We start from the raw sequence: 121,896 nt of genomic DNA, 5'->3' as shown, positions 1-121,896 counted from the left end.
TGTGCAATAGTTCATAAAAGTTGTTTCAGCAAAAGCAATGGATTTTCCCATGACAAATGATCTACTATACAGGAAGTGACAACATTGTATGTACTAAACTTGTATTATTAGGAATACGGAAGAAAAACTGAAGCACAGAGATACTGAGAAAACAGCAGCTCCTATACAGAACCAAAACTATACTGAGAGAATATTCAACGAAAAGAAACTAGATGAAGGAAAGAATGATTACATCCACCTCCAAGTAGAGGGAACACTGAAACTATACATTTTCAGATTTGATTTACTTGTTTTGACTGTTATTAAAATAGATAGAAAAGATTCATTACCAGATTAAATAGCATGCAAAGAGTCCAAGTTTAGCAGTGCACAAACATGCAAACTTTTGTTCCTATGCTTAGTCATCTGTCTTACTCATATCTGTAAAAAAGACAGACTGGCAATAGCCCGACCAGCTCTCGGCTAAGTGCTGTTTGCTCTTTTCTTGTTGGTGCTTAGCTGTTCTATCAGCCTGTTGGTCTGTGGGTGTTGGTGTGAGGAGCAGTCTGTGCTGCGATGAGTGTAACCGCCCCACCTACATCCTGTAATCCGCATAAAGAGGTGGTGTATAAGATTCACAAGCGGGTGAGCTGATAATTTCTGCTTTTCTGATGCATTAGGCCCTCAGTGCATACGAACCCTACAAGGGGTGTGATTACCGTGGCTGCATGTTTGCATGGACTGTAACATAAAAACCAGCTGACACATTTAATAGTCGCCTGCGACACCTGTGACAGCATGCAGCGCTATCAACCTGAGGGGCTGGGATTACATACTGTAATAGCTTATGCTCGGATTTAGTCGATAACCTAACTGCTGACAGTTAGGTTGTCTCTTGTATAAAAAACAGTGAATATGTGAAGTGTGTGGTGTGCGAAAAGCTGCATATTTTTGTGCTTATGTGTGAGTGTTTGCATCACATTCATGTGTTATTCTGAAGTCAAACGTGCAATTGCCAATCAGGGCTTCTAAACTTTGGAAAAATCTGTCAGCTGGCTAAATTATCTTTCATTGTATGTTTTTCTTTACATAACTCACTAATCTTACACTGCCGTTCTTGATTCTATTTAACTGAAATTTGGTGGAAAGATAACCCAAGGTCAGCAGATCGGTTAATTACATTTCGGTGGTGATCAAGATCTGGGATTTCCGACATTATATGATTATCTTAGTTGTTATTATTATGGTGAGCTCATATGCTAGTGGGAAGGTCTGACAGCCTCTGGGGCTTCTAAATCAGCTGCTGGAGACAGAAAAACGTTTGTAGTTTGAGAATTGCTTCAAGTCGGCAGTGACTTGTAGGATTTGTTTTGTTTTGATTTGCACCCATGCTTCAAACTGTTTAGAAAGACACCATATTGCACAAATAAAGGCTATTCTTATAGTTATTCTTATATGTGTGTGTGTGTGTGTGTGAGTGAGCATGGTTCAATACGATAGAGTGGCTTTGGGCTGTCAGACCAGAAGCAGGAAAGACTGATCTGGACAGATAAGTGAACAGAATTACAAATCACAGCAGGATATGAGACAGCCTAGATTTACTGCCTTGGGAAGCTCTGGCAGGCATACTGGCTCACATGTTGCATGCATTTATCATTTACAGTCCTTTGTGCTGCACAGCCACAAACAATAGACCGAGAAAACGTGAACGCATATCATGAATTTATGAATTTCACACAGCATAAAGCATGTGTCTCCGCGTTTTTTTCAATACCCTGACAATAGCGCTCTGTATTTTACTTTGTGCACATGTTAACCCAGTGAAGTAATCAATGCTAATTTAACTGAGAATGTAAACTCAGCTCTACTGTATGTCATTGACTGTTGATGGCGTCTGCTCCATCCGAGCCAAGTGGACACTTTTTTTCTGATCATTTCGAACACTCAACCCAGAGCTGTATCGGATCTATCAGCGAACAAACAACACTCCAATCGACACTCGTCAATACCAAATGATTGTCACTGAAAAATCCACATTCATTAACACTGGAGGATTTGACACTTTGAGCCTCAAATGTTCTTGAAAGAACAAAAAGATGATTCAGATTGATGGTTTAGAATTAGGGTTACAAGTAGGAGAGAGGGGGTAGAAAATGAATGTGACAGAGTGGTAGACCTCTGCAAATAATATGTGTGTGTGTGTGTGTGTGCTTTCAGTGCAGTTGCATTAAGGCACAGATGAAAGCCAGTGGAGGGAAGATCTGTGCCTCCTGACTCAGTGGGAGACGCACCAGGCTTTACTCTGATAACCCTCTGACAGCGAGGTGAGGAGGTCTGTGGATTGCTGCTCCACTCACTGCAGACAGGAGTGCAATACAGAGATATCCACAACCAGCACTACTCACACACAGAGGGCCTATTTCATGCATACATCACAAATATATACACAGGATAGGGGTGGGCTAAGCAAGCAAAAGGGAAAGGAGTGAAATTACGAAACTGATAGAAACAAAGACAGACATGCAGTGAGAGGCGGCGAGAGAGAGAGAGGGAGAGAGAGACAGCTCTGGACAGATTTGCAGCAACAGAGAGACAGAAAAAAACAAACACAGCTCCATTCTGCCTCCCACATCAAAAAGCCTTCTCTTCCAAATGTCAGGGCAGCTGGATATCAGGCCTGCCTGTGTTTCTGAGTCAGCCTCATGGTTTGATTTCACTGTCCTTAAACCTTGACTGTCAGGTGTCCTCTGCAAACCCGAGCATGCACCGCAGCTTTTTATGGTTAATATTTAACCAGAGATGCAGCTGCAGCTACAAGGCGAGGCTATAGCTGAGGGGATGACAACTTCTCGCTGGATGAACTGATGTATGAGAAGTTAGGTGAGTGACAGAAATATGGATGGACTGGCACCCGGAGAGAAATATACAGTGAGAACAAAACGGTGGCTGCGTTCCCATGATAATGATTTATCACCTCAGGTGGTGTATGTTTAATCCAGACAGACCAAGCTCGGGGATAAACATGCTTGTTGCAGGGCTTCAATTTCTTTTTGTGCTTGTGTGTTATATAAAAAAACACAGCCTTTTTGCCCCCTGGAGGGAAATTGAAACCCTCAAACAAACAATCTGTGGATGACAACCTTCAATCCAGGAGATAAAAAGCAACAATGCAAGGTCTTTCGTTCTTGCAATCATTGCCTTTATTAGACCTTCTTATTTCACTCGGACACATTTGCCTCTCGTTCTCTATGTCTCTCTATCTCCCACTCTCATCTCGGGCCTGACAGACAGAGCCGAGTCCCGGCGGATATTCTTTTCTCCTCCAACTGTCACAAACCATGACATAACCTTTAAAAGCCCTTTGGCTCGGTTTCTTACATCAGTCTGCTCTATTTCCGAACAGCAGCCCTGCCATGATTGCTGCAATTTTTCACTGAAAGCTCAGCCCACTCTATTATCAACCAAACATGACATATAGCACTCTAAAATGAAGACCGAATCAATACAATGAGTGCAGCGCAGTGCAGAGCCAGGAAATGGTACAATGCACCTTAATATGACTGATATTAAACTACCAACAGCAATAAAGCAGTGAGGAACAAGATAGAGCAACAGTTTGATTAACACACATCAGTTTCCTAGTTACACATACATTTGTGTAAACACTTCCCCACATTCAGCAGATAACATTTTAAACAATGTGTTAAAGGGATAGTTCAACATTTTGGAAAATACACTTATTTGCTTTCTTGCTGAGAGTTAGATGAGTTGATTGATGCCACTCTCATATTTGTCTGTTAGATATGAGGCTTCTTCAGCCAGTTAGCTTAGCTTAGCATAAAAAGTGGAAAGAGGGGGAAACAGCTAGCATGGCTCTGTCCAAAGGTGCCAACACCTGCCTACCAGCACTTCTAAGATTGTACATTGTGGTTGGCTAAACGTGACATTGCTTCCTAGTGGAAACATATGTTATATACTCAATCCATATGAATGTATTAAGGGGGTGGGGGGTAATGTGCTGGAGTTTGTTACCTTTGAACAGAGATAGGCCAGCTGTTTCCCCCTGTTTCCAGACTTTATGCACATCTAAGCTAATCAGCTGCTGGCAGTTGCTTCATATTTACCATACAAACATGGGCGTGGTATCAATCTTCATCTAACGCTCTGCAAGAAAGCAAATAAGCTTATTCCCCTAAATGTCTTACTAGTTCTTTAAATACACATAAGCTGCATGTCATAAAGCCATGCATTCTACCGATTTTTAGCCCCGAGGCCTGCAGCGCTGTGCTAGCAGGACTTGCAACATACTACGGAGAATTGTATTAACTTCAGGTCAGTGGTCACAAACTGGCAGGGTTTTGAGGTATCACATTTGGTGATTAACCATCATGCTGGAGCCGCATAATGTGACTGCATGAAGGCAGCACATACTGTAGAGGCATCTGACATCAAAACCCGTATTCCTTGCCCTCTTGCCTTGGGCCTTGTCATGGAGCTTTTGAAGATATGCATACATGCCTGTTAGCAGCTCACATACATGTACGAATGCACACACCAAAATATGATCTATGTACCTTTGATCTCTGTGCTGGCTGCATACATTACCACGGTGGATTTGTGGTAAAAGCACCTTGGAGGAGGAGAAAGCTGGAAAATTATGAATTCTCCGGCAATTCTCTGGAGAGAGTTAAGGCTTTATTATACATGAGGCGGGTTGGGGGTGGTGGATTGGATCCATAGTTAGTCATTTTTCTGCAAAAGATGTATTTTAACAGTGAAAACAAAATGTTAGAAATCAATAATTGCAGTCAAATCCCAATGCCAATGAAATATTTTGTAAGTGTACAGATATATATATAGTATAATGTTATTAAATGGTATTTATAGCTTAAAAAAGCCAATTTTCCGGCCATGTTTGTGAACCACTCACACTAGATAAGTACATGGGGACAGCTCAAAGAGATTGGTACAGGTTACAGAATACAAGTAGTGTATCTTGTCTCTTTCTACAGAGGACAGAGGGGGGTCCACACACAGGCAAACACATATAGGGTAAAACACATGCACACAAACAAACACCCAGCTGCCTCAGCGGGAAGTAACACTCCCTTGAACATTGTGTTAGTGCCGAAATCAGAATCAATATGTGGAGGAAGGAAAACAGACTCATGGGGAGAGGCAGATAGTGTGAGAGCGAGACAGAGAGACAACAGTATAGATTGAAGCATACTGTAGATAAAGGCAGAAACAGAGTGCACATGCAGACACAGATGCAGACAGGAACAAAAAAAACCCCATCAGATGTACACGTAACTAAGCTTTTTTTTGCAGGGAAGCCACGCTGACTCGATGCCAGGACTGTTTTATGGAGTTTCCTTTAGCAGCCAGACAGCCAACAAAGTATCCAGGTGGGAAAAGACAAAGCTTCCTCAGCCAGCTGTTTACTCCCCATCAAAAAAAAGGCTTCTATTATTCAGCTTTAACACAATGCGAGTAAGAGCCAGCAGACCAAACAAAACAGGAACATGAGCTGTATCATGTGCTCGTTGGAGGATTTATTTCCCCCCTCTGATGTGCCACTGCCTTGAAAGTGAGATGTAAATGTGTTTTAATGTGTCCTGTCTGGACGTGATATGTTGTGTGTTAACGCACCGTGAACCTGTAAAGTATAAGCGGTTATAGATGGATATATAGATATATATGGGTGGATGGATGGATGGGAATTGAAGCTGTGCATTTGAAAATATCTCAGAAGAAAAAACACACACACAAAACGGAAGATGAGAAGAGATGAGATGATGAGAAATGACGAATTTTCAACGCTGGTGCATGATATACATATAATGGAATTCATATTTTAAAGCCCACAAACTCAGGCTTTAATGGAAAAGATGAGCAGCACACAATGCACACTGCAATGTAAAACTATGAAACTATGCATCCCCAAAAGGTATTTAGTTTGATGCAGTAAGAAAAACAAAAAACAATGTTTCTTTTTTATCAGGATGGCAGGGCATGGTTACAGAGGCCAACCAGAGCTGCCTCTGGCTCCTGAGGCAGAAAGCTTCTTCGTCTGCTCTTGAGGAAGAAATCAAATCCCTGAACCCGACCCTCTGACCTTGACCTCTAACTTCTCCGTGGAATGAAGAAAAGTGACAATATAATTACCCTATACGGATTACAGGTTATTACAGACATGTCAAGTTGTGTAGGAAAAAGGAAAATAACACAAGGTTTCTGCCAGACGGCACCAGCAGTGATGAAGCAAGAGAGTACAGTAGCCTGTGAATGTCCCCCTACATAGTAAAATATGTGCATGCATATTAACACAATCCATGAAGTCAGAGTTTTCAGATATTCCCAAGTAGTGTCTGTGAGTATGTGTGTGTGTGTGTGTGTGTGTGTGTGTGTGTGTGTGTGTGTGTGTGTGTGTGTATGTGTGTGTGTGTGTGTGTGTGTGTTTCTAGCTGAGGGCAGCAGTATAGGTGATGGTTTTGGGACTCAGGGGCCCAGTGCCCTGCTTCTGCCCACGGCCTTGCTGATCTGCTCTGCTAGAGATCTAAGCTCTCTTTCCCTGCACACACAACCGCGTACACACACACACACACACACACACACACAGACACACACACACACACTCTCTCTCTCCCCCTCTCTACGTTAGAAAACCAAAGCTAGAGAACAGAGGGGAAGAAAATAGCGAGGCAGGGTGAGACAGGACTGCAAATACTATAAGAATGTGGGATAATTATATTTCCCATATTTTCAGTAAACACTTTGTGTATAGTAAAACAGTTACGGTTTTCTGTGTATTTCTATTTGACTGCCATTTCCTAATTTGCAGCTCTTACTGCTCCTCTAGCCATCTCTCTTTTTGAATTCCCTGTCTCAAACATCCTGTGTGAGTTTGTTTTGGGGAGTCTTTCGTTGTCTTCTTTGTGAAACGTTGCTGTAGTTAACACTAGATGATGCTTAACTAAACTTGACTTGAACTGACTGGAGATTGTCCCACCATGAGGGTAACATGCGACAAAGTAATTCATTACCTTTAAGAAAACAGCTGATATGTAATTTAACATGGTGTGCTCAAATTGTTTGGGGTTTTCTAATTCTCTGCCCTTCTTTCTTTGTTTCTGTTTCTCTGAATTACTGAGTGCCCGTTGGCCTAGCAGGCAAGCAGCTCCAGTGAGCACACAGTTGTAATAATTCACCGTCAATCTGTGCACTGGACCGCCACACAGACTCATTTAAATACTGCCCACAGCCATTACTATATTTCTCTGTCTCTATCATTATCCGTCTCTCCCCTGCTCACTTGACCTCCCCATGCTTCCTGCCATGACTGCTTCTACATTTTCTTTTTGTTGCACTATGACTCATTTGTGTATTCACAGAGTCACTCCTTCACCTTGCAATAAAAATTTGATGCTGGCTTCTTTCATTGCTTCTACCCTTCTCTCATACTCTTACTATTTATCTGCTCACCCAGTCCTCTGAGCTCAGGGGTGAGTTGCCGGGATGCCAGGAAGCTCTGATTTACTTATCTTTGTTTGTGGCCCCTGGCAATAATGTCAGAGCTCAGAGATCCCAGCAAGGGCTGTGTCAATGTAGGAAATTAGTATGCCGTCAAGATGCCTGGATGCACATACTGACTGAATACTGAATGAATGTGTGCAGAGTGACATGTATAATACATGTACCGTCTTGTTAGTTTTGAATGTTTTGCTCGCCTGAAAAAAATCTACTCCCTGGTACTTTCATGCTGTCATTTTGGCTTGTTTATTTCATCAGTTATTTTGTGAAGAGGTCTTGTAATTTACTTCTTGATATATACCAACTTATCTCCAACCTGCCACACCCATTGTAGTTCATTAAAGCAGCATTCATTTCTTTTTGTTGGCCACATGGGGGCAGTGAAACAAGCTGCAAATACGCCATTGACATATTATCACATTATAAAGTTAATATGGTAAACATGTTAGCAAAGTCATTTGAAAACAAAAATGTCTGATAGTGCAGCTTTAAGTTTTACCTTTTAGCGAGAGAACTTGTTTTAACAATCAAAGTTGAGCACTCGGGCATACAAATACACCCAACTACTTCATGAATAAAACATGTCTTGTGGCTATATTGCTTTGTTAGGCTACATTGAGGCTAAACTCAAAGAAGAAATTGGTAGCTGACCCTTCTTTATGTTGGACTTCTGATTCAAAACATGTATGCAGTATTTTTTTCAGCAAAAGAACAGACCCAGAATGCGTCCTGCGTTTTCGATAGCTGTTTGTCAGATATCTCTCACTCGCTCCCTGCTTCATAAATATCTTATTTGCTTAATGGAAAGAGCTATGTGGATGTCAGTGCACCACAGGTGTCAATCTGCAGTGTGAGTGAGTGAATGAGTGAACAAGTGAACAAGCAAACGAGGGAATTGGAGCATGGTGAGAGATTCAACCTGGGAGTCGTAATCATCTCCAGCTGCTGCCCACCATCTCTCCCCATTTCTCTGTTGTTTGCCTTTTTTCCCTCCAGATTCCCTGCTCTCTCTATCCTTATTCCCCCCTACTTCTTTTCTACCCTCTCTACCCCGGTGTTATAATCTTCCATGCTGCTGGCAGATCTAGCTCAGGGTACCCATGGGCTGTGTTTATCCCAGGCTCCAGGCTCCCCAGGCAGGCAGGCGGGGGAGAGAAGAATCCCCCCACCAAGCCTCACCGCAGGTTCACCGGAGGTTCTCATGGCTTCACTTTATGCCACCCTGCAGCGCACAGTTGGGGCTGACCTACAGAAAAGAAAGCATCACCGAGGATGAGGGATGGGTTGATTATATGGGATTGTGAATTTATAAAACTATTTCTGGAGTGTAGATACTGCAAACAGACTTTTGAGACGCTGATGTTGTTAACCCTAGTGGCAAGTTTAGAGAGTTAATACATGTTTGAATACGTGCAACCACAGAGCATGTGATCCAGCCCTCTTTAATACAGTCTTTCTTTCAATTTTGTTTTCCCAGATACTTAAAGCTCTGGGAATGGATTATTTCAATGTTTCTCCTCAGACTCATCCGTGAAGTTACATAAGGCGTCATAACAAGCACCACACTTCCCCCTCTTTGTGGCTGCAGGGTTGCCAGGCAACTCCAGGAACGTCTGCCTGGCTGCGTCCCTGCAACCTTTTGTGGCACTCAATATACACACACACACACACACACACACATGCATATACACTCACAACCCAATCCTAATTAATCACCTGTTCTCTTCTGTAAGCGTCAGAGGTGGATGAGGTTACTCGGCTCTGTTATCTGTGTTTATCTGAGCTAATAACGCTGCCAAAAAGAGAAGTTTGAAAAGAGAACAGAAACTTCACTGGACACCAGATGACAGCGTGGAGTTTCCCAACTAACTTCCTGGACAGAGACGGCCAAAGGAACTTGGACCCATATTGAGGGAGCGTCTCAGTTTGTTTCTTCTTTGAAGTCTTGTTTCTTTGGAGCCGTATTTCCTCGTCTCTGCCAAACTACGATCTGATCCACAATGTGTCTGATTTGATTGCCGCAAAGCCAGGAGATTTGTGATTAGTAGATGGGTGATACCGGACAAACACAAAACAGACTGAGCTGCTCAGATGTGCAACATTGTCTTGTTGAATGTGCAGAATTTTGCTGGAAGCTTTGAGTCCCCATGCAGAGTGCGGTCGGTAACTGTTAGTCAGACAGACGTGTCTTCAACAAATATAGATTTTCTTTCCTGATGAATGTAAAAAAGGATTGTGAATCAGAATAATCGGGATCAAGAAGCACTCAGACTGAACTTGCTGAATTACACTCACAATTAAAGGGGTTCTATGTGGTTTAGTATTGCACATAAATAATTTGCACACAAAGTTGGATGACTTACAAGAGACAGATTTTAAAAAAGAATGGCCAAGTTCAAAGCAGCAAAGCAATGTTTTGCCCCTTGTATGTGTTTCCAACAACTCCTGATCCTACATTTCCCATAATACAACTCAATGATCTCTTTCATTAGAGCATTTATGCCCTGTATATGCCAAAGTGTATAGTAGTAAGAAGTTAGTATAGTTCTTATTTACTGCTGCTTAGTTACACTTAGATATACATACTCACATACAGTATACATTTAAATGTGATCATGTTCCACACAACATGGCAACCAGTTATAATTACATAAGATGGACGCACCCAGTTTTGGTGCAACTGGGTTGGGAGTCTGTTAAAACACATTAAGTTGTAAATAAACCTACTTTTTTTGTTTTTTTAACTGCAAACAATGAAAAAACTAAATTTGAATTTTGTAATCAAATTGTTATTGTGGTCATCATCATGTTGATGTAACTCAAGGCTAAGCATATATACACATATAATACATACATACACGTATATATACATATACTTAAAATATAGCTTGGCCTTTACAACATATAATATACAAAACATGTAATTTCCCTACATTAGCTCATATTAGCTTAGCTTCATATACTTCTCTGTGATGCTTTCCCATTTCCACTGTAACTGCCATGAATGGCCCAGTGTGCAGTCTGTGATCTTTTTCAAATATCGCAGTACTGCTATACTGTATTACTGCCTGATGACTTTGCTGTACTCTGAGACTGGGCTGCAGGGCTCCATGATTAAACAATCAATTCACTGTCCGTCCTATAAAATGGAATATTATGGGCTTGAAGATGGATTCACACTAGACATCCTCTGTACGGCGAGTGCAGGTGTGTTGACACTGTGTGGCACGGTAAACAGAGGCAGCCCTCATAGCCCTGAACCGACGCGTAATTGCACAACAAACCCTGTCTCGGGTCAGGCCAAGCTTATTTCATGTTAGATGCTAGCTTGGAAGCAGATTGTGAAATATTAATGTTTCGTTTAAAGTACACCTTGTAAGAAACAACATTTTACACGAGTAAAACACTGAGTAAAGCTTAAAGTAGTTTGTACTAAGTGGGCATGGACAAACTTGTTGCAAGGATCAAACTTCCCGTCTTGTCACATGTCCTTCATCTGCATCTAGACCTTTATTTTAGGTATATACTGAGCGAGGTTTGATATTGTTCAGCTCTGAGGGTACCATTGATAGGTATAGGCACCTAAACTGGAATACTGAGAGAAAAAGAGAAGGGGAGTGAGGAGAGTATGGGGGAGATGTTTGTATGTATGCACATGAGCATGAAAAGAAATGATGCACCAGATTCAGAGAGATACAGGGGGAAATAGAGGGCTAGCATATAACAATGAGGTGTAGTCATCCGCTGTGGCAAGCCAAAGCGCTAAAGATTCCCCAACAGATCGTCTGCCTGTTTTAATAGCCTTTGGGCATAATATCCTCTTTAGATGGGATTTCATTGTCTGGAAGGCTGCCCAGACACACACACACACACACACACACACACTCCAGCAGCATCCATGATTACCTACAATGCTTTCTTTAAGAGGATGTCTTGCTTTTTCCTGCCTCTCTGTACTGAACTGTGAGGCTGAAACTGACATAAGACATGATATTTACAATAATGATAACTCAGATTTCAACCTTAGGGTAGCCGGGGAAGAAGATTGTCATTTGAAATTAGTCTAATAGTTTCAAGCTCATCACTGAACAGTCTTATAACTTCAAACAAGTCAGCCGGCTCGCCTCTCCGGGTGGCTGCGCTAACCGCAGTGGTCGCCTCCCGCATGAACCTTTAGATAGGATGTCTGAACTTATTTCAAGTACTTTCCTGCCAACCATTTCCACAATCTCTCCCACAGCGGAGGAAGGGAGAAAATAGAAGAAATTCCCTTAATAGGAAAGGGGCTTTTCTGAGGAAATGGAATTGAACGAACTTGTCTAGTAGCTCAGCCCTATATTGATTCAGTGCCCAGGGCTTTTTGTCTGTCTGTCTGTGGAAACCTGCAAAATCGACCTCGCCATCCAAGCGACTGGTCTGAATGTTTGCAGGCCAAATAAGTGACAGCACACAATTAAAACACGTGTTTGTGGAACGTGCTTTACAACAGGCGAAAATATGGTTGGATTCCTGTGATGGACTTAGGGGTCTTACAGTGAGATGCAGCATCTGGGTTATTGGTTTGGTTTTGCTGGTGTTTACAGCACATAACATGGTGGCTACCTCCAGAGAAGGCAGCACGTAATGAGGACAGAGCAGAGTGTGTGAGGGTGCCATTTACCCCCCACGCACAGCCATCAGAGCCACAGCCAGCGACTAAATGTGCTTTTAATCTACTTAATCAGATGGCCAGATGACAATGACATTACCTTATCATCTTTATGGGCGTGTGCGCTCGAGCAACTGTGTGTGCTTGTGTGACTTAATGGATTTTTCCCAGGACTCAGATAAGCCCATATACCTGAAGTGCAAAATGCTTTCATTGCAGATTCTTATTCAGATTCTGCAGCAAATTGATGATCACACCTTTTGAGCACAAGATACAAGCTAAAGCTCACCTTTAAATAACATTTAGAGTAAACAGAAGCCAGCAAAAGGTGGCTGTTTTTTAAAAATGTAAATATATCCTGATGTTTTATCGGATGACTGACTAGCAAATTAATTTGCAAATGGCTATTCAAAGAGAGGCTGTGACACAGTGACTTTCTGCTCTGAGTGTGATTAGGTTTGAAGTTGAAATGAAAAGGCAGAGCAGAGTTGGGGCATACAGGTGCTTTTGACCGACCTGCCCCCAACTCTCTCCAAAATCCATGGTTGGGATCCTGGTGAGGCCGTGGCACACCACATCTTCAGAACAAAGGCCTCTCTCTCTGGAGCCCTCTTAAAAAGGTTAATGGATTGAGATTGAAGTTGCAAAATATGAGCCAGTAAGACAAATGTGTGCAGGGATGGAGAGGTAATTACAGTGACAGAAGCGTAGCCTAGCTGTCATAGTAAGCTGTCTGATAAAGTGCTAAACCCCTCTCAAAACAACAAAACGAGGGGAAAGAATATGGGATTCAGCCAGTGACTAACAGGCTGTAATTAGGGTCTGGGTGCTCTAATTTGAGCCTCTATCAACCAGCAGTTGTCTTTATTCCTGAACAGGGCTGGATATTTGATAAACAATATGAATTTGAATTACGTGTCTAAGGTGAGTGGAGTTGATGCCAAATGATACAGTTTGGTATTATTTGATACAGGTCACATTAAGTCAAGTTTATTTAGAGTGGTATGCAGACAATGACACAGTGAGGCAGTTATGACAAGATAAAAATGCCATGATCACTGAAGGGGAAACTGAGCTCTCGTAGCAGTGAAAACTAGGATACCACAAAGAAAATGGGATGGGAGAAATGCCAAAAAACAAGCATGCAAAACGAACAATTTTAACAATGTGTTTCTGTGATGTGCAAATATAGCACCAAGTAGAGGCAACTGAATCAGATTTTTTTCTTAATTGCATGATAGGAGAATTTAGAAAGGTATCATTATATCATGTTCAAATTAAAGGAGTAGTTTGACATTCTGGCTCCAGCTAAAAATAGGTAGAATGCATGGCTTTATAACTTACAGCATATGTGTATTCAAAGAAATAGTTTGACGGTTTGGGAATAAGCTTAGTCGCTTTCTTTGCCGAGAGTTAGATGAGAAGATTGATACCACTCTCGTATTTCACCGGTAAACGTGAAGCTACAGCAAGCAGCCAGGTAACTTAGCTTAGCATAATGACTGGAAACAGGGGGAAACAGCTAGCCTGGCTCTGTCCAGAGGTAACAAATTCCACCTACCAGCACCTCTAAAGCTTATTAAAATTAACAAATGTATCTATGTACAAAAACCAAAATGGAAAATGTGACAAGTTGTGGTGTTACAGGGGTTTATGTGCAGAACTATTTCTTGGCCTGGAGCAGTGACTTCCTTAAGTTTTGTCATAAAGTTGCCAGGCAACCAGCTGAGACTTCAGGAGAGGTGGTGGTAGGCAGATTTTGTTTCCTGGCGAGCAGTTTCCCCCTGCTTCCTGTCTTTGTGCTAAGCTAAGTCGTAGTGACATCAATCTTCTCATCTAACTGTCACCATGAAAGCGAATAAGGGTATTTTCATAGCATGTACAATACAATAAATGCTGGATATGTACATTAGTAGCTGCACACACAAACTCCAAATGATATAAATACAGATGCTTGGTGAGACGTTGCTTGGTTGAAACCGCAAGATAGATTGTCAGGAAGTAAACAAGTGAGAGCCACTTCACTTCACCTCGAGGTCTTTGGCGTCCTGTCTACAATAAATGATTAGTAAAGGAAGAGAAGGCACACTGCTCAATTTCAAAGAGAGCTGTTTGAGGTTTTTGAAACATCACCTCCGCTAAACTTTTGACGCCGTGTTTCCATCAACCTATCGACCCGAGATAATTTCCTAACCTTCCTCTCTCCCCAACAGGCTTAACCCATGCAGCCCCGCCGCATTGCTTCAGGCCATGTCATTTATTAATTATTTAAAATCGGCAGCATTGCACATGAAATTAATATTCAGCCATTTTCTATTATCTGCTGTCAGCTCTCTCTCTCTCTCTCTCTCCTTGCTATCTGTTATTTTGGTAATGATCTGTATTCCTGTGGCATTAGGTTGGCCGGGCTTGTGCCCATTGATGCAACGTGCCAGGCATGCTGAGTGAGGTTAGACTGGGCTGCTCTGTTGTTCCTTACTCCCACACTGGTTTACTGGCAGGTGATTTTTCTCTCTCTTTCCACTACACGTTGCTTAGGCTCGCCTAAACCAGTGCCCGCTACCTTCAAAATAAACATCTGGTCTTTTTCATTACTCAGTGTACATTTAGAAATGCTGCTTTTACAGTCGCCCTAACTGGTTTGGATATTTGATATTTGCATTACACGCTCCTTCCCATTAAGCGTTTAAAGCAAGACACAGCTCAGCAGCGAGCACAGTTCACTGACTCAATAAATTATGCATCAAAAACATATCTCTTAGAATTTCACTTGCTATATTGCAGGGAGAGCAGCGTGTCCTTTGAATTTCAAACAGAATGGCTCCCCCTAGTGCCAAAGACGGTTGTAAAGTGTAGATGGATAAATAAAGCAGAGTCTTTTTACATGCAGTACCTGCACTGACTAACTCACGGTTTCTTCACAGTTGTACACTCTCTGATTTTGCTATATTGCCCAAACTCAACAGTAGACACTTAGCTATGAGTACATTTGGATATTTGGGGGCACGATTAGACCCCTCAAAAAAATCTAGGAACGTATCTTTAAAAATAATTTAGCACAAAATCGACCATATTGTGGGATGCTTCCCATTTAACTACACACTGTTATTCTGCCCACTTAACACACCCCAGCTTCACACATAATAAATTATTCAAGCTCGATGCTGCAAACAGAGCAGCGGTTCTGTCCATGCACTGTGCCCTAAGGGCGACATATAACCTCTTCTGGAAACAAGTACAGTCTTACACGGCGGGCCAACCTCAGGGTAGGAAGTGTTTGTCACCTTTAATATTCAAGGCAGCACATCGCTTCATGCACAAAGTGAAGTACAAAGAAAGACTACATGTACCTTTGGCTACTGCCTGCTGAAGTGATTAAGCAGATTCTCCTTACTTTTTCTATGTGTGTTTTTGTACATGGTAATATGTTGTTTGCCTGGAACTTTCATGTTTGTCTGATGTTACTGTCTTGGCAGGATGTGTAGAAAAATCTTCTTTTGCCAGGACTATTTGGTTGAGTAAAGATTGAAAAAAAAGTACTGAAAGTGTTTTTCAGTCCGCCCACGTCTTGAGAATGCTTGTGGATCAAGGCACAAAGAAACTACAATCTAAACTGACAACTGCACGATAAAAATCACCTTTATTAATTACCAAGCATTAAAAAGGCGGTGGTGTGATCAGGGAAGCAGCTCTGGAAGCCTCCCAATAGTAGAACACGAGGTGCATGAAAAATGAAAATCAGCTTTGAATTCTGCTAGCTTATATTCTGGTGTTTGTCAGGTCTGAGCTGGCGAGAACACTGTTGACAGCTGGGCCGTGGGAATGGCAGCGACGGGGCTGCATCTGTGAGATTTTCCACTTGTGTAAGAAAGAATGAACTATTTCTGTCCTGTCAAGCAAAACGCAGAGTGACTGAAATAACAAAAACCAGAAAAGATAGTTATGATTCAAGCCCGGCTCTGCGTTGGGCCATGGTTTGATAAATGTTGATTGGGATTATTGGCCAGCAGGACAAGTTAGAGGAGACAGTGGTTATGTGACCTCTAAGCTCTCTGTGGGGAGGTGAAATTCAGGATTTCTGAAGCTATGTTTTCATGTTGTAAATCAGTACACATACAGAAAATAAACACTACATAAAGTACATACATACTATGAGGGGTGGAAAGAATAATGGCAACACCTTACAATGCAATGAATCCCAAAGCAATGCCAAAAAAACTGCAGTCTGCATTAAAAGACTCAGACCAGGAAACTCCAACATGACTACTGGAGTACAGATATTGGACATGTGCCTGCCTTTTACTGTCCAGGAAGCTTATGTGTCAGTGATACACATTGTCCCACATAGTTGAGGAAATGTATTCTAATTTCCCACCAGGATGGATTACTGAATTAAAATGTACCAGTGATTATTATCAATGGCCTTATTTTCAGTGAAAAACTAAAGAGGGCTGGCAACAACAGGCTATATCTTCTCCAGTTATCGTACAGATAGGATTGTACTCTAGTATGAGCAGGCATCTCTCTTCAAAACCGAAGTTGGTGAAATTACTCTGTAACTCAGTTCTTGAGCTCAGGGAATTGATGCAATGCATTCATTCCTGAGATCGCCACTAACTGCAGTAGGTGTGTGAACCTGTGGTCTTCTAGCTGGAATTGATTCTCTCTTGCAATGTTAGTCAGGGAAAAATTCATAATCCTTATACCTCTGTAAATAAAGACTGAAGCAGTGCTGGTTTTGTAAAAACCTCTTTTATATCACTTTCTACTGAGAGAAAGAAACATGAATTACTCAGTTTCACAGCCTTGCACTGATGGACAAATGTTAATGGTTGCATTTACCTTCATTCATACCCCACCAAAAGAAGAAAACTGAAAGCAAACTTTCACTTTGTAGCATGTATGGACAGTTCCTATCAATTGCTTTCCTCCGGGACGAACAGACAGAGCCCAAATCCATCTTATTCAGGACAATGATCACACATGAGCACCGAAGTGTTTTTACATTTGACTGCATTATATTGAACACTGTGTCCATCCCTTGTATACTGGTAGTTGATATTATTTGTGTAACTGCCTCTGCAGGAAGTTATTGCTTCCTGCATGGGGTAGGACGTCTTGCTATATAGGAAGTCATTATGACAACATATGCCAAAAATAGAAAACTTGACAAAGGTACAAAAGAATGGTGGCCACAAGCGGGCCCTTTAGCAAAGACTAAAGGACATTTAAAACTCCATATTTGCACACACTATTGAGAAATGGTCTAAATATGGGCTTTAAGTGCACCTCCTACCGTCTAAAACATTCACCAAATTATTGTTTACTGTGAAGCTGTTTGGTGATGTGCAACATACAATAGTGTACGTATTCTGCATGGCAAATGAATCCACATTATGCATTTGTATCTCAGACGACTGTAATCACAGTATTTACTGTGATACAGAGGTTATAATCACTGTTTCTAATTAAATATATAGTAACAGCATAACTGCATCAGAGGACAATCTGTCCTCTAATCACAGTAACTATTGCAACACAAACCATAAAATGACAGCATCAGCTGCAACACAGAGGAACATTATCACAGCAGGCTATGCATTGCAGCAGGCAAGGTGATTTAAGCCATAAAGACTTACTTTTCCTTTAGCAATTTTTTCGTCAGCAATTCCAAAACGTAAATAGTATGTTACACATAAGAGCACTGCATTCTACTTGGGTAAGAGTACAGTAGTATCAGTATTATCAGCAAAATGTTTAACTACCAAAATGTAGTTGTATGAAAAGCAGTAGTTGCATACTCATTATGCAGAATGGTCCCTTTAGGAGTGTTATATTGTTACATGTATAATATTGTTATATTTATTAATGTTTTAATGTGGAAGCAGCATTTTAATGTACATTAGCTTATCTTAACTACTCTTTGCTTTGTTGTTTAACAATGCATCATATTTTATTTATAGATGTTTTGTATGTAGAATCTGAATCTGCAAGTAGTAATAGTAGTGGAGTAAAACATATCCTACAATATTTCCCTCATTAGTGTAGAGAAGTAGAAGTAGAGAGTAGCATTACACAGGAGTAAATATATCCTTAACTCCATCCATTGCGTAATAAAAGCTATAATCACTGTAGTAGGCTACAGTGGCCAGCCACTGTATGTTTGAAATACTCCTGAAGCTACGACTCTCAAGTAATATTTATGGAAGCTGGGAAGATACACGTTTGACCAAAATAACCAAACAAATACGCATAGTACCCACATGTCTGTTCACTGCATCACGCGTGAACACACGCGACGCTTGTTCCTATTCCCGGATTGGTCGGCGATGCCGGGAAACCTCCTCGTGACATGTCAGCCGGTATAAATACTCAGAGCTGCCCATTTCTTACGCAGCCCTGTTTTATGAGGGAAAATGTATCGTCTCGGCCAACAGTCTATCTCCAAGATCGCCTTCAATTCCTTTTTATCCGCTGTGCCACGGGAATATTTCCATTTTACGAGACAATACAATAAAAGCTGGTCGTGTATTGGCTGATTTTTGATCAAATTGTACAATCATTTGCGCGAAAATGCCAAGGACCAAGAAGAAGAATAGCAGGGGTAAGTAAGCGAGCGGCCGCATTGCTTTGGCCTTGCTTAATGGACTTCTCTATGCTGACGGTAGTTGTAGTTCTTTTCGTGCTGTCAGACCATTGATTGTAGTAGGACGTGTTTACAGCACGGACTACAAACGTCAGAGGCTGGCCTACGTCAAAACAAAGCTAACTAGCCGTGGTCACACAAAGCATCGCTCTTACTGACAAAACGTGCCATCCTACGACAAAATGTTTTTGCTTTATGTTTACTGCCAAACTCGTTTAATGACTATAAACAAATGTATACCTCACACGAGGCCTTAATAATGGTCGGATTTAACAAGCTAACATCAGCTAGCTAATGTCAACTCCCCACTAACAAGATACAGCCTTGGTTGCTAGGTAAAGTCCATGTAAATACATATACTTGCGACAACGCGACAGCTTTCACTGTGATTATTGCCTTGGTAAACGAATAAATAGTTTTTTTGTGGTCTACATATCCAACACATAACATTAGCTCAAACTCTGCAAAGTGAGGACGTCTTGTCTGCTTGTCTGATCTCAATTAATGTTTAGCCAAATTTGTGGCTACCGGTATGCATTCCGACTAACGTTGGTTAACTTTTAAACTAGCATTTAAAGCAGATAACCAGTTTGTATATTGTTGTAATTCTTGGGTTGTTATTGTTAAGCGACAGAAGGCGGACATTTTGGACTCCAGAGAGCGGGGTGGAAAAGAGGCGGTGCCCGGTTCTTGGATATCAGCTGTCGTGGGGAGGAAGTCCACGTCAACACATAGACATAGAAATAACCTCTATTATTAGATAAAATGACCTGTTTTAAATCAGCTGACAGTGCGTCCTGTAGCGTTTGTCATGGCTTGAAATATTCAAGTACATTCATTATTGGTTGTGACTACTTTAAAGCGTGATAAACTTATCTTCCAGAGGTGAATTCAGGTCAGACAAGAGGCGCCTGTTTAGTCTGGTGACGCATCCATTGAGGAAGCAATTTCCTACACATTATTTATATTTACGTTATTGGAAGCTTCTCAGAACTAATCCAATCAAAGCGTTTTAGTTTAAAAAAAAAATCGACTCAAGATCTTCACACCCTTTTTTAGCTGTGAATTTTCACAACTGTCCCACACAGGATTGTGGAAGACATTTAAAATGTTATGCAATGATTGGCCACTATGCAAGTATTGTGTGTGTGTTTTGAAGTGCCTTTTGTCTGCAGGTTTTCATTGCAAGTTAAAGTATGCTGGATGTTTTTAATGAAAAGTTCCCCTACTGGACTGTACTATCTGATGTGGGAGGGGGGAGAAAAAAAAGCTTCCTCCTTGCCCTCCATTACACGTGGTTGTTTGCTCTTGTCTTCGTAATCGACTATTCTGAACACTCATTGTGAAGCTGTGACAAATTTATGTGGCTGACTGTCAGAGTTTCTGTCATGTCACAAAAGTTGTGTTGACTTGTGTTGACCCATGTCCCTCCAACCTGAACATAATGTCGTGTTTACATGGTCAACAGGAGCGTGGGTTGCCCTTGAGTCTGACAACATGGTGCATTCTCATATGAGATAATGAAAGTACAGCAGGATAACGCGTCCAAAGGACAGAACTGATTTAGATAACGACAGTATTTGCTACAGTACGGCGTGGAGCTGGGCTTACATAATGAACTTACACGCACCCGCTGCACTGTGCTAATGCATTTGATGTAATTAGGCTGAATTATATTTCCTGTGCTTATATTTATCTGTATCTTTCTTCAGGAGGGCAGCATGGAAATGTGCAGCCTTTCAGTGATGAGGATGCCTCCATTGAGACCCTCAGTCATTGCAGCAGCTTCAGTGACACCACCAGTGTAGCAGATGAAGGTAGGTTTTTGTGTACGTCGGGGTATGCAATTGTGTGTAATTAAACGTGTGTCAGTCTTTGTTTGAACTTGTGAGTATGCATGCTTGCTATGCTGTCAGTGGGTGTTTCTGCATGGGCCAGTGTTTGCATTTACTACATCTTGTGGTGCTGCCAGGTGGAGAGGCCGGTGAGGACGCAGCCCAGGAAGATTTCCAGTACAAGCTGAAGGGGTTCATAGACAGCACAGTGGATAAGAGGTAATAAAAAGCACTGCCTGCTTTTCAACAGTCTACATACACGTGATCTGATCTTGGCATGCAGGCTGCAACGTGTCTGAGCAGAGTCAGAGTTTCCACTTTCACATGAGATATATTTAAAAAATAAAAGTCACTTTATTCTTAAAAAAAAAAAAAAAATGCTGCATGAAAGCAAAGATTGTTTCAGGGTAGGAAAGCTTTGTACTTTTTGGCAATTTAGAAATCTTTTGCCCACCAAGGATGTAATAGTCTAATTTGTTTGCACTATTGTTATGAATTCTGAGTCATTTAACAAAAATAGATGTACAGTGTTGTGGAATAATACCCTTGAAATATTGACCAAAGAGCCTCCAGCAACATGCATCTTAAGTAGGTGTTACTAATACGGTTAAAAAGGCTTTTCTGGGATGGGCAGCCTGAGTTTAGAGTGCCACTGTCAATCACAGGAGAAAGGTATCACTGAGGTTCGCAGCCCCAGTAGACTTAAAAATAGACTTCATCCCCAAAAACACTCGTCACCATTGGTCTACTGAACGTGATGTTATTGAAGTAGGGATGCACCACTTCACTGCCAATGCCATGTGGTAATGAGGCAGTGGGTGTTTAGCGCATGCTTTTTACATGGGCTAATTTCTTCATGAAAAAAGGTAGCGTTAATACTGTCATGCATAACTCTTAAGTCAGTTTGATATTGAAGGAGAGAGAGAACCATTTGGGTAATAGCAATAATAAATGTTTGTGTACCTGTTTCCTCAGTGCTAAGACCCGACAAGGGGCACTGGATGGGCTTAAGACGGCAATGGCCACACGGATCCTGTATGAGTTCATCTCGGAGAGAAGGATGACCATCACAGACAGCATCGAGCGCTGCCTCAAGAAAGGTACCAGTGGCACAGCAGATGGGTTTTGTAGTGGCCTTATGGTATCAGTGGTTCTTAACGCATGTCTGAAAAGTGGTGAAATGCTGGGTTTAAAGACATGCAACGCATTTTCTGTAGTTGTACATGAAAGGCATTTTATTTTTATATGATCTGTGATCTGATATTTTCTGGTTGATATGATCAAGTTGATTTCCTAAAATGTATAGCTTCAAATCTACTCACGACAAATTACCCCCAAGTTTAAGGGAAAAGTTAACACTCACCCTTCTCACTGTCAGGCAAAGGCGAGGAGCAGCGAGCAGCAGCTTCTTTAGCCTGCCTGCTGTGTATCCAGTTGGGCTCGGGCATCGAGAGCGAGGAGGTGTTCAAGACCCTGAAACCCATCTTCAAAAACATCCTGGCAGATGGATCAGCCAACATACAAGCCAGACAGGCTGTGAGTACCTGAGTGTTGTCGGTGGCAGAGCAATATATGCATTGTTGACAAGTTGTGGAACAGCAGCTGCACTGCACCTGCTACTATGTGGCGGTCTGGATGTGTCTGAAACATGGATATACTGTGGGAAGTCAACTGAACAAATCTTTCTGTTTCTCGTAATAGGTGGCGACAAGTCTGGGCCTCTGTACTTTAGTTGCAGAAGATGACATTTTGGTAAGTTATTCATCACTTCTGGTGTCTTTTCTGTGATTTGACACCTCTGGGCTGGAGGGCAAGCTGCAGTGATGTCTCTCCTGCAACCTTTTGTCAGTTGTTTATTTGTACTCATTATATGTTGTGACATCGTGCCCCATTCAGTCTTAACGTTCATGATGAACTCAACCGAGCCTCAAGTATAATTACTCAGTCATAAACATAAAACTCCAGTCTTCATATTATCCCTGCTGCCTCCTGCTTTAGGACGTGCATGCTACCATGGAGTGCTTTGAGAGCCTGTTCACCCGGTCCTACGCTAGGGTGGATGGTACCAGTCCCCAGACAAGCCTGCTCCACACCAACGCCCTCCTGTCTTGGGCACTGCTGCTCACCATCTGCACTGCCAATCAGCTCAAAGACATCCTGCACAAGTAAGACACACGGTCAACCCTTTTAACCAAGTCTCACTGTCAAAAGTTTACCTCAACCACACATCATTTTATTTTAGCATTGAAAAATGTAAGATTTGATACATATATTAAAGAATAAATACCTGTGAATGCATGTGTTTTGTTGTGCAGACACCTGCCTAAACTGCCAAGATTGTTGGAAAGTGAGGATGTCAACATGAGAATTGCTGCAGGGGAGACCATTGCCCTGCTGTTTGAGCTGGCCAGAGACATGGACACGGTAAGTTCAAAGCCATGCTATGTTTAATATCTTTCCCGCAGTACAGTGCAGTTGGCTGAATTTGCTAACTTGTTTCTTGTGTCTCTTTTCTTTCTCTGTGCCCCTTCAGGAGTTTGAGTTTGACGACTGGGAGGAACTGTGTGACAAACTGAACGCGTTGGCCACCGACTGTAACAAGCACAGAGCCAAGACGGACAAGAGGAAGCAGCGGTCTGTGTTCAGGGACGTACTCAAGGCTGTTGAGGTGGGTGTTCAGGTGTCAGTTGACAGACAGCACCTCCGTTTGCTAGGTTTTATGAAGATGACACAAGGATCTCTTTTTCTGGCCATAGTTCTTCTTTTCACCTCCATCTATATTCTTGCAGGAGGGTGACTTCCAGTCTGAGACCATTCGCTTTGGGACAGAGCGCATGACCATTGACAGCTGGGTCAGAAAGAGGACATATGACGCCTTCAGAGAGTTTGTGGGCTCTGGGATGAACTATCACTTGCAGGTATCATTTTAGCGGTTAAATAATGGTGGAGTATGGCATACACCTCAAAATTTAAATACATGCAAGTCAACATATATGTCAACAATATGCACTGCAGTCATGTGTTTGGGTTTGGTTGTTAGGTTGGATGATCTCTAACGGGAACATGACACTGCACTAAAACATAATGAAGATCTTTAGGCCTGCCTGATGCAGGGAGACAACACTTACAACTTGATTTAGGATAATGTTGAGTATTGTAGAGGAAGGGGGAAAAGCCATTAAAAGTAGCTGGTTGGAAAGTAGTCTGCAGTCTGGCAGGCGGCCAGTGCTAATGGAAAACTGCAACATTTCACAAGTGAAGATGAGACAGTGGAACATTTCAGACCACTCAACACTGTAAACAGCTTCTAAAGTGATCTAGCTACTGTTCAGATTTTGTATTATGCTTGTGTTGTCTTACGCTGATGGTTGGTTTTACTCACAGAGTTTTTTTTTAATTTTTTTTTTTTACTTCTCTTAAACAAGGGTAATGAATTCATCAGAGATGTGTTTGAACTGGGACCACCTATGCTGGTTGATTCAGCCACAATGAAGGCCATGAAAATCTCTCGCTTTGAAAGGGTATGTGGACATTTGCCACATTAAACATACTGTATATACTTGTTGCTTTTTTTGTCTTCTGCCTTTGTATTAACTTTTTCCCCTCCTCTCCTTTCCAGCATCTCCACAACTCTGCTGCCTTCAAGGCTCGGACCAAGGCCAGAAGCAAGTTCAGGGACAAGAGGGTGGATGTGGGAGAATTTTAACTTTTTCTCTTTTTTTTTTTTTTGTTGACTCTAATAACCTATTTATCAGGCTTCCCTGCTTTTTAGATGAATTGTCAACCACTGTGTTCACGTGATCCTCTCTCGAAATCTATATTTTGAGTATCAAACGGTCACCCTCTGTAGACTTGAAAGGTGTCTGTATCACAGATGCTCTGCAGTGGACAAAACACTATGTTTCTAGCCACCTTTCAAATCTACAGGAGGTGAGTGTTCGATACTCAAAAGATAGATTTTGTGTAGAACATAACTTTAATGTACCCAACAGTGGTGTTGTACATATAGTGTATATTTGTTCTGTCCTCCATGTTAATATTCATTATGTGGCCTTTTGAACATATGTAATAAGTTATATAATTTAGCAAGCATTTGTCTTTGCACCATGTAGTCCTATTTAGTCCATAGCAGTGTCAAGACACATGTTGTAACTCTTCTAACCCTTGGATGGATTTGTATTTAAGTTGCACTACCTTGTTAACCCATAGCAGGTTGTTTCTGTAGAACATTGGTGAATATTGTGTTGTCTTTTTAGTACTGGGTATGTAATCTAAAGGGCAGAGATGGTGAAATAAAACACTGAAAAGCTGTAAGAAATGGATCTCATATTTTTGCTTGTTTCCCGTTGTTGGAAATAAAAAATGGCAGGTTTTTGGGGAAGTGACTTGAAACTTAACTGGAAGTGAGTTTTGAACCAGAAATCTTGGCTTCTCTTAGCTTCTGGCAGATATATGATGGTCATTTTGTGCAAAGGGCCAGAAGAAATCTTATTCATTGCTACTTCAACATAAAGTGAGGGTTGCTGAGCAGTACATCCTGCCTGTACCCTGCAACATACTGTATATATGAGGCTCTGAGATAGAACCTCTGGGGTTATTGATATGTCTGTCAGCAGTGAAACTATTCAGGAAACATAGGAAATAATGGAACATATATTGTACACAGTATTTACTCCCTCAGGCCTTCTTCTTTGATGGAGCAGTAAAAAATGGTCCATAACATCAGCGAGTGTCTCATGATTAAACTAAACGTCACAAAGCTACATAGTCCCATCAGTAATGTTGGCTTGTTACCCCGGAGCTTGGCGCACACACACATGGGCATCCTGCAAGCGATGCAGCCTCATATCTCAGGTGACACAATATTACCTTCAGGAGGAAGTGGCAGCATGGAGCTGATGCATTTTTCATGGCCTGTCTTGGCTTTCTCCTATAGGATGGGCCTGTTTTTAGTACATAGGAGGTTCATGTGTCCATCAGCTTTTTGAAAAGCCTACAGACAGTGCAAAATGGTGTTTGAAGGCTTTCAACAAAGTCCAAGAGGCAAGATTTTATCGCCTTGATGAAGTTTGGAGGGAATGATTCCTTGTGTTTAAAGCTTTAAATGGTACCAAATCTCACCTTGATGACTGCGCTTGCTGTCTGGATCTCCCTGCCTGAGCATTTCATTGCTCCTTTTAAATTCACTCCCTTTCATGTAAATGTCTTGTTATTTAACTTGTCTCTTCATTGTATCATTTAAATTTTTTATTTTCTGTTTAACCCCACAATTTGAAGGGAATACAGCGAGAGAGAAAGTGTGTCTGGGACCAACCGCCTGAGCCAAATGGCATGCTGTAAAGTTCTGCCCTGTCATTTCCCATTTTTCTCAGATGACAGCATATTCTCCTGCCATAAAATAGGAAGTTGCGGCTGGCTTGCCTTGCAAATCCCTGACACTGGCCTTAACAATTGTGGGTTGAGGCTGTCCACCTTTCTGTGACCTGAGAGGCAAACTGAGGGGTTGACGCAACCCCTGATTGTTGTAAATGTGATGTAAAACCCTGGTAAAATTTGAGAGAGGGAATTTCACTCATTCGCTTTGAATGGCTCATACAGCAGAGAGGTAATTGCACTTGTTGCCCAAATTTCTTCTCTATTCTGATCAAGAGGAAAATCCTAAACTGAACAAAATTGCACAGACGGTTACTGATTACATAAAGAGTCCTTCACATCCTGAATATGTGTTATTTAAATGCTTTGGGTGGATGAATTTTAAGCATGACAGAACTGTAATTTTTAGGATTTGAGGATTTGGGCTTTAGAAGAAAGCCCCTTTTTTAAATGTGCTTTGCTTCAATCCTTTTCGATAGGGGAGAAAAAGCTGTACTGTGCACCGCAGACCTTTTCAACAACCTGAACAAGTGCTATTATCCCAGTGGACCTACTTGATGGTGGATTAACATCGTAAAATGATAAAAAAAAAAGTCAAACCAAACTAGCATGGACTGTTGGAGGTGGTTACCTTGGAAATCTAGGCCGCAGCCTATCACCAAACTGAGTCAGGTTTAAATTTTATAAGATAACGTGATGTCACTTGAGTCACTCACTTAAAAGCAGCTTCCTGCATTTGGAATTGATGCTGATGAGAGCGGTGAGAGTGAAGCAAAATAGTCAAGTAAAACCACAACAATGAGCTAAAAAGACGCTAAAAGAGCCCGTAGAGCTGAGAGGAACTGATCCCTCCCTGCGGGTTCATCGCCACTTGCAGCCCCTCTCACATATACATAATCATTTAATCTATTGTTCATCTAAAAATATTGATTGCAGCAACTTTAAATCCAATTCATCAGTGTTTGCTTAAGAATATAATACTTGCTATTAAAAACCGGATTAGCTGTGTTGATTTTCCGGATCGAAAACAAATTTCTGCCAGCACACGTGGCTTCTCTGTAAATAAACAGCATCATTTGATTAGATCCTCTCTATCTTTGGTACAGTCAGGCAGGTAGACATGAATGCAAATGGTGCGTTGTTATTGTTTGCGAAGAAAAACCATCACTGTGCAATTAAGAGGGATAAATGAGGATCAAAGAGTAAGTGATGATGTGATATTATATCTTCAGTTGAATCAATAACTTGTGTGTCGTAATGCGCTCACCCTAACTGTATACTTATAAGATATATTATATGTCATTACCTATATTACTGTTATGGAAATGGGCGTTCTGTTTCAGCCAATGACCATTCAAGGCGATAGATTTTAACTGGGAAGCCTTTTCTATCAGTGCATTAACCTGAATAGGTAGGTGTAATGTGGCATTGTGTTTGATTAGCTGCAATAGATAGACGCTGTGAGCCAGTCATTGCCTTGGCTGGTTAGGCATCCCTTGTTGAGTTTAGTTTTCCATTCATCGTACCACGTCTTGGCAGCAAAAAGGGCCCAAAGCCAAACCATAGAGCATGTGTGGCAGTCACACACACGGGCAGACAACAGGCCGTACACACACACACACATACACACACACACACCCTCCAGTTGGATGCTTTTCAATAGCTAACCAGGTTAATGTATTTATTCTGCTTGTGTGCTTCTGGCATCTCAGCAGCTGGTACTGTGGCACCTACTATAGATCAGCCTATTTCTTTGCAAATGTCTGATGTTGACAGTAGTGTGCCACCCACATACACCCACCCCACCCCACTCCTCCTCTCGCCAACATCTCCGTTTCCTGGCCCCAGTTGCTCCCTGGAGCGAGGCGTATACAGTAGCTATCACAATAAAAAATGGATAGAGAGATTAGTAGCACTTTGTCACCGAATGAGTGTTGTGTGTTCTCCGTCCCAACACGCCAAGGGGCTTGTTGTTGTGACTGATAAAATGGCTGCTGCCTCTAAAGACTGCAATTATGCTGCGTACATATATCAAGAGAATGATTTGTGACCTTTCTGAGGCGTTGATGTGCCACAAAGTGACTACAACGCACTGAGAATTCCTCGGAATGATTCGTGCTTCAGTTTTAGACGCCGAAAACTTGTTTGCTTTGTTTGTGTGACTGATTTTTTGATACACTTGAGACTACTTGAATCTTGAAGCATCTCTTGCTCCACTGCTCGGTCTCTGGGGTGAACATCATCCTGTATCAGATCAGCTGTGGAATAATTAGGTAGCCGTAGAGGTGGAGAGGTAGCACACACACACACACACACACACACACACACTCTGAGGGAAATCATTGCCACAGCAGGAACATGATAACCCTGGAGACAATCACTGTATGTGTCTGTATTGATTGTCTAGATGTGTTTTGTTTAACTCCTTTGTGTGGATGTCACATATTGAGCTGCAACATCACCATAGAGACAGAGGATGGATGGTTCCATTCCATTATTTAAGATATTGCACACATCACAAAGTCACTATGAGAATAAATTACTTTTTTACTTTTTTTGTTCAGTACCTATTTACATGTCTGCACAAAACTTAAGTGCGAGGAGTGTGAATAGAAAGTGAGAAATGTTAATGTGTCTACTTATGAAGTGAGAAGAGGAGAAAATTGGCAGACTCCCAGGAGAAAGATATTAGCTGTGCAGCATATTGAGCCATAAATCATTGGTCATACTACCAATGTCTATGCTGCAGTCCATGTTTAATCCATAGTCGCTTATGTTGTACAGAGCCACACTCATGGCCTGAGGCCTGACTTCTTATCTTATCCCATATCATTCTGCAAGTGTGTTGGTGGGTTTGTTTGTTTCGCACACCTCTTGCGCCCATTAGGAGGTAGTTTTCCACACATCGCATTTTGGGGAAACGTAAAGTTTCTGGTCATGATTCGAGAACAGGAAGGTATCTGAGCATAGGGGTTGTAAAGCTCCAAACTAAAGAAGATCGGTCAGTGCAGCAGCCTGGGTCAAAGGTCATGACTCCATAAGTACAGAATGGAGAATTCTTATATGAATCCAGTCATTGTTGGAGGTTCTGTGGTTTTAACCCTTATGTGGTGTTCAGGTCAAAATGGTTCTTCATTGTGAAACTCCATGCCCTTGGGTTATCTTCTTTAAACAACATGTAACACAACATATCTTTTAGCACGCATGTTCCTCCATTCGTCCCCATCCTTCATCTTGGGTCAATTTGACCTGAGAAGTTTCGTTTAAAATGTGGATTTTCTCAGTACGTCTCCTAAAGCTGTAAGTGACACACCCTTACACCTGTTAGGTGGGTTTGGACATGATGCAGGACCATCACCTGTGATCATTCTTTCACAGCCTGGGACAAGAACCCCTCAAATGGAAGCTGACAATGGTAGGAACACAAATGTGGAGCTCATACTGTAAGTACGCTACGCATAGATGGATAGATTAGATTAAAGATTACATGAAAATACTTTATAATGGCTTTAACCTCTGTGTAGTCTATAGAGTAGTACACAATAGCCCATGAAGATCTATTATAGCTTACCTGCTGTATCAACCAACCGCAAGGACATTTATGTAAGCACATATGCACTTACGCAGCCATCTCGAATTATTACCACAAGAGTTATTATGTGTTTACCACTTCTTCTCTCTCTAATATAAAGGTCTGCATTGTGGCACAAGGATATTTCAAAGCACATAGGCACTAAAGCTTCAGTATTAGTGTACTACTTGACAAGATGTCTCCAAGAGGATTACAAATTGTGTTTCCTCTGTTGTGGGTGATGTGCTGCATACAAAACAGATATAATTACTACTTGACTACATGATTTACTCAACCTCTTACGGGTCTCTCTCATCTGCAATTTCAAATCTCATTGAAAGCACTCAGAAGAAGGAGTGAATAATGAACACAATAAATACATAGAAAATGCATACTTATACACTTAAACTGTGTTATTTGATAGCATTGAAATAGATGACAATTGTTGCAGAGAATTTTCACTTTGTGTAAAAGAGGTTAACGGTGCTCTTCCTGCCGCTGCACTAGAATAGGTTTTAGCTAAAGCCATTAAAATGTATTTATATTGCCCCTTTTCTAGAGCATGAGAGAAATGAAAACACAACCTATGAATCACCTCAATGGTAACGCCCTAATGCAATTTCACTCTGTGTTAATTTTGCCTGCATTGCTGTTGCCATCACTGAAACGTACACGATGTCAGAGTAATAATGATGTCAAGGTGAGTGTAATTTTCAACTTCGCCAGGTGGTGGCAGTTGTTCACCATTCTGCTGGTCTGCTGTATCAACACTTGAATTGACAGTGATCACCTCTGCACTTGTAACTGAGCATAACCGTTGATACTGGGGGTGGATTTTGAGGTTAAAACATGAAAGACTTGTTGGATCATATAGAAATACACATTCTCGCAGAAGTACATTTTTCAATGACACTTGCTACTTTTAATGTGTGACTCATTTACCATCGAATAGAAAAATCACCCGTTGTGTGGGCCGAGCCATTCAGACAACAGATCTGTTTTTGAACTGGAGTGATTGGATGACCCTGGGCCCCAGGGCACAGGTCAGAAAACGGTATCAATAAAACATCCGATCACTGAATTCCACACATCTCATTCATCTCCCGGCAAAACAGAGCGGGCCCTGTGTCACGGTGCGCAAAGCTGACACCATATGGAATGTAGACTTGAAATAGAGTCAAGCGGTACACATTTGTCGTGCTGGGCGCAGATGCATTGTAGCCCCCACACTGTGTGACTCATAGCTACTGTACACTCACACAAACACGCTCAGACAAACACACATATGTACAAGTGCACGTGCACAGGCAAACACTGTCACCACCCCCCCTCCCCTCCACCTCCTCCTCCTCTCTCTCTTTCTCTTCCTCTCTGATGTGGGCCAGCGATGAGTGCAGACCCCCGTCAGGGCTGACAACTGTTCGCCGGTTGATGCCACAGAGAGGAGGCAAGAGGCCATAGTTAAGGGGCCGACACCTGTCCCTGTGTGCAGCAGCATCAGCCCCACACATACATAGAGATGCAGCGCATGCACACGAACAATTTCCTAAACAAATAGAGTTAATACACACTTGAATTTGGCATCTGAAGCTAAGTCTGCACATGTGGGAGGCCGAGGCTTTATCTCCTCTTTTAAAGCATTGACTCACAGCCTGAATCGCAGGCAGCACTTCGTTGACAGGAGGGAAGAGATAGCAGGTAGATAGTTCCCCTCCCTTTCAGCTCCCACTATCAGCTGCTTAGAACCAAACTACAGCCTGTAGAGCTCTAAAATAAGTCAGGAGTACATTATTGTCATTTTAACCCTGACCAAGTTTCAGTTTCTTGCTGAGAGATAAGAGGATTGATACCGCTCTCATGTCTGTACTATATAAAATACAACTCAAGTTTGAAATGGATTGGAGTATCTATGCTGATTTTTGAGTATTTTTGTGTGTTATGGCCTGCAGTCTCACAGCTTATCTATCTAATTTGAACACTGTGCTTACGCTGTATCTTTCAACTTATCGACTCAACAAAGCACTGTTGTGTGAGCAAACCAAAACTGGAGTTAAATGATCCCACAGACAGAGAAATGTCTGTCCTGGCCGGATCAAATAATCTGTCTGACATTGATCTCGGCCTACTCAGAAAACCAAAAGTTCCCATCAGCCTTATGCTGGATTGATATTGGTTTCACTTTTGCCAGAGGGGACCTCTATCTGTACATCAGCTGTTCTACAATCAATTTCTGCCTGACCCAACTTGGGCGAATTTTTTCCGCTCGATCCTATTTATGCAGGCACACACCTGTGTGTGTATTAGGTCAGCATGTGTCTTGCATGCCTATAGGAAATCGTAATAATGAATTCATGAGGTCATCAATTAATCTGTCACTTATGGGATGAAAGCGGCTCTGCCTTAGTCTTCAATGCCCACAGTAGATCAGAACAGACATGGCAGTGTATGTGTGTATGTGTGTGTGTGTGTGACACGGCAGCTCCCACACAAGACCTGAATACAGAGGAGACGAGACAGATTTTATGGGAGACGTTATGAGCCGCACGCTCACTCTGGAGCGAGACTGCACAAATACACACTTTTCACACACACACACACACACACACACACACACACACACACACTCACACATCACATGGCTGTTTCGCTTTGCCGGGGAGGTTGTTGCCAAGGCTCAGCATGAGCGAATTGATTGGTCGCCTCTGCTCATCACCGTATGAACTCACCAGTTGGATTGGCCAGTTCCGTAAAGGAAGCTTTTCAAGATGTTTTCCCATCTCCTCCCGTACCAACCGCTGGATCTCTCATTACTCTCTAGTATCGGCACACACTGCTCATCCAATTTAATTAGCTCAGCTTTGCAGTGGTGTTTTTTCTTTTATTGCTTTTATTCTAGCAGGCAAGGTAGTGTAAGGTGAATCAAGGGGGGAAAATCATTTTCTGTGTACAGATCTATCCACATTATCATATGAATGATGATTCTAGTAAGAAATGATCACAGCAGTATATTGATTCCCACTAGTCTTTGCCTGGATGAGGTGGAGAGCACATGCATGGGTGATATATGCTGTATGCAGAGGTACTATTTATGCAGCACAAGCACATAATCATGGAACAAAATAAAAACCCCATAAAGAGTAGCGAGCATAAGCAGCACACAGACACTTTCCTTGTCTGTGGTTTATATCCGTTGATAAGCACCAATGACAAAATATGTCCTCGGCCTCAGGGTGAGCATGCTTGTGTGTCTGCGTGCATGATTGTAAGCATGTGTGTGTGTGTGTGTGTGTGTGTGTGTTTGCACATCCGTGTTGTGTGTCTGTGTGCATGACTGTAAGCATGTGTGTGCATGACTGTGTGTTTGCGTGCCTCACGCCTCTGGCTGTGTGTGGGCACGTGTGTGTGAGCGCCGCAATGTATGTGCTGAATTAAACAAGGTCACTCGGTGCAAGGCTGATTGCTCCGGCAGCCCCCACCACACACACACACACACACACACACACACAGTCAATTCCCCACCAAAGGAAGACAGACCATCTACATGTAAAGATATGGTATTGTGGTTCACCTCCCCTGCCTCTGGAGGAACATAAAGAGATAAAAGGACATGAAGAATGACTTCCCCAAATGTGATTATTGGATGGTCACTCTGCACATAGACTATCATTTAGCAGTACTTCCCATTCTATTTTGGTCTGTTATTCCTCAAAAAACAGTTCGACATTTTGGGAAATACGCCTATTTGCTTTATTGATGAAAGTTAGATGAGAAATCTATACCTGCTGTCTGTATGCTAAATATGAAGCTAAAGCCAGCAGGTGATTAACTTAACTTAGCATAGCATGAAGCAAGTTGCACCTTTGGACAGAGCCAGGCTAACTGTTTCACCCTGCTTCCAGGCTTTATGCTAAGCTAAGCTAATCGTCGCCTGGCTCTGGCTTCATAAATAGCATGCAGATATGAGAGTGGTATTAATCCCCTCGTTCAATTTCTGGAAGAAAGCGAAAAAGCGTGTTCCCCAAATTGTCGATCCATTCGATTAAAGCAATCACATTCACCAGTGATCATCACAGGTGCCATAGAATATGTCTATGAGCTGTGATCATCAACAAAGTGAGACGGTCCTTTCTCACATTTGAAAATACATGAATAAATTACCTGAAGAATTCATATCAAATCTTATCTAGAATTTCACTGGATTCAGGCATACAGATCAATACAGGGTTAAATCTGATGTATGTAGACAGGTAGGGTGCATATAACTGTTGTCTTAACATGTCTTATCTCTGAACATACAGCGTGTTTCATCTAAGAAATGCTAAAGTTTAAACCTAAATGACAAGATGTCTTTTCACCTGCAAATCACCAAAACTGTCCCTGCTGGTTTACTGCCTACAATTCCAATAAATATGAAAAAACAAGTGTTGTTCAGCTGTGTGATGCACGTACCTCGCAACTCACCGTCACTCTCCCCCTCCTCTTCAACAGGCAACCTTATCTTTATCACTTCCTCTAGTAAAAAATGAACAGCGGAGCACAAGCTAAGAAGGAGCCAATTATCATCAGTTAGCTGTGCACTGTATATCTGTCACTCCTTTTACTAGGCATTCAGGGTTCACATGTATTTTATCATCATTTTTTACAGGGGCCGGTGAATGCGTTGATGTTATTTATAGGCAGCTGTTTTCCCTTCCATCAGCGCTGTCACCCCTTGAGTGTTTACTGCACCTCCGTGTTCACCTCTCTGGTGACAGGAAGCTGGCTTTAATGACAGGAAACATTCCACTTCTCTTACTTGCGCTTGTATTTGTCAGTGCCTGTTGAGCTTCTTTTTCCGTGTCAATGCTCTTTCGTGACGCAGCTGTACATTCTTATATGTGGTACCAGGAAATAAAATTTTAATTTGCTGGTTTTATAAATACAACACGCCTACAAATCTCACACGCATGGTGATAAAGTAGAACGTAAATATAAACACAGGCAACCTGTCATCCTGTCAGACAATCAATGAATTAACATCTGAGAGGTAAGACATGCAGCGCACAGACAAACATGTTCATCACATACAACCTGCATTTCATACCTGATTTATTAGGCCTCCTTTCATCAGCTTTTGTTTGTAAGTGTGTGTGTGTGTGTGTGTGTTGATATTTGTCAGCATGCGTGAGCTGAATTGATTGCTTGTGCAAAGGTACTTATAGTGCAAATCTGGCAAATAGCAACATCCTTGCTGTCTAATACAAGACATGTCAGAGACCACAGAGATTTAGAAGGAATTGCAGCATTTGTAAATTCTGTAGGCAAGAATATTAAAGGCCCTGAGAAAATATTTTCTTAATCAGCCTCTAATTATGAGCAATGTGGTCCTACATGAACACAAAATAATATGCCAAAAAAAGAGCAGCTTTGGTTTTTTCACATTAAATAATTCTGTATGTGTTTTCGTCCTTGCTTTTCTCATGGCTTTGAAGTGGGTGGGGTTCATTTGGAAAAAGGTGATGTCACAAACTTCTGTGTACCAATCAGAATTTAGTAATTTTTGAAGCAGAATCTGGTGGCATTTTACTTTTGAGTGTTAAACATAGTTAATAAATAACATCAAAGGGTGTTTTCAGACAGCTTTTAAAGCCACTCAGTGACATTCAGAAACTCCTGAATTTGGCAACCCCCCAGTGACATAAATTATTCATGAAAAGTTTTTCATACCAGAGGGGTTGCTAACTAGTTGTAAGACTAGTGGAACTAGATAAACAGTAACGGTGGTGTTGGCTGATTGAGCGGGCCACAGCATTCAGATGAATCTGCCTATCAAGCCAGTGGAGCCAGCCACTAAGCAGATACAAGGCAGCGGCAAGCCGCCGAGTAACTGCTCTTGGTTAGGATTCAAAGGCAGTTTAAAGGTATGTTAGGTCAGGGCTAGGGAATGGTGCTGCCTGTCAGAGGGCTCAGTAGATTTATGACAACATAGCCTGATACCCACTGCAGGGCCTAATGAAACATCATTTAACAAATACTGAGCTTCCAGAGGAATGCTCATTTGGCACATTTAACTACGTGTACTGATAACTTCAAACATTGGCTTTAAGAATAATAAAAGCAGTTGCATTTACATTTAAGTACCTCTGGGGCACAACGAATTTGATCAAAATTAATTGGCGCTGACACATTGCAAGGCAGTTGCATAATGCAGGATTGACACAGAAAATATCACGATTTAGCCAGATCCATAGTCCTCTATGCCACTTCCCTCAACACTTTTTCAACACCTCTGAGCTGTTAACACAAATGTTGTACCAAGGATGACTGTGACAGACCAAATGTGTCGTTTCATAAGCTGAATGGAAGTCTTGTGCCTCAGAACAACAACACAGTCCTCACTCAACTGATGAAACCACAGTCCAACTGTGAAAGTGAAGGTGTTTTTCTTCAGATTGGTTTGGTTTGGTAGAACCAAACCACTGGATTTAGTCTCAAACACACAGCGTTTGATGATTGTATTTCCTGTCTGTCGTGTTTTATTTCTGTTTAAACTGTAACTGGTGTGTCTTGGCTAGGTCTCCCTCGGAAAAGACATTTCCATCTCAAGGGACTTCCTGGTTAAATAAAGGTTAAAAATAACAGCTGAGGACAGGGGTGTTATTCAGCCCCGTTGCAAGATTAAACTCAACTGTTGAGTCTTGCTATCAGATGTAGTAAAGGGGGTTTCACAAAGGCAGAGAGGTCACTGCAGTCCCTATTCTGGGTAAACCCAGTTTCTCTGTCTATCACCTTCCATTTTTGGCAGTCCCAGTCAACATGTCTCTTGGCTGTCTCAGGATGTTGTTGTGTGCAGGAGGTCACTGGGGATTTAAGACCCTCTGTGGTTCTAATGAGGAAATTATTTTGTGAACAAAGGCAGACAAACTCTCTCCCATCAAAACCTTTCCTTGATAAAAGCGGTTTGCAAGTGATTGAAAATGAATCATCCAGTATTTTTGTCCTCAGCATTTATGGTTTGCCAATCTCCTTTACTTGTACTCCTACCAGGCAACGCTAACAAAAATAAATCTGGTTGTTTCCTGACAATGTCTTTGCTCATTGCCAAAAGCAGAGTCTGTCCAAAATACAAAATTTGGTGCTTGTTGTACAGCAAGACCTAAAGGTAAGATGTGATGGGTTCATTTCAGGTCCAGAGCTGCTCCTCCAGCATGTCTATGTGAAAGCCTCAAATAAGTTATTAAGCCACGTAAATATTATGTAAAAAATATTATACACAAACTTGATGCTCCACTTTCATTTCTTGCGAAGGTTAAGTTTGGTTTAGTTAAGCTTACATCACTCCATGTATGGAATAGCTCAACATTTTTGGAAATAATTTGCTTTCTTGCCAAAAGGCAGTCACTGAACTAACAACTGTAGGAGAGTGTGTGTTTTCAGAGCAATGGGCCTTTGTTTTCGGGATAACAGACTTTTGAACAAACAGGCTTTTGGTCCGATGGGACATTTTTGGACTATTGGGGTTTCGTAATAACAGGCCTTTCTTGTACTGCAAACTCATGAACCAAACAGGCCTTGTATTATGTTGTATTTTTAAACTGAATGTCACAGTTGTGATCATATGCCCCCATGAGTCAATATGTAAACACACATCTCTCTCTGTGTCTCTCACAGTCATGCAGGTACAGCGCACATCCGATCAGAAAGCAATCATCGTCAGCAACACTCAATGTAAAACTATCCAACAGAATGACAATAACATCTCCCCTGAGTCACACACGCACAACACTGCCACGGAGGGCAATTAACTTTAACTACTTAGAATATTATGTTCTAGTTTCAGTCATCATAGATTACACATTACATGAGGACATTTGGAAAGCTCCCTTGTACATTGAACCATGGCCACCCTGATGTTCCTTTCTGCTAAGCAAAAGTACATCTATCCTACAGCGCTATACAGATTCAAAGTCAATGTTATATTTCTCTAAAGGACTATGATATGGATATCTCTCGACTATGTATAGTAAGTGATTTCAAAAAAGTGGAAATTAGTGTTTTAATGTGTGGTCTGTTTCATGTGTTCCTCAGTGATATCAAAGCCTTTTAATGACATCAAGATATTGTCCTGAGGAAAGCTACACTCACCAACTAGCAGGTTTTTGTCTCTTTAGCACCGTTGTTGTCTTGCTTTACACGTACATGTAGATTTACAGCTTGAGGTGCAACACTCCGCCACCAGATGGACCAGATAACCTTGTATCAGACTTTACAGCTTCACATTGATCAGTTCAGACCCTGTGGACACAAAGATTTGGCTTGTGCGCAGTGGAAACATGCCCCATAGGAAGAGTGAAAGAAATTACACCAAGATGATTCAAGAAATGAATGGACACTATTCCTACCTGTTATGTTATGATAACAATTTACTCCCTAGCTTCCTTTCTGGCTCCTCTTCCAAATAAATAGTAGATAATTGGGTTTTTTAAGTTTGTGTCTAGAATTTCTCCAGAACACATACATACGTCATATCTTTGCAGGATTATAGTGTGTTCAACCAACTAGGTGCTGCTCGTCTTGTATGACAGGAACAGTGATTCCCATGTCAAAGTCCAATGTTTAGTCAACCCATCCAACCACCTCCCCCCATCTGCTGACTTTGTGGCTCTATAACAACATCACACGATCTACTCCTTTGCTCCAGACGGACATGAGTCATAATTACTACAGCCATTAGAGGTCTTTGTAACTCAATAAACGTATCTTGGTTTGGGGAATTTGCATAAGCAACTGATGCTGTTGTTTTTCTCCCCCAGCCGCTCGGAAATGGCGGATTAAAATGGTCATATTTCTGTTCACATCACTCTGTTAATGACGTTGTTCAATTGCCTAAGAATGTTTCCGTTTGCTGTTGTTCATTCAGAGGATCAGCGTAGACAGAACTTACTCATAGATGGCAACTGTTTATGTCGTTATACTTTGGCTTGCTTTCTTTAGTACTTGTCTCATAGCTGCTTACTGTCAAAACGACCATGTTCTCCGCAGGAGTCCATGTGATAAGGCTTTAAGAAAGATATGTTGATAGTGAGCAGTGAAAGATTTGGATTAAATTACCCTGTTTTTCCCAGTATGACATAAACAGCTTTATCTAAGCCAATTTCCAATTTATTCTTAATGGATTTCTATTTTTGTTTTTCTTGTCTTGCCTCACAGGCTCATCAGTTATAAGATCTACATGGTAACTGGTTTAGTAACTTCCTGGATAGATATCTTTAGTATCGCCCAGTGCCTGCTTGCTTGCTGGGTTTTGAGTCCACTTACTTATTTCACAGTAGAATTCCTCCTCATTATTCTGCCATTCTTCCATATAGTCTCAGCTGTACAGAACAACGGAAAACAAAGAGATGGCAAGAGAAAAGAAAAGAGATTTCAGATCCATTTCACTGGCTGAGTTGTGGTTGTGCATTGAGGCAAAAACCTTCCCACTGTGTGTGCAGGACCAGAAACCAGACCATGTCAAAAAGGTAAGGTTAAGTAGATTTTTTACCAAAAGCTACTTCAGTAGAAAGTGATGAGGAAGCAGAAAATCAAAGGTAAGGGTCTCTGTTCAAAACACATCCGAGAGTATTTTCTTGAAAAGTCAGAGCCAATTTTTCCGGCAGTGTAGTAAGAAACATCAAATTGAAGTGTTGAAGAAAATCCAGGAAACACAAGATGAATTAGTGTCTGAAGTAGAGCATAGAATTAAAAAGTTTGATGACATTCACGCTCAGGAAAGGAATCAACTCAGAAGGGGTAAATAATCAGATCAGCGCTGTTTACTTCTGAAAGGAAAAAAATGGCAACACTGTGAATGTGGAAGACAACACAAGGCGCACTCAATCAACTCAGGGGCAAGGCAAAGACAACAAATGAAACTCTCCAGTACAAACACACACACACACAACAACAGATATGAGGGGGGAGAAATCACAAAGCCATGGTTGAAGAAGTGCATGCTGATTCAATTTGGGTATGACGAAAACACCGGAGGAAATCATCATACAGAAATTCATGAAAGGCAAAATGATTTGTCTAAAAGTCTACCACAAAAGGACGCGTGTAAGATGGTAGAGTAATATTAAAGCTGCTATAATCAACATTTTTATATCAACAATGGATCAAATGACTACGTGTGTGTGAAAAGGAGTCCCTCGTAGTCATGAACCCAGGCAGTTATCCCCCGATTATGCTGTTCCACTCAGCTCTACGTAGCGTCTTTTAGCTCATTGTTTTGGTTTACAGCCCAAACCTTTACAGTGTGTCACCACCACTCTCATCAGCATCATTTTCAGATGTAGCAAACAGTTGTTTTTAGCCAAAAAGCCTCTGAGAAACCTACTGCACACTACCTGCCCTGCACCAAATGACAAAGTTAGTGACTAGTTAGTGAGTGTAAGCAAATGTAAGCAAGTGAAGAAGAACCCAGGAGAACTCACTGGAGAGGATGTAGTAACCCAGTCTCCCAGAAACTACGTTTATATACTAGTTGGATGTAGACATAAACTTTGACACAGTGCAATGCTATGTGTCAGCTTCTCCACTTTCTTCTAAAAATGGGGGGGGGGGGGATTGAAGACAGCTCTAATGTTGTCATGACATTTCATTTTTTGGGGGGGCTTTTGATAACTGGAAGCTAATAAACACAGCAGCATGTTATGTTGTGACACTCAGCAAATAATATGTACCAGGGTCAGCACTGTGTCAGTCTTAAAGATGCAAAGTAAAAGAATTTCTCAAAATATACTGTGAGAAAAAAAAAAGCTGAAATAACAGATTCCAGGTGCTTACACAAACCAGCCTAAACAAACACAGCAACAAATTAAACAATATATATAGCCATAAAAAAAACTTTAGCAACAGGAATTGTTCCAAATAATAACCTCAGTGATCGTCTTTCTGCTTTAATTTGGTACAGTTTGTTCACAGGCATAATTCCCAGTATACTTACTTACTTGTAAATACTTTTGGTTGACAATATCTTGTAGCCGGAAGGGGAAAACAAAATATGCTAATAGACAGCAGCTCACATCTGCTGTAGAAAATAGGGCCAGCAGTCATTATCACAACTCATTAGACAATGATACAGAGGAAATTCATAGGACACTTTAAACCAGATGTATTACACTAATAAGCAGTGGTATCAATGTCACTTGAGCATCAGCCTATTGTACATTAACTACATCTATAAATCCTACAATGATGGTCTAATGACTGTGCTAATCAAACAGATAACTGATTATTTTTGTTATGCTAATTGCATTATAACATTTGAGTGAGATGCAGTGTGCTTCCTATAACCGGGTTGGAAAAATAAAATGAAATCATTGAAACAGAAATGAGCAGGTGAAGCATTTATTTTGTCTAAAAATGTGGTTTGGTCTGGTTGGACTTTAAGTTTGCATCTGGGTATTGTTGGTGTCACACTAGGAGGCTAACTGAAATGTTGCGCTGAACATTGCAAAATGTGATGTTTTGAGAAGTGCAAAAATGGAAACCTTTGCTCACCTCATGGGAGCAGAGTTACCATGGTGACAAGGCCTCTCTGTGCAGCGGTGACTCAAAATCTCCCAAATGAGCCACTGTATGAAGACTAATAGAAAAAGGCTTAAAATAAAGGGTCAGTTTCATGTCAGTTTCAGTCGGGGAGGTGTAATTGGATGTCCAAAGAATCCCAACAGTCACTTTAAGATGTATTAATGTAACTGTAAAAAAAAAAAAAAACATGGCAGCACAGCAGCACACTGATCTATCTTCATCCCTCATTATGTCAGATATTACTTCTAAACTGTTCTAATCCATAGAGTAAGACTTTGTATATGCCGTACAAAGAGAGGAAAAAAGAGGTTGAAACAAAGTTTACTCAAATGCACATCCAATGGATTTGCATTTCCCAGACTAATACGCAAACCGAGGAGCATATCTTGCGTCTTATGCATAAATCAACAAGGATAATCACATTATGAAAATCAGGTTGATGAGGTGCTTCTCCCTCACTGCCAAAGAGCCCAGGAGAATGCTTCAGACAGAAGAATGTGCTCCCTGACAAAATAAAAAACGCAGCTGATGTGCTTATTTCAGGTGCCAGGAAATGTCGGTCGCGGAATATAATGAACCGAATCATAAGTCTCCGCTGTCACATTGCCTCATTCACTCAGTCACGAGATGTTAACCACGTCCAATGAGAGCGAGCGCTCCTCTCAGCCAGTCAATGAGTCGCTATGACAACAGCTCTTGACAAGGGAAATCGGGTTTGATGTCTTGAAAAAACAACTCTCGGCATCAAGAAGGGGGGCTGCGTACCGACTGAGCCCCTCCTGGAGAAGCCTGTCCACTCTGTAGGATGATGGAGCTTGTAAATGTGATTCAGATCATCTGTTTTTCATTTTGTCAGAGAGGGAGAGCTAATGAATAAGGAGTCTCATTGCATATTCAGAGATGATGAGCATCAGTGTCAATGGGATGTCAGTGGGACGAGTTTCCCTTCATCTATTAACCTCTGGACAGGTGGCCGTGAACCCGGGACCCCCACAACTCATTATTGATGCTTTCTAATTAGTCTTTTGGTTCTCTTTCATCCCATATCTTGTTATTCACCACCGTGGCTTCTGTGCCCAATGGAAATAGCAAAATCATTTCTTCTCATGCTGTGATTTACAGTTATTGCGTGCTGAGGCCAGGCTAGGTAATTTGGAGATGAAAATGAGCCGGGACAGGAGGAGAGTTCAAGTCTGTAACTCATTTCCACCTTCACTTCCTCCTCCTCCTCTTCCTCCTCCTACATATGAAAGTAATAACTCAGGCTTTTGTGTCCTCAGCTGACTATGTAGCCTTTGTTAGAGCATCGCATCGCCAGGCGTGTTGGTCTCAAGGTTGTCCTCAGCGCCGAATATGAACCTCAATAAAATTGATCCGCACATATCTCAGCCAAAGACAGATGGCTGTTGGATAACAGTTGAGCTCTCGAGGATGCCAAGCGGAGAAATTTACACATCAAAAAAATCCAGTTGGCAACATTTCTGCTCAGGTAAAATTACACAGCAGTGTATTTGCAGTACATTTCACTCAGTCCTCACACTGCAGGCACCTCTCGGATGAAATTCTGCTTTGAAAGTCTAATGAAATAAAAATGATATTGAAAGTAACCTGCAGTGAAGATCAAATATATCTGAACCAGGTAATGTGTCCATTTCCCAGCATGTCATTATAACTACAAACTGTGCAGGATAACCAAAAGCAAAGTGTGTCTAATTCAACAGACTCACAGCGATAAAAGAAGCCATGTAGTAGGCGCGTTTGTGTGCATTTCTTTACACGTTTATATTATATATTATATTTAATATTCAGTGTATATAGTAACGAATGGCACCACTTGGTCAGAGGCTCCTATAATGCTCCAACAGCTTCTCCTCTCCCTCAAATGATCCCACTAAATCTCTCCACAGCTACCTGCCTGAAGTGGACATCAGCCTCAGAACCTGTAAGTAAAGCCTTACACCTGGTGCGGTGGGGCCAGTAAATATAGATGATTTGCTCCCAAACACCTTGAAACCACTCGACCTCATCCCCAGGACTGCGGATGACAGTGTGTGTGTGTGTGTGTGTGTGTGTGTGTGTGTGTGTGTGTGTGTGTGTGAGAGAGAGAGAGGAGAAGAAGAGGTGAGCAAAGGAGGGCAAGGATAGTTGTAGGCTGCACTGGGAAAATGTAAACAATCACACACGAGTGTGTTTTTTTTGTGGGAAGTCAAGAAGAGAAGGAGAGTGATGCGTGCATCTGTGCTCTGAGTGTGAGTCTGTAAGAAAAAGGGCAAGAGGGATGGAGTGGATAGAGAGAGGCCTCCACTAAACCTGTTCTGATTGCTCACCTGGTCTACATGTTGCATGTTTAGTATGTGTGTGTATGTGTGTGTGTGTGTGTGTGTGTTTATGTATAGTTTGATCACTCAGCCAGTGAAGTGGTCCTAATCAAATAAGGAAAAGAGAAAGGCACCTGATCCTCTGTAATTGCATTAACTCCTGACTTGGCTCAGCATACACACACACACACACACACACACACACACACACACACACACACACACACACACACACACACACACTAAGCATTTATCAGGCATTATTTTCAGCTATTTTCAACATTATCCACTACTACTTTTTTTCTAATACTTTTAACTAACTACATCAACTGTTTATCCATTACTTTAAGTTAACAATTTCTACCTTTTAACAACAAATGTTAGCTAACTGTTTTATTAGTGCATTATTTTGCTAACAAGCAACCACTACTAATAAAAGTAAAAAATAACTTGTTGTATATATATTATTGTATAAGTACAGTAGCTGGATTAGCTGTCCACTTCAACCATTTATTCTTTACTTTTAGCTAACTTTTTCAACCATTCTCCCATTACATGTTAACAATAGACTTCTCTGCTTGCTTGCAACTTGTTACACACTCTCAATTGCAACGCGTAGTGTTCAGGTGTTACAGCTGACTTAGTAAGTGGATATATAATCAAAATTATGAGTAATGTAAGAATTAAAAAGCCAAAAGGGGAGATCTGGATGATGTAGATGATAATAAAGTATGACTACATGGATGGAGGCAAAATGTCAGAAGATGGAAGGAAGCCTGTATGAGACAGCAGCAATCTGAGAATAATCAAACAGAGACAAAACAGACTTCTCTTCATCCGGCTGCATCCAGGACAGTGGTAATGTCCCTATAGAAACACTGATCCATCTACAGTTGAATTAAAGCCTTTGCCGTTAAACCAAATCTGGTGTGTGCGTGTATGTATTGGAGAGGAGCAGCCTGCCAATACTGCCATCAATATCTGTTCATCTAATAAATGCACAATCTTGCAAAATAAAATTGAGTTTCATTCGCCGTCGCCAGCAGGGCCATATTGAAACCTATTGATTGCCTGCGCTTACGCTCGCCTGCAGTGGCGGTGGCCAAGGACCCATTGGTTTTTAGGATGAGATGTGATCAGTGCAGCTGCCAAATGAGAGCAGCGACAGCGGCGACAACGGGCGCAACTCAGCAGAGTTTTTGGTAACACACTCGCTGGCACTTAACCTTGAAGCTGTGTTCAACCTCACTATGAATAATGCCCTTGAGAGGGGGAGGGGATGTGGTGGGTAGGACGAGAGGAGGTGTGGTGGAAGGGGAGGCAAGGTGAGAGAGAAATACAGGAGAGACACTGGCAGGGTGTGCATTTAAAGAGCTGCAGACTGTAGGAAGGTTGTATAGGAGGAGCATGTGTGTGTGTGGAGGAGGAGGGAGAGGGGAGGAGGAGAGGGAGGAGTGGAGTAGGAAAGGATGCCAGAAAGGTCACTAGGCAAAAATGATGAAGTCATCTGTATTAGATTTTCTGTGGCTGCAGCCTGGATAGAAGCTGGCTGCCGGCCAGAGAGGTGAGCTGCCTGTACCTGCAGCCAGAGCTCCTCAGGCATTAGCAGCTCATCAGTTTTCTGGATTCACATAGAATTTTAATCAACATCTAGGATTTGTTGAATTGATGCTACAGCTTGGGCAACGTATTTACTGAGATAACGTCAAAATAACAAAGAATCGTGTCATTTTGATATATTAAGTATCTTTATTACTAAAGACTTGATGAAAAAAAAAAAACACACCAGGAAGTGTCACATTATACACTTACAGCAAAAGCCACAGCAGTTTGTTTGAAACACATATTTCTCACAAACCACTTAAAATTGTGATCCTTACTATTTTTATGAAAGCAAACCCCATCTTTGATAGCGTTTATAATTGCCATGTCTTCTACAAAAGCCAATCAATGCATTTACACTCAGTATATGAGGTTTTATTAGTAGTGACGGAGTGGATTCAGGTTGCCTACCTAAGCACGAGGGATTCACAGGAAAACGATGCATGTATCTAATCCAGCACAATATTAACTCAGAACAATACTATCTTACAGAACGTCCTAGTGCCCCATTAAAAGAATTCAAGTGGCGTGACACAGGGTGGCTTTTCCTGTGAAGCAGCCACAGGAAATGTGCCAAGTGTTTGTCACTGTAGTTTGCACTGATTGTGATCGGCTATCAAAAAACGCATCTGCAAAACAAGACATCATCAGTCATCGACGGAGCTGCTAAACAAGTGTTTGCTGTAGTATTAAACCGCACTTGTTGTTACCACAGTAACCACAGGTGTCATCGAATCAACCAGGACTGAAAAATTTGAGATTAAAACTTGAAAGATCCATATGAATTCATGCCTTTTAGCAATTTTTGCCCTTACAAATGCATACAATTTCTGTCTGGCCATCTGTTTGTCTCTGCGTCTGACTCACATGTCCACAGAGCCACTTTGTGAAAATCCAATAATTGTTCCCAAAAAGTTTGGAGACTGTCGCTTCCTCCAGGGCCCTGCATCCACTCCCCCTACCCTCCTCTGCGACTGCTAAACCACTGATGCAACAAATAGGCAATCCACTCCCTGTGGCCCAGGACAGCTCTAACTCTGTAGCCTCCGCAGTGAAGGCCTTTTCCACTGCTCACATAAGCTTCCTCTGTCATGAAGAATAAAGTGAGGACTCCAACATTCAACAGCATCTGGATCTCATAATAGATTGTGTTTAAAGGAAAATCCTAAAGCATTTTAACACCAGTGAAAAAACTATCAATGCCCTGTTTTAAATTCATGAGTCTTGTTTGTTTGGTGGTGTAGTTTTCTTATTGACTGGCCAAATGTACACAACATGACCTGTAGTCAAAGTAATTACAGTGCAGCTGCAATAAAGGTTTAACAGAAGAAATTTCATCAAACACTGTAAAATGTCAGCATTAGGTTTGGCTTTGGTGCCAAACAATTGAATCGCAATTTTGTGGACAAGCTATTTTGCTCTGACCCTCAACAATCACACAGCGGGCAACTTGTTAATAAGAAAGAAATACAAATTCCCCATGTGACACAAGCCTCAGCAGATCACAATATAGTAACAAGACGTATCCTGGCAAACTGTGCCTTCTCGGCTTGGGGGGTACATGTACTGGGGTTGATGAGTAATAGGGAGCAGGTGTGCAGGCAGGTGACAGATCAGGAGATGAGCTGGAGCTGGAAACACACTAGAGAGCAGTTGATGGGCAGGTGAGGAATAGCAAGATCTGGAGAAACAGAAAATGTTAGTAATGCACAGGCAAAAAAAAAAAACATGTAGTGAATCACATGAAACTATGACGAGGCTTTTTGGTGGGTTTTTCTTTTAAACGCCCTTCACAGTCACCATGCACCCACACAGGTGTTCTCATTTATTTTGCCCTCTTCGACCTCCTCTCAAGACTGCGTAGGCATGTACGGACTGTGACTGATCGGTGTCTACGTCACTCTTCTGTTTTGTTGGACCTGTAAGGGTGAAGTCACACTTAACTGTGGCAGACGGATTCAAGAAGGAGTTTCAGGTTTTAAGTGCAATCTCAACAGACTCATCAAAGTTCGCCTTTGCTCAATTTTGACCTGCATATTTGCACAGCTAGCCAATAGAAAGTGTTTTCTTGCACACATCTTGTGTGGGAAAATGGAGGAGTCACTTTGTTTTGTACAATTTAACACTAACAGACTGATTCCTCTTCTCAATATTTCTTTATTACTCACATCCGACCCATGAAATTCTGAGTAGTTTGGTGACATGTACACTATATTGCCAAAAGTATTGGCTCACCTGCCTTGACTCGCATATGAATTTAAGTGACATCCCATTCTTAATCCATAGGGTTTAACATGATGTCGGTCCACCCTTTGCAGCTATAACAGCTTCAACTCTTCTGGGAAGGCTTTCCACAAGGTTTAGGAGTGTGTTTATGGGAATTTTTGATCATTCTTCCAGAAGCGCATTTGTAAGGTCACACACTGATGTTGGACGAGAAGGCCTGGCTCTCAGTCTCCGCTCTAATTCATCCCAAAGGTGTTCTATCGGGTTGAGGTCAGGACTGTGCAGGCCAGTCAAGTTCATATACACCAAACTCTCTCATCCGTGTCTTTATGGACCTTGCTTTGTGCACTGGTGCACAGTCATGTTGGAACAGGAAGGGGCCATCCCCAAACTGTTCCCACAAAGTTGGGAGCATGGAATTGTCCAAAATCTCTTGGTATGCTGAAGCATTCAGAGTTCCTTTCACTGGAACTAAGGGGCCAAGCCCAGCTCCTGAAAAACAACCCCACACCATAATCCCCCCTCCACCAAACTTTACACTCTCCTGGCAACCGCCAAACCCAGACTCGTCCATCAGATCGCCAGATGGTGAAGTGCGATTCGTCACTACAGAGAACGCGTCTCCACTGCTCTAGAGTCCAGTGGCGGCGTGCTTTACACCACTGCATGCGACGCTTTGCATCGCACTTGGTGATGTATGGCTTGGATGCAGCTGCTCGGCCATGGAAACCCATTCCATGAAGCTCTCTACGCACTGTTCTTGAGCTAATCTGAAGGCCACATGAAGTTTGGAGGTCTGTAGCGATTGACTCTGCAGAAAGTTGACGACCTCTGCGCACTATGCGCCTCAGCATCCGCTGACCCCGCTCCGTCATTTTACGTTGCCTACCACTTCGTGGCTGAGTTGCTGTCGTTCCCAATCGCTTCCACTTTCTTATAATACCACTGACAGTTGACTGTGGAATATTTAGGAGTGAGGAAATTTCACGACTGGACTTGTTGCACAGGTGGCATCCTATCACAGTACCATGCTGGAATTCACTGAGCTCCTGAGAGCGACCCATTCTTTCACAAATGTTTGTAGAAACAGTCTGCATGCCTTGGTGCATGATTTTATACACCTGTGGCCATGGAAGTGATTGGAACACCTGATTTCAATTATTTGGATGGGTGAGTGAATACTTTTGGCAATATAGTGTATATCCCTTAACAGCAGCACCAAACGCAATCTGAGTGGGGGGTTAATCAGACAACTCCAAACATCTGATGAGTAGTATCCCCATCTATCCACGTCCAAAAATCCGGGGCCCATCTGTCAGCTATCCAAACCTCAATTACCAACTTAGCTCCGAGTATATATAGTATATATACTTAGTTGTATTACTGTCAATGGGTCAAAAAATAAAATCGACTGTAGAGGTGCGTTCATTTCTTGTTTTTTTCAAGAATAGACTGATATTTTGAGAAATCTGCGGTTTTTATACATTTTTTAAGATTGATTTAACAATTTAACATGTTACGTTTTACTTAAGAGAGAGCCAGGCTAGCTGTTTCCCCTGTTTCCAGTCTTTCTGCTAAACTAAGCTAATAATATTTGGCAATATCGATCTTCACATCTAATTCTCGGCAAGAAAGAGAATAAGCAAAATGTCAAACTGTTTCTTTAAAACAAAAAGCATTTCGTCTGTGAGTTTTGGCCTGTCCTCACATCTGCCAATTTCAGTGTGAAGAAGACGAGTAAAGTGCAGAGTAAGGGCAGTCCTAATGATAAAATAGATGTCGATGACAATGCTGTTATAAGAGCTGATACAGCATATAGCTTCTCTATTCTTATTTCAAAAGGGAGCAGACAATCAGCTTCTGCTTAATCACCCGTTTTAACACTCGCCCTTAGCTGTGATCAAAAAGCACTATAAGGGTGTGAGCACGAACTGCGAGTGTGCTGCTGCCATCAGTGAGCTCTTTTGGAAAATCAATGCAGTCATGCCTCAAGTGTAGACTCGGAGGAAGAATATTTCAAAGTTTTAATAATTGGGATTCAACTGATCCGGAGCTGCCTCCCCTACAGTTTCAGCACTTCACATTTCTGAGAGCTCTTTGCATAACTCGGCGTGATTGGTCGTGATTTCTCAAGCAGAACCCTGAGCGGCTGACAAGCCGGTGCGACATTGTTGAGAATGTCAAGGCGGGTCAATCAGCACACTGTCAAATGAAAGCTACCAATTACCTCGCGACCAATCACGCGGCGTGCAGGTTTGCATGCAGATTAGTCATGGAAGAATCTGTTTTTTTAACACCAAATATTTGGTACTTTAAAAAAACTCATTGCTGTCATAGAAACTGCATGGTTTCCTGTTAAACGCTGTAGCCCTGCTGTCATCAGAGGGAGCAAAGGGTTCATTTGTCTCCCTCCCATATCTAAAACACAACTGAGAGATAAATATTTGGCTATGTCACGCTGCTGCTCAGAGTGAAAAGCACCCTGTGAAAAAATATGACAGAGTGCATTATTCATCACATCACAGCACTAATACATTCAACAGCATCAGACAAAAAGAAATGTGAAAGAGGAGGAATGTGGGAATGCAGTCCACCAGGAGGCCACTCGATCATGCTGTCGTAAACCTCCATAACGAGGACTGCCTGGGATTTCTGCAAATATAAATCACTTCACTAATATGACCGTAGCATGGTGGCTGACCACAAGCCCTAGCTGCCAACTATCACAAAAAAAAAAGAAGTGGAAAACACTTACACGGAAACAACACCCTCCCCCATCCCACAGTCCAGTTGTACTGACCCGAAAGGCAGAAAGCAATTTCAGCCGAGAGTACAAGCTTTATTACAGGTCTTGATGGAAATGAATGGTGGGGTGGAGAGCTCGACAGGGTAATGCCTCACATTCCTTGTACTGCTTTCTGGGTCAGGCGTTTCCTAAGATTCCCTGCTGCGTGTGGCACAGGCATACATACAACACAGAAGGACACAGTCACAAGCACACACACACACACACACACACGTATAGCGTGGTAGCCATGGATGGAGACAGATATCTGAGTTTGCATTCTGCGTGTAGAGGTCGGTATCACATGGGTCGTCTAAATTCATTATTGACTGATAATAAGGCTGCTGGCAAGGACGACTGCTTGGCAACATCTTGCCTCCTCACCATATTATACAGGAATATGATATAGCCTCTGAATTAATTAACTCCCACTGTGAGACTGTAGGGGATATGTTTACAGGCCTTTAAAGAATGTCATTGGAGATGGTGAGAGATATTTTATATTTCCTGCCTTTGAAATAGGGAAATCTGTTCATCAGTCATTAGCAAACACAGTCTCTTTGAGCAAAAGGACAATAAGCACGGAGCCTGCAGTGGTATTGACTGGGCTAGAAATTAATTTGTGTTCCGCTCAACATTAATTAATCACTTTTAAGAATGGTACCTTAGCCAAACTACACAGGATGTTTTGACATTGGTAGTCCTCAGAACATCCTTGTGTCCAAAAAGCGTCCATTCAGAAATTAATTACCGTCTTACCATGGCTGCACCGTCGCTGTGAGTGCAAGCTGTTTTAATTAGCACAGCGAGAGCGTAAGTTATTCAGTCAGTTAATTCTCTGTAATGCAGCACAAGCCAATAAATGCGCACACAGTTCACCCAGTGAAGTGTATATACAGAGCAGCGTTTGTGCATGCGTGCAAACACAAATCGGCCTATACACACACACTGTATGTATGCATGCACAACCCGCTGTGCAGTACGCCCAGCTGGAGGGGACAAAAGCCAGACACACAAAGGAGAGCAGTGACCAAGAGCAAGAACAAAAGAGGAAGAAAACGATCATTTAAGTCATTTCCTGCATTGTTAACACCCAGCTTTAAGAGGTTGATGCATTCCGCGGAGACCGCTAACACAGCCGTGTCTTTTCAGCGCCTGTGCATGTTTCCAAATCCCCTTCCCTGCTCTGAGACAATCAATAGAAAGCTTTTTCGCAGTGGACAGCCAGGAATACAAAGGACCCCCGGGTAATAAAAGTCAGTCCCTGATGTCGCAACTTCAATCTCTTAGCTGCTGGTAAACATCATTGATGAGTAAATAAAGAAAACATGCAGCGGCTCCCGGCAGCCACTTCCCTCTGCAGGTCAGGGCTCGACTTTAATTCATCTTCTCCTATTTATGAAAAAATGTCTGCCTCACCTCAGATGCGAAGCTATAGGTAACAAATGTGCACCATATCGAGACAAGTTGAGGGGGGTACGGAAAAATTGCAACAATATTAGAAACATAAACTCTGGGTTTGTGTCATGTGAGGTGGACTATATTGTCGTTTTTCTCACAGGCAAGCCTCTTGCCCTTCACATTAAAAAGAAATACAGACTACTGTACATTCAGAAAACAACAGCTCAGAGACATTCGTTTCCCTCGTAATCCGTAACTCTTTGTTTTCTGTTCGCCGGTGCAAGGAGCCAAGACATATCTGATCACCTCAACTGGTGGTCTATGTCTTCCTTCTTACTGTAGGACATATGGCATGCCTGCTTGAAATAAAGCATGAATAATGACTTTCCATCACTCCACTGGGGTTACACATGGTATTACAGTACAATCGTGAATTATTTATAGCTTCTTTGCCCATCTCTTATATCATGCAGTTACAAAACAAGCACAGTATGTGAAGCAGTCCTCAGCATGCATGAGGCTTCTTTCACTGATAACCTGATATCAATAGGATTTCAGTTTTTTTTGCCTGCAAGTGAGAAAGATGACATCTGAAGGTCATTCTAGCATAAATTCTCGATGCACAGATGAATACGCATCATGGGGTAGCCATTTCCATTTGCTGTTTCAGTCAATTCATTGAATATGCATCAGGTCATGATTTCTAATGCTCCTCCGGTCCACGCAGAGGTAATTAAACCGAATATGATCAACGGCCGGGTGTTAAAGCAGCTCAACCTGAAACAGCAGCTTAGCAACTGGAGGTGAAGCAGCAGTTATGGGGAAAGAGGAGAGGAAGGCCAGCAGCAGATTAACGGCCAAGAAGAAGAAGGTAATCAATGAGACCTATCAAGAAAAATAATAAAAAACAAACTGTTCACATAACAGTTTGGACCTGACGGTGTCCTTGAAGGCATCGTTAAAGCGCCGCCACGAGAGCGGCTTCAGAGAAGTTTTAATCTTCCTCAATGTTTTGAATAAGAAATGATTCAATTATTCAGACAAACTTAATTTGTATAGCACATTTTGTACATTAAAATGCAATGAACCCTTCAGGTGATGAGCCAGGTTGACTGCTCTCATGCTTCCTTCATGATGATCAGTGGGGCATTTAATACACAAGCAACTTTTGTTAATTTCCCTTTCTAGATGTGACATTATGACATGCCTATTGTTTTTTTAAATTAAAAACAGAGTGTTATTTAAGAACACACGTTCTTTTAAATGTTTTCAGTGGCAATTCAAGGTTCAAAAACATTTAGAGATGATTCGAATGTGGGATTACAGTCATCTGGATGAGGAAAGATTACAGGAGGCCATTTATTTTTCTCAAAGGAATAGTTTAGAAAATACATTTATTTGCTTTCTAGTAAACACTTTCTTGCTCAGAGTTAGATGAGAAGAATGATACCACTCTCATGTTTGTACAGTAAATATGAAGCTAGCTAGAGCTTACTCCCAGTGCTAGCCTATACCAGATAAACAGCTGAAATCGGCTACTTTTGTTACATGAAACCAGATACAAACAGTGTATCAGCTGAATTGACTGTATTATTGTTAATATTGGATCTTATTTAGATGTAACTGCCAGCAGTAGTGGCTTTGCAGCCGTGTTGCCAGCTGTTTGTTAACACTTCACCAAGTGGAAGATATTGTAGCTGTCAGAAATTCCTCACATGTCCGACCTGGACAACTCTGAGGCTCATATGAACAGTTTTTCCCAGTCGGCAGCTTGTAATTACGGTCTAAACGATATGTTGTCAGTGCAGCATTAGCTAAGCATAAAGACAGGGGCGAATAAGCTCATTTCCCAAAATGTCAAACTATTCCATTAACATTTTCAATATATTAAATATGTGCATCTCTGTTTGAAACCCGTATACAAATATACCGAGGGAAGTTCACCATCAGATTGACACAATGAATAATCAAACATGAAACCCTCAGGTTAGTGTCTCAGTACTACGTCATGAGAGAGAGTAAAATTGCCTGTTTGATTTGATATTGTATGTCACGCAGATTTAGACCACATTACTTACTATATATACTTATTATTAAAGACCCTGGAGATAAAGATATCATCAAAGTACCATTTTCCCACTCAAATAAACACACAGAATATGGCACACATTCAAGTTTGCATGTGTAGATGGCTTGCACAAACACTGTATGCATACAGATGAGTGATTTGAGAACAGGCTTTTTCATCCAAATGCAACAGCTGGACTGGAAGTGTGGCAACAGGTTCTTCTTCGCCCCCTAACACATCTGACAGCCACAAAACCACACGGTCTACTTTTCTGTCTCTTTGTTTCCCCTCTTATCTGTCTCTTTGTCTTGCTTCCTCGCTTCCTCGCTGTCTGCTCCGCCACTTTAAACCCCCCCCCCCCCCCCCCCATCTCTCAGTCTCCTTTTCTTTCTCAGTGAATTTCTCTCTCTAAGCAGTCGCACTCCAGCCAAAACAGATGAGTCTGGAATGTTCCCACACTGCACACAACGATAGATGACAGCAGTCCTCAATGGGATTGTGTGTGTGTGTGTGTGTGTGTGTGTTTTTCTTGCCTCTATATGAGAATATTTTCTTATCTTTATTCTTTCTCTCTTCAGCAATTCATCTTTTCTCTGTTTATGCACACAAAAATCGCATGGTCTCCAGTGTCTCTCTGCCTCTCCGTTTCTATTTTTCCTCTGTTCAGGGACATCCAGTCATCTGCCTCGAAATTAGGCTATTCCATGCCGTTGCCCAATTGCCCAACGGCATGAGGCTCTGACCGCAGCAGTTAAACTGAGCGAGGGCTTCAGTCTGCCTTTAAATTCTACAGTAAAACCTCGGCAATACCATCTGTGTGGACAAACACTAGGCATTTTTCTTGCAGCATATATGTGTCATTGTGCAAAATAAATATGTGTTGAGTGTGTGCAGGAATATATTCCTAAATGAAAGAGTGCATGTAAGTGTGTTTGATTACTGAAGGACAGGTGTACTCTTTCCTCCCCCCTGCTTCACTCTGATACACAGCCATGGGCACACCTGCCTGCCTCCATCCCACCTCCATCTATATTTATCCATCCTTCTTCTTCTCTGTTTCTGCCTCTTTCCTCTTTCTGCTATCCCTGATTTTCTCCCATTCGTCTCCTTTTTTTCTGGGCGGTACAGAGGGCCAAAGTAAAAGCTAAAGCCATATGAGCTGTCTTCTCTTTTCGCCACTATTTATTGGGTCATCTCTGTTTTCCATTCCTCAAATTTTCTCCTCTCGCTCTCTTTCTTCATTTCGCTCGGAGCCCGGCTGGCTAACATTGTGAGCCAGCTGTGAGGCGGCAATCAAACGAGCTCCTGCTGGACCCCCTGGGGTTCTGCTGACACTACACACACAGAAAAGGAGAGGGGGAATGTGTGCACGTCCTTGCACGCTCTCACATGCACGTACACACACACACACACACACACACACAATCACAAAACCAGCAGGTTAGGGACAAGCGGATGTGCACCAATAATGAAGAACTGGACAAAGTTGTGCATAATTTTGGTACTGACTTGGTTTTGGCTCTTTTCACAAGAGGATTGCTTTATTCCTTCCAAGTCCAAATTACACCTGAATCACCTTTAGGATTTTCTCTGCCTCTTGGGGAAGGGTCATGGTACAAATTCTGAACGTCTCTTGCACTGAAAGGATATGAAGTGAATGTGCAAAAGGCTGTGCGCACGCACGCACACACACACACACACACACACACACACACACACACACACACAGGGGTACACCTGTACTAGACAAACAATTGCCTAAGAGCACAGAAGTAAACACAACCCCTGTTAAACATGCAGGAGAGCAAAAGACCTCTTGTAAATCTAGCAGCCAGCCCTTAATCCCCCTTCAACCCAACCTTTCTCCATGCCTGAGCTACACTTAAAGCCAGCTGACTGCATGTTACAGGCAGTAAACAGGTATGTCTTCAGTCAGTGCCTGAGTGCGTTGTTATGTCATGGTTGAGAAGAGACCCCCAGTGCGGCTCCATAACCCACTTACCGGCAGCCAGACAGACTGAAGATCGGAGGAGCAGGCTTAGGTGAGTCATGCATCAGCACTGCATTAGCTGGAGAGAGAATTTCAAATCAGGATGGGAGTCTATAGAGAGACAGCACAGGGAGTTGGGCTAGCTTTCTGACTGACTTCAAATTCTGCTCAATAAAGGGTTTCATAAGGACATTCAAACACTGCACAGAACAGTCATGTCTCAAGACTCCAGTCTACCACAATCCACCTATATCCATCATAACACACAAGTTCGTACAGAGGAGGTATCCTGCCCTGTCGGGCTGCGTATAAACCTAATGATACCATAACCACTTTTCCCTCCCACCATGATCAGTTTCATAGGATTAAAACCGTTACAGGAATAGTTCGATATTTTGGGAAATACACTTATTCACTTTCTCGCCGAGAATTATACTAGATGAGAAAATCAATATGTTTGTAAGGTAAAGCTATAGCTGGAGCCTGCAGCCAGTTAGCTTAGCTTAGCACAAAGCTGGTTCCAAACACAGTGAAACAGCTAGGCCTACCAGCACCTCTAAGGCTAAAGCACTATTTCCCAAATTGTCAAACTATTCGACTTATTATTTTATAAAAGTTAGATGAGAATATTGACCCCACTCTCATGTTTGTACTGTAAATATAAAGCTACCGCCAGCAGCCAGTTAGCTTAACTTAGCATAAAGGCTGGAAACAGGGGAAGACAGCTAGCCTGGCTGTCAGAGACAACAAAATCCATCTACCTGTTTGTTTAATCTGTACAGAAACAGAAAATGTGCATTTTTCTTTTACCTTTAGAAAGAGCCAGGCCAGCTGTTCCTCCTGTTTAGAGTCTCTTTGCTAAGCTAAGCTAACCAGCTTCAGGCCCCAGCTTCATATTTACCATACAAACATGAGGGTGGTCTCAATCTTCTCATCTAACATTGGCAAGAAAGCGAAAAAGTGTATTTCCCAAAATGTCAAACCATTCCTAGTTGAGGTTTTTTGTGTTTGCAACTTTTTTTCTGTAGGAAATCCTCTTAGTGAAGTTTAGTCTTATAGCAGTAAGTAATGTGCAAATGAGTGAGTGACTTGCTTTCACAATGAAATGTGATGTTGCTCAACAACCAATCCTAAAAAAGGCTGTGATACAGAACTATTCGTGACATTACTTCCAAGTATTTAAGCTGTTCAGCGTTGCAAAATTTCAACCATCCAAATCCAACTCCCAGGTGACATAAAAAGATATTTCCCTTGAGCAGGAGAAGCCTGCTTTGGCTCCCAGTTGTGAGATCAGAATAGGAAACTCATCTGTTTCACTAGCCTAGCTCAGCCTAGCCCTGTCCCATCTCAACCCAACTGTGACAACAAAGCTAATTACCGAACCTCCGATCCCACAGTGCTGACAGTCTTGTTAGCCTCCGATTTACACTTTTAATTGAATCAAGCGTATCGGCATCATCTGGCTCATACTAAGTATATTTGGCTGCTTACAAGAGCCAATATGCAGATCAGTTCAGTTTGATTAAGGATGAGTTCAAAATTAGCAATCCATACTGATGACACACCTGGAAAAGGGTCCCATTCACACCTCATATTATGTGATCCGATGTCATGGACCCTTAATTTCTTTTACATCTGTTCACATCCTGATTCCAGTGTTTGGTATGTGCATTTATATTCAGCATTAACCTGTGTTTTTTATCATCCAGATAACAAAGTGAAGGTTTTTTTTATGTGTAGATGTGGGGTCAAAATGACAATAGGACAAGGCTGCCCAGATGCCCGCCCACACAATACTCCACAAAACACACTTAATTCTTTTATCCTGCCATAATCTTGACCTTCACTTTACAAGGAGGCATACGTGTAATAACTGAGGCTACAAGGTCTGCTTCACCCTGCCCTCCTTCTGCATCAGCTCGTAAATCCTCGCCCAGAGTAACTCCAATCCTCTTACCATGAATATCTCTTCACATCTCTGCCTTGAATTTGAAAATCTATACATTTTAGCTGATATTTTTATCCTGACAGTGAATGCTGAGGGGATCAAAACTTTTGCCCTCCAGTTAAAGCAGTTCTTGATTCCTGCTGGAAAAGCCTGATCATGTTCATGTGCACGAGACAAAAAACTAGTTTGACATTTCAGAAATGCGCTTATTCGCCTTAGCTGCCGAGAGTTAGATGAGAAGATTGTAAGTAAATATGTAGCTGGAGCCAGCTGCTGGTTAGCTTAGCTTAGCATAAATTGGAAACAAGTGGCTCTGTTAAAAGGTAACAAAATCGGCCAAACCAGCCCCTCTAAGGCTCAATAATTTGCAGGTAATATCTTGTTTGTTTAGAAATGACAATTTGCCATTTTACAGCAGGTTATGTGCAGGGCTATTTCTTGGCCAGTAACTTCCTGGAGTCTCCATGGTTGCTTGGCAACTGTAGAATAAGCATCCAAATAGATAGATAGATAGATAGATAGATAGATAGATAGATAGATAGATAGGTAGATAGACAGATAGATAGAGAATGTATTGTCCTCCATTAGAGGAAATTTGTTTCCTCAGCCTGTACACAATTCTCAGCAAGAAAGTGTAAAGATAAGTGTATTTCCCAAAATGTCAAACTAGTCCTTGAACTATCCGAGAAGTAAGATACAGGTCCAATGACCACAATGTCTTTTTCAACATCCAGGCAGGAAGTTAATCATGTACAGCATTCTGCCAGATAATGTAGTGTCTGATGCAAACGATCTGATATTAAATGACCATACAGGTTTCAGAGAAAGTGCTATGTTGAAAGAGAAGCCTGAGAATAGGCAGAGTTTGGCAGCCTCTGCCAAATGATTGTCTGCATAGTAGGGAGCGTTGCACGGTTAAACAGCCACTAAACGCATCCTCAGCCCTTGTAATTTGAGATAATGGCTTTGACATTTCAATGTCAGACCTACTGCGAGCCACAGCAAGCAGGCTTCCTGAAAAGCAGGGCACAAAAGTTGGAACAGTGATGCTGCTGAATCTGTAATCTCTCATCCCATTACTCCCCCTGATCCAGGAGAGTGAGAGAAAAGGGGACAGTCAGCATTTATGTATATATCTGGTTCTAGTACATTTAGCTTTAAAATGGATGCCTGTTGGATGAGTTGTAAAAGTAATGCAGGAGGCCTAGGTTGAACAATGGCAGCACACTAAGCTCATTTTAGCTTTAGAATCAAAGAAAACAAATTGCTTCTCATCAAAACAGCTTCTTCCCTTCCCTTTAAGATAATAATGAATGGATCAATGGTTAAATACCAAACAAGTGGCTCAAAACACGTTAGGAAGTTAAAATCTTCTTCAACAAAAAGACCCCCTGACTGTGCCTTCAGATGGATTTGAATAAACAATAATAGAGGAACAGCTGATGTGTTTGCTGCTCCAGTCCTTGAGCTAAGAATCAACTTGGGCTATAAAAGCACATTCATTCCCCCAAATAAATTGCAGGCAAGCGTCAGGCACATCACTTTGCCCGCATTAGAAGGTAACGCCCCATGACAGGCTGTAATTACCCACAGACGAGAGACTCAGCTGTAGAGGAGCAGGAACAGGGAAAGGCAGTTGAGAATTGGCGTGTCGTTGTATCTATGCATGTATCTGAGTGTTGATGTGTGTATGCGTTTGAGTGTGTGTGCGGCGGGCTCTGATTCAGCACATCCACATGGGCCCTCAGAGGCGGCCAGATCTTTTATTACCTAATCCAGTTTAGGAGATGAATCCGGACCATAATCGAATATTCTCATAAATGATTCCCGCCATGTACATGAGTCCATGACTTTAGCTTTAACCACAGATTTGCAGGCCACAGCAATGAAAAGAACCCCCACACAAAGACAGCATTTTATACTTGTCTCTTTTTCACTAATTGCCACTGTTAATACTCTATATTATACCTGCCTAATGGTTTGATATTTACCGCAAGAGAGTGTGAAAGGTTACCCTGGTTCATGCCATTTTTCTCCTCTGCTCTCCTTGTTGCGTGTCATAGATGAAAGCTGATATGAAATGTTGCTTGTAATGTCAGCTTTCATCTTCCCAAGGTCTCCCCAAAACCTTGCTCTGTGCCTAATAGAGCCCTTCAGGCACGAGCCAGGCCACAGCCCTGCTCCCTGAAACTGGCGAAATACCCAGCAGCAGCCTCGGACACATGTCCAGCCAGGCGCTGCGGCTAACTGAGGTGAAATCTCAGTGAGCAAATCCCTCAGAGATAGTGTGTCATGTATTGTTTCATTTTCCCTTTACACTCATTTTTCTTCTGCTCACAATCCTAATATTTGCCAGGCAATGCTAGCGTTTCCACAGAGTGAGTATTTGCTCAGTGTCTGCAAAGCCAGCCATGTTAAATGAGCCTGTCTACTACCATGTCTTACTTTCTCCTTTCTATTCCCATTTATGATTTCTCTTTTATCATTTCCATTTAATCCAACTTGTATGTTTGTTTTCTCTCCCTACATTTCTCATACAACAACATCAGACAGCAACATTTAATCAGTTTATTATCCCAGTTTCATTTTGACATTTTCAGTTATAACTCAAGTGAGGCACATGGGGGAATTACATGTGGAAAATGCCACTTGACCGCTTGGAAACATCACAGTGAAACACAAACCTTAAGGCAGCAATCCACTCCAGAGTTTAGGGATGTGATCCAACACAGCAAACAAAGGAGGAAATAAAGGATGGTCAACATGAGTTCCTAAGGTCAGTGCGGCAATAAAAAGCATTGGGAGCTCCTTGATTTGTCTTTTTGCATGACACGTCACTGTTTCACAGCAAAGCAAGGACAACAGCTACAGGACTTACATGCACTGTTTGTGACTTCTTCAACTTGAATTACTTTGTGTAAATACACAGGGTGAGGCACAATGCAGGGCCGGTGTCTAGAGATGATACACTGTCTCACAGCCGACGACATCTTGTCATCAGCTTATTCAATTCAGGAGTAACAGCATATCTAAACTGTCTGAAAGTGATGAGGAGAAGTGGCAGGTTGGCATCTTGGACTGTCCCGTAACCAGAGGGTCACTGAGTTCAGCCCAACAACAGTCATTCTGTCTGTCCTGTTGAAAGGCTTTAGGAAGACACTGAGCCCTTCCCTGCTCACACAGTTTAAATTAAGAATGTGAGCTAAATCCTCTGAATATAAATGAGAGGCAAGGCAAGGGTATGTTATACATACATTTACATAGAGAAAATTAGGCATCCATATTACAAATGACCCAAAATCAAATTTCAAGGCACTTTAAGGCACTATATTTTGCTGTAAAAAAAAAAAAAGGCATGTTGTAACAAAAAAAAAACCTTTCCAAAGAAATAATTATGCAGTAATGGCAAAACAGTATTCAAAAACATAATAACACACAGTCCCGAATTATAACAACAGAAACACACTTTGGTCTTTTTATGTTTTTTTTAACCTCATCCTATATAAAGAAACCATGGTTACGTACTTAATATGGTTTTATCCACTGTAATTGTGATATCTCGATTTTTTGAGATCACCATAGAAAGCACAGGGTTATTTGACCTGGCTTTTCACTCCCTCATTTTACACAATATAATATTGAGCCGGTTATTTGCTATGAAATCATCAGCACAATGTCTCTGCGTCATATGAATTGATGTGAAAATACATTTGGGAGGAGTTGAACATTTGAACTTTTCCGACAGAGGGCTACATTTTACTCATGGGATAAAATCTGGTACTATTAAGTATAGGAGGATTTTTTTGCCCCCTTCTATAAACACCTTGTACCCAGCTGTTAAAACACAAACTACCAGTCAAAATGTGCATGTCAACTTCCCTCATTTCTAAGAGTGCACCAGTTTAATGCCCTGCCCAGTGTCCAGTACAGCTGGTGGGAACCAAGCTAGTTTACACCTCCTGAAGCAGCGCAGACACACGCTACATAACCAGAACAGGTTGAGGCCACAGCACCAGTTGGAGAGGTGCACCATGGGATATGTAGCCTTGGGAAAGTGGGTCTTCCAATGCTTGGCCACGTCACTTCCAGTGGGCAGATGAAGCGTGTAGTCGCTCCAGCGTTTGGACACGCCGTAGGCGGCCGTCACAGTCCTTCCCTTTTCCGACCACTGGGTGTCACTGTCTGGGTTGCAGTTGAACTCCACCCATTCGCAGGTGAAGTCCCCGAGGAGGGGGATGTCCCCAGACTCTGGGTCCACCCTGGTGGCGGACAGCTCAGCCCCCTGCACGGCTACATGAACGCCCTCCACCTTGCGCACCTCCTTCACCCAGGGGAGGGCGTTTTCAGTATCCAGGACGAGGATGAGACGGGAGCAGTGGCCAGCGTTCTTCTCCCTCCACAACTCCAGCAACTGGGCAAGGTGGAGGCTCTCACCTCCTGCAGCAGGAGTTTTGGGGAGAGAATGCAGGATGGGGAGGGGAAAAGGAAGGAAGAGAATGAAATCACTGTTCAAGCACATAACCCTACGTTTTGTAGATTAAACCCTTTTTGAACTACATATCTCTGTGGCATGTGTCAGGTTCATTTGCATTTTTATATTTTTACATAGCTAAAACTCACTTATAGAGATGCACCATGGTGGTTATAGAGGCACCATTGGTTCAGCGTCATGTTCAAGGACATTTCAGCAGACACATAGCTGTTGATGGACACAGTGGCTTTGCAGGGATCAAACCTGTCAACTTTCACTTGCGGGGCCGTCTGTCTGTCTAACTGCTGTCATCACAGCCACATCAATTGCACAAAGATGCTGTTTTCCAGATGGCAGATCCAAAAGTACAAAGATCAGAGCTGTGGTACCTCGCCAACAGATGTACCGAATTATGTCTATTACCTCAAAATCATCATTTATTGTAGGAAAGTGCAGGGTAAGTAAATAAGAGCTGAGGAGAAAAATGACTCCTGCTGCTGCTGGCCACAGAGCAACTCCACCAAGGAGTGATTTATATTTGGATAGAAAATTTGGCTCCTTCCTCATGCCTAAAAATCTACAACAAGGCAATTTGGAGACACTGCTGTTGCATTAGTAAAGCAATTCGCAGGCATGTATCCACTGTGATCAGCAGAGTAAAGACAATATAATTTCGGGCTGCACAACACCGCCATAAAAAGAGTGAAAATATGACTTGAAATCAGATAGCCCCAACTTGGATTTCACAAGAAGTCCAGTGTACAATTAACCACTGAACACCGACTGTAAACGTTGCTTCAGGATGGTGACACAGGGAAGTGATTATCTTTTCAAAGGGGATTTTTTTTCCCCCTTGTTTGCAGCAGCACGCAGAGATAATGTGTCAAGTAATCTCTGAACAGAGGAGCTGGAGCTGACACGGCGTTAACCTGCTGTGATTCTCATTTCTGCTGAGGGACTGCTCATGTCACAGCAGACCGTCTGCAACTTTCACAGAATCTCTCTGCTGGAACCAAACTTCTGTGGCGAGTCCTTTTCAGCAATCTTAACTCTTTTTGGCTCACTCGTCTCATCTGTGCACGTCAGACTCTGACTGACAGAGGAGTGGAAATGAAAAGAATGGAAATCAGATTTTGATGCAAATCCAGTTTGCAGGGAGAATGCAATATCTACCAAATGCCATCCGATGCAGCAGCTCCGCAGTAAATACTACTTCGGTAATTGCTGACCAACCTTAAAGAGATACAACTGATATGCACCTTGCTGACACCCACCTTACTGTTCGTTGTGATGATTGAAGGTGGCGAATGTAAGCATTTTGATGTTTACAAAAACTGCTTTCACTTGAGGCAACTGTCAGCATCCTACAGTAAAGCTTTCATATATAACCCTGCTGGGAATGCAACAGCAAACATGGCTATTAATAAGGCACCAAACATCACTGCTATTGTATAATACAATGATACAGTGGCTCCCAACCTTTTTTGTCTTTGCCTCCACAGCACTGTCAGATGAACTTAAGTCCCCCCAAACTGGATGTTATTTAACACTATTTATTATTACAGTGGAAATGTTACAATATTCTTTTATTCAATTGAAGTGTCAATGTTCAGGTCAGTTTTGGTCAAGTTTATATTTGTACTACTACCACTTGGAGTGACAGAAGCTGGACATTTCACCAATGTATCCACCTGCCTTTAACTTTATAATCATTTGTCTAATACTATAATCTATCTATTTCAACAGTTTCTCCATTATATTTACCTAATTATTTGAACCTGTGTATTCGTACCTAATAGCGACTTCTCTGCTCACTTGCTAACTACTTACTCATTGACGTAATGTTCATGTGTTGCAGCTGAATCAATATGTAAATATATATTTGAATCAAATAGTAATTTGTATTTGTTCTGGATGAGGTACAATATTTCCATGTACTCCCTGGGATACAAATATCCCTGGTTGGCAATCACTGTAATAATAGGTCAACTCTGCTGGTGGTAGAAATGTAATCTGGAGGAGCAGAATTGGTTTGTCATCGTCTTTTGGATGGAGAATGGTTGTTAGTCTTATTTTGATCTCATGTTACTTGTTGTTTTATGCATTTTAATGTTAAGTGCATTCAGGTTACCTGTAATGAAATATGCCACATAAATAAAATTGCCTTGCCTCGCCTAGAATGGTAAGCACATGGTGGTATTGCAGTCAAATAAAAAAATCAATGGCTGCTGAAATAAGCATGAAAAAAAAAAATGACGTGAATGGCTGAGGAAGAGAGGGGATTTAACTGTGAGGACTGATCGTTTTCCAAGAAGGTAACGAAAAAGCAAAAATATGTGGGGTCTCACCAGCCAGAGCCCAAGCCCCGGTGCCTTTGTGTGTGTGCCCACTGTAGAAAATCAGATAGGTGTCATGACGGGGCCCGTCTGCTGTACGAAGCTCCAGAAAGTTGCGTAGCTTTGTGTGCACGACCTCCAGCGTGACACCACTGGTGGAGTAGTCGCAGCCAAACGTCTGGATCATGTGGTGGGAGAAGAGGCGCTGCACGTTGCTCAGCATACCCGTAGAGCGCAGGTTCAGCTGTTGTACCTGCTCAGGTGGCAGGAGAGTGGGCTGGCCGTCAGCACTGGACAGAAGAGAGAGAGAGAGAGAGAGATGAGAGGATGTGAGAAAAACTTGGATGTTAATCTTTTTTTTTTAAATTTTTTTTGATCTACTCCGAGGGAGACTGTAGTTAGGTGACTTGTCAGCAGCAGGGGTGGAAGAGAGGGACGGGGCACAAGCAAGCGAGAGATGAATGAGTGAGAAGTTGATAGTTTGACACACTGGGGTGGAGCAGCTGTCTGCATCAGCGGGGAGAGAGGAGACAGAGAGCAGAGGATGAGAGGAGATGGGGAAAAGGAGATGGAAGGAGTAGGAGTGGTGGATCACTGCTGAAGGAAATTACATTAGCCTCAGGGATGTAAAGGGAGTCAAGAATGAAAGGAAAGTAAGAAAATGGCACAAAAGGAGGAAGTATAGAGGGGAGAATTGAGCAGCGTGACAAGAAATGAGAGTAGGAACTGATGTCAGTGAGTTAGTGAGATAGTTGAGGGCAAAGTGATTTTATAAAAAGGTGTGTGTAGATGCATGTGGCACAAAGCCCTGCCTGATGATAACACACAAAGTCAAGGCTAGCAGCTATTTAGTGCAGCCTTTCCATCTCTGGACTTGATTTTATTCATGGCCAAGTGGATGGCAAAGTCATGCTTCACTCTTATAGATATAACTGTGGCTAATGTGATGCATAACTGCCATCACATTAGCCACCTCTAGCCTCACCTTGACAAGGACAGGTTAAAGTTTATCTAAAGTGGACTCTCTTTGCATTAGCTTTCCATTTTATATTCTTTTGTGTACTTTTGAAGAATTAGATGAACCTTTTTCTTCATATTTTTGGCATAAGTTGAAAGCCTGCTATAAAGACATACTACACTTGGTCAGAAAATGACATGCTGCAACCTTTGCATGGCTTGGCAAGTTCACCGTTCACCTAAACCCATCTGATCTTTTCAGATCTCATGACGCCCAGGGTAGTGAAGTCTTGTAGTTTGAGATTCAGACCACATCTTCCCTTGTTACACTCTCTCTTTCATCCTTCAAAAAATCCTGTCCTTTTCTTCACAGCTCTCTCAGAGCTCCACCCCATCCCTCTCACAATTCCGCTTATTTTCCTCCTTATTTTGCTCTGTTTGTCCCTCTTTGCTTTTACCACCACCCTCTCTCACTGTTTACAACATCAGTCCTCTCCTTGTGTTTTCTTCCCGTTGTCTCACGCTCCCTGTTATACCCTGCGCGCCTCCCCTTCTCACCTCTATCTCTCTAATCTCTCTGTGGGGCTCTTGTCATTGTGAAAATATGATCTGCAGCCATCAAACAGCCGATTATACACTGCTGCATTCTCATCATGCTCTCAGTCCTCCCCATGGACCTATGCACATACGGCCTCGCATACAGAGCGTTCACACCTCCAATAGGACATGGGCCTGCATCCAAGATCACCTGGAGAGTTAAACACCAGCAAGGCTGGCAGCTCATCTGAATGCTCAAGCTAACAGTTAAAACGTTCCATATACAGAGAGTGGTCATAAATACATATACTAGCCAAAAATCTCCAAAGGCCAGATTTCAAGACCTCCCAAGAGCTCTCGAAGATGGAAACACGAATGTACAACTGATGGCTGGCTTCTGATGTTTAGGAGAAGACGTGTCGGCATCATCAAAACTAACTAGGCTATTTCAAAAAATGCTTGGCCGACTGAAAGGGCACTGGGAGAGGCAGCAGCTAATGGCTAACTGCTCCAGCTGAACAACTTAGTATGCTGCGGAGGGAGCACTGGAATAATCCCTTAAGGGCCCACACATTAGCAGCATGTTTATGCATAGTTATTGGCCTATTTATCCAGTTGGTTTTGTGTTAACTGAGGAGGGAGTTGGAATGAGTGATCATATTTACCAGTGCCTGGGATGCCTTCGACATGTGGGGCAAAGTTGGTCCAGCGTGTGTTTATATGTGTAAATGCAGAGTGTGTTTTGCTGCTACGCGGTCTGCGTGTGTTGTGATTAGTTGAGTATGTAGACTGTCAAACAAAGGCATGCTTAACTGGCGCACTACTACTAAAATTATTAGTCAATAATTAATCTGCATTATTATTCTGACAATCAATTGATTGTTGAAATATTTTTTCACACTCTTTTAATCATGGTGGTGTGCTAGACACGTCAGTGCTCTGGTCATTCTTTTGCACCATGCCTGCTGCCACACCACTCAACTGAAAGCTATGCTGTTGCTTGCTGCTACTACACATTGTAGTTCAAGTCTATGCAAGTTTGTCTGTATGCATCTCTATATTCCTCCCTCTGTTCCCTCTTTAGTACCTGCAGTAAGCAGTAGGTATGACCAGGGCGTAGCCAACACAGGTTCCCCCCAGGCAGCTGCCCAACTCGTGGAACAAGCCGTGGGCCAGAGACTCCAAAGGCAGCACCACCAGCAGCACGCTGAGAAAGAGACCGTTGGAGGGCTGCAAAAAGTGAAAGAATCAGAGTCCCTGTCATTCACCACTCACAGCTTGGACTGAAGCAATCGGACCCAGTTAATTGGTGGTGACACTTTGCAAGACAGTTACACAATACGGGACTGACACAGTGTTATTGTTGCAGGATGAAACATGACAGGACGGGACTAAATGGAGACACAATGCAGTGTATGACAGCAGACTAAACAAACATCACAAGAATAATTACTGCAGTGTACGAGCCTGTACTCTCTGGCTAGCCTTGAGTCTGTAGAATGTAGTACGGTACTTAAGTACAGTTTTGAGGTACTTGTACTTCCATTTTCTGCTATTTCATACTTCAACTCCGCAGAGGCAAATATTGTGCTTTTTATTCCACTACATTTAATTGATAACTTTAGTTACTAGTTACTTTCCAGATTCAGATTAATAATACAAAATATAAATTATGATATTATCATATGAGACTATATTGATCCTCAGGGGGAAATTCACAAATAATTAAAATGAGCTCAACCTTTACCAGCTGCAACATTAAGTGATGAACACATTAGTGCATCAATGATTACAATCCAATAATATAATACACATTATTCTGAAATGGGTCATTCAGCATAATGAGTACTTTTACATTTAGTCCTTTAAGTATATTTTGATGTATTTCTACACTGTGGTATTTCTAGTTTACTAAGATCTGAGTACTTCTTCCACCGCTGCAAATACATAACGCCATGTAGTGACATAAAGCAGATCTTGTGCAACAAAGCACTGTTAGGCTTTATGTGCAATCAATTTCTCACTGTAATGGTACGCAAAGCAATTCAGCATCTGCAAAAACCCACTGTGATTTCATAGCATGGCAATGTGTCTGAGAATGCAAATCAATACCTGCATGGTAAAGTGGAGCCACACTTGAGTTTGCAGAATATATTGCACTGCCTAGGGTATGCCCGAGTTGCAGAATGCGTTACACTCATTCAGTGAACTTTTATGAAGTAGTATACCCCTTAAATGTATTACAATATCTTCTCAGTGCCTGAATATAGTATTACAAGCAAAGGCAGCGCAAAGTACGCAGCCCAGTAGTGGTTCTCGCAGATTGATAATTGATTTGCAGCAGTCGACCCCAAGCTGTGGGAGTCGGGGGATGCTCATGAGCTGACTTACGATTAGGAGAGTCATTTCTATACAATTGCACAAAAGCACTATTCTGCTTTTCAGTTGATCCACACCCTCAAATGCATTTCCATGCAGACTTTTGAAAGGAAGATATAATACATACAATATAAACAATAATGTCTTTGAATAGGCAAATCTATTTGGGTGGGTCTTCCATATAAATGCAATGGAAAGCAGTGAATCCAATGTAACACCCCAAACTGTGGCCTTAAATATTTGAGATTGTACCGGCGTTGCTGTCATTGTACATAGATTTAAATAGTTGACCATATATTGCTGTATTTCAACAGCACATGCAAATAAAAAGCTGTAAAACATCACAAACCACACGCAAGAGCAACACACGCCAACCTTCTCATATGCGAGTGCAGACAGCTCCCACTTTCTCAGGCAAATTTGCAACTGACATCAACAATGTGCAGATCTCAAATTAAGGCTCAGGCCCATGAGACTCTTACACGGTAAACGTCTAATAAGGCTAAATAAGTTATTGCTGCTCTTTATGCAAGTAGATAGGGATATTAAAGTGCTAATTAAATTGGTTCCGCATGAGAGCAGAAGTGCCTCAGCTTGGGGAGCAACTACTAACGACACACTGCCACTAGCATCTCTCTCCTGACTTTATAACATGGGTGTATGATGTTTATAGAGGCCTTGTCATGGAACTCAAAGTGCTATAGCTGTAAGAGAAGAGGTTTCTCAGCACTGTGACTATTAGAAATGTTGACTGCATCAAGTATATGCTATAGGACATTGAATGAAATACCTTTTATCTTTAGATGCTTTGCAAACTTGGCAATAATAATTTCTGATGATAATATTTCTGATATGACTTTAAGTAGTAGTAATCTCTCTTGTGTTTCCTACCTGCCAGGACACAGCTCCCAGTATGACCGTTGACAGTATACTAAAGAACACCAGGCGTTCTGAAATGAGGCAGAAGTGTCGGATGCCCCTGGAGGCCATGACTTGGTCAAGACTGCGGCTACTGGATCGCTGGGCCCGCCAGGCCTTCTGACACTCACTCAACTTGGTGTGGAAGCCCCATATTGTGATCAGCAGAATTATGTGGCAGATGGACCAGAAAAGGCCAAACAGACAGAAGCCTGGGATCACCAGATACCACAGCTCCAAGTGGCCAAGCTACGTAAGGCAAGAGAAAAGTGTCATTAAACACAGCCTTAAATTTATGTGACTAAGCTATACAAAACACAAATCATCATTCTAAAAAACTGTCACTTTTCTCACGTGACAATTTTTGCAAAATGCTGAGTGTACCTTTAAGGCAGCCAGGACAAAGAAGGCCAGCTCAGTAAGACTCAGAGGCAGCAGGGACAGCCTCCTCCACACATTTCCCAGGGAGAGCACTGGTTTCCAGCGTTCGCTAGGCCCCAGTCCACTGAAGTACACATCCAACACGGGCTCACACAGCTGCCTGCCCAGGTAGCAGCCTAAGGCATAAGGGTTGGCTGTGATGCCTAAGGCCTGGAAAAACACAAGAGAGGTAACCAAGGAAAAACTGACCAGGTTGGGCAAAGCCAGGAGGGATTTCATCTTCAGGTCCACAATGAGAGCCCCCAGGGCCACTACCAAGGCTATTATGGCCACTGACTTGTGAAGAAGCATGGTAGTGCTGGCAATGCCAAATCCCAGGAGCTCCAGCAGCTCAGCTGATGTTAGCAAGGTGGGTTTGTACCGAATGGAGCTGCATATTCGCTCAGTTAGAGCCCATACTGTTTTCATGATTATGCTGGCTAAGAGGAGATAGTTGGCGACCAGTTCTTTGACATCTGAATCCAAGGCGGGGCTGTTGAGGAAGCACAGAAGGCCGAGCAAAAAGCCAAACCACAAATGGAACAAGCTCAGACTGGCTTTTTCCATAGCGAAGTAATAATGGAGGATGCTGGCTATCCCCAGGACAAAGAGGCCCAGGATGAAGATGACCAGAATCATTGGTTCACTTGTCACCTCCCAGCGTACGTACATGCCAACGCATACCGCCACAAGGAGGTTGACGCTGGACAGGTAACCCAGGCAACGCACCGATGTAAACATGTCCACCTCCTTGGGTCCGTGGACTGTCAGCTCCTCTTCCTCTTCCTCCCGAGCCATGGCTGACTTGAAAACAACTTATCCAAATGCAGTTAAAGTCTCCGACAGTCAGTTTCCTTCAGTCACCTTCTCTTGACTTACACAAAAGGTTTGCAAAAGGAGGACTATGCCTCTGGATGACATTTCCCAATATCAACCCCTGTGAAGAATTCAAAATGCAGTGTTACTCAAGTATAAGTATTATATTACACTTATTAGTTAGTCATATCCAGACGAATTAGTAAATACTCATCATTAGTAAGTGATAACAAAAAAATCATTCTTGTTCTTGCAACAGTTTTATCGTAATTTACAAATTCCTGATGTCATAAAATGGCTTAATAGGAGGATACAATGGCTAAGAATGAGCTACATTATGACTTTAGACTTAATAATAATTATAATAAGGTTCTCCCACAGTGAAAGGAACAGAAGATCGAGATAAACGTATCAAATAGCTTGGCAACATGTAGCGGTAGTGACTACGGCCCTGCTATCAGTTTATGACGATGTGGCAGCGCAACCTGGAAGTTTGCTAACTTACGTAGCCTCCCTGCTGACTTTTCGTTCACGGTTAGCTAACTCGCTGTTTCACGTTTTAATGCCGTCTCTTGAAATTTCAAAAGCACAAGCAGCAGCCTTTGAACGAACGTCAAAGTGAGCACTTTAACAATGAATCGTAGATAATGTCTTTATCGTCAAAATGTTACTTACATGTTGTTTGTTTGGATGACAGCGGCTATGCTTCCGGATTCCGAAGTATGGCATCTCGCAAGTGTCACAACACTCAAACTTTCGCTTTTTTAGGCTGGGAGTATCGATATGATTTTACACTTTATCTGGCGTACACGAGTCACCGAAAACGTAAATAACTCAAAAGGCGTTACTTCATTCCAACAGTAATGCGGTGCCAGAAGAATTATGTGTTTTAAATGACTTGTTTCTTTTGAATGACGCGTTATCTAGTTTGTTTACATCCCGCTTTGTTGATTTCAGGAGTCCTATGGTGAATGTGTATGGACAAAAATAAGCAACTAAATAAATTCCAGAATAGTCAAAAGAAATTATTAATATATTTCAAGATTATTCAAGATGCTTCTATTTTGCAATTGTTCCAAATGTAATACTATTTTTTTGTTTACAAATGATAATATCAGTTTAACAATTTGAGTGAAAAGTTGAATCTTTGAAAAATGTACAGGGATTTCAGAAAATCTTAGTATTTGGTAGGTCCCCCTTTGAAAATGCATGAAAACCTGATGACCCATGTTATCCCAGCATGATTTGACAATGGTCCAAAGGATTCTTATGATGCCACGTATTGCTTGGCTTTCTGAGTCTTCAAGTGCCCCATAAATAGTTCAATGGGGTTGAGGCCAGGTGACTGTGGAGGAAAGGTCCATGACTGTCACGCTTTTGCTGATTAGAGTCTGGCGTTCTTTATTTAGCAAATTCTGTATCTGTGATGAAGTTGCTTTTCTATCTCTCAGGGAACTAAGCTTGATGTATTGATCTTCTGATGGTGTGGTCACTTTTGGTCTGCCTGATCGTGGTTTGGATACACGTGATCCCGTTTCTGCAAAGCATTTCAGAGTTACATGCGCTGCCCCCTTAGAAACCTTTAGTCTAGCCATGATTTGACAATGAAAAAGCCCTTCTTTGCTCAGAATAACAATTTAATTTGACTTCTGACACTTTCACTTAGTTCTGATGCTGTGTTTCCCACTATTACAATGCTACTTAGTAAGCAATGATCTGCTGGAAACTTGAGGAACAGCCATATTTATAACAGGTGAGCACTGGCTGCAAGCTGAGTTAATTTAACAAGCCCCTGATCAGTAGATCAAGTCGACCTGAGTGTCATCTCAACGCATGATTCAATGGAAGGGATACAGCTTAAAGAAATCTGACCTTTTATATAAAGGAGTTAAGTTGGCCAATGCCACAAATAGTGCAGAATCAAAATATTTCGTCTTCATTTTACATGTCATACATGTCTTCTTGTGTTTTTAAATGTTTCTGAATCCTCAAACGTTGTGATTATTTCCAGGTTTACAAGAAAATATCTGAGATTTTCAATGTGGTGTCAGACTTTTGCACCCCACTGTATATACAAAACTTTAATTGGAAGTCCTAAAAAAAATAAAAATAAAGGACAGCTACAATGCTATAGGGTAGCCCAACTTCAACTTTAAATTCAGCAAAGATTACAGGCTTTTTCTTTTTTTTTTACAGCTGACATTGTTACTTGTCATTGCAGGAAAAGCGCAGGTGGAGCTAATAACAATAACGAGGGCTCTGCGCTGCTGAAGTGTCCCAGTGAGGCAGCATGACAATACCAGGGCCACAGGACTCACGCCTTAATGGCAGGCAGCAACAATCAATGTTATTAATGACACCTGTGCTTTTTCTGCTATGACATGTCAAGATGTCTGTGACTAAGGTCAACTGGTGTTAATGTTAGAGGACAAGCTTTGGACAGATTGCAAATTATATATGCAAAAAAGCTCATGATTTTACTAAGGCAATACAATATTCATGAATAAACATTCCAGAAATGTACAAAAATTAGTCATGCATGCGAACTGTTGGGTTACATGAGGAGCTTCAGTTTGTCTGCGCTATTGATGTTAAAATTGTATTTGTAATTCTATTGTCTAAAATATGTGGTTGAAAAACTCCCTGGTTTTACCGAATTAGGCTTTAAAACATTATTATTATGAAAAAAATCTGTAAAATGTCTGAGAGTAAAAATCCTGTTTCTGTTACTGTTGTATATTTCTGACTAGTCATAGCGGTGAAAAACCATTTACTTGCTCCAATCCTGCAACTCACACCACAAACGTCTGTATCATGGGCTTTGTAGACCCAAGATAAACCCATTGGCCTCTAGGATAAGAAGCCTATTTACTGCATTACTGAGGAGAAGCCTGTTAAAAGGTTTATTTAGGATTTTCTACTGATGCAATGTGATAAATGTAACGATCAGGGGAACATCAAGAAGCAAGCTTACTCAACACCCTGAGGGTTTACTAAAGCAACCCAATGCATGCATGTGTGCGCATTTATATTTGCTTGTGTTTTTCTTCGTGTGTGCGTGCCGCTTTGATCAGATGTTGACATAAGGCACATCTGGGAACACAGTGCTTTAGCCCCCTCGCCTGCTTCCACACACAGCCCTCTTTTCATACAATGTTTATGGCTGAGAGTAAGATGTAAACACTGAAATGTGCAATGATATCTTTGTCCTAAGCAACAATCATTAAATTTTAACTGACCAGAAAAATGTATGTTGAATGGAGGCTCCTTACTGAGTAATGCTAACAATAGGCAGGACAGGCCTCAGCATGGCTTTGATATAAATGTTTCAACCAAGTGAATGACACCAGCTACTCTCAGCTCACATTACTGTGAGTAGCAAAAGGTTAAAACTGGTGCTATACAGAACACTTAATAACAACATCAGTTTCCTCTTGGGAAAGGCTTTTCTGGTGCAGCTGTAGAAGTCTGAATCCCTGTAATGCTTTGAAAGAGTGGAGCTGATTGATTGATGCTAATCCAGTCCCTTTTACAGCTATGCAGTAGCAGTATTACAGTACTGTGGTAACCTGGAAATGTAGTCCCTTTGGTCTGAAGACTACAAAACAAGCTTGGTCATGTAGAGACTCACCAGTGCTGTGAATATGCACCAGCAGTTGCAACTTTATTCACAAAAGGTCTACAGTGTCTGCATGTCCACTGAGATATAGAGGAGGTGGATAACATCAGACAAGAAGAAGCTTTCCTCATGAAGATAAGGCAGCTACTTAAAGAAGAAGGTTTCTGTTAATGATGAACAAGAGGTCATTAGGGCTCCTGTTAATTCCTTCCAACATCCATTTATTTCTGGTTAAAGACCTAGATAAGTAATACAATGAAGAAGTCACCACATTTATTTAATTAGGGCCTTAGCGTTGCATTCATGCATAATTGAGGAATCCAGTGATCAAATAATTTCCCAAAACTGTAGTGTGTGTGTGTGTGTGCAGGGCTGGTATAATGAGCTATCACTAAGAAGAAGGGCGCACAACCTGATCAGAGCTCATGAATGGTGCAGATGTATTATGATGTTTTGAAGGTTAAAGTGCCGAGAGATCGTCAAAAACACACAGATATGCGTGCAGACAGGGGGAGAAAGAGAGAGTTACATTTAAAATGGGGAGGGTTACATGAGGATAGGGTGTGTGAGAGAGAGAGAGCGAGAGAGGAGAGAGAGGAGAGAGGGATATAGGAGACTAAGGGAGACAGGTTCATCTGAATTATGCAAAGGCTACCTTCATTCTAATGTCAGACACACCTCCACACTACCTGCATGTGCCTGACTGCGCAAGACACTGGCAAATCCAAAACACACACGTACCATAACATGCATGTATACACTAAGGCTCGCCTGAGCTATGGATGTTAATTTGCATTGATAGTTTAATGTTAAATCACCATTAATTTGCTACGAAGGTAACTACTTTTAACGGTAAGGTTAGGGAAAATATCGTGGTTAAAAAAAACATTAATGTTTGGTGTGAGATGGGAGATGAATTATGGCCTCTGCCATGAAGGTCTACACATATCCACCATCCTGACCTCGACACCCTTTGTTTCTGCTTCCTGCGTTTGCTCTGAATGTTGGCATTGGAGGTAAGAATCATCATCCAAGTACAAAGAGTCCTGTGTGAAAACATGAGCTGCGATCTGAAAAGCCTTAAAAGAGTGTAGGACAAAATAAAAAAACTATTTCTACTCTTTGGGTCACTTGGGAATTTATCTATCAGGCTTTGTAAGCATCATTGAGCAAAACGTCAGAGATGTAGCCATTTAATTACACACCACGTTCCCGTACCCTTCATCCTGACAGCGTGCAGAGTTTGGTTCAGAGGAATTGAGACAGAACTAATTTTACATAAAAGAGACATCTTTAAATATAGGTCACACAGTATAAGGTGCACTGGTTCGTTGGCCTCGCGTCGTTTGCCAGTCAAGAGATAGGGTGCGTCCTCCTTCATATGCTGAGCAAGACACACGTGGGGGCCCCTCGGCCGCCGGGAGAGGTCTGTTCAATCAGAGTTTCATCTTCAGAGAAATCAATGTGATGGAGCGCTGCACCCAAAGTGGATGTTAGGAGAGGCAGACAGTATCTGAAGCCTAAATCAAAAGCCGCCGGTGCTTAGTATATCCATCAGGACTGAAATGAATTTCGGGAAAAAAAAGGCCTGTGACTTGAGTTAGAGGGAAAGGAATGGGAAGAGAGGTTGACAAGGGAGAGACAGAAAGAGTGGAGGGATGTAAGCAGATAAGGCCACAAGACTTGTTGACTTCTCCTGAAGGAGAAGCAAATGTCCTTTCCTTTAAAACAGATTCAAAGATAAAGTTGCATTGGATGGAGGCGTCAAAGACATTCTAAGGGAGACGAGGAGAGAACGAGAACAAGGAGACGAATGATAAATCAGACAAAATCAAATCTGAGAATATTATAGTAATTTTCCTTCCTTCTCTCGTTCTTCCCCCCCAACAGCAATATTCATAAGGGCCTGTCACTTTTTTTTATTTCCTGGGAAATAAGGACAGGAGGCGCGCTCAGTATCACACAGAGAGGATGTAAAAATAAATCCCCCCTCTGCTGATTAATGCTGAAAGGAAGTGAAATCCACCACTCACAGTCACTTCCTGCTCAAAAGGCAAACCGTCTTCGCGGGACAAGGACAATGCTTCATCTGCCAAGACGTTGTGTCATTTCGTGGGGGATCAAATTCAAACAGCTATTACGCCGCTTTATCCCCTGTCAACAGCGCTGACGTGATGCCAGCAGATGATGAGAAGACGTTCCTCATGTCACAGTTACAGTAGATGAGGAAATTGTTTGGATGAAACAGGATTTCGTATGAGGTTTTCATGAGAGAGGAGAAGTTTGTTATTTTAAAAAAAGAATAGAGGAAGATCTGCTTTGACATTTCTCAGCTTGATATCAGCTCACACCTGAAAAGTACAGACATTGTGCTTCTCCGTGAACATGAACTTTGAATATGACTAGTTGAGGGCAAGCATACATTACCAATCTAATTTAGTCCTTTGCCTGAGATCACCGAGTGAAGCGGCAATGACTTTTTAATAACCCAACCTGTTCAGTCCCACTGAGCTGTGACGATGAAAAGTCTGATTCATTAATTGTGCCGACGGGGGGAAAATTACGATTCAAATAATGAATGTGTTTGTGCCATTGTGAGAAACGCTGTGCACTCCCGTAAAGTCGACTGTTCACCTCCGCCGGGTGGATTTTCAGTATGTGATCAACGGCGCTGATGATGATGGCATTGTTCATTAAACACACACGGTTTCACAAATGAGGGATTTGACTTCTATCTCCATCGCCAAGCTTTAATGTGCTTGTGTTGTAATTGGCCTGGATTAGTCAGCGGTTTGTCAAGTGTGAACACAGTCCAGTTGCGCTCGCCTACCCTTCGGCAGATGGATCTGAGACAAAGATTTGGTCACTTGATTCCCCTCCACTCTGTTCTGCAAGTACACCCACACCAGCACAAAGTGGGCTTGTAGAGGAAAATATGCCAGAGAAAAGGGGCAGCGTTCAGGAGTCTTGCTGTGCTTTCTCAGGTTTAACAAATCAGCATCTGTTGGCCAGTCTGCCAGCCAAAAACCCACTGACTCCAACCTAGATAACAGAGAGAAGGGAGGAGAGAGGGCTGAGAGCTGAGGAATCATCACAGTGCTGAAATGTTGTTTGCTGAAATGTAGGCTGGTTAAGGTACCATTTGTCTGACTATTACTCTGTGTATCTTGTCCAAAAGAAACACTGTTCCTTTGGCCTAGGAGTGATTCTACCCGGCCTGTATAGATTTTTGCTTTATTTTAGAGGTGGCAATATTGGTTGGACGCTTCACCACTTTGGTCCAGATTGAAATATCTCAACAACTATTGGGTGGATTGCCATGTCATTTTTTACAGACGTTCATGGTCTCCAGATGATGAAGCCGAATGACTTTGGTGATTCTCTGACTTTTCGTCACCATGTGGTATATATAGACTTTGGATTGCTGTGAAATTGGCGCAGATATCCCTAGAGGATCAATTCTAATGACTTTGGTGATTTTTTATAATCATATTAATACTTTGGTTTGTGACAAATTGTGCTTTGTTTTTAGTGCTAATCAAGGATGCAATCACAATTATTTTCATTATCGATTATTTTTATTTTCCCAAACATCTTCAGTTCCCAATCACATAAGACAAAGACAAGCAACAAATCCTGAATACAACTGAGGAGCTATAAGTAGGTAATGTTTGGCGTTTTTGCTTGAAAATTACTTGAGCGATTAATTGATTTTAAAAATGGTTTTGATTAATTATCTGTTGATTAATTGACTAAGTGTTTCAGCCTTAGTGCTAATTAGGTGAACATGGCAAACATTGCACCTGCCAAACATCGGTATGTTACCATTGTCACTGTGAGAGCATGTTAGCATTTAGCTCAAAACTGCTGTGCCTAAGTACAGCCTCAGAGAGCCGCTTGCATGGCTGTAGACTCACAGTCCTGCTGGAATACAGTTGATGCTCAGAGTGACTGCAGCGAGGTGAGCAGGTTCAGGCATCCTGCTGCCAGTGTCACACAAATATAGCATTTTGCCATGTATTACTGAAAGAAAAATATAGTCATATAAGGTCAACAGCAGTTACCCTCTCAGTTCTCCCCACACTACTGTTACGCAAACCTTCACAGGAAATGCTGTTTGCCCAGATCCTCTGAAGTGATAACTGAGTAATGTGAGTGACTCATATTCAGAGACAGAGAATTGACTAAGTGTCAACACACAGGCAGGATTTGTTTCGGTGTGAAGAGGGTGGTGTCATTTTCAGGACTGTTGATGAACATGATTACTGTATGTGTGTGGCAGGAACCAAACCACTGGAACACTTAATCTGTAAACAAATGGGGAATTCATTGTTAGAGACATAGACATTGTTGTCTCCTACAAAACTGGGGGTTACAGCAGAATGTCGAGCTGGCAGTAAACGTGAAAACACCTTGATTTTTTGAAAACAATCCTTATAAGTATTTCTCCTCTATGGCAGTGAGGTGTGGGGTCCTCTTTCTTACCAGAATTCGGCCCAATTGGACAAATGGCCAGTTGAAATTATGCATGTAGAGTTCTGCAAAAGCATCTTGCAGGTGCACAGAAAAACCACAAACAATGCTTGCAGAGATGAATTAGGCCAATTCCCAACATACATCCAAATTCAAAAAAGAGCAATCAAATATTGGCTTCATCTAAAAAACAGTGACCCCCCCCCCGTTTCTAACCCTGTTCTGCCTCAGGACCAGTCTGAGAACAAATCAGTTTTTGTCAATCAAATGATAACACACTACATCACCAATTGGAACACACAAAGAAACGCACAAAGCAAAATTCAGTGCTATCTGGCTCTAAAAAGACAGTTCAGTGTGGCAGATTACCTGACCAGCGACTGAGACTAAACAAAGAACCAGCTTGACAAAGTGCAGGCTCAGTGGGCACAGCGAGACAGACTGAAATTCTGGCTCTCCAAAGAGGAGCGGTTCTGCCAGCTTTGTGTTTGTTATTATTATTATTTATCATTTTCATATTGTTGCTGATATCCATCTGTTATTTTCAGCTATTAGAAAATATTGTTGACATTGTTGTTGTTTTTGCACTATAATGTTAACATGTTTTATTGTTTGCATCGTAAAAACTGTACTTTCCCCTGTTTCCCCTTGTACAATGTGCTTTGGCAATACTGTGTTTCAGTATGGTCATGCCAATAAAGCCTCTTTGAATTGAATTGACACGCGTGGTTTTGAATGTGTGTGCAAATTAAATGTTATGAAAATGCTGCTGTACAACGTGTCATCCACAACTAGTGGCGGCGTTAGCGTGAGGACACCTTCTGTGCACCAGCTAATGATTCACTTCTCCGAGTGCTGCTTCACAGAAGATACTTGCAGTACACATCATCATCATCATCATCGTCTCTCTGTCTCTCCCTCTCGCACTCTCTCTCCTTCATTGTGTCACTCATGCCATTTCTGTGTCACTCTCTTTCTCTCACTTACATCTCGCTCTTCAAATCATTTGCTCACTCCCTCTCCCTCTCTCTCTCTACATCTTTAATGTGGCACATATACACACACACGCTTTACGCAATGTCAAGGTGAGTGAGTTGAGCACTTTCATGCATCATTAGAGCAGTGATAACAGCAGGGATAAAAAGAGAGAGATGCCTGATTGGCCTGAAAATGACTTCTAAAATGCATTTACCTCGATAGATCATTAATGGGGAAATGTCAAATAGGTGTGTGTACAGTATAAGTGAAGTAGTGAATGAGTGTGAGCAGGCCGGTGTTAGGTAACTTGTAGTCACTGAAGCTAGATGGTTCGTGCATCTTTTAGTTGAGAAGGTCGGAACATTTGACCGACAGGAACCTGCACTGTAGGTGACAAAATAAAACCAAATACAACAGACAAAAACAGACGAGCACTATTTTAAAATGTGTTGCAGCTTTAAAAAAAAGGAACTCTACACAATTTTTAATGGCATAGATTCCTGTTTTGGCATATGATGTTAATACAGTGATTTTTCCAACAATACACATATTCTGTTTGTCAAATTAGCTTGTATGTGTCTGCTTGGATTTGAAAATTCAGTTCAGCCAAAATCTGTGGTTCCTCCCCAACCGTGATGTAATAGACAAGACTAGGTAGCAGCTGCGGCCGTGAGTATAAATAGCCAAAGTCTGGCTGATAGTAGCCCCCAGTTTGTGCCTCCTGTACTTAGCTGCTGGTAGTGTCAACAAGCGTCAGCAGAGAGACGGCATCGTACATGAACAGGATTCATTCCTCTGCGGTGGCAGCAAACACATGAGCCCGCTGATAACTGTGCTAGCAGCATGGCTACGTCCTGACACTTCCCCACAGACACACACATGGGATAGCCTCTCGTGGTAGAGCGGCTAGCCCAGCTGCAACACCCGTGCCCACACAGTAACTCTCTCAAAAGGGCCATACATGCGTCTAGTGACTGTCAACGCTCCTCCAGACTCCTTGTCTTTCAGCGCACACGGAGAGTCCGATGGCAACTGCTCATGGCTGACTAACAGCTCTATGTCGCTGTCCATACTACACTGAGCGGTGGTCAGCCAGTCTCTCTCATGTCCCCTGACCCTCCATGTCACACGCTACATAAAATATACACTACTCAAAAAAATTTAAAGGAACACTTTGAAAACACATCAGATCTCAATGGGTTAAAAAATCATGCTGGATATCTATACTGATATGGACTGTGTAATGTGTAATGTGAGGAACGAAAGGATGCCACATCTTTTGATGGAAATGAAAATGATCAACCTACAGAGGGCTGAATTCAAAGACACCCCGAAAATCAAAGTGAAAAAATGATGTGGCAGGATAGTCCATTTTGCTGAAATTCCATTGCAGCAACTCAAAATGGTACTCAGTACTGTGTATTGCCCCCACGTGCTTGTAAGCATGCCTGACGACGTCGGGGCATGCTCCTAATGAGACGACGTGTCCTGGGGTGTCTCCTCCCAGATCTGGACCAGGGCATCACTGAGCTCCTGGACAGTCTGAGGTGCAACCTGGCGGTGTCGGATGGACCGAAACATAATGTCCCAGAGGTGTTCTATTGGATTCAGGTCAGGCGAGCGTGGGGGCCAGTCAATGGTATCAATTCCTTCATCCTCCAGGAACTGCCTGCATACTCTCGCCACATGAGGCCGGGCATTGTCGTGCACCAGGAGGAACCCAGGACCAACTGCACCAGCGTAGGGTCTGACAATGGCTCCAAGGATTTCATCCCGATACCTAATGGCAGTCAGGGTGCCGTTGTCTAGCCTGTAGAGGTCTGTGCGTCCCTCCATGGATATGCCTCCCCAGACCATCACTGAGCCACCACCAAACCGGTCATGCTGAGCGATGTTACAGGCAGCATAACGTTCTCCACAGCTTCTCCAGACCCTTTCACGTCTGTCACATGTGCTCAGGGTGAACCTGCTCTCATCTGTGAAAAGCACAGGGCGCCAGTGGCGGACCTGCCAATTCTGGTGTTCTATGACAAATGCCAATCAAGCTCCACGGTGCCGGGCAGGGAGCACAGGGCCCACTAGAGGACGTCGGGCCCTCAGGCCACCCTCATGAAGTCTGTTTCTGATTGTTTGGCCAGAGACATTCACACCAGTGGCCTGCTGGAGGTCATTTTGTAGGGCTCTGGCAGTGCTCATCCTGTTCCTCCTTGCACAAAGGAGCTTCTACGGCCCTGTCCAGCTCTCCTAGAGTAACTGCCTGTCTCCTGGAATCTCCTCCATGCTCTTGAGACTGTGCTGGGAGACACAGCAAACCTTCTGGCAATGGCACGTATTGATGTGCCATCCTGGAGGAGTTGGACTGCCTGAGCAACCTCTGTAGGGTCCAGGTATCGCCTCATGCTACCAGTAGTGACACTGACCCTAGCCAAATGCAAAACTATGTGCAGTTTTTGAGCAGTGTACTTGGACCCTACCCTTTAAGCCAAAGAACAAGTCACATGGCTTTTTCAAATTAAGGGCAGTTGAACTGCCAAACACAGGTGCAACTAATTAAGTTTAGAATGACTCCATTCTTAGTGCTGTGAATGCTGTCTCACTGGCCTAGGTTACCGCTACATCTAAAATGGAGCTGATCCATCGTAAACACCCGTGCTTGTCTCGCTTTGTCAAGCCAAAATGTCTGCTGTGAAACTGGTCTGTTATGCTTCAAAACCTCTTCACTAACCTATCTCTCTGTGGCCTTCGAGGGACTGAAATACAATACAAATACTGTTGCACAAATGTAAACCCTGATTAACATTGTCACAGTGCAGCCACTTAGATGTCAGTGAATCAGACACTTGACCCAAGCAAGGTCAAGGTAAAATAATGCCCTCCAATCCGCATCCAAATGCATTTAAGCTAAACCACTGATACAGCAATGCTTGTACAAATGTGTCCTCATATCCTTTTAGCAGCCTATTTGATAAATTATAGCTTGGAAGTTAGATAAGCTGATTGTTACTTGCATTTTTTTTTAAGTTGACCTAATAATGTACTTGGCACAGTCCAGTGCACATGCAAGCTAAAAACCTAGACAGAAATCACTTCCTGGACAGCACCTGTGTAATCTGCTCTGGTACAGAAAGAGCCCTCTCTGCTGTAGCCTTGGAACATCAAGTCCCATCAAATCAGCGATAAACTCGGTTATACAGTATGAGACACTACCACTGATGCACAGCTACATCATTTAATTACCTAGTTCCATTACTGTAAAAACAAATGTGGGCAAATGCCATTAATGTCTTCATTTGCCAACAGCTGTATCTTCTTTTGATGCCATTCATCATTTTAATGCAAAGAGTTCTGCTATTAAAAACTCTGCAAACCCACGCAGGTGTTTTCAGTTACCCTGGCTAATTAGAAGAGGGGCAGAGCTGTGCTGCACGTTTGCAAAAGCCGCCAAACTCCGAACAGTTGGAAGAAATGTAAAGATGTGCCATGTTGCCCTGACAAGTGTAAAACAGTCACAGAGCTGTCAATCAAACGCGGTCCGTACACGCCCACACAGGACTGAGAAGAGGTCTAATTAAGCAAAATGAAAATGCCTGTGTGGGTGAACTAGATTTGTTGGACGGAGTAAGCCATGTGCCCTGGTATTGTGAGGATTTAACCTACTAACACTTCCTACTATAATATACATTTTCACACTTTACAATAAAATATTCTGAGAAAAGTTTTTTTTTATTTTGTATCTACTGGATACTGATTTATAGCTGATAATAGGCAGTCCTAAAAACACCACATTCTGTGCCAGCTTGGTATTTCATAACACAGGTAGAATCACGAATGTATTGCTTTATGTGTTTAATGTCAGCCCTACAGACTGGAGGGGCCGACGACCAAATATGCCCCTCATTTGCACACAACGCACTGACAGGAATGTAATATCTCGAAACATCCGGCTAGCATTTGAAAAACAAAGCAAATAATAGCTATGCACTCGAATGCTGTGTAGGATTAATATGTTCCATCAGCGTTCCTCTCATCTAACAGTGCAACAGAAAATTAACTTTTAAAAAGGGTTCTGAATTCCAGACATGTGCTGTGCTTGAACCTTGTGGTCGACATGCCAGCAAGCAGTTACTTTTAAAAACAAGATTAATGTCAGTTGACTTCCATCAAGGGAGTTCAGCCTCCTTTGCTGGGTCTAAACATTCCAACACATGCGTATACTGCATAATTTTCTGCTTTTTGTGGGAACTCATTATAAACATCAAGACCAAAATGCTTACTGCTCTATGTGGGCTGCCCTTACATCGTGAAGAGTCAGAGGGAATGCTAAATAAGGTAATTAGGCTTGGCAACAGGCTACCGAGTGTAATCATTTCATAAGAGGACTCACATTTTAAAGTAGCCAAATTACTAGATGTGTGCAGTCTGGCACGGGTACACAGCTATCACTTGCAGACAGACATCACTGAGTTGTAAACAAACGCAAGACGTTCTTCATGCTCTCTCACTTCCCCACTCCTTTTTGGGATTGAACGGATGAATTTGTGGCTTTAACTGATATTTGTCATTCATGCTGCATACTATACCAAATTTAAAGGCCTACATGGGACCTTGTGCCACCTCCCTTCTCTCTGAACTCCCCCGAGTCACCAGCTCATCATAAAATGCTCCAATGTGCTGTCAGAGCCATTTGCAGTGACACACGAAATGGTCCTGAGTCATTCTTTTTTTCTTTTTCAAGCTTCGAGTGGCATTAGAAAAGGGACGCCAATCACCACAGAGAAAGAGAGAGAGACCTGTCGAGCTGTCGCCATGGCAACCTCCTATCGCGAAAAAAGACCTTCCTGGAACAGCTGTTGTGATCTTGTGTGATTAAGCATGTGTTTTAGTCATCGTGAGCTCTCAGCCTAATAACAAGAGGTGGAGGGAATGAAAAAAAACAGGAGAAGGAGGAGGAGGATGGAGAGAGAGGGAAGAAGATTTTTGTGTGTGTGTCAACTGAGAGATCACTTCTCTTAGACAAGATTAGGAGAACACTTGAAAGAGAGCGGGGATTTTGCCAGAGTGTGTGAAAGAGAGAAAGAGAGGGATGGGGGCGTCTGGAAGAAATGAAAAGCAAAGAAATGAAAGAAAAATATATGACAAACCCCGAGGCTATATGAGGATTTATTACAAAGTCCAACCCCAGTGAGCAAATAAGAAACTGCAGTTAAAATAGAATGCTCTGTGTATTACCTCATATACTGAAGGTACTTTGAATATTACATTCTACTGTATCGCTGAGTCGGAGCATTCACATAAAGGCACAAAAGCAAATATGTGTCTGCATAAAATTGCTAGGGGGGGGGGGCATTAACAGCCCATTGTGAAAAGTCTTATCTGGAAGGGTTAGAGGGTGAAACACAGTAAAATCAAGCATCGCCGTTATTCAGCACCATCTCCCTCCTTTTGTTTCTCCCCGTCTCTGCATTTCCCGGCAGAGCCATCACTGGCACGCTTCATCTGCTGCCGAGTTTTCAGTCGTAAAAACAGCACAGTGTTTATTCAGACCAGGCTTTCTCACTTTTTATGTGGAGCTACCATTCCGTATAATGAACCAGCAACCAGCCAGATCCACAAGTTTGCCCCCTTTCCCCATCCACAAAAACAAATATATACACATTATACTGTGCTGCTTTATTGGCACACTCTTGACGGATTAATTAGGAGCGATGGTACGAAAAGGGATAGTTTCAACTTTAATTGTTTGACGAAACTTTTTCAGTTGGACAGACAAATGACCCTTTGACTGGCTAATCGCCAGTGTTTGGCACAGTTTCTAACATAAATTTCTTTTTTGGCACCAACTGGAATGGGCTTATCAAAAACTGTAAAAGTACTGAAAATTGGCAATCATTTCTTGGCCAGATTCTTGGTCTTGTTTACTTACGTTTCTTTGATTAGATGTTTCCTGATTTTCTTAATACATTTGACACTTTACAGTTCATTAGTGTAAGGGGATTACAACATGACATTCCCATTAACGCTTCCTTACTTTGACATTTTGGGGTTTGCTGTCTTACCCAAAGTTAGATGGAAGGGTTAATATCAGTTTTGTCTCTGTGTATTCATTAGAGGGACTTTAGATTGTTGCCAGCTAGCCTCAAAAGAGGAGAAATGCCCATTAACTTGAAAGTTGTCTTATTTACATGTTATGTCTTTTTAGCTGGCTTGCTAATTTCCTATATTCCGGAGTCACCAGGGTTTTGTTCAGAGTTGGAGGGTGTGTGAACCATGCAGCTTCATTGTAGTAGAGTAGAGTCACCCTGGCTTAGCAAACGCAAGCTTTTGATGGCCAGTAAATACCAAAATACTTCTAAACGAGGTTAAACTGCTATACCTCATTTTATGTCTCTATGCATGTTGAATACAGAAGATTAGGAGTAGGCCTTTTTCATGGAAGACATTTTTACATGTCACAGACGGGAAACACACAGGTGTAAACAATAAAAAGAATGATGGCTCAATTCCATGTAGCTGTTTCAGTTTCACTTGAATTGTGTGCAGCCATCGTTAATCGTTTCTAGTTACTCTTGCTTTTCCTACTAAGACAAGTAAAAATGTGATGGAGCTGTGCTGAGTAGCAAAATTAATGTGACATGTTGCGTTAACTAATTACTTTTGCTGTTGAGTTATTATTAAAGTAATGTAATTGCTTTAAAGTAAATCATTTTGATATCAGCACCACATCTCATGTATTGTATTGGCACTGATATAAATTCTTTTTTTAACGACACCCTGTTGTCTGTATTTGGGTCCCATTACCAAAACTCTTGACAACTTTCAAATTTTCTGTGCTTTTTCCATCTCTCCCAATGCCCTCACCCCCTCCGCCATCCTTCATCCTAGTTTCTACTCTCCATCCCTGGCACCCATCCGCCCGTCCCTCTCTTCTTCTTCGCAGCCAGAAGGCCAGTGTTTGATAATGACATATCAATCCGTAATGTACTCTGGTCATGACTCATCCACAGATGGCTTGGAGAAATACACTTTTTCTCCCCCCGCAGTGCCCCAGTTACCAATAAAGAACTGTCTGAGGCTGTCAAACTGTGCTCTGTCTTGTGGTGTGATATTGAAATTAGGTGATTTAGATGCTGTGGAGCGGGGTGCAACTCTGGCATGGGGTTACTTTTGTGTTTTTATTATGCAATCAAACAGAATAGGTTTGAGAGCAAAACTTTCCACACTGCAATCAAAAAATGTTTTATTGCAAGTAAAATAAAATTGTGATTAAAAATGTATTAATGCGAATGAAAAACTTTTGTTGTCAAAACAATGCAGACAAAGCCAGGAGTGTGGTGCAGTCTCTTCAACATCGGAGACGATCACTCGGTATGATATAGTTATACAGCATGGTATCTCCTTACCTTCCTTCTCGCCTCTTCATTGGGTCAGTTTTAAGGAAGTGTGGAATGGCATTGTGACATGAAACCACTGATAATAAGAACATTTTGGCATAATTTTAAAACAATACCTGATCAATTTGTGTCAATGTGGACAAAAGACAATGGGACTGGAACAGAGTTTGTCCTTCTGGCGGTGCACGCCTTCCTGAAGTTATGCCTGCTCTCAAATTTATTTTACTTAATAAAATAATAAATAAAAATGCTTTTGATTGCAGTGTGGAAAGTTGTGCTCTGAAGCCTATTCTGTTTGATTGCATAATAATGACAGAAGCGTAACCCCAGTGACTCTCACCCATTATTTGGAATTTGTGGCCTCTGATAATTCTTGATTAATGGAAGTCAGGAAAAACTTGCGGGGACATGGGGGAAGCTGGATTTTCTGCTTTAAAACTGGCTTACATCGCGACCAAAAACGGAGCACGACTGTTATGCCCAGCTCTGACGGCGATGAAGAGGAGGCCGAGAGGAAAAGACATGGACTATCACCAGTTTAGCACATTTCTGTACTGGTATGGCTGTTGTATGATTTTTTATTGCCAAAACAGCTGACTGTTTCTTACATTGTTGAGGTGCTAGAGAGCAGGAAGAAGACGAGGACAGGATGCCACATGGCACTGTTGAGACATTGTTCTGATCTCCTCTGCATTAGAACTGACAACTGCTAATGGTCATCTGCTCTCTGTCACTTCTGATGTAGCTGCTGCTCACACCAGATTGTTACGGTACTAATAGTATTATAATTACCTCAAAATGCCTGAAGATTGTTTACCTGCCTGTGGGTGGGCTCACACTGTGGGAGTTTAACCAAATACAGCTAAAAATGTATGCCATCCCTTGGAACCCCCCAAGCCACCCGACTATCACCGCTACCCTGCTGCTGCTGCTGCTGCCACCACCTTCAAGAGTTTTATGTCGTTTTTGCATGTTTTCCTACAATAAATTTGCCATCTTTTACTTTGTGCCTACACATTTATTGTGATTAACCACTTCCTGTCTGTTGTGTGCATGCAAATTGTGATAAACACACCAACTGTCTCAATGCAGATATACCAGCTGGTAGTCGTAAACAACTCAAACTACAACTGTATGTAAGGCAGTGCTGCAAGTCAGCTACAATGCAGGTTTAGGCTCAGGAGTCATCAATCAACAGAGTAGAGAGGAGGCCATTATAAAAGTCCAGCATGGTTAGATGTGTACATTCAGTGTGAATGTTTCAGTCCAAAATGAGAACAGTTGAAAAAAGTGACATTTGCTTTTAGAAATCAATGGATTACACCAAAATAATCCAAATCATGGAACTGTTTTTATATAACGTTTTGCTCTTCTATAACAGTTCATTTCCAAAACATTACATCAAGTCCTATTGCTTTCCTCACCAGGATGTGTGAGGACAGCACTGTGCCATGACTGAGTGAGTGTGTTGGAGGGAAGCAGCCAGAAAAGGGTTTGAACCTTTGCTTCGTCTCCATATGTGATGATACATCTTCATTTAGGGGGAGGACAGGAAGTCTTGACTTGTTCATTAGGTGGCACACTAAGACTTAGTTAATGACAGCGAGCCATACATTAAACGTGTATGGAAATTTGCATTAGCGCACCATATCAAGCTCATGAATCAAATTTGCTGAGAAGAATACAAGCCGCACTCAGCATTACTGTTTCCTTCTGTACATGCAGGAAAAGTTGACTAAATCCCTTTTTCAGTCGAGCAGTTGGATTCACACAACTCAATTTGTGGATGATTTACATTAAGTCTTTATTACTCTAAAAGCTGTGTGTGTGTGTGTGTGTGTGTGTGTGTGTGTGTGTGTGTGTGTGCGTGCGCAATGTACTGACAGAGATGGAAGGGAGGAAACGATAATCCTAGAGAGGATCTGCTGCATCCCTCAGACTTGCAGAAGGCTGCGTTAAGTTGGTCTCGGGGCAGGCGCCCTGCAGTGATGTAGCTAGACCAGACTGCAGCAGGCAAACTAACAAACGAGCCAGACCTCTTTGCCATGACAGCCTGAAATCCTCCCATCATGGCTGCGAAGCTCTCGTATAGCTTCGGGAACGATGTGGGCCGCATCACTGGAAGCTTTCCCAGGCTACACTATCACACGGATGTCCTGAACTGGGGCGTTTGCAGTGAGCGCGGCTCCCAGTATGGCAGCCCTTTCTTGTCACATTGTTAAAGCCGATATATTTTCGAGCAAACAGAAAGGTTCACAGAGGGCGCAGGGTGACAGCACTAATTGGTGGATACCCGTTTGTTTGTTCTGGAAGCGTCTGTGATAATAGAAGTGAATTTAAAAGGAGGGGTGGGATGAGAAAGAGAGAGAGAGAGAGTTGTAGGAGTGGTGGACGTGGGTTGAGACAAAAGCATGTGTCACAGTCTTTTCTGTCTGTTGACTGCGATAAGCATGTTTAGGTGGAAGACCTCAGAGCCGGCTGAAAAGAGCCGGGACATAAAGGATGCAGCAATTCTGCTCTGTGTGTTTTCTTCTCCACCATAACATTGTTATGTCAAGTTTCGTTTCTCACAGTTGTAGTGAAAAATAAAAACACACTATATATGATAATATGTGTGTATCCTTGTTGAAAAGGTGGTGCATGTATTTTTTGTATGTGTGTTTTTGCACTGTGTACAAAATCACACCACAACTCACACCCGAAAGCTGAGACCCTGATTGTGAGATAAGGACTGTTTTCAAAGGCTTATGACTCGCTTTAAGGAGTTGTATAATATTAAAGGCATAGTTCGACATCTTGGGAAATTCACATATTGGCTTTTTTTTTTCCTGAGAGTTAAACCCCATTTGCACTTAAGTCACTTCATGTGTCTCAGGCAGATCCAATCTCAGAAAAGCTCCAAGACGCATACGCAATCTTTACTTCTCCCACAGTGTAACTATGAAACATCTGCCTCTTCTGTCCCTCTGATAATCGCAGCTAAAGTTACACTAAAATAACAACAAACTAACAAGTGCAAGGTGCTCCGAGCTGCTGCAGAGTTTATCTGATCCCTGATTAGTTCAACCACTGAATGATCTGTGTGGGTGAGAGAGCGGCGTGAGTTAGAGCCTGTGAACGCGATAAAACTTTTGTCTCGCTCGTGCTGTTTTTCATAAATGCGATTCATCAATGTGTTAACGCGATCTAAAATGTACATGAAAGTGTCTTAAATCTTTTGATTCGAACTATTCCTTTAAATGGAAGCAACCAGTGAAGTGAAAACATATGACAGTGTTTTGCCTATATTTATAAAGTATTAGGGACACCAGTCGCCTCCACAGTGGTCTCAAGGTACAAAAAATGTTCTTTAACCTGTGTGTGTATTCATCTTTGTCCATGCCTGCAGTGCTATGCTATCTCAGTCACATCTAGTCTTCGACTTTCTATTTGCTTTAGTGCCGGCCAGCGCCCCGGGGTTGAGGGAGAGGAAATAACTCAACACGCTCGGGCAGAGTTCAGCAGAACAAAAAACATTTGGGTTAAAGTGACACAGTGAAATTCTGTTGGCTCTGCAGCATTATACCACCACCAAACTACAAAGCTTGCAGCTCGTAGGTTGAGGACAGCCCTTTTTTCTCTTGAAAAGAAACCAAAAGAGAGAGGGAGGGAGGAATTTCCTTAAAAGCTTTGAATCAATTTTTTTTTTATCCCTCGGCAATGTTCATAGATGGTTCATTTCCAGAAAATCTGAATAATGGTTTTGGACAGCATCTATTGAGAGCACACTGGAGGCCATGAGTCCACCAAACTCAATTACCAACTGTTCAGAAAATGTTCTATCAGTAATAGTGATAGTAGGGAACAGGACGGAGGTAGTGAGAAATCTTTTGGCTGGCTTTCTTGCCATTGGTTTTATTTGTGTAATTTCATGTGTGTAACATGTGGGACTGGCACTTATGTGTGCTGTTAAAAGATACACAAGATCCTGCCAGAGATCGGAAGTGAAAATTCTCATCAGTCGTTTTAACAAAATTTCCACTGAAGGGAACTCATCCAGACACAGCAACATATTTTGCTGATTTGTGTTTTTCGAATGTTTGTGCAGGTGCCTTTGTGTCCATGCAATTTGCGTATCATCAACCTTGAGTGCTCAAACAGTCTGTCTTGCTGTTGTGAACATTTATTCCCCATTGTGCTTCGATGTCATTAGGGAACAGCGGTGGCAGATTGTTGTGATGAGCCTGAGGACACTGTGCTGTCTGCTGATGTGCAGCATCGAATGCAAATGAGGTTCCGATGCAAGGCGCTGCATGTCCATTTTGGGAAATTCTTTATGAGGGATCATCATTTGACATTTCTGAAATGTAAAGGATCCTGTTTGACAGGGCTTTAACATTGAGTCCATTGTGGGTTCAGGCTAAAGGTATGAAAAGAGCCATAATGAATTTGCTGTATATGACCTTGTGTCACACTTGACACTCACATGAGTGCAGTCCAGCTATGTTCTGCTGTCAGCTATAGAGATGCCTCTCAAACAGGTGCTGGGAATCTGACAATAGTTTCACTCTCTTGCGTTGCGTTCCTACCTTAGAAAGCAGAAGCTTAGATTATAAAGAGTTCTATAGAAAAAAGATATAGTGGACTACATTGCAATTTTCATGGAAACATAAATCATAGCTGCAAACTCGTCACCTTTCGGCAAAATACACTGTTTTGAATGAAAAATATGGCACCTGCATGATTAGTGTAGGACTTTGTTTTCCCCACTGAGAGCAGTGAACAATTCATGTTTTAAGTGTAGAATTAAGTGAAATTAAACATCAATTTAGTCTGATTATCAGGCTTATTTCTCATATGCGGTTTGACATAATTTAACAATGGCTACTGGGGATATCATTTTGTACTCCTAACTATTTTATGAAACAAGATGTCACTTCTTTCCGATAATGGTTAAGTCAGGAATCCGTATGATGTGTACTTCAGTGACTGTTTTCGAAGTTAACCATGACATATTTTAAAGCTCATCCGATTTGTTTAGTTGAGTAATGTGGAACACTGCAGTGAAGAAAAAAGTAGGCTACATCTCTAAGTTAAAAAAGAAAATAAAAATTGAATGGTCAAATAAATCCCAGATTGTATCATTTCATGCTTTCGCTATTTGCCATATTTACCTGCCCTGGTTTGGGGAATTCTGCTGGAAGAAAAGAGCAATATGTTTTTGAAAAACAAACCATTGCCTTGAGGTATTCTAGAGAGTCTTTGAGGTTATGAAGTTGAACATTTGAAGTTACTTCTGACCCACTTTGAAGTTTCTTTACCTGGCTGTTGGTGTGACTGTTTGCAGATTTTACCTGGATCTAACGGTGAATCACAGCCGTTACAGTAATTGGGACTGACATTGTTCAGAACCATTGTTCTGAATGTAATTATGCTGATGATTTATGTGTCAGACAAACCCCCACACACACAGACCCACACATACAAACACGTATACTTACACATGATACAATACCTGAGGGAGGTGTGGGTAGGCACAAAGAATCACTTTGTGACAATTTATCCATGAATCAAGTGACAGTCTGGCTCCACCTGTCACAGCACAGAAACAGCGCAGCACTACCTCCCACTAGGCTCTGGGGAGAAGGGCTTACAGCAGATGGATGGGCCGATACAGGAGGGATCTGGTTCATAGGACGGGTTTCTATATGCGGGCTGAGAATATAGGTCAGTAACACATTTACACTCTTTTATAATGTTGAGCTTTTACACCAAGAGCTCCAAATTACGACTCCCACTCACCCATCACGATCACTTTGTTGCCAAGGTGATGAATCAGAGAAAGATTTAAAAAAAAAAAAAAATAAATAAATAAAAACAGGGAAAACAAGAACAGCAAAACATTTTCAGCTCAAAAAAAAAAAGTTTTGATTGCCTTTGTATTGAAGTTTTTCAAGACCCAGGCAAGTGCGGAATAGACACACCGTGTAGCTTATTGATCATAAAAAAACAACAACTAAAACCTTGTATAGTTTCTGCCTCCCCCTCATTTCCAAGTGCTGTAGGAATGGAGAAAAGACCATTTTTAATTTCAAATTTTTTTGTCAAGATCTCCAAACAGCGTCACAATAAATCCCCCCCCACCCCCCCGTGTGCTGCAGGTTGTTTTGCTGTCTACTCACTGTGGCGCTGGACTTGTTTATGCTGTGCTGTGCTCGCACCAGAAAAACGAGGATGGGGGGGGGGGGGGTTGACAGAGGGGCGAGGCATGAAGGGGGACAGCAAGAGAGATGGAGGCAGAGGGGGCCATGCTGCAGTGTTCTGGCTGCTTTCCAAGGGCAGTGTTGCTTCTAGTGAACAAACAAAATACTGGTCTCAGCTAAATATAACATTTCCCTTCGTGCGCAAGCCTTCAGTGAGGTGGTGGAGGCAAGAGAGGGAGGAGAGGACCGTGTGCAGGGGGATGTTCTGTCGCTGTGCAATGCCCCCTGACCTGCAAGAGGCCACCTGAAGCAGAGTGCTGCGTTAATAACACGGAGGTCAGGATCTGCTCGCCTGTTTGATTACCTCTTGGGTTTTCCTCCAGCATCATACCTTTCCCTTCTTCCTCCCCCTGTCACTCTGCCCCCTCTTCTGCTGCTATCTCTGTATTATGCTGAAAAGAGCAGAAGTCCCCCCTCTCCTGTCCCCCGTGTTAGTTTATCATCTTCCTCTCCCCCCTTCCCTCTGCCCCTCTCTCTCTCTTTATACTTTCTTATCTCAGTTTGTTTCTTTTTTCACACAAATACAGAGCTTCGAAAATGAACTACCGCTGCCGCCGATGGACATTAATAATTTACGGGGCAGCCAATGCGGCAGGAGAATGGAAATTAAACATAGGTTTTAGCCCTTGCATGAGAGGCGGGAAGCCAGCCATGCATGGCCTCACTAGTGTGTAGTGTGGGATGGTGGAAAAATTAACACAACAGCCACACACACACACACACAGTTTTATCATTACAGCAAAAGACATTGCTATTTAACTCCCCACAGGTATTTGTTAGAGACTGGGAGCACCGCAGTGACTGCTTTCTCAAATGGTGATTATCTTCAATGATGTTACTGTGGACAAATGCTAGAAAGCAAACCCCTGCCAATTTACTCAGGCCGTGCACGTCTATGTGTGTGTTTGCACATCTTGCGTTCTATATGAGCACATCCGTACACTCTTGCCCACTCATGTTTGTATGTTTCCTCTGAGCGGTTTTTGTGTGAAGCAGATACTTCTAGGTTCTTCAAAGAACACAACAACATGAGAAGGGAGGAAGCCTGAAGTTGGTGGCTGGAAGGCTTGGAGGCTGGGTGTTGCTTGACGGAGGCAGAGGCAGACATAACAGTAGACTAGAGGCTTCGCCTGGCTAAAACTCAGCACCACTCCTCATCGCACAACTCCAATCCAGCCTGACTTGAGAGGAAGGGAAACCTTCAGGTGAGGAGCGACAAAGCCGGTGAAGTTTCAGCACCACCAGCCACACAAATCAAATACAAATCCCTCTGGGAGAAGAGAAGTAGGAACCGGTCCGGGTTTCACTTTACCGTCAGGTCAATGTTTTCCCCCCACTTACACAATGAAAAACCACCAACGGAAAATAAACACGCTGGTTTTCAAGGCGTCATCAAGCACAACACGGGGGTAATTTGTCAGAATCGAATCAGCACATGGCATTCACTGTGAACATGTTGATCAGAGTTAAATTGAGCCCAGGAAATGTTCATGGCAGGCTGCCGCCACAGGAAGGGCTAAATTAATCACGGGTAGGAAATTCACACCTCCTGAGTATGTCAGCCACTTCCTGTCTTTAGACAAATACACAGGGAGACAGACAGGCGCTCCGCCGCCCTCCGGCTGGCCACGACACGCTATGCAAATTGACATTTCTGCGTATATAATAGACTTAATGATGAAATACTAATGATATTTTGAGCTGCCGTCTCTCCTTTTGATGTGCTCTGAGTAGACAGTGCAGAACCTGTGACCTCCAGGTGTGAACGGTGATATTTAGAGGGACAGCGCTAACCTGCCTTAGAGCCTGACATTCTTATACCCTGGATGGAACAAATTACTCTAGAAAATAAAATTCTCCCGAACACTTGGGACATACCTCAGGCACTATCTGACATGCCTCTCATAAAGTGACAAAGCATGTAGACAGTGCATTTTAAAGATAAAATCCAACGATGTATTTCAGTTTCACTTAGACTGCTGTGATGTGTTGGCAGCTCAGGACTCCTGACACATAGACTCAGTCACTGGATCATCATTCATTCATCTCAAGATCATATTTATTTGCTCAATTGGTCAATTGACCCCAAGATTACTCAGCAAGGGTTTTATATCTCATACTGTTACCACACACTGTATCCATCCTCATCCACATAACAGCAGTCATTCTCCTGATGATTCAGCCATGTAACCCTTTCTATATAGCGGTCAGGATGACTGCAAAGGGAAATCACTTCATGCTGACATCCTCAGGGATCCATTTGTGATGTGATGCACTTTGTCTGCTTGGAGCAACTTTCTATGACAAGCCACGCGGCAAAAATATATACGTCTTACATTTCTCATTCCTCTTCATTTCGTAATATTTCTATAAACCTGTTTGTTAAAAGCGTCCCCCGAACTGTGATCATATCTTAGCAAATGTAACCAGGCACAGCCGGTTTGTCCAGCTTTGGATTTCTCAACATGCCACTGTGTGTGGGTTATTAGTCAGGGGTGATTCTGGGTATCTGAAGAGTTTGGAGGGTGGTGACTCTTTTCTCTTTTTAGCCTTTCCAAAACCAAAAACATGAGCAAATTTGTAAAGCAGGGATTTCACTGTGTTGTGCCTGCCCAAAATACTGTACTATATGTCTACTGTATCTAGGTTTCTTCAAGAGCTTTAACACCTGATTTTTCAGACTCATCATACTCAATAACACAGGGAAATTCCTGAAATAAATTCAAATAAGTGGGATTATCTCACCACATTTGCAGAGCATTTTAAAGACCCTAAGAAAAATATATGATCTACGTATGATATACGACCAAATATGAGACTAAATGCTTTCTGCAGCACAGAAGGTGCTAACTTATCTTGGAGGCTGACACAACGGCCGGGTGGCATGTGTGACATCGGCGGGCGCAGGTTAGTGCACGGGTGCACTCGACAGCTGCCCACACACTGCAGTAAGAGCCAAATGCTCTCTCTCTCTCCTGTTTTATTTCAGGGGCTGTGGTTCAATTGCACATAAGGAGTTGCAGCAACTGTACAAATTAGCCAGGGAGGAAACGTATATGTCAGTACCTTCTATATCATATTAGTACAGGAACATAAATAGAAGACCAGTATGAATAGATAATGCCAAATAAATGTATCTGTTGTCCCACCAGAAGCTAATTTGTTTGGATAATCCACTGATGCTGATTCATTGTGTTGTGCTGTGTGTGTGCATTCATTGCTGAAGGTGGTTGTTGTGGAAGGGTGGGGGTTAACACAGCTAACGTGGCACAAAGCATATATGACTCATGATATATTAAAACAACAGCTCCATCGCCAATATAATGTTTACTTCATGAGTTGTCTAAACATAACTGCCTATACACAATGAATATTTCATAAGATTTAAATGGCTCTCTCCAGCAATTTTAATTGAGTTGCATCAGCCACAAAGCAAAGCACGCAATGCAAAAGTCTATTAGAGTTCCATTCCCCATTATAAGAGAGTCTATTAAAGTAAACAAGGACTCATAACCTTCATGCTTTCTTACTCTGGATATCTTATTGTTCAGCACTCTCCGTAATGCCAGCCTCATTCTGTCTCTCCTCAGGTCTTTGGCCTTGGCCTCTGTTGTCAGTTGTGTGGAGCATAACACGCGCTTGACTTCGTTCCATAATTCATTTTGGGAAAAACAGGTGTCTGGCCTCGTGTTCACCCCCCACAATGGGGTGGCTGCTGCCTCCAGGCAGAGTCACTGCGCTTCCATCATCTCATTCTCACACACACACACACACACACACACACACACATGCTCCAGCACATGGACGCTCACACAAATTGGGATCACTGCCAGCATGCACACTCATATGCAAATATGCAAACATGCATGCGTGCACACATATCTACACAAGTGCTCGCAAACATATTTCTCCGTCTGGCACTAAGCCATATTTTCCTGGCAACAAAGGTTATTCCAACAGATAAACACATTTTAATTACCTGGGCTCCTGTCGCATAGGAAATAAACATATGCAATTATATTACAAGAAAGAGATCTATTAGGCCGTAATCAAGTTTTAGAAATGTTAAGATGTGACTAGAAATATTCCTCCCGACCATATCATCTCAGTTTATGTGTTTTATGGCTTCAGAATAATCCATAACTGTATATCACAGCACACAATACCACACATGTCATGTAGCAAATTCCACTAGCCGGTGATGGGAAGCATATTTCCATGAGACTGTAAATAACATCCCCTGTAGAGAGACAGGCTGAGTACATGCATTTCATCTCCATCCATAATTCATTATCAGATGTTGGTTTATATTGGTTTCCAGGTATCTGCAAGGACTCTGTGGAGATTGCAACATCCCTGTGGTTTTTGGAGTCATTTACTCTGCTCTTCAGTGTCAGCACACAACCGCTTGGAGCACACAATATGTATTCACAGCCGGACTCACCACGGAGAACACTCTTGTTTGGACAATTTATGATTTCCTGCGTGTAGCGTGACGTTTGTCAGTCCTACAATCCTCTTGATCTGATTCTTTGTCCCTTTGTTAAAAAAAAAAAAAAAACTGAGATCAAAGTGAGAAGATGAGCCATGTGTTTGTGCACCACTGCTGGGATTAAGGAGTGCTGAAGAGAAGCATCCTGACGATATCAAAATGTCCCTTAACCAGCCAGCCAGAGAGATGCTGGCACACCGCTGTCTTGTTTTAAAGAGTTTTTGTCTTTGAAGGGAGGTGCTGGGGTGGTTGGGGGACAGCACTGACAGTGAACATGGAAGATCTGTGAAGACAAAGCTTGCGGTGACAAAGTGTGTTATTCTAGGCGAGCTTCTCCGAATCCATTTGAACGCCCACTCAGACACCTACGGGGCTGGCTCATCCATAGCCAGATCAGGTCCCGCTCTCAATCCATTACCTGCTGCTTGGAATGGATGGCGGCAGATTCCTGCGCTGAGGCCGCCATTATCAAAGAGAAATGGAGGGAGAGGGGGACAGGGAGAGATAGAGGGATAAACAAAAGGAGCGGCTGGGGTATAAAGGATGACAGCAAGAGAGACCAAAGGATGGAGGACTGGAAGACAGCGGGGTGAGAAGGAGAGAAAGATGAATGAGGGGATAGTGGAATGTAGGAAAAACTGGAATTAAAGAAGAATGGCAAAAGAAATAGACTCATATGAAATCCAAATCCTTAGTTTTGGCCACTGTCTTTAAAATATGTTCATGATCTTCATATTTGTTAAAGTTTTTGATCTTTAACTGAAAAGGATTTTGGGGTTATTATGAATGATAACTAATTCAACATGTCCCCTGTGCTGTATGACAGCTGGGCTGTATGAATATATTGGTATGGGATTAGAAATTATGCTGTAGGTGCTCATCCTGAACTCAGGGTACCATGGCTCCATCGTCACACTTTGCTGTCTGAACACACTGAACCACTTTCCCAGACGTGATAAACCAAACTCCCACGCAGCTGCTCTGACAGAGAGAAGCTCCGGTATTAGCTGTGTTCCCTCGCGGTGCTCCGCTTTAATCTGTGTTTGGCCGACTGGTCTCTGCGAGTTCAGGTAGTAGCTTGCCACTGAACAAAGTGGATCAGATGAAATGAATAGATCCAATGAATTTTGAGAAGTACCAAGCCTCCCCTCGTCCTGGCGCATCTTTTCAGAGGCCTTTTAAAGGGAGATATAAATGGGAGCATCACCAAACACAAGTGTCTTTCTGCAAGGAGAGGACAGGGAAAGTCTCTGTTTCTTTCTGTCTCTCTCTCTCTCTCTGAGTTGCCATCCTCTGTCTTTTCCTCCAAGCCCTCCAATCCCTTCCCCTTGACTGCCCATGTCACATGGGATTATGGCCACATACACCACTGAATGTTTTTGTCGCAGAAAGACACTCGCAGTTGCTGAAGAAAAATACTTAGCTCATACTTTCCTTGGTTTGCATGTTGAGACAGCAGATTTTGTTGTTCCCGTTTTAGAGCTGCGTGATGGGACACTCCTGAAGCAATTATGTTGCATGATGGAAATTTCCACTTTGTGATTACGACAGTAAGAAATAGGCCACCTGATCCTTGTGTTTTGGGTTTAAACAACTCTATAATTGCTATTAGAAATGCGTGCAGTGCTTTGATACAATGATTTGTATCTTAGGAGACAGTAGTTTAGATAGATGAATACTGTAGAAACACACCAGTAACAAGTATCTCAAACAATGACAACTGCAGGTAATTTACAAAAACAATATTGAGGGTTAGTGTGCATCTTCACAAAGACTTAGGCTCTGAGGAATCCAAGGAAGCTAAAGATGGAAATGCGTGGATGGAAACATAAAGTCGTAATGCAGCTTGCGTGCTAGACTACGAAAATACCTCTAACAATGGTTCACGAACAGATGCAGTCCACATAAAAAAAGGCCTGAATACTTCATCATGCTTTCTCCTAACGAAACATTTGCTTGTTTTCCATCTGAGCTAGCATCAACCCGACCTCGGCGCAACTACAAGTACACAGGCCTCATGCACAAGTGAAGAAAAAACATAAACATTGCATGTGCTCATGACTGAAAGGTTGGCAGTTTGAAAAATGTGTGAGTGGAAAGACGATGAGAGATGTTCTTCAAAGACTTCCGTTAGCTCGCCCCAAGCTCTAATGGAGTTGCTATATTTGATGAGGACTATATTTACACCATGCAAGGTGTAAAGTGTAAATCTTCTAAACCGTGCTACAAGCACTGAAAAACAGCATACACATGCAAGGACAGAAATATAACCATCTGATGCAATAATGTAGTAAACAGGTAGTAGAGTAGTATTTGATTGTAGGACATTATGAGGTTTCAGAGCTGGAGGATTAAAGCCTCTCTGTAATTATGTTAAATGTAAGTACATCAGTAGAGTAACCACCACAGTAATGGATACAATAAATTGACAAATGGCATTTTGAGCCTGCCAGCAACAGATACAGAAGTTATGGAATAATGAGGCTGGGGGGGCTTAATAGTAGTGTATAACTACGTGAGCTGAGAGGCCCCAAAACTCTTCATCAGCAATACTTTAAAAAAAATCTTGATGTGCAAATTTTCTCTATGAGGGAGTGCTTCTTTCCCTTTCCCTCTCCCTCTTTCTTTCTCTGTCGACAATGCGCTCTCTATATTGAAGCTTGCCTTCATTGATTGGCTTGGAGCGGATAATTAGCTAGCATCTAATCGTTGCCACAACGACTTATTTACCCCCAAATAACAAGAGAAGACATATCTTACTAAGTTTGGCAGAGCTTGAGGTCTGTCATTTATTTGTAATATATAATTTAACACAAAAGTGACATATGTATGAATAAAAGGATTTTGGAGGTGGATAGATTAATGTTGTCAAAAGGGTTATTTTCCTTGCAACATCATGTTCAGGCCCCTCCCTATGTTATCTTTTGTCTTCAGACTGACAAGAAGCTAGGGTACATGTGCTTCCAGTTGTAAGGGTCTTAACCACTGCACTATCTCTAGCACAGAAAAATACTTACACATTGGCTGTTGGCTGGGGAATAAAGTTATCAGAGCTGAATATATGCTGTCAAAGGCGAAAAAGCGAAGGCCAAGCCCTGAGATTGTACAGGCCAATTCAATTACTCCAGGCCGTTGTCTAATGGAGAATGAACTAACCAGGCAAGGGGTTACTTTGGGATGGCTCTGCTGACTACTGCCTCTTGTCTACATGATCTAATTTACTAAGACACACAGCTATTGATTGGCCTCTGCATGCCAACGGAGGAAAACCTTTTTAGAATCACTTTTGCAGTTTGCCATCTGGCAGAGGCTGAATAATAAGCTATAGGCGAGCTGGCATAAACATTAAAAGGCACGCACACATGCGAGCACAAGCACATGCACACACGTGAGTGTGCACACGGTGAGAGGTAGTTTTCTTATCGGAAGCCATGACGACCAAATCGGCTGGGGCTTCAACTACGTGGGTCAATAAGCACAATCAATGGGCTCAACTGTGAGAAAAGAGAAGGCAAAAACAGATTTATGCATTTTTATAACCGCGACTTCTCTTATCTGAGGTTGAAAAAGGGGGTCAAAGGGCGAGCACTAGCAACACTATGCATTCACCACAACACTATTATGCTTACTGTCTCTCTGCACACCATCCCTTTCCTCCTTTCCCTCTTCTAGCTCAAAGCTGTGGACACAACAGTCTTATCTAGTGCTGCCTTGCTGTCAGCAAGAGTGGTCTATTTTGGGCTTTATCTTGAGCAGGGGCCGTGCCGGAGCCGTGGGTCTGAGGCCGAGCTGGTGCACCAGGAGATAAGGCAGACAAGGGACACTGTAACCTGCGTGTCTGTGGTCAGGGGTGGGAATGGATGGAGCCTGCTCCACAATCAAACAGCTTCCTCTTCGCGCTTGATGGATCGGATCAGGATCACACAGCTGTGGAGGCAGGCTTACAAGTCTCTTTCAAGGCACAGTTTATTTGAAAAGGCCATGGGAAGGTTTCTTGGAGCCTACAGGTATAGTCAACCGCACTGTGTTGAAGCGTATAATACACCACCGATCTGGATGCAGTATTAGTTCCCTCCAATATCTGGATGTAGAGTATTAACTAAAGTGCTAAGAAGTTTAAAATGTTTAAAAGTATATAAATTCAAAATCAAAAATTAATAAATTTTTATTTTTATTGACTAACCTCCCTTTCAGAATTGACCATTCGCTAAGCCCCTCCCCTTGACAGCGATTGTCCAATCAAAGCAGGTTCATCAAGCTGTGGATTTCTCAATATGCTAAAAGATCCATTTTTCTATTCGCATGGTGCTCTTGTAAGAGTGATTAAGGGTGATACTTGGCATACAAAGGGTTTGGAGGGTGGTGTATTTTCTTAGCCTTTCCAAAATCAAGCATATAGATTGTTTTCCTGCTTTAAAGTAAGTTGCAAATGTTAGCATGCCTGGCTAACTAGCTTATTAGCTGACAATATTATTTGAGGGGGTTTCGGGCTATGTGTAAAAAAAGCACAGTTTAGGACTGTATTACTCCAGATAATGTTATTTTTGCCAAACTCATCAGTTGGTATTATCAAAGCCTTTTCATTGTAAAAGTGAAAAATACTGTTTGAAAATATGCTTAAATCTAACCTTGCCATAGTACTATTCATTTCTGTTTCTATAATACACTATTTTCCATACATTCTCCCTCATGATATTGTACTATAATACTAAGGCTAACAAGCAAATCCGCAATACGAGAGCAATGCTGCCTTCATTTCCATGTCTTCTGCATGGATCATCAACTGGTGAAGATGACGACTTTTTGCCTGTGAAACTCTTTTAACATTAAAAAGGCCTGGCCTGACATTGGAGCAGCAGCCAAGCAAGAAAAGAGAAAGAGAGGCCAAGTCAAAAGAGAAAAGTCCATGGAGACACTCAGGCAGCCTCAGCTTATAGCTTGCACAACACAATGCAGTAAGACTGCAGATGAGAATATGTCTGTCTGAGGAGAGGGGTGGTGGGAGGGTGGGGTGGCAGAGAGAAAGATAGAGAGGGAGAGAAACCAGATGAGACTAGTCAGAAATACTCAAGCTCTCTCCCACTGATCGACACACTACCTCAGCCTGACAGTTTCATTTTCAAAGCCATTGTGTGCCAAAGTGCCAATGCGCATTATCAGCCACTGCCTGTTTGAGTCTCAACCCTGCTCTCCTAATGAAAATCCCAGCAGCAAAGAAATAGAATACCATCCCTGAGGCTTTTGAGATTCACATATTTACTTAAACACTTTTCGCCTTGCTTTGATTACCCTGTCCTGTGACTGAATTGCCACAAACATAATTCAGTTCTGCTCCACACCATGTTTTGAAAGCCAGAGTTATCACTTCGTAAGCCAACATGACATCTCCCTTTGTCCATGCTCTGTGATCGCATTCACACTTCCTTGGAAGATTTTTTTTTTCTCACCGAATTGGTAGTTGTTATTTCAGTCCAGATGACTCAATTATGCATGGGCTTTATTTTCAGTGTTTGCTCAGTGGGTTCGAGTGAGGACAGACGGCTTACAATCAGAAAGCATACAATGAACTGACAGTACTGACACCTCATTGAACCACTTCAGTGTTCTCAGAGAAGTACCCAACAGAAGCAAGCAAGTGTAAACTGCCCAGGGAGGAATTTCCCTCCATGTAATCCAGGGTTCCTTATCTGTGCTATCAGTCTACAGTATACTTTATTATAAACCACAAATCTGTGAAGCTCTAGTTCTATCTAGCTTCTTTAAGCTCAGTTTATGAGACTGGCTGGGGAAAAACTAATGCTACACAATTTTCTACATTTACTCATCAGCAACATTGTAGAAACACCATACTGGGTCCTAGTTTTCCAATAAAACGGAGCCAAATGGGTCCGGTTTAAACCAATGCCATAGCTGATAATGAAAACAAAATTAAAAATTAAAAGTTATTACCCAATATCACCATTATAATGATCCATTACTATGCAGCGCTCCTTTAATTAAACTAGAATGGCTTATGCTGTTACCTTTTTTTCCACTTGTCTGTCTAGATCAAGCAATGCAGCCACAGGTCCTAAGATCTGCCGCCTGAAACAGCTGTTTAGCTGCCTGAAACTTTTCCCGAAAGGTTTCAGTTTGGTGACAACATTGGCAAAGGAATGCAATTTTCGCTGTGAAAAACCTGTCACTGCCTCTTTTGCCAGTGAGTATGACAGGTAGGTTGGTATTTTGCATTTGGGTATTTTCTTGTGGACTCCTTCCAGGAACGTGTGGACCACAGCTACCCAGGTTGATCAGATTTAGGTCAGGACTCATTTTCCTGATATTTTTCACTCAAGCCTATCTGCATTTTCATATCATTCTCAGGAACAATTCAGGAATGTTTGCAAATTTGTGCTGTTATACAAACAATGAAGTGACACTGTTTTTGTACCAATATGTGTTCCTTTACCTTCAGTTTAGGCTGATTTACCAAGGACATGCTTAATTTCAGCAATGCCATAGGCCATGCTAATAAATATTTATATCTGGAAGCTCCCCAGTTGAGCCTTAGTTTCTCTATTAACCACTGTGCAGCACAACTGGTTAAACATCAACAAGGAATCTGTCTTTATCACGCTGACCTCTTTATCTCCTGTTTGCAATGGAAAGGACGCACTGTTGTGCGTTTCCAACTGTGCGTGGTGCTTTGAGGATAAAAATATTTCAAATTCCAGCAAAAAGATGGCACGCTTCGAACTGGTTTTCAATTGTTGCTAAGCAACAACAAGAGCCAAGACCAGCACTTCCCCTGTCTGGTGTTGTTAGCTTTAAAACAGGTCCCTCGTGGACAATAAAATCTTGGTGTGTTTCTCTCGTGAATATTAGTTGTTGAGATTTTAAACACACCTGATTATTCACTTCAACCAGCCAGTTGTCACCAGGGTTTCAAACTAGCAACGTCTCAGCCATAAACTGCTTATGAATCCTCGTCTTTTTAGGTCCAGTGACAACAATGTGAAATCGAGCTAATTAATGCACCAGAATCAGATGTTTTTGATCCTTTAGAACTGATCTCAGATGCAACATGTTTTCACTGCAACCACCGAAGCTTTATCTGCAGGACACTCCCACATTATTATGCATGTATTATCCAGTCACCTCCATGTCAGGGAACAATGAGATCAGAGCTCTGGATGAGTAGGTAATCATATCAGTGACACACCACAGCCCTCAGCTGCCGAGCAAGCTGCTGATGGAACTGATTATATTAACACTACAATCCCCTCAGTATTTTATGCATTGTTTCCTAACTAATCTCATACATTACATACATACGTTTCATTGTAAATGGCACATTTTCACTCATCATCTCATATTGCTGTTACCCCAAACACACAGCTGGAATACAGCAGTTTTGTGCTTCTTGGGTGGATAAACAAGACAAACAGCCACATAGCAGCACACTACGCAACACACTGCAAAACACTAAGTCTTAAATGTATGTAGGAATATGATGTAAACAAATAAGAAGAAAGCATCACTGTGTTCTTTTATCCGTCCCCACAAAGATCAATCTTCAGCTGTCCACTGTGCTCTCTCTTTTAGTTTCACCAAAATGAATGGCACATTGGCTTTCTGCTGGCTGCCAGTGCTGACGTGACCCAGTGTTCGCTGAAATAACTGGAGTGAGTGATCAGAATTTCTGATCTAATTTGGCCAGGGAGAGCTCTTGACCCTGGAGATGCAGTGAGGCTGCAGCACTGCTCTGCGCCCATGGAGATGGCTCAGTTAACTGGCGAGGGAACAGCCAATAAGAAGAAATAGAACTGCACTTGGTCTGAAAAAATACAGCAGTTCTGACCTTTGTAAGATTTGACATCGTGCTTCAAACTCACAAAGAGAAATTTTATTTAATTTAGTTTTGAACATACGGACAGAAAGCGACTTCTTAATGGTCATTTCCACCAAGTTTTAAGAGCACAAATAAAGAGAAAACACACCAAGAACTGGCTTAAATAGAAAATGTGTTGAGCAGCATTAATGTGTGCTTGAATGGTTTCCTGAGGCATTGATGACGTCATGGTTTTGCTCTGATCCTCGTCAGGAGTCTCTGCTGCCTGAGATTTGCGAAATGTCCTGTGATCCATAATGCAAAATGAATAGACTCAAGTTGTTAATGCACCATTTTTAAGTAAGGAGGGATCTAGAGAAGCTGACAGTTATTCATTGTCTACCAACCCCCATGAAATTTTGACTCAATTAGGCTGGCAGCATGTTCTGGATGAAATCAAGTTTGGCATCTTTTCACTGGCAAAAACAGCAGGTTTGCAACCAAAAAGAAGCCTTTTCAGTTTACTTGCAATGATTTAACTTAATTTTAGCATCATTCTTAATAGTTTTGAGGAAGATGTAAGCTGTGTCTGTTCTTTCAACGGCTTCCAAATACTTTATCCTACATGAATGCCAGTTAATGAACATGCTGTAGTGGCCATAGAGTATACTGGTATGCGTTCACACCGCAATCAACAGCAGCAAATGTCTATGTTCACAATTAGATAGATAATAAGATATGAGAAATACGTAGTTATATGAATGAATAGAGACAAAATATATACAATAAACATGAAACTGTGAAATGATCCAATACATTTGTAAAACTCAGCTCATTATTATGAAATGTTATTCCATCAGGCTTCTTTTCACAATAGGTCATTATCGAAGCAACAGCCAATCATATAACTTGACTGACAGACAAAGACTTTGTGATAAAAAGTGGCATTATGAAATAAAACAGCCATTAAAGAAAAAAATAAAGTTACCTTGAATAAACTCTTATTTTATTTAACATTTTATTTTTATACATATATTTATTTTATTATTTTATTATTATTGCATGATATATCTTATATGTATTTATCTTTATGGATATTTGTAGTGTGTCTTAGTTATTTATTTAATTCTGAACATTGTGTCTCCATGGAGTCAAGTCTGATTTCCTTTGAAATAACCGGGTAGTTGAATAAACATGAAAATTGATTGTGCTGTGATGAATAATAGCCACAAGTTAAAACTGACTGTGATACATAGATGAAAGTCATTGTTGACATAATGATTATGCTCATTTAGCCTGCAATGTATTCATTTTTAGGAATACTGAATGGTGGTTTTTTGTTATGTCAATGTTTTGTAATAACAACCATTAGTAGATCAGCCGTTAGAAGAGTTAATAGATATATTCTGATGAAATAATAGGTCCTACATATTAAAAAGCTAATGGCAGTGATTACCGAATGGAAAACATGATGAGCAACAGCAGAACTGTGAGAAATCATGACGTGAACCTGACCTGACCTGATCTGTCAGAAAGAGAAGCATGTATTCACATTGTTCTTCCTGGTATGAAAAGATAGCAAAAGACTTGGTCAAGTACATTCCTCGATCTGTTTTCTATAGAAGTTTATTATTTGAGGTCAGGAGGCTGTAGTTTATCCCAACATGCTGTTTCAAGTACTGTATACAAAGCCCAATAATGTGCTTCATGCCGAACCTGCCCATGCATGCATGGCTCTGTAACACGGGTTATATAATGTGTAATTACAGAGCAGCAATCTGATTTGTTTAAAGATGCATTCCCACCATGTTAAGTGGTTGCTATGCTAACTCATGTGGTAACCAGGAAACTGTGAGCGACGAGTTGTTTATGTGGTGAGCCGGGAAGAAAATCCTGGCAAGAAAACCCTTTTAGCAGTTATTTCTAAAACATCACACAAAGTTCATAAATGTCACACACAAGACTGCGGAGAGAGGGGCTGCCTGGCTGCAGAGGATTTAGCTAGAGTAGAACATTTGGTGTTTTCAGCTGCTTCTCTCCTGAGCTTGGGGCAAAATTGTAAAAGTAACATGTTCTAAGAACTAATCTTAGACTGAAGAGGCAACGAGGGAGAGATGGAGAGGAGGCCTGGTCTCCCCAGAATGTTCACAGTTCACAGCTCTGTGTTTTCATGCCAAAATTAAGATTTTGAACAGCCATGTAAGGTTTATCTTCTTACATCAAGAGACCAAAAATGACCACTTTCTTGTCTTTCAAGGAGGGATGTGGATGGGTGTGTGTGTGGGGGGCTCAGAGCTGGGAAACAGAACCCAATTTAAACTCAAGTGGATGATAGATTTAGTATAAAAACAAATCACAAGGGAGGTGACTTGCAGTTCGGTGGACTTAAACCTTAAAAATCATGTTGATAAATGGACGTTCATCCCGGGGGCAGCACAGGCCAAAACAGATGACAGCTCATATCTGCCTTCCTAGCGTGGCTGGGATTTTGAAACTTAAGCATAAGCTTGTAGGGACTGTATTTAAGATTTGTATGGGCCACATTCACAATGTAATCCAATTACAGAATTACATAATTAAGAAACCAGCAATGTACAAGCAGAATAATAAGCAGAGGAATCTGCATAGCACATACGCAGCACGGAACTATTCATTGTGTATTCAATTTCAGGTGCGTACGGCAAGCAGCTAATACAAGCAGAGTGTGATCCAATCAATACCAGCTGAATATCATTACAGCCCTGAATTCCTGCTCACACACTCATCATGTAAACTACCAAAGCAGATCCAGTAGTGCTGCGATTTACCCGTGGCTGAAGTTTTTCAGTTGCATCACACGAAGCGTCTGAAAGCATTTTGCCCCCACAGAGACCTGGGACCGAGTGGCTGGAGGAACGGCTGCAGTGATTCAGACGGAAACTTTCACAGCGCTGCGCTTTGAGGGGCCATGCGCTGCAGTTGATGACTAATGAAGATGGCTCTGTGCTCAGGGCCTTTTTTTCTGTTTCAGTACTATCTCTCTGCTCTCCTAACACCATGCAAAGACAGTAAATGCATCAGGGACTGTTCAACGCACAGTGAGCGGGTACACCTTGTCACAATTAACATGCGGCACTTGTTCACGCCACAGATTTGGCCACCTGAAATACATCAGGGCATATAGATGTTTGTGTGTAATGCAAATTTAGCACATGTGACATCAAAGGTAAATACACAACAAGCCATGCAGCAAAGCACAGACTTCTACAGCATTCTCTATGTGTGAAGTGGAGTATGGTAAGCCTATAAATTCTGCAAATACCAACAGTGTAATCAGTCTCTGAGAAGAAAGCTATTATATCTGTGTAGCAAATATAATTCTTCAAGAGGGAAATTGAATCCCTTGGACATAGAAAGTAGAAAATTACTTTTTCACCGTGGTGACCGTGTTTACAGTAGAAAGAAACATTTTCTAGGCAAGCTGCTGGGCCACTTTGTTCCAAGACATCACTTTGTGATTACAATGGAAAAAAAAAACTTATTAAGGATGTAGCACAGATTTTAATGCAGCTGATAAATTTAGAGATGATGCCTGCAGATATGCATCCGTAGGAAGTCTCAAGGGGAATGGATGCTCACCTAAACTCATTCTCTTGATCAAAATGTTACTCGCAGAGGCAAACTAAAATACAGCATCTGAAAATGAACACATTCAAATAATGGTTTAACATTCTGCTCTTGCCTATGGCCAAATTAAATAAAGCAAAAAGATAACAGAAACATTGTCTGAGTCAAATATACTCTTCTGCCGATGATATATGAAGCACAAAAAAACTAAAACGTTCATCTCACCAAGCCATTTAATCCTGTATTCAGAGCCCAAACTCAGCTAGTAGAATGATGTAAGTGTTTGTTGTATAATTTGGTGTTTCCAAGGCAACTTAATTTAGCAGATTTTCCTGGAAGGGATCTGCCTTATTTGCAAGAAAACTCTTCAAAGAAATGACACTGCATTGCAAACATGGTAATTAGCTCGTCCCTTTGGAGCCACTGATGTTAAAAAAAGGCACCGGGGGAAAAAAAAAACCAAGTATATGCGGATAAAACAACAAATGGATGACAGAAGTGCAGGTGACATGGCTATCAGTCAAGTCAGGTCTCATCAATCAACACTGCCATCAACGCTGCTCGACAAATTAAGATGGATGCCAAAAATGTGGTTGCATCATCACATTGATTTTGCTCCACAAATGGAGCATAAATGCAGTGAGTTTTAAATTTGCAGTCCCAGGTTAGAAATTGCTGCCTGTCACCTTCTCAAGGCCCCCTTTTGCAGCCTGTTATTACGCCAGTGCTCGCATAAACACATCCATCCGTTACCTGTCGACTATGTAAATGCAGTGAATTAAGAATCTGCAAAGCATTAATTCTCCCCCTCTCCCTCTCTGAGAAAGAGAGAGAGAGAGAGAGATGAAGGGTTCGGTTTCCTCCTGCTCGGCTCTCTCTTCTCTTCTAATATCATAAACAGCAGAGACACGGGCAGAGAGGAGGAGGAGGAGGCAAGAGCTCGCTAGACCGAGCCTTTGTGAGCATGACGGGCCTGACTCACGAGAATGAGATGTTTCCAAAAATAAAGGAGGGAGGGAGAGAGAGAGAGAGAATGTGCTGAACAGGCTGGAACACAAGAAAACGAGTGGATTAACTCCCCTCGCCACCCGCCACCCCCACCCCCTCCTCCCTATTCCAAAAGCCCTTGGATTCATCACAAAACATGCCGAATTAGTGGGAACAAATCGCCTGTATAAACACCCCTAAACACTTTCCCCAATTGCCATGATGCAGAAATTAGATAAATAAATATATAATGATGTCCTCCTCAGAACATTATTAAAAGCTGGGGAGGGCAAAGGATCCGAGCTTTAAAAAAGATCTCTGAATATAAATTCCACATCAAATTCAGCTTCTATCTCTTTAATATTAATTTTCTTTGTTCCCCCAGGGGCCAGATGTTCGCCACTGTGAGCAGATGGAAGCAGTTGGTTGCATGTTACAAATAGGCACCATAATGTACATGTTTGCTGGCTTCTCATCATGACAGATTGCCCTCCACAAATGCTGCACTGTGCGAATACGGTCGTCTCAGCCTCCTTGCTGCGAACCATAATGCTCTGAAAGCCCCTATAAGCCAGATAGCAGCTTCTGAATATTTCAGTCTGTTAGGAAAATGTTTGCAGTGCCTGCTAGTTTTGTCAGTTTTATCCTACAAGCTTGGTCTAATTTGAGAGCAATGAAAGTGGAATAAAAGGACTAGCATGCTCATTGGTGGAGAGTCGTTCTTTTAGTCAGACGCTACCACCACCAGCAACCGAAATCATCACAACACTATTCAATTTTCATGTGACCCAAATATTTCTTTTCCTTTCTGCTGACTACGTTAGGTACGTCATCCAGATCTCCTCATTTCAGACTCCGGGTGCATGTTTGTGTGTGTGTGTGTGTGTGTGTGTGTAGCGCCTGGTGGATAAGATGATTATCTCCACACATTCCCAGAGAGACACAGACAGCGAGAGACCACTTGGCTCGCGATTGGTCAGCCTCCCCAAATCTGGAGTACTGAAGAATGCCCGCGCAAACCCCCCCCCCCCCCCCCCCTCCCAAATCACACTCATTATCAAGCAGACAACAACAACAAAAGATGATGACGCTGATAATTTGTTATCCAGCGCATTGATTCCCCATCAGGACTCGGACGGCATGGCAGGGTATCATGGGACCCTTTAATCTAGCATGAAAGACACGGGTAATCCTCGTTGGAGGATTACTCCCGACCAGTACTCTCTCTTCACATATTCCAACTTTGGTGAACATGTGCTTAAGTACTAACCCACCAATCGGGATCTATCCATGGCTCCATCACTCATCCTAAGTCTTAGCAGCAAAGGGGACATGTTTACTCTTGACTTCCACCACTACCAAGAGGATTTAACAGTAAAGCAACAGAACCTATGTAAGCTTACATCCTGACCTGTGCCCTAAACACACACCGCAGTGGCAGTTTCCACTGCTCAACCCATCCATTTACAGCATACTAACATTACGCTACAACATTTACATTGCTATGGATCAGCTCAATCCTGCAAGGCTTGTTCTGTGCAACACAATGTACACAATGTACCTACAGATGTCAAAGCGTAAATCATCGTGGACCTTTTCATTCATTTCTGTGCAGCTTTGATAACCACACTTGCAGCCACAAAGATGTAAGCCCCTTGCACCCCTGCATGTGTCCTGCATTAGCACTGCAGCATTTCCACAACAGTTTCTTTTTAGGATGGAACAACAGAGCAAGAGGAGTGTAGCAGTCGTACCCTTTCCAAGTTTTTGTTTGGCTTTAAGGAACAGTTTGACCTTTTTTTTCTCAACCTAATTCATTTTCTTGCAGAGAGTTCGATGAGAATTGTGATACCACTGTCATGGCTGTACGGTAAATATGTAGCTGGAGTGAGCAGCTGGTTAGCTTAGCTTAGCATAGAGACTGGAAACAGCAAGCCTTGCTCTATCCAGGTAACAAAGCCCACCTTCCATCATCTCTAAAGCACAATAATTAACACGTTATGTTCTGGACTATTTCTTGGCTAAGGCTAGTTACTAGGCGACCAGCGGAGACTCCAGGTCTCCTGGTCCTGACCAAGAAATAGTCCACCACATAACCCACCATCAAACAACACTTAGATTTTTTTGTACAGATAAAACAAACAAGATGGGAAGTGTTAACTACTGAGCTTTAAAAGTGGTTGTTGGTGGATTTTGTTACCTTCAGACAGAGCCAGGCTAGCTGTTTCCCCGTTTCCAGTCTTTGTGCTAAGCTAAGTTAGCTGGCTGTTGGTAGTAGCTTCGTATTTAGCGTACAGACATAAGAGTGGTATCAATCTTCTCATCGAATTCATGGAAAGGAAGCGAATGAGCATATTTCTCAAAAACTATTCCTTTTAACCAAACAGTGCAATTTCAATCTAGCTCATTCTACAGCAACACACATGTTCAATCATGCCTAAAAATGATGAACAACTTAATGCCATACTGCGTTCATTTTTTTGAGAAATCTATTATCTAGTACCCTCAATCTACCAATTCTATAAAGATATCATCATCCATATAAGCATATGAACTGCCAGCTGTAACATTGAATGTACAGAACATGTGAAGAAACCTCAGCATAGCCCAGAGACTCCTTCTAGTGCATACAGGTGTGACGCCAAAGATAGAACTAAGACTTCTAAAAACTTGCTCCTAGCAAATTTCCAGAGAAATGATCCAACCACTGTCTCACATTACAGGGGAGATAGAGAGAGAGAAAAAAATACTGTTTAAATATGCAGGACGGAACCTTTGAAGCTCCATCCGCAATTTAATCAGTTAATATTTAAAGCAGGGATATTCTTTATATAAGGCATTTGCATGATGGGCTGCAAAAATTGTGAGGGTGGTTGTTGGAATGAAGACATAAAGATGGGGATATTATGAGGAGGAATCTTTATCCACTTGCAAATTTTTATCAGGCGTCCCGTTGATCATTGGTATTCAGAGGCCTGCGCTGCCTGTAATAGCTTGTCAGACAATAAATGCAGCAACATTTTTTTCCCCAGCGCTGCCACCCCCCAGGGAATAGAAATCATCATTATGCTGTGTTTTATTGGACCTTCTCTCCTCCTGCATCTTTACCTAACGACATCTTATTCTTCATTATCTTGGGTATATGTTATCAGACAATATAATGCAGTAGGGGGTTGACACATATTTAGATTCAGGTTTTGTTTACATGAGCAGGAAAGTTTGTTCCAAATTCTGCACATGCATTTGTCCAAATCCCCTTTTTTGGGGGGAGAGAGAGAGAACCAGCTTGTTGGTAAAAGGATTTGCTTACATTGTCCCAGATGTTTCAGTGACAGACACAGCCTCTTGTTATTGCATCTAAATGCTTTGGAAAATGACAGGCATATATTCATATTCATATTCAAACAGTGACATTTTAGTCAATACCTACACATGTAGACACACAGCCACACATTTGTGATCTTCGCACTATCATTCATTTGACCATTACCAATTTGCTGTAGCACATTAGCCATAAAGCTGCAAAGCCATTAGAGAGGAAACTACTGCAGCACTGCACTTTGATGACTGTTAACCGTGTAGTCTACAGCTGAAAAGAGGACTGTCTGGCTTCACAGCCTGTTCTGTCACACTGTTAGTGGATTGACCTATGAGTGAGGACAAACACGAATGCATGAAAACCCGCAGCCACAAACTCCACACATACACACACACACATTGTCATGGTGTCACTAAACCGCACTCCTGCACAAACACACACATTTACACACACAAAAAAAAAATCATTTGACCAAACATCCCACGGAAAAGTCCACGAAATATGTTGTAAGTAAATGTCATTTCACAAAACAAAATGAATGCCCTGGAGAAATTATGCAAAGCATATTGAACCATTATATTTCCAGCTCCAGTTCTCAAGCGGTCACACAATCAAACAAATATGCAGAGCAGGGTGATGCCAAGACAGAAAGCAATTCTTCCTTTTTCCTGAGTAGCTTGTCAGAAGATTGAGTCGTCCACTCCATTCCATTCAAGGCAGCTTTTCATATCTGAGTGCTTCTCGGCACAGAGTCTTACTGCACTTTAATTAAGGTTTGGCGTGCATTATACAAATAGAAAATGCTTAAGAGTGCAGAAAGGCTCACATTAGATGAGCCCCCCCCCCCCTTTTCGAAAAAAGCCAATGTTTCTAAGTCAACAGATGGTATGTACTCAAATTATAGACAGCAAATGAGGGCTAGGGTGAGATCCTTTTTTTCAAAGCCCATTGGCAGTCCATTAAAAACCAGAAATTGTGTGCACAAATCCACCGAGATACAAGGAGAGTGACACGGAATTAGGGATGGTTGTGTTATTCATTGGCAGCCAAAAATCCAATAGAGAAGTCTTCTGATCGTTAAATGAAAAGTATCTCCAGCAAAGCATTATAATTGCCTCACAGAAAGGATCCGTCTTTTTTTCTTTCTCCCATGATCTAAGTGCAAAGAACCGATCCCAGTCAGATGGTACAGCAGACTACAGCGTCCTAATTGCTTTGATTATGAACAATATGTTTCGCGATCTTTCTCAGGAGAGATGGTACCTCGGTACCTCAATGTGAGAGCTTGTCTGCCAGAATGAGCCGCTTTCAAGCCGACCACCTCTGCCTGTCATCTTTCCTCAGACGTGGAGAGAAACAGAATTACTGGGGCACTCAGATGAAAATGCGAGGAAATGGGCCAGGGCTCGCAAGTGACACCATTTGTGATTTGCATATGCTGAATGAGGCTAAAATATACATAAGTGAGATATTAATTCCTGCTCCAGTCTCAAGTAGCACAGTTTCAGCCCCAGTTTAAAGATGAAATCCCACGAAAATCAAATTCTTCGTTACACCAATGACCGCCTAGTTCATCTACCTCAGGTTTCATGACAGCATAATGGACAAAAAGCAGGAACAGGACATGTAAAACTAGACCAGAGCATTTCCTGATATGTAACCATTCCTTCACAACATCTGACTTGGACCTTCAGGGTCCAAATTGGAATGATCAATGTCCAAAGGGAAAAAAAACAATAATTGGAGCAACCTCATAATGAAAATGGATCCCTAATAGATATTTTTCATCAGCGGAACCTGCAGCCCGGCATGCAATTACCTGGAGTGTTTACAAGCTATTTCAGCATCATATTTTGTGTTTTCCGGCACCTAGGCTGAGGTCATTACTTAATTAAATGACTTTTGGGGGGGGGGGGGGGGGTAAAATAGGACAGCGGTACACATTCTTGGCTAAAAAGCAAAAAAAAGCTACAAGGATGTCTAATCTCACATTATTCAGTTCACACTCTATTCTTGCAGATGCACATATTAGCTTTCAGACATAGTCAACACAATGCAATCAAGGCCTTTTACAGAGAAATACCACTCAGTTTAAGAGTACACATGCTTTGGTTTCGTGACCTCGGTTTTAAACTCTAAGGTTGTGCAACAAGGGGAGCTCTAATGGCTTTAAGTTTTTTTACATTCCACTATGTATTTTAACAAAATAGTGCAATTCTTGTGAGGAATTTTGAAAAACGTTGGTTTGATTCGTTTTTTACTGAAGCATTAGAAGTGGCAGATTTGAACGGGTATTTCCATATTTTCCCAATTAATTTTCAGGGTAGCTGCGCATCAATGTGACCTTAAAAAGTGAGGGAATGAGACAAACCCACTACGTCATCTGTGGCTACGAGGTCCAGTGCGAGGGTATTCATTAATCCAGAGTGGTCGGCCATTATTCCATATGGGAGTCGAATATATTACATCTGAAATTCAGTGGTATTCCCCTTTAACAAAGAATGAAAAACTGCAAGGGCGAGTGTGCCCAGGGCTATATTCATGGAGATTATTCCCATTAAATGTCAAACACACTTCACATTCAATGACAAGGTTTTGCATATATTCTGTTTTGACGAGCCATCCCAAGGACTCAAATGACAGAAAAGATTGGGTTCCAGAAAAGACACATTTGAAAACTTTATCACTTTCTCACATAAAGAGACTGTTAGCAAGAACAGAAAGGACACATATAAACTCCTTGTAGAAATACCAACCACCATAAGGCATTTAAATACAAAATATGGACATTATAACATTTCAGCATGTATTTAGCTATCACAAAGTAATGATTACATACTTATATATAGTTTTGAGTGTTTTCCTTATGAATTCAGGTGAGAAACAGATATTTTGGAGATAAAAATGTAAATCTTTGACCTGCAGGGGTGAGGATGTTGGCAAATTCATCACTTGACCAAGCACCATTTCAAAACACTACCATGACTGCGCCAATTCTGAGGGGTTTTGCAGATGTTTTCCAAATGTTAGCATGGCCATACAGTATGATCTCCACCCAATGAGAGGGATAAAAACAACTGTTGTAAAATGGAAACTTTTTATTTTCAAAAAGCAACAGATTACACAGTTAACTTTCAGCAAATGCAATCCTAACTGAAACTGTACTCACATTCGGGACTTCAAAATGAAAGACTCACATACTTACACACAATCTATCTATAATATACAAAAAAGAATACATAATAAATATTAAAATGGCCACAAGAGAAAAAAGTAAGTCATTGAAAACAATCAGTAGAGAGCAAATGTAGGGAAAGTAGAAACAAGACGGTGTGCCTTAAATGTCTTTTCTTTTTTTGTTGTTTTCTTTTACATTTTTTACAAATTGTGCAAGATTTCATACTAAGGCTCTGGTCTTGAAGTGACTGTTGTCTGATCCACACAGCACACGCGCTCTGAAACGCACACACATGCACCCACAGACACACACACACACACACACACACACACACACTCACGCACGCGCACACCCACACACACACACACACACACACTCCCTGTGCTCTGAGCACTCTGTGGGGTGTAGCAAACCATTGCAGAATAAAAATGGGCTGCTCAGTGTATGGCCTGTGATGCTCATGGGAGTGGACCAGCTTTTAAAAAAAATGGACATGCACTTCACATTGATGTGAAAAAGGAAAAAAAACTCCCCTTGCATCTAAAAAAACGACTTTTTAGGAGTGAATGAAATAAAATAAAAAGAAATAACCAAACAACCAAGAAACATGACAATATCATAACCATTAAGGCAAGAACACCTGGAGTGGCATCAGCAATACTGTAACAATATGATAGTGTCTAGGTACATGGATGATGAAACATTTAACTACTTCTTCAGTGTCTTTTTTAAGCACAAGGTTGTTCTTAAAAGCAACGTTTTTTTGTTGGTTTTTTTAATCCAAACATCATTTCATCTTTTTTCCCCCTCTGTTTTTTTTTTTGTAAAAGATGATAAGAAAATAACAATGCCAGACACTAGGGACATATGGATCGTAAAACTACAAGAAATCATTTCTAGTTTTAAGTTGCAACTTCAAAACCACACATTGTAAATCCCCATCGTCAAGCCCCCCGCCCAGTAAATGAAAGAGATATCACTTACATTAAAACCATTTTATCCTCTTGTGATGGTGTATTCCAACAGTCACCAAGTTTTGCTTTACTTACAGCGGTTGTGTAGTCTGTTGCAAATTAAAGCATTCATTGTTTAGTTTGGAAAAAAAAAAAAGAAAAAGAAAAAAAAAAAGTTGTCCTTGCAATGCAACTGGCAACTGTTGACCAAAAAAAAAGCGTCTTTACATCTTCTTTTTAGTGCAACTCTTAAAATGTAAAACATTTCCAGTGATTCCTTGAGAGGTATCGTTTCTTTGTTTTTTGTTCTGTTTTCTTTTTCTTTTCATATTTATGTACTTCACACCTCACAGAATAACGCATCTTCAAAATATCCAAAGCAAGAGGTTTTGTTTTTAGTGTTTTGTCAATTCTTTTTTCTTTTTCTTTTTCAACTTTTTGCTTCTCTGCATTGGCATGGCCTTCCACAATGTCTGTTTACTAGAACATAAACACAGGAGGGGATCCAGACCTCCTGCGTATTCCCATTCCCCTCAGCCTCCATGTTTGACACGTTTCATATTCAATCACCCCGGCAGAGCCTTGTGATTGGCAGTCCACCTTCTACCTCTGAAAAGAAGGGTTAGGAGGAGGAGGAGCAGGAGAAAAACTGGAGGATGAAGAGAAGAGAGAGAGAAGAGAGAGTGCGCTGTACAATGGGAACGAGCCCAGATCAAGATCAATCAGGGAAATAGAGACATAGATGAGAAAAAAAAACACAGCAAAACCTTCATATAACGCAGTAGGGTTCCCTTGGTAACCTGGATTTTCTGCAGTAGAGGAGTGTGGTGCTGAAGCAGCGCCGAAGCTCCCTGTTGGAGAAGATGCAGATGAAAGGATTGACCCCAGCCTGGGCAAAGCTCATCCACACGGCTGCCGTCAGGTAGCCGCCAGGGACCACAGGGCCCCTTGCAAACACCCGCCAGTAGCAGGCGACCAGATAGGGCCCCCATAGTGCCAGGAAGAAAAACGTCATGATGTAGAACATCCTACTTATCCTCTTCTCTGTTTTGAATTCATCCAATACCAGTAGACGCCTGCGGCCCGCTGCGTTGCTGTTCTGCCGGATGCCCAGCAGAGTAGGCGGGGTGGGGCCTCGACCGAATCCGGCCAGCCAGTTGGCCGCCGCCTGCCCGCTGGCGCCCGGCCCGTGGAAGGTCCAGTTCTGGCTGACAGCAGGCACGAACTGGACAGGCTTCATCTTTCGACGGTCATGGACGAAGAAGATGAGCTTGAGGTAAACCAGCTGTGTGGCCAGAAGGATGAGCGCCAGCAGGAGCATGAAGCCCAGCGAATCATTCGCCCTGAAGGAGCGGTGCTGGAACGTGCACTGGTCCTCCTCCCGGATGAAAGAGTACGTCCCTACATCTAGCACCGGTGGGAACGCCATAGCCACTGACAACGTCCACACCATGCAGATGACAGCCAGACAGGTCCAGAAGGTCAGCCGCTTGGTGTAGAAACGGTGATGCGCGATGGCCAGGTATCGTGTGACACTGACACAGAACAGCATAAACGCCGTGTGGAAACAGGAGAGCACACCCAGGAAGGCGATCACTTTGCAGGTCAGCGTGCCGTAGGTCCAGGCTGATCCATTCTTGACCGAGGTGAAGACAAAGGGGAAGCAGATGGCGGAGCGCAGGATATCGGAGGCGCACAGGTCCAGCAGGAAGTAGTAGGGCGCTCGGTGCAGGCTCTTGTCTTTGACCAGCAGGATGGAGATCAGGAGGTTTCCAACCACACCGACTCCAATGATGAAACCCAGAGAGGTCAGTTTGAGGAACGTGGCGAGAGGAGAGACATTCTGCAAGATGGTGTGGTCCCCTGCATGGCTATAGTTCGCCATAGATGGAGGAGGGATCATAAAGATAGCGGAATAGCTTCAGCCAAGTATCATGATCTAGAGGTGGCAGGGGGAGGCGTTAGATCCATTTGGCGGTGTGCTTTGAAGAGGTTTCCAGGCATATAAGCAACCTCTCCTCTAAGGCATCCTTTGTTCCTTTGTCTCATCACACCTAAAAAAAAAAATCCCTGAAAAATATTATCCACCCATCAGCATTCAGTCTCAAACAGCAGCTGCATTGTTTTCAACTGCACTTGCAAAATCTAGAATGTGATAAGCAATAATTTCCCTCTGCCTGCCATTTATTTATTTATGTGCTTTACATTTTAACATTTAGAGTGGCATAGTGCAGAGCTCTGCCTCAGCATGAATACTTTGTCTACATACAGACAGACAGACAGACAGACAGTGATGGAGCTTGATTGGACTAAAGCATTAATCTGACACAGTATTAGAATTCTTTCTTGTGGTTTCGGAATCTCCTGAACAAAAGATGGCAACAACAAAAAAAAAATAAAGCAGAGACCAGACTTCATTAAGAAACGACGCATTTTTACGCGTGCCTCTCGGAAAAAGAAATGGGTTAGACAAGAAAAAGGAGGCTCCGTTTGGGTTATTTTGGACTTTTTTTTTTAGCGCACTGTGAAACATTAAGAGAAATGCAGTTCAAAATAAGCTCTTCTTGATCACACCCAACACCCTGCAGAACAGAGGACGCCTCTCTAAAGCGGCGGATGCCTCGAATAAACTCGCCCTGCCTTTATGCATTGTGGAAAATCGACGTAGGGCGCATACATAATAAAGCCTTCGTGTTTTTTTTTTTTGTCTGATTAAAGGTTAACTGGATTACGGGTCTTACGTTAATAAGCAGTGTTCTCATTAGGGCGTCTATTGAGCCAGCCTCCATTTTCCAGATCATCGTTTCTATTACTAATTACGAGGAGTTGAGAGAATATACTGTGTAATAGTGACACTAAAGCCGCATTTCGACATAATGTTGCTTGTTAATGCGCGGGTGTGATTATCAGTCCGGATGGATGGAAGTGACAATAACAAGCCTGCTGGTAATAATATTAAAGGATGTTCTATTCGGTAGCTATTTTTTTTTTTTTATTGTATGGACAATGACACAGCCTATAGCCTGTGGTAACATCTGATTTCATTCACATTGGCGTTTGTGTCTACTTACGCGTTTAAATGCGTCCTCCGATTGTCAGTCGAGAGCTCTACGCGCGTTTGAATCCGACAGATTTCAGTAAAAAAACACAGCAGGTTAAAAGCATCGTCCTTGCATGCTGCATGGAGCATAACAGTGTGGCGGATCCGTCCGTCCATTAGACTAGAATCATTTCCAAGTCCCCGCTATGAATTGCCCAGAATCGCGGCAGCCACCACACAAGACAAGGCCAAAAATAAATAAATAAATTACAACCCCCCCCCCCCCGCGTCCCCCCCCCCCAAAAAAAGACAGAGAGACAGCCGATCACAAGATCAATCAAAATCCTACCTGTTGATAATCCTGTTTCGTTTCCCTCCTGGAGGATATTTACATTGCACGAGTCGGGTTTTTGCTGTTTTAAAAAGCCTGATTTGTTGCCTGCCCCCTTTTTTCCTCCACGGTGAATATCCTACAGTAAGCGGAGCAAAGCGCGCATGCGCCCTGCATCCCTATTTGGAATCCAAGACGCGTCTTGTCTCTTGTTGCAGCAGCAGCAGCAGCAGCAGCTCCCTCTCTCTCACGGTAACATCTGCTCAACGGGGCCACTGCTGGCCGGTAACGCGTTACAGCACAACTCGCTGTTCCCCTGCTAACGTGTAGTGTAACGGATTACTTACTATTATAAGTATTATACTGTCACTTTCACACCCAGAGTCCAGATAAAAAAGACACCTTTATCATCCCCATGACTGTTTCAGATGGATGTAAACCTGCTTCTTTACAGATAATTGAGGTTCGGTCCAGGCTGATCAGATCTCTTTCATTACAGTCTTTTATCCCCTTGTTGGACCTTTTGCTTGCTAACAGTGTTTCTATCAGATTCATTCAGCTATAGCATTTGTAGAGCTCCCTGTCTGCCTTTCATTGTGCTCATACATGTTTCACTCTACAGAAATGTCGGCCATTATGTACAAAGTGAAGGGGTTAAACCAGGCTGCCTGGTGCACCTCAAGGTAGAGCGACTTCCCCTGTACTGTATATGCATAATTGACAAGCACTTTGCGCACTGTTGTTCATTCTGCCCGGGCAGCATGATAAATTCATAGGATCTGATTTCTCAGCCATGTATGGTGAGCCGTAATGTCATGAGCAGTGTAACAAGTGAACAATGATTCAGCCACATGTACACAAGTGCGCGCACACACACACACACACACACACACACACCTGGGCTATAAAACATGAATTAATTATGATCACACATGTTGGAAATGTGTCACAACTTTCACGTAGTAGAACTGAGCAGATATCTATGTTTTTGTGATTAAAAAATAAGGCTGTGCAGTCAGCTTAGCAAGTATCACGGACATGATGGCCTGGAGATTGAATAATTAATTTTACTCCGAAGGAAACCCTGTTACTGCCCTCCAGACAAAGCTAAATTAAAGTGAAGGCCTTAATGATTTTGTGCATGTCCCAGTATTCTCTGATGAACTA

The 121,896-nt window shown here is 42.1% G+C and overlaps 3 protein-coding genes across 3 annotated transcripts; 1 reads left to right on the top strand and 2 right to left on the bottom strand.

The window, feature by feature from the left end:
• Positions 1–18,573: 18,573 nt before the first annotated feature.
• Positions 18,574–24,959, top strand: ifrd1 (interferon-related developmental regulator 1). The gene is made up of 12 exons (XM_070929104.1): positions 18,574–18,764; positions 20,519–20,623; positions 20,779–20,860; positions 21,617–21,741; positions 22,020–22,177; positions 22,343–22,393; positions 22,640–22,806; positions 22,957–23,065; positions 23,175–23,309; positions 23,431–23,559; positions 24,067–24,162; positions 24,261–24,959. Exons 1-12 carry the CDS (start codon positions 18,734–18,736, stop codon positions 24,345–24,347), a joined length of 1,275 nt encoding a protein of 424 aa, XP_070785205.1. The 5' UTR covers positions 18,574–18,733; the 3' UTR covers positions 24,348–24,959.
• Positions 24,960–60,030: 35,071 nt separating this feature from the next.
• tmem168a (transmembrane protein 168a) lies at positions 60,031–70,292 on the bottom strand. Its single transcript, XM_070929001.1, has 5 exons — positions 69,459–70,292; positions 69,048–69,323; positions 66,865–67,007; positions 64,296–64,573; positions 60,031–61,913 (listed from the first exon to the last, which is right to left on the bottom strand). Exons 1-5 carry the CDS (start codon positions 70,290–70,292, stop codon positions 61,363–61,365), a joined length of 2,082 nt encoding a protein of 693 aa, XP_070785102.1. The 3' UTR covers positions 60,031–61,362.
• A 47,835-nt stretch (positions 70,293–118,127) lies between these two features.
• On the bottom strand, positions 118,128–119,261 carry gpr85 (G protein-coupled receptor 85). The gene has a single exon (XM_070929110.1). It carries the CDS (start codon positions 119,259–119,261, stop codon positions 118,128–118,130), a length of 1,134 nt encoding a protein of 377 aa, XP_070785211.1.
• Between the last annotated feature and the right edge of the window lie 2,635 nt (positions 119,262–121,896).

The sequence above is a fragment of the Enoplosus armatus genome, chromosome 22 (genome assembly GCF_043641665.1).
Source record: "Enoplosus armatus isolate fEnoArm2 chromosome 22, fEnoArm2.hap1, whole genome shotgun sequence".
NCBI lineage: Eukaryota > Metazoa > Chordata > Actinopteri > Centrarchiformes > Enoplosidae > Enoplosus > Enoplosus armatus.
Note: the sequence above shows the minus strand (reverse complement) of the source record. Positions and strands in the feature narration are given on the sequence as shown.

Coding starts and splice junctions, on each gene's coding strand:
- ifrd1 (XM_070929104.1), top strand. CDS start 18,734: ATGCCAAGGACCAAGAAGAAGAATAGCAGGG. Junction 20,624..20,778: donor CACCAGTGTAGCAGATGAAG/GTAGGTTTTTGT, acceptor TGGTGCTGCCAG/GTGGAGAGGCCGGTGAGGAC. Junction 24,163..24,260: donor AAATCTCTCGCTTTGAAAGG/GTATGTGGACAT, acceptor TCTCCTTTCCAG/CATCTCCACAACTCTGCTGC.
- tmem168a (XM_070929001.1), bottom strand. CDS start 70,292: ATGGCTCGGGAGGAAGAGGAAGAGGAGCTGACAGTCCACGGACCCAAG. Junction 67,008..69,047: donor TGGGAGCTGTGTCCTGGCAG/GTAGGAAACACA, acceptor CACTTTTTGCAG/CCCTCCAACGGTCTCTTTCT. Junction 64,574..66,864: donor ATACCTACTGCTTACTGCAG/GTACTAAAGAGG, acceptor TCTTCTGTCCAG/TGCTGACGGCCAGCCCACTC.
- gpr85 (XM_070929110.1), bottom strand. CDS start 119,261: ATGATCCCTCCTCCATCTATGGCGAACTATAGCCATGCAGGGGACCAC.